Source organism: Sinohyriopsis cumingii, chromosome 8 (genome assembly GCF_028554795.1).
Source record: "Sinohyriopsis cumingii isolate HCF-2022 chromosome 8, ASM2855479v2, whole genome shotgun sequence".
NCBI classification, from domain to species: Eukaryota; Metazoa; Mollusca; class Bivalvia; order Unionida; family Unionidae; genus Sinohyriopsis; species Sinohyriopsis cumingii.
In genome coordinates this window covers 28,726,191-28,870,369 of record NC_142968.1, presented here as the reverse complement: position 1 = coordinate 28,870,369, position 144,179 = coordinate 28,726,191, and the positions used below count along the sequence as shown (strand labels likewise).

At 36.7% G+C, this 144,179-nt stretch overlaps 3 protein-coding genes across 12 annotated transcripts in view; 1 reads left to right on the top strand and 2 right to left on the bottom strand.

Annotated features, from left to right (window-relative positions):
- The first annotated feature begins 54,099 nt into the window (after positions 1 to 54,099).
- LOC149793205 (uncharacterized) lies at positions 54,100 to 100,482 on the top strand. 7 transcript variants are annotated; one of them, XM_089967166.1, is made up of 10 exons: positions 54,100 to 54,136; positions 79,288 to 79,361; positions 79,898 to 80,200; positions 80,789 to 80,922; positions 84,040 to 84,169; positions 86,825 to 86,992; positions 90,256 to 90,315; positions 90,821 to 90,871; positions 95,939 to 96,050; positions 98,378 to 98,615. In XM_089967166.1, exons 2-10 carry the CDS (start codon positions 79,298 to 79,300, stop codon positions 98,400 to 98,402), a joined length of 1,047 nt encoding a protein of 348 aa, XP_089823292.1. In that variant the 5' UTR covers positions 54,100 to 54,136; positions 79,288 to 79,297; the 3' UTR covers positions 98,403 to 98,615. The 7 variants fall into 7 exon arrangements, with proteins under 7 accessions (XP_089823292.1, XP_089823291.1, XP_089823293.1 ...); XM_089967165.1 differs by lacking the exons at positions 54,100 to 54,136; positions 98,378 to 98,615 and adding exons at positions 56,214 to 56,319; positions 98,693 to 100,482; XM_089967167.1 differs by lacking the exon at positions 54,100 to 54,136 and adding an exon at positions 56,214 to 56,319 and having other exon boundaries at positions 98,381 to 98,615.
- A 4,263-nt stretch (positions 100,483 to 104,745) lies between these two features.
- LOC149793204 (pregnancy-specific beta-1-glycoprotein 4-like) lies at positions 104,746 to 123,280 on the bottom strand. Its single transcript, XM_089967163.1, has 7 exons — positions 122,123 to 123,280; positions 120,918 to 121,175; positions 119,971 to 120,243; positions 119,132 to 119,395; positions 118,622 to 118,672; positions 111,787 to 111,886; positions 104,746 to 107,072 (listed from the first exon to the last, which is right to left on the bottom strand). The coding sequence occupies exons 1-7, from the start codon at positions 122,541 to 122,543 to the stop codon at positions 106,688 to 106,690; spliced, it is 1,752 nt and encodes a 583-aa protein (XP_089823289.1). The 5' UTR covers positions 122,544 to 123,280; the 3' UTR covers positions 104,746 to 106,687.
- Positions 123,281 to 131,148: 7,868 nt separating this feature from the next.
- LOC149793203 (uncharacterized) overlaps positions 131,149 to 144,179 on the bottom strand; it is a 21,045-nt gene continuing 8,014 nt past the window's right edge. The window contains exons 1-7 of one of the 4 annotated variants that reach the window (XM_089967162.1): positions 141,241 to 142,367; positions 140,164 to 140,263; positions 139,058 to 139,155; positions 136,675 to 136,780; positions 135,133 to 135,313; positions 134,274 to 134,353; positions 131,149 to 132,237 (exon numbers count right to left, since the gene is read on the bottom strand). In XM_089967162.1, coding sequence (XP_089823288.1) covers positions 134,318 to 134,353; positions 135,133 to 135,313; positions 136,675 to 136,754 — 297 coding nt within the window. In that variant the 5' untranslated portion in view covers positions 136,755 to 136,780; positions 139,058 to 139,155; positions 140,164 to 140,263; positions 141,241 to 142,367 and the 3' untranslated portion in view covers positions 131,149 to 132,237; positions 134,274 to 134,317. Of the gene's footprint in view, positions 132,238 to 134,273; positions 134,354 to 135,132; positions 135,314 to 136,674; positions 136,781 to 137,744; positions 137,846 to 139,057; positions 139,156 to 140,163; positions 140,264 to 141,240; positions 142,368 to 144,179 lie in introns of those variants that run through there. The other 3 variants (XM_089967158.1, XM_089967157.1, XM_089967159.1) reach the window with 3 other exon arrangements.

Genomic DNA, 144,179 nt, shown 5'->3' with positions numbered 1-144,179 from the left:
TAGGCCAACTCTTGATCATTCCTCCACGGTGGAGCATGAACGAAAACGAAAATGCAAGGTGCATATTTGGCAGCAACTTGCACACATTCTAATCATATTTAAAGTATCAGATACTTTTTCATCGATGAATATGAACACAGAATCATTGTACAACTTAGAAAATTTCTCCAAACTAACTGGAAATATCCAATGCAAGCCTTTGGTACATAAAAATGCTAACTTTATAAACGAAGTAGTTCCAGAAAATAATATCACATTGTCGAAGCTTGTGAAATCCCCAACCCTTATGTGTTATACCTAGCAACTTAGCCTCTGCACAAAATGACACATTATGACAGAGAACATATTAGAATGAGGTCAAACTTCACCAAAAAGTCCGAAATGATTTCATCTGTGTTGTAGGTAGCTGATCACTAATGAATAATGGATCATTTATTTTACTCAAAGACTCAAAGTTCATGAAATCGAGATAAAAGCATATAGCCGACACATTAACTATTTGAAACTCTAGTCGGGTTGAGCTAATGTAAAATCGGACCAAGCAATCAAAATAATAAGCTTCATTAAACATCCCTTCATTGCATGATAGGCAATAAACATACTATAGTATTATGTTTACAATATCATAATTGTTTTGAATGTATACCCATACCTTGAACATCTTCTAACCTTGGCAAAACTTCAATAAGTGTATATTCAAGAGAATGTCTCATTTGTTCATAAATATCTGAAAGTACTGAAAATAACGATACCAAATAGGCTGTAGTAACCTATTTCAGATAAAGTCAACGATTTAGTAATAAAGTCATATCAGGCAATAATGGTGAAAAGTTCCGATAATATCCAGCCATAGCATTCTCATCATTTCCTGTTACTAATAATCACTTGGAATTCTAAGACTGCCTTGACCATAACTATACTGGTTTAATTTGACATTTTCCACGTGTCCCAAAAATGAGAAACAACCAGGCAAAACTAAATTGTACCTAAATTAACCATGAGTGGTGTGTCACTAAGTCGATCAAATAATTTCTTAATTGTTCCCAAGTGATCTTTTCAGGTTTCTTTGTAGATGATGACATCATCGACGTAAGCGTCACACTTATCGGGATCATTTGGTTCATTAAACGCTGCAATGTTGACGATAATTGTTCATACCGACTGGAAACACTTTATCCTTACAAAATCCATCTGGAGTTACAAAGGTCGAAATTCCATTTGCTCTTTCCCTAAGTGGAATTTGCCAGAACCCGTTCAAAAAGTCAAACTTGGTGACATATTTGCAATGATTAGCATTTCCAATTTCGTAGATCGCATTTATGTATTCTTAAATAGTTTTTTGTGATATTATTTGACTTTTGTACAGTCAATACACATAAGGAATGTTTAATCTGCCTCAGCCACAAGAATACATGGTAAACTCCATCTAATTGTGCTTGGTTCTTCTAAATCATTCTCCAATAAATATTGAATTTTCGTTTTTGAAACATCTCTGTTTGATATGATTCATCCTGTAAGAATGCTGTTTCACACATGTAAAATGTACAATCTCAACGTCATGATGTATTGTATTTTCTAGCGTTGGAACATCAGAAAACAAGTTCTCATATTCACATAATAGTTGTTTTAGTTCTGTCTTTTTGTGGTTGTAGAAATGTAAATTTTTATATTGCTGAATTCCGAAGATTAATTAAGCCAGAGTCGATACGGTATGATTGCATTTTATCACGTGCATCCTTTCTGTGTTGGACAGGTACAATTCAAGTGAATAAATAATCGGAATCAACATGTTCCTTTAACATAGTTGCAGGGCACAGTTATTTCTCCTTCAGCCTCCCAGGAGTGTTATTTCTATAAATTAAGTCATTTAACTTCTTTTCAATTATATAAGGATCAAAAACATTTAGCTCAAAGATGGTTTTGAGAAATGATTCTGAACTATGTCACCAGGCTAAATGCTTCTTTCCTGTGCATTTCTGTAATACTTTAATATCATTTTTGACTATAAAGAGTGAAGATTAGTTCGTGTTACTTCACAAGCCGTTGGTAACTTATACTTGAAATCAGTAAGATAATCAAGACGGTTAGTAATTGAATCTTCTTTTGAGAAAAGTTTCTCTTTTAATAACTTTAATGATGCAAGGACAGTATGTCAAAAAACCATGTAAAAGCCTCTTGACGCTCAAGGTGGTAGGCAAGATTTAAATTGATGGATGCCAAATTCATGCGTTGCTTTCTGGAACATTAAAAAATACAACGTGCCCCTTGTACATACTGGACTTCTTTGGAACGACCAATTAGTGTAAGAATACTTTAACAAAGATTTTACTATGATTTTAGTTTAAATAATTCTAAAATGGGTTGTCTAAGATTCCCTTCAAATTAGATTTTCCTACCATCTATCAAGTCTGACGAGATCTACATCATTTGGAAAACATCACATTTAATTTTCGGCCAGTAAATCATGATTCAAGATAATGTGATAAGTCCTATTGAATCCTAGATGACCTCTGTCAAAGGAGTTTCAAGTCCTCGACTAAGACTGTCTTATCGATATGTCAACGGAAAAATAACTTAATAGCTCATTGACCACTCTACACAGTCGGTTACACCAGGGCAATGTATAAACTGTGAATATAACTGAGATCAGGCAATTCATTGTAGTTGGAATAAAATAGGTTACATTAATGTAAACAAAAGTTAAACCTTGGATAGCTGCTTACCATGTGATCTGTAATTAAATCTTTGTTGTAATAATAATAATGAGTGATTCTGAGCTTACAGTGGAATCACTACCGGCAAAAACTTGATGCAATTAAGAAGTATCTTCCATTCCGTGATTATGTCAAGCAACAGCTGCAACAATGCCAGGATGCTCATTTGGAATTTACAAAGAGTACATAACAGTTATTTAAAACCAGTCACAAATGCCACTAAACCACTACATCAACCAAAAAAGCAGAAAGAAATAAACGAACAGCAAAAAGAACTAAAAATGCCAAAAGGATTCTCAAAGAGCTTCTAACTGATTTAGCTGCTGCTCAGCCACAATTACTGCAAGAAATAGAGGAAGCTATTCATGGAATCGACGAAGCTGGTGATGAAATCGCTGAAGTGAGGGATCTTATTGCGAAAATCTGATAAAACACAAGCTGCCGAATTTAGTGAAGAAGGTTTTATGTAAGTTCAAACAAACGCTGTAGCAAGGTATCGAATTTGCAGTGAACTATTAAATCCAGAGACCGTCGATTCTCCAGAATCAAACTGGGTTCCTTTTGTGTTTCGAAGCTACCATGGTATAAATAAAATCGAAGGTAAATATTAGCCTTCAAATATAATAAACGAGTAAATGGAGTTAGAGAAAATCCATTACTTTGATATATATTCTCGTCCAAAAGATCACAGTTAGGAATTCCTCGTTTAGAGGAAGCAGAACCACCTGAAGGAGAAACCGAAAGTGGCTTTGCCACCCGCTATCGACGTCGTAGGAAACAAAGTGATAATATGGTCGTTATATCGCCGGTGATTCAGGATAAACTTTGTTCAAATAACCTCGCTGATGTGATCGACTAGAAATTTTGATTGGTGGAAGACGATTCGGTAACAATTCCCACGAAATCATCACTGAAGCAGCTGCTCTTTTGGCATCGTTTATTTATCGGTAGCGTCATGGACAATAGCGTTCATCGTGCACTGATCGATGCAATCACCTACGATTACCACAGTGACTGATCAATTATCTCGGCGATAACAGAATAACATGATTATACACAATGTCGAACGTAGACCCGAAATCGTCAGAGTGAGAAATTCACGATAACCGATTTATAAAATGACCTACGGAGATGGATTCGGCGATGTTGTTCAGAAGGATAACCCCAAAAGCTATCCCGATTGCAAAACAATTAGGTGTGAAAGCAATCGAAGTTGTTCTTGATAAGGCTATTGGCACTGTTGGTAATATTGCTAGTAAAGCAATTATCGGCGATCAAAGACACACTCGCACGATTAGTACGATGAAAACCAAAGCCTAATGTGAAGCATTCCAACGCAAGCATTCCAGTAAACTGCCCAGCACCGAAGTAAGCATTCCAGTAAAATTGCTTTGAGCCGTAGAGACGAAATGTCAGCAAAAACATAAATAGGGCTGCAAATGAGCGGTTGAAGGAATTGGCTTCCATCACCGACAAAACAATCCGCAGCAGAGATCGAAAAAAAAAACACAGTCGCAAACCTAATAGCGGGTAGTGGTCTGGCTCGTCATCGTCAGCGATATTGATCAATGTTGGAACGCCATTTTAGACAGCAGCGAAAATAATAAAAATGCTCAAACGTGTATCTGATCAAGCATTTGACATGGATGCACCAATACTCAAGGATGAGTCTGTGCGTGATTCTGAATCTTAATCCAAACTAACGTGGACTAATGGAACAACAAGTCCAAGATACATCAAGATATTTCCTGCCCGCCGAGGCATTCATTAAAGTTCAGGGTAGTTTATTGAGAGATAACTATAATCCAAACGCTGCAGATGACCAATATGGTTGTTAATAATGGTGTTATGGTGTTATTTAAAAGTGCTGTGTGTATGATTTATAAACACAAATCAAAGTATGTCACAAGGACGCCGATGTTGCTGCGATGATCCTCGGCCTTGCAAGATATTCCGATGATTATTCAAGGTCTGCTGGCCCATTAATGATGTTCTCAAAGGATATTACTGAAAATCCTAACCATACGCAGAATAACCTAAGACGACCTGGAAACTTCGCCGGCGATGCTGACGTCAAAGTAAACTTGGCAGTCCATGGCGGCAATCCAGAATTCAATTTTTCATGCTCATGGTAGATTCAGCTGTGTGATACCCTTGTCGCATATCTTTGGATTCTGCAGACATGTTATAAAAGTTATCTTTGGAGCCGAGCATACAGCTGAGTTAGTCCGGGAGTCCAGTGACATCGATGCCGTTTGGAAAGATAATGCTGCAGCTGCAGGTAAGGTAACAGATCGTCGACAAAAAAGCATCGCCGACGGCCACAATGATATTAGCGACTTCAACATGACCATAACTCGATCTTGGTTTTCCACCTCCGATAAAGCTCCTAATGGTTTGACAATTGAAATCGCACTAGCACACTTACGACGTTATCACAGTTAGCAAACTATAAGAGAAGAATCATTTGGTGAATTATCCGCCAACAATGGAATTCGTTACCATCCCAACAGAATCATATGAAATGTATGATGAACTTCAGCATAGAGTCAAATCAATAAGAAAAGAATCTTGCACAAGCCAGTGCTGAGCGCCGCCATTGAAATATCGACGCCGGATTCGCTGCTGACATATATAAGTCGTTGATCAGAACCGTGCTATGTTGCTCGCTCGGAGCACCAATTTATGCTATGCTACCAAGACCACAACGATCTGATTATTGTTTGGCAACCATGCTCAAGTAAAATATGCAAAAGCTTCGACGACACTATCAGTGGAGTGATTGGGAAGGATGACATAAAGAAATCTTTAGTCAATACGGCAATATAGTGATACTTTTGTTAGATACAGAAACAAAAACATTGGGAAAGCTCTGAAGAGAATAACATAGGAGAAGATGAGGCGAAATATGTTAGAAGAGGTCAAATATACCAATAATGGCTTTATGATGATGCAAAGGCGACGGAACCACACGTAGAGCAAATGCACGAATCGGGGGTTTGTAACGAGGTAACAAGTGGAATTAGTATGCAACGTGTTGATGCAATTGCGAATAAATACATACCACGAGTAAACAGATCAGCTACAAGAACCAGGGTTGGGTAATAAAGTGACAGTGAGGCATTTATATAAACCCGGTAAACCTGAGGGTGGTGCAGCAAGAGCAACTGCTCCCGTGTGGAGTGTAACAACACATAAAATTTTCAGCGTGGTAAGATCTAGTACGCAGCCACCAATCTATGCATTAGATTCAACAGCTCCTCAACTTGGATTTGTCCGTGAACAATTACAGGTAATTCCTGAAAACACCCAATTACCACCAGACTGGATACCCGGCAACATAAAACGCTAACAAGAGTCACTCGCGTTGACGAACGAAGATACTATACGTCTGTTACATTCAAGACATGTCAGAGAGACATTTTTCGCATGTATGGCCGAGTCTACTATCGATTCTGTCCACGGTAAATTCTCTTTCGTCATTAGGAAAATATGCCACAAATTTACTGTGTTACAGCAGAGGCAATGATTATCTTATCTTGTCGTTGCTTCAGCGTCATGACAAATTCCACATCAAGATCAAAATGGCGCGACTTTTTGGGTGGTCATCTCATGCATAACCAGTTAATTCTTTCTGCACTGCGTTGATAAGTCCTGGTGACGCTGTTGTTGTCTGTGGCGCTGTTGGCAGCTCCAACACGAATACAACCCTGTGCAAAGGATATATTTTTGTTACTCTAGACAAAGCCAGATAAAGTAAATTTGACCATTCTATGTGATCATCGACAATCCAGTTATTTATATCTGAGATTGTTAATCCATAAGACGAATGAATTGTTATCGCATATCCAGCACGATTGGTTTAACGACAAAGCGTGTTCTACAGCCTCTACTGGGACCTCGAAGATATTATCTCTCTCTCCCTCTGTCTCTCTCTCTCTCTCTCTCTATCTATCTATCTATCTATATATATATATATATATATATATATATATATATATATATATATATATATATATATATATATATAATCATAATAACATACTCACTGTCTTTACATAACACAATATGAGTGGCTACCGTTACTAAATGAAAGACATCCTTCTTCTTTCCAGTTCATACCATAACTAAATGGTGTTGAAACAGCAGTAATATGACCCCGTTACCCAGATATGTCAGGTGCTGACCCAGTTACCCAGATTTGTCGTTGCTTCTTCCACATCCGTTCCAGATATTGACATATTTCCCTAATTCTCAAACGCAACTTACCGCTAGCTAGAAATCGGATATTGGTACTGCTATTCTGTTATTTCGAGCCCATTTAAATTTGTATATGTAAATTTTCCTTACACTAACTTTCCCTTTGGTCATATGTATCCCGCATCCATCTTTATTTTTGTCCACAAAATTGTTAGTAATTAAGCTACAGAGCAGACATATATCACATAGTATTACTATATATATCGGAAATTCTTAAAGGTAAGATCAACATATTATCTAACCTTGCAAGTACTATATGCATGCATCTTAGACTAACTAGTTAACGACTGCATTTCGCTAGTCCATTATACATCTTCCATTGGTACAACAATATATAATCTCAGTTTACAACAACATGAAGCTATTGACATTACAAAATGTGCCCATATTTTCTTTCTTCTGTTTAGTTGATTGCCACCATTTGCACATCCATGACCATAGATATACGTGAGCACTATAAAGCAAGCAAGATACATCTTACATGACAGAGATAGTATGGTCGTGATTATTTCTAAACTCATGGCAGTATGAAATGAGAAGGACTTTTTATATCAGTTTTGTCTTGGCTGGTCACATGAATGCTTCACGTGTCACATTTGCCTCCATACACAACAACTTTTTTGTGGAAAACTTATGAATTCTCAGATTATCACTATAGCAACCATCCATTCTATCCTATGTGACTATCCTACCACGAACTTTGCAAAAATAAATACTCTTCCACAGCATGTGTGTAAACACTTTATTTAGTAACTTTGACTTTTTCTGCGATTCAGTATTGCTTTACCCGTTTCCAGTTAAATGTGTCCGAAATTATTTCTAATTTAGCTAATTCAGCTTGTGACAAGAACTGCATGTTCGAAGGCATAACTGTCAGTTATTCTAGAAGAGTGATAACCGAGCATTACACACCTAAACCAGTTTTGTAATGGAATAAAAGAACAAACTTAAATCCCAATATTTCTAGTATGTGAGCTCAATTTTCAAAGTTTTTATGACAAGAATTGGTCATAGCCTTGCATTAAGTTGGCCCAACAAATATATGAACAAAGAATTAGAAAGCCAAATGGATACTAGTGTGTTTCTTTATTTTCTTTTCTTTGTTTCTCATCCCATGCTTGCATTATACTGATTACGAGGTTTGTCCTTGAGTTTTCCTTTTTCCTTCAGAGTTTTCTGCATATGAAAATCTTTAATTAGACAACTTTTGGGCACAACCATCTATATTCTTACCTGAAAATATGTGTTAATTTTGTCACGTAATCTCAGCTAGGTCAGAATTGTGCAAATCAATTCCTAAGTCCCTACATAGAATGATATAAATATGATCAGTGTTCTGAACCCAACATTTACTGTGGTGATTGATGCTGGGAAGGTGCCATCTGACAAATTGTTTATTTTAGCGACAGAGAGCTGATTTATACCCCTGATAACACGCACAGTATTCCCTTTCCTGTATTACTTTGGAGAATAACTGTTTCCCAGTACTAGTACTCTTTTGCATCGGAGGAGCCTGTGTAACCAACTTCCTGCAAGTGTTGATTTCATGATATATAGAGCACGAGTTGATCTGTTTGACTATTACAAAAAAAAATGAAACCTATTAGTGTATTTGTTCCAATCACAGTAATAGGTGGATAGATGGACAAAATGTTACCTTACACAGGTTCACATCAGTTCCAGAAAAGTTTTGAAAGAAGTGGTGTAAAATACTACCATGTGTGGCATTTTGTACCTATGAGAGTAGGGTGATGCAGTTATGACAGATAAGGGCATTTGTTCGTGTCAGACCTAACCACCCCAAAAGGTATAGGTCTCACCATACCGCCCGTTAAAATCAATAAGAATATATCCTAGCACGAACTACAACAGACTAAAAGCATTGCTAATCTACGGATACACTAAGAAAGAGCGCGAGAAGATCAAACAAGAAAAAATCAGATTGATGCAGGGTATGATGCCCTTATCCTTGGCCAATCAGTCATACAAAATACGGAAAATTTATGCAAGAGTTAAAACCACCATTAAGGCTTAAATAATAGTTAAATGTTATAAAATATTCCAGTCGTGTCTTCATTGCGATCATTAAGATATTTTGTCAATAATTTCTTTCTGTCTTAGGAATGTATTTCATATATGATGTCATTAATGAGTGAGTTCCTGAATTTTTTGGCTTCTTTGATTAAATAAAATGTTCTCATCTAGACATGTATAACTAGTTCACATGATCATTTAAACATTCATTGACAGACAAGATGGCTACTTGTATAGGTTTTATAATTAACACAAACCACCAGCAATCCAATAATGAAAATAAAATTATGTGTAAAACATGTGCATCTAAGATAACTAATAGCATAATTCCATCACATAGGCATGTGAAAATATGCACTTATACGTATGTACCATAATAAGCAATGACAACTTTGGTCAATTGCTCGTTTTATGTACTTACCCGAAATTCTAAGTATGCAGCTCTTGCAGACAGTGTTGGTAACCACATTTCATTTTCACTGTTGTCTATAGGCAGTATCATTTTGGAGTACATATATCTATTAATGCCTGTACCTATTCGATCATTTACCAATCTTCTGACTAAGTTTCTAGTATACATGCTATTTCCGTTACTTTCCTGCCTAACATTTTCCTCAAGCTAGGACGAATTTAACCTCATATCCCATCGGATTTATGTACGAGCCTTGAATAAGGTTCATTCCTCTATCTTGATTTTAATTTTGATGGCGTGTATGGCGCAGACTGACATGCAACCTTGATATACCCCATCTTTTGCATGTTGGAATCCACTACTGATGTTCTATGGTGGTACTCACCTCTCAGCAGTTTCGGCCTCTTTGCTGCTCCTATCCTTCAGTAGGTCATCAAGAGAGTATCTTTAGCCACAATTCTTGCATTTCTTGCTTCAAATTTGAGATCTCTCCTTCTAACATTTTCTAACTTACTGCCACCACCAAATAAGTCATTCTTCCGTATTTTGATACTCCAGTCCATTTATTTTATGGGCGAGGATTTCTGATGTTAAATTTCCCAGGTTCATCCCCTTCGAATTAACTTTTTTCTAGATAACTGGACACATTATCATTTAATCTCAATATCTGTACAACTGAAAAACAAGTCTCCCCCTCGATCTTTTCCAGAATCCATTTTTCCCTCAGACCCAGCTGAGCTAAACGGTCAGCTACCCGGACTGTTCTCTACTACATTTGACACGACCAGTGTGTTACCTGACTTCGGGTTGAGGGGAGACCAGTGATATAATGTTTAAAATACTAAGTCATCTTGCAAACTACTGTTATATCTAATATACACACTCTAAAGTTCTGTCTACCTCCCCAAGTTCTACACTACAGTTTAGCTACATGGTTTCTTGACATAGTTGTCCACTTATAATATATGTTTATCATTCCATTATAGAACATGTATGTTATCTCTTCTATTAATTCCCCATCTTGTATGTCTCTGTCTGTTTCATTTCCTGACTAAATATTGTAATTCCTTTTATGAAGTTTCTCTGTTTGTTCAGTTCCCATTTCATGTCTCAGACATGTATCTTATTCGCATTGTATTGTTTTTCCCCACACTAAAACCCTCTTTGATCGGACTCTAATAACATAAATTAGGGATCTAAAGTCTCTATTCAAAGTAAATTCACCGTAGATTATGGTAATAATGATGATGATAACAGTAATGATATCATTGTAGTAGTAATAGGAATAATAGTAGTATAAATAATAATAATAATAATAATAATAATAATAATAATAATAATAATGATAATAATAATAATAAATGTCCTTTAACTTTGTCAATGATAATGATTAAGGGATGAAACTTTGAAACAATTGTCCCTAATGGACAATAGTTATGCCCCTTTCCTTTGAAATCTTAACATACGCTACTATCAAGTATTTATGTAAAAAGATTTCGTGTAAAGTTTAAAATATCGTACAAAATCATTCATATGCTTCTGCGTTTTTGCACATTGTCACCGATCGAGCTGACGAAACGGGAATTACCATGAAAGTGTGTGTGTGTTTGTGTGTGTGTGTGTGTGTGTGTGCGAGAGAGAGAGAGAGAGAGAGAGAGAGAGACCTAAGTAAGAACGGTCACACAGGTAGACGACATGTCGGTTTCTACAGCTATTTATTATTTTACGAACAATACACCTTTAATTTTCAAACAGTTGTACGTGTATATCTGGATCTCTATAAAAATGTTAGAAAAACATTTTTGGTTTGTAATAACGTTATCCTGAAAAATAGATTCGCAGACGGTATGGTGAAGATTCATTTCTCGTCAAAACTCTCCTGTATTAAAGTCGGACAAATATAATTTGTCATATTGAGCTTTACTTTTAATGGGACATGTTATTTTTAAAGAAACCTTCATCGCAACGAATTTAGTTTACTCTAAATCATGTGACTTTTTCAAACCTGTGTAGCAACTATCTAAATTAATAACATTTTATTTGCAGGCGATGCTGGACTTGCTTCTCTTAATTCTAGAGGCGTTAAATAATCCTTACAACTCAATGTCTCCTCTATATTCCGGTAATAAAGTTGTCATATATTTGTTTTATTTGACTTAAACTATAGGATTCTGCTGATCGTAATGTTTAGGCCAATGATCGGATCGGATAGATGTCTCTTTCTGACCTCGAAACGGCCTTTCCTTAATGTTTTTATTCTATATTTTGAAGGAAGCAGTTTGGTCTTCGTGCCCAGGTTGAAGTATTGCTTCATTTTTGTATGTGCCGACCAAATCATCGTCATTCCTGCCTCCTAGTTTGAATGCGTATTCCTTATCGATTATATCGCGAGAACACTTGTAAGTTTTCAAGTCCATTTTTGTGAATAATCATAGTAACGAACTGGCGCACAGAATGGGGGCAAAGTGGGCAAATCTCCCTGGGCGGCACTTCTGGAAAATAGAGACGAAGCGAAAAGGAGATAGAGATAGAGAGAAGGGAGAGGGAGAGAGAATGTGTGGGGTTAAAGGAGGATAATATTTTTAAAAAATTGTTGATGCCATCCTTGATGATGCCATCGCCCTGTGGTACAGCCATCGACGGCTTGACTTAAAAGAAGAGGCAAATGGGTGGCATCTCAGACCTCCACCCCGGCATTTTAGCTCGGTAAGCCACTGCTAGCACGCGTAAAATAATGGATAATTTCTCAGAGTTTTTTATCTAGACATCTTCTCTTCAAGGTTACCGCCATTAACTTCTCTTTAATTCCTCAGCAGACATAACCTACAATATTATGTCACATTCACAGTCTTCGGAGATGCTCTATTGAGACACCTAAAACAATAGACGAACGGTTAAATTATTACCCTTTACCAAAATATGTTCCAATACATGACTTTGACCTTATTTAGGGTAAAATGTCATGAATGCTTTTCTCTTTCAGGCGTTCGTATACGCATCGGTATACACACTGTGTACCTGTCATTTTTAGTAAGTATGATCGACATTGCATTAACAATGTCTTTGCCAATCTTGTTCCCTTTCCGTTGGACACTACATTCATCTGGAACCAATATCGATCATTCCTAGAACGAACTTGTATCCATCGTTGATTTTAGTAATCGTATTGCTGCTCATTTGCATTAAATCCGCGGTAATAAGAAAATATGATCCTTCTACTTCGATTAAAGTAGGAAATAACTATCCCCAGGTCCGTCTCGTAAAGAATACATATATTGTCTTGTAAGTAGTAAGGTGGGACGGTCTAGGGACTAGGGGAGTTCCATGTTAAAAAGGTAATATCCACTCTGGGGACTATATAAATTTAACATGGGAAAATAAAGGTATCCACTCTGGGGACAAGGGAATTTAACATGGGAGAAAGGAAATATCCATTCTAGGGACAAAGGCATTTGAACAATGGGAGAAACAAATATCCATTCTAGGGACAAAGGCAATTGAACATGGGATTTTTTTTTTTTTTTTTTTTTTAAAAAAAAAATAAAAAGTAAAAGAAGGGGTAGGCAATGGAAAGTCAATCTCTTTTTGAGAAATGTGGGTGGCCCTGAAAAGGGCCTTTGGGTTTCTTCTGCTTCTAATTTCTTCTATTTCTCCACCAACTTCTTATTTTCTCTCCTACACTCTTTCTCTTCTTTTCTTTCTTTTCTTCCTTTTTTCTCTTCTTTCTTCTTCTCCTCCTCTTCTTTATTCCTCTTCTCATTTTCTTCTTCTTTTTCAATTTTTTCATTCCATGCTCTTATCCTTATCCTTTCCTCTACATCCTCCTTCTCCTCCTTTGTTTCTTTCATCACATCACTTATCATGTCCTTTACTTTTCGTAAGTTGTTAATCTCCATCTTCACTCGATGGGGACGATAAGAATAGTGATCTTCGTTTAGCCTCACTATCATTTGTTCCATCATGCCCAAATTGTCCAGGACGTCTTGCAATGTTTGCAATTTATCGAGGTGGTTTGAAGCCATCTTCTCTGTAGAATGGTTTGAACGACGAATACTGTGGGTTCTTATACGAAAAGCGCGGACGTGATGGAAAACATCCCCCTCAAACGAAATTGATATTACCTAGATCATGACCTAACAACGCGCGGACGTGAAGGAAAACATCCCCCTACTTTTCTCATTTCATATAATATACTATCCACATAAGTGAACCAGCAATAAACTAACCCCAAATCTACTATTCACACACGCAAAGCATTAAAATGAAACCCAAATCTACTATCCACACAAACATACGTGAGCGCTTACAAACACACACACACACACACAAGAAAAAAAGAGTCAGTGTTTATATTCACACTACTCTACATACACACATTGGCAAATCGATTACTATATCTTTTCTAGAGATTGGGGTAGCCCTCAAAAGGGCTGTTGTTTAACTCCAGATGCACCTATCTAATGCTGGCACCTTCCTGGTCTGGCACCACACACACATCTTCGACTCCAGTCTCCTCGCCAATTCACCCTTGTTGCTGTAAGCGCAGAGGCTGGTTGAGTGGCTTCACTATTCCAATCTTCTGTCTCTGGAATAGTGAAGACTTCCCTTTCTCTTCTTCTATTTCTTATTCTAAGATGAATTGGCATCGTTACCTCCTGTTGTAAATGTGGTGCAGCTACAGGTTGGGGAGATGTTCTTGCCTTAGGTGTCACCTTGCACACAGGGTTCATCATAGGGTGACACCTGATCTCTCTCTTTCTTTCCTCCTCTTCTTTCATTTTTCTCTCTTCCTCCTCCTGTTCTATCCTGGCTTCTTCCACAAGGGCCTCCGCAGCCAGCTCGTTCAGGAGGCATCTGGCATATTCCAGGTGCATCTGGAGTTCAAAAAGTTTTTCAAGTCTGCTACTCATTTTTATTGTTGATCAATCAACAAGGGTAGCTAGACTGCTGAGTGATTTTTAATTTATAGTGAAAGCGCGGACGTGATGGAAAACATCCCCCTCAAACAAAATTGATCTTACCTAGATCATAACCAAACAACGCGCGGACCTAAAAGAAACACTCACTCACTTTTTTATACTACCCATTACTATTCTAAAAAATTTCCATCAATCACTTCAATATACTATCCACATACGCAAAGCAATCAAACCCCAAATATACTCTCCCCACACCTCTAACAGCAAAAAAAGACATGATCTTAATCTACTATCCACACCAACGTACGTGAGCACTTACAAACAAACAGTCCTATACACAAACACATACCCTCACACAAGAAAAAAGAGTCAGTGTTTATATTCACACTACTCTACATACACACATTGGCAAATCGATTGCTGTTTCTTTTCTAGAGTTTGGGGTAGCCCTGAAAAGGGCTGTTTTTTGTTTGCTATGGCAATCTTTTAGTTTCTAAGACTGCGACGTCCTCTGAGGATAGACTTTCTGACGATAGGTCTGCTTCTTCGGAAAGAGAAGAAGAACTCTTTGGTGTCGATACGACAATCGACAAAGCCTCTGTCAGGTTCAGGTTGCTGCTGCTGCTGCTGCTGCTGTTGTTGTTGCTGTTGCTGCTGTCTCTGAAGTCTGTACTTCTCTATCCATTCTTCTTTCTCCTTGTTCACTTCTTCTCTGAAGAGCTCTTCTATCAGGTCTTCAGTGACTTTTAACATTCTCACATTCTCTATCTCTTCAGCTTTTGGTATCAGACTGTGTCTGACCCTATGCAAATTCACGTAGGCTTCGTTTAGCTTAGCTAGTTTGGAGCACATCTTCGTAGGAGGATGAGACGACAATGGATGGTTTGACTGGAAACTGCCCCGGTTCTTAAAGTCAAAGCGCGGACGTGAAGGAAAACATCCCTCCACGGTTTTCGAGCCGGAACGTTCAATGAGTGTCATGAGAGGGATAGTAAGAAGTCAAAGAGCATGAATCAACATTCTTATAGCCAAACAGAAGACAAAGGCATTTATTTTCAAAACACAACATATTTTATTCACAATCACTTAAAACTAACCAACAACTATAACATTTTAACAATAATCCAACAATATAACATCAAATATTTTTTCAAATCTCAAACATTTTTTTTCAATTCACACTCTACTTTAAACAGGGCTGACAACGTTGTGAATGAAATTGTGATTTCCACTGTTGGAAGTCATTAGGGCATTGATGGACACTACGTTTCCTAGCTTGAGACAAAATATAAGCATAATGGTCACAAAACCATCGATCTACTGTCACATCATTTCTAGAAGAAGAACGAGGATCAAAATGAGTTACTAAATGTTCTAAGAAATAGCCCAGGCTGCGATGATGCAGAAAATACACACAGTACTGTCCACACACCAAGGAATATGTGCCTTGTAATTTCACATTATTGAATCGGGTGGTCTGAGCATTTCTTCTCATAAAGTCAATGATATCGTCTTCCAAAGGGGGCAATCCGTACGAATCGAAATATTCCACACATCCTTCTTGAGGAAAGTAGACGGCTACCCAGTGGGTTCCTGGGAGATGACTGTCGTCCGTGTTGATGACATAAGCTAGATGGTCTTGAGGTTTGCGATGAGGGAGTTCATCTTTAGCACAGACGACAGGATTCCAAGAAGCCGTATACGAACTGTGGTTCAAAAGGTAATAAAGTTCCCAGGTATCCATTTTTGTGTGGTTTTTCTTCTTCACAGGTAATAATATGTCATCAATTCGATCCTGACTTTTTGCTTGAAAATGTCTGACAAATAACCTTTTCTTCGTTTCGTTTCCTCACTCTGATTCAGAAGAGCTTCGATACGATGGATCTCTTGAGTGGTTAATGGTGGACAAGAATGTTCACGCAAGTCTTTATACCACTGGTGCAACACGACTTCGTCCGAGATGAGACTCCAAGCTTCGTCCAGATACTCGTTCAATTTTTCTTCTTGACTCAGCATCAGGCATTTATCGTGTTGAATTTGACTGGGATGATCGTTTTGACATCCATAGCAATCTTTTTTGATCAATTCCGTCATTTTTTCGACCAAGTGTTTGGCAAAACAGGAGACTAAATCGGCTTCTTGTTCTGGCCATCTTGACTTCATCATGATAACTTCTTCTTCTTTCACAGTCTCCTCACATTCCATGTCTAAAGTTTCTCCACTAGGTAAAGAGGGATAACAGTCTTCCAAGGCTTCTAATAGTCTAGGATGACTTCTCTCAAACTGTTGATTTCTATCGTATTATCGAATTCTGCATACAGGATGACGTTCACCGTCTATGCTAGATTTGTAGTAAACTGAATTTCCACACGAATCTGGCCCGATTTTATAGGGTGGAAATGTCCCTCGTCGCTGCCTTGGTCTGGAGTGAAATCAAAAGCCCACAAAGGATAGCCTCCTGCATAATCCTCGTACGTAATACCGTGACTGGTGTTGGTTCCTAACTGACCAGTGACTTCGTACAGGGACAAGTACGATCTCAAATAATTCTTGTCATTACCAAAGTTAGGTTCGAAAGGCCGGGTACACAAGGTTTTGCCATCGCGACTGACTTCAATTTTGGACACATTGTAGGGTTGAAAGTTGAAAGGATTTTCGTTGTAGGCTCCGTTGAAGGCTGCATTGCGTACGATGCCAAGGATTAAACGCTTGGGTAGCTGGACTTGGAACAGATGATCTTCGATCATGGATCGCAGTCCAGTAGAAATGGTGAACGTTTTCACTTCTACGCGACGTATCGGATACTTGGCGGTCGTTCTGCTCAACGTCTGACTGATGTCGTTTCCCACTTTAGGTAACACTTCCACACGACGCACGTAGAGCCTGGCTTCTTCGATGATGGTTTTGTAAGTGGCATCAGCAGCAGCCATCAAATGGAAAGCGGCACTGCTGCGATTCAGTCTCAAGCGGATATCCACCCCGTTCAAAAAATACTTTTCTTGCAACCACATGTCCAAATGCAAACGATCCATCAGTTCCAAAGTGTGACTTTGCTTGATTTTCAGTCGTCGAGCTATATATCCCGCATTGTGAGGATTGTCAGCTTGTGGTGCAATAGCTAGGTCGTTAAACGTGGTTGTACCCGCTGTGTCAGGTTTCCATACCAAGCAAGCATCCAAATGAGTATTCTTGGCCTCTTTTCCGTACGTCAAGAGATTTTCCAGGTACGCTCGGTAAGGGTAAGTATCCATGCTGCTGCTGACTAGTTTGTTATTCAAGTACAAGTCCACTCCACTGAACAAGGAATGCATGAAATTATTGACGGGAGCTACTGCTTCATCAGCGTCTAGAGCGTTGGGTGGTTCGATCACTTTCACTTTCAAGTACAGGTAACTGCTATTCAGATCGATGTAATCTTAGGGCTGACCTTTGATTTCAAACTCGATGGGAGCGGAATCCGTCAAAGAGGAGACGGGATGAAATTCGACCCACTGGGATTCTTGCATGGTCATCATGGGGGGGGGGGGGCATGGCAAACAGATCCAGTTCCGACTTGGAACAAGCGCAAGATTCTCGGTGCATCATTTTTTCTCTTTCTCAATAATCGAAAACGTCTAAGTCTCGAACGGTTCTTCTTTTCTTTGTCTTTCTCGCTTTAGACGTGTGAAGTCTGGTGAAAGGGTGTTTTCTTCGTCGTCTCTTTCTGCCTTGTCCTTGCTGAATGCCTGACTCGGTAGCGTGCAGGGCATTTATAGGTGTTTCGCGTCGGCCGAAAAGGTCTTTGCCCCTTTGCAGGAAGACATTTTTGCCTGCCCTCATGAAGGCTTCTTTAGGGTTTTGTTTGTCGATGATGACATTTTGGAGAAATTCTTTGCCTTGTGTCAGTGCCGCATCTTTCAAGGCGTGCAATCCGCGTGTCACCATCGGTTTCAATACTGGGGCCACCGAACGAAAGGCCGATTTCAGCATATCTCCTAAACCGTGTCCTCGCTGTCGAGCAACGCCTTGGTACACTGGATACATGACTTACGAATCGTGAGAGAACCGTTTTCGAAAATGGAGTTTCACCGTGACTTTTCCTTTGGTGAACGGAATATTTTGTCCCAGATCTCCTTTTATAGCAATGTTGACCGTGTCCAAATACGACTTACTGACAGGCAAATAGTGAGGATGTACAAATTCGCGGTGAACGTGGTAAGTGTTTCCACCTTCCTCGTCACTGGTCGTGGTACTATCCACTTTGAAAGGAATGACACGTAGTAATGACACGGAGGTGTGTCCCACCACTTTATACTCCACCACATCGGAGTATACGAACATCAAATTCAGTCCTTGGTTCAGTTCTACAGGGAATCGAAAAAACCAAATGTTGGCCACTAAAATAATACCCTGAAGGAATTTTCAAGGTGTAGATACTGAAGGCTGGATTGTTGGATGGTCTTATGTCGCCTGAAAACCCGATGTCATTCATGGCTTCTTGTAATTGTTGGTTCAGGATTTCGACCTCAAAAGTGTTTTGCTTTTCGGTGATGTTTTGGATTTGTGTAGGGTGAATCATTTCTACTAAAGCCACTTCCCAATGGTCTTCGTGATCTAATAGGATGGCTTGAGGTAATTTGGCAGTGTAACAGCACAACATGTTGTGGGGAAACACCTCCATGGAACTGTCACTGGGTAAGGTTAAGTAAAATTGGTTTTGGTGACTCATAATTCCAGAGTTCTGTGGCTGTCCGAGGGGTTACTGGACGTCAGAGGCGTGTCTCCGCCCAAAATGGGGTTCTGGTTGTTGTTGGAGTGGTGACTGGCACTGGCACTGGACACAAGGTTCCCGTGGTTGCCGTTCGAGGAGAATTTCAGGGAGGGATTGGGAAGCAGGTAACCGATGCAACTGCTCAATAAAATGGTTCACAGTTGTTTGTCTCCTTGTTGCAAACTCAAATTGGCGATGGCTGCCCCGATGACACAATACACCACGAAGATTTGGCAGAAAAAGACGATTTGCGTTTTAGGCACACGTTCTCCGCACCACACCCACAAAGGTTGTTTTTGTAAATCTTGCACAGAAGAACTAGGTGAAGGAGTGGTCGACGTAGCTGCATGTGTGAAAGGGCTTTTTATAGTCGATGACTTGCGAAGCGTCGATCCAAGAATCAAAACTGGGTGGATATCCTTTCCAACGTACTTTGACTTCTTTGACACGTCGTTTGCCTACTTTACGGGTTCTGCGTTCGAGAATGCTTTCGATGTCGTACACGTCGTCTTCTTTTTTGGTGACACGTTGTAACTCGGGCAAATAAAACGTTCCTTTGAGCAATTCTCCGTTCATGTCTTCCAATTTATAGACGGCAGGATGACGGTCATGCACTCGTCCAGTGACACGAAACAATTCGGTCGTCCAGTTAGGTAAGTAACCTTGTCGAAAGTGCGTTTGGTTTTGCCAATGCGCACCCAATCTCCTACGGTCAACTCTCCACTTTTCTTGGGGACAGCCCTCGTCGGGGCCGTACCAAACAGGCGCTCAAACACCAACACTTCGTTGTCGGGAGTCACTTCTTGCGGGGCACGTCCGATGCTTCGATGGTAAGATTGGTTGTACGCTTGCACCAGGTGCGGTAAGATGTCGATGTACTTCAGAGTGTGGTGATGCGTAAAATATTTCCACATGCGTTCTTTCAAAGTGCGTTGAAAACGTTCCACGATGCTGGCTTTGTTTTCGGGATTCTCGGTGGTAAAAAAATGAATGTCACGTTTCTTTAATTCTTTTTGGAAAGCTTGGTTCAGAAATTCGGTACCTTTGTCCGTTTGCCATCGAAGAGGGTGACGACTGCTTTGTTTCAACACCCGTTGCAGGGCTCGCACTAACTCGCTGCTCGATTTGGAAGTCAAGGGTACGACCCAGGCAAATTTGGAAAAGACGTCGATGACACAAAACAAATATTTGTAGCCACGATTATAGCTGGCCAAATGAGAGACATCGGCTAAATCGGCTTGCCATTGATGATCCATGCCTTCCACTCGGGTGCGACTTCTGGCAAACTTGCGTCGAATGGGTTTGTGTAAAGTGTAGGTAGCTTGTTCTTGTAATCATTGTTGCACTTGAGGTAAACGGAGACTTTTCAGTCGAATTTTGGCAGCACGATACAATTTTTGAACTCCTGCGTAACCTGCAGGATGGGAGGGATCGTAGTAAATGCTGGCTAACACCTCCATTTTTGTGTTTGTTTGTGTGTTAATAAGTCACCCACTCTTCGGTGATGCTACTTTGGGTGGGTCGAAAGGGTGGTGTAGAAACGGATTTACGTGTCCGATGGGCTACGGGAGTAGAAGTCGAAGGTAGTGGTGGTGGTGGAGGTGGCAATGGAATGGCTTTGGTCTTCTTTTCTTTTCTCATTTCTGGTTTCCCTTCTTTCTTTTTCACTTCTGTTGAAGGAGGAGTGAAGATCATCTTTTTAACCCAAGCTTTCATTTCTTCTCGTTGGGGTGTGGGGGACGGGGTCAACAAGGATGCTGCAATCTTACTCGAAATGGGAGCTGCTGACGGTGTTTGAAACACTTCTCGCATCTCTTCTTCCTCAGGTCTTCGTGGGGTAGCATCTCTGGTGACCCCTGGGGATGGTAATAGTGTGGTAGTAGTGATGATGGTGCTGGACTTTTCATCAAGGTCTTAAAATCTTTCAGAGTGGGTAGAGCTGTTTCGTCTAAAGCTTTCTGGTGAAAGAGTTGCAGTCGATGCAAGAGTTGACCGTACTTTTGCGATTTTTCTGTTTCGGATAAATCTTGGCGATCCATCAAGGACTGCAATTCGTGTTGTAACTGGGACATCTCGCTCAAATGGGGATTGGGAGGTAAATGCGGGGAGCGTTGTTCTTGCCAACGATGGTATTCCATCCATCGTTTGTAAGGCACTAAAGCTAGTTTTCGTCCTTCCATGGGGTTGTCAGGGGTCGATTCTGAGATCTTGGGACTTCCGAGGCCCTTTTTATCTTGCTCCCACCAGTCGTCCCAACATGGTTCCCAAGACACCTTTCAGTAAGGGACCTAACAAGAGGGGTAAAATGCCTCCACGTTGAACCAACATCTTCTTCTTTTGACGAATGGAAATTTTCTTTTGAACCATTTGGCGAAGAACGTGACGATGTTTGCCTAAGCATTGTTTCTGGTGTTTGGACAAAGGGATCGTGCCTTTCAAGACGTTCAAACAACATTCGCACACGGTATCGATGACCTCTTTGGAGGCTGATTGAATGAGTTTTTTTCGTAGAGGTGGAGAAGCTTTGGACAGGACAGATAACATGACCCCATGTTTGACTAAACGAGGAGGCAGTCCTTTTCTTTTCTTTCCTTGGGGTTGTTTAGAAGAGGGATGTTTTCTGGAGGGTGACATCTTTGAGTCTTCAGGAGCACCAAAAACACTGATACCCCCGACTTGGTCACAGGCCTTTTTTATACTGGTGATGTCAAACTGGTCATTAGATTGTTGCACGTGTTGAATCTTGTCCATGACTTTGGAAGCAGTCAATTCTGCGGGTCTGCTAAACTCGATCCAAACAGGGGATTTCAAACCGTCGTGTTGTATGGAAAGTCTCAAGCGATCGTCTTCTTTGGGTTGACATTGTCGCTTGAGTGCAGTGAGCAAAGAATCCCACACCCCAGTAATAAACCCTTCTGCTTTCTCTAACGGTACTTCAGCCTTGAAATCTTTAAACTTCACTGAGTATTTGTAAGCCGTAGTTCTAAATTTTCTAGAGGAGCTCTTTTCCGTCTCTCGAATAGAATAGTACTTTTCAGGGTTGACTAAGGGTGGTGAACTTTGTTTAGAGGGTTCGGATTCTGGTTCACTCATGTCCTCTTCAAAATCACTGGCATGAATTTGTGCCAAGACTTCAGCCCTGGTACGAGGCGATAGATCACGTTTCTGCCTCTTACTTTTTTCTTCTTTCTTCTCGAATAAATAGAATCGTTTCATCTTGAGTGAAAAACGTCAAATGACTCAAGTTTAAACACCATGGGCTAATTTATAGTCATGGCAAACCAGCGTATATAAAAGGGTGTGTGTCTTTGTCCTTTCACTATTCATTTCACTCTCTAACCGAGCACAACGATGGAAGAGACTAGCCAAATCGAACGTTTCATCAGAGCTTTGCGAGGGGTCATTAGAAAATTCTCTTCAGACCAGCCGACGGACTACTCTCCTTCCTTTCGAGATAAAAGTGAAGATACTTGCTATATCTGTCAGAAGAAAGGGCATTGGTCTTCAGAGTGTCCAGACCGTCAAAAAAGAAAAAAAGGGGCTAGAAAAGACAAAAGTCAAGATACCTGTTATTATTGTCAAGAAAAAGGACATTGGTCTCCAGATTGCCCGAAAAAGAAACAAGAGGAGTCAGAAGAAAAAAGGGATTCTTCAGAAGAAGAGAGGGATTCTTCAGAGGAAGAGAGGGATTCTTCAGAGGAAGAGAGGGATTCTTCAGAGGAAGAAAGCAGACAGGTGAAGAAAAAGAAACAGGAGAAGAAAAGAAGAAGGGAAGAAACTGAGGAGGAAGAGGATGAAAAGATTGTGACGGTGAAGAAATTAAAAAAAGAGAGAGACTAAAGAGTGAGACAGAAGAAGTCTATGAACTTTTTAAAGTGCTCTGTTGTGAATTGTGAATTGGATTGTAACTATTGATAAAAGAATACATTAATTATATAAGGTAAATGTCTTTGAGTTTTGATTTTAAATAAGAAGCTACACTCACGCACTCATATACACGTACTATAGGGGTAAAATGTTTTTTTTTGTTGATTTTTGAGTTATTGGCAAATTGAAAGGCTATCTCTTTTCGAGAGACGTGGGTGGCCCTGAAAAGGGCCTTTTTTGGTGTAGGGGTGAGTTTAAGCAATCAACTTTAACTGCCTTAAGCCATTGCCACGGCCAAGGCCTACTTCTGGACTGCGTACTGTTGATGATGATTGGGTTGAAATCACTAAGGGTGGTACGGTAGGCTTAGTCACATGGTTGACGTGTTTAGCTCGGGAAGGTCGTATTCTCTTCGGTCGTAATAAAGAAGTCTGATACATTTGTTTCAGACTTCTTAACTCCGCTAAAATGTCCAACAGTACCGTGACCGTTTGATTTTCACCCTCTTGTTTCTTTGCTGCTACTTCTTCTTGTTGTTGTTGTTTTTTTCTTACCTCTTCTTCTTGCTGCTGTTGCTGTAGGAGAAACGCTTGTTCCGCTTCCTTTTGTCGTTGTATAAATTTCTCCAATTCTTCTTTCTGTCTCTGTCTAAAATTCTCCAATTGCGGTAATGAAGGTGACGAAGGTTCCGGAACAAATTCTTGCGAGGTAAGAAAATCCACAAAATCCCAGTTTAACTCTTCTGAAAGTAAGTCCGGGTTCCCTTGGGCGGTCTCCACTGCTAGTGCACCCCAATGAATCGTTTTCTGAGTTTCCGTCATGTTGAATCACTGTCGCATAGATTGACTGCACACAGGCGCTAGCGAATCTATATAGACTGCGTGACGTTACAGACTGTTCTCTTCGGATTGGATGCGGACTGACTGAATTTTGTAACGCGTGTTTGGATTGGTCAATGAACTCAATCCGTTTCAATCCTTCCTCTACCAATAAATTAGCGCAGTTCACTGCATTGATTCACCTGTTCTCGTCGCCTCAAGATGTAGACCACAGTCGAATCATCCACCCTTGTGTCTTCAATGATGTTTAGGACGGACATGCTCATGTATGTCCGATCCAAGTGATCCGTTGTCCACAAGTCAGACACCAGTCTGTGGATACGAAGAGTGTACGTGGAAAGACAATGTTGCCTCAAGATGACTCTGATTTATGGCCCTACACTAAGACGCAGCTTGAGGACAAGAAGATGCCGCAGATGCCCTTTATGTTAAGGGCATATTAACATAAATCCAAAGGCCCTTTTCAGGGCCACCCACATTTCTCGAAAAGAGATTGACTTTCCATTGCCTACCCCTTTTTTTTTTTTTTTTTTTTTAAAAAAAACAAAAAAAATCCCATGTTCAATTGCCTTTGTCCCTAGAATGGATATTGTTTTCTCCCATTGTTCAAATGCCTTTGTCCCTAGAATGGATATTTCCTTTCTCCCATGTTAAATTCCCTTGTCCCCAGAGTGGATACCTTTTTTTTCCCACGTTAAATTTATATAGTCCCCAGAGTGGATATTGCTTCCCATGTTAAATTTACGTAGTCCCCAGAGTGGATATTACCTTTTTAACATGGAACTCCCCTAGTCCCTAGACCGTCCCACCTTACTACTCTTGTAGTAAGTTTCGGATCCTACATTCCTTGATTTTCTGTCTTTTCTTCAGATTTCACAGTTTGATAGAGTTTGCCCAGTCTATACAAAATATCACGATATTTGTTTAAATTATTTTGACGACTGTGTAATCCATTTATTCAGGGAATTATTCCACTTAAATGTATATCCATATCAGCATACAAATTAACCCATTTTCTCAATCTCTGCTTAGGAAAGCTGATATTAGAATGTATCTCAAAGTTTGCTCGGATTTATGAATGCTATAAGGAAATACTTTATTTTGGAATCAATTAGTGTCTTGTATCCTCCTTACCAATGATATTTCAATCAATCTTAATGTCACCGAGTGGCCCAGTGGTCTAAAGCACTCACCTTTATGGATCACTACCATCTCACCACTGTCTGCGTAGGTTCGAGTCTCGGGTTCGGCCTATGTGCGTATGTGAAAAAGCTTGCCAGTAGCTTCTCGTGGGTCGGTGGGTTTTTTCCGGGGTTTTCCCGGGTTCTTCCTCCACCATTAATACCGGCGGCCATGTATAGCCTATCTTGTGCTGAAAAATGGCTTTAAACCCCACAGCAACAACAACAATCAATCAATCAATCTGAATTTTCTTTAAATGCTTTCAGAACTCGTTTACTTTGTTTTATAGTAGAGACTTTTTATGCTCTCTATATTAATCGTTTAGAAAGCAAACATTGTGCGATCCATATATATTCTCTCCATGATATTGCAATTCTTTATGGTCTCTCTACTTCTGTATTTTTCAAGGGTCAATCATTAGGTCGACTAGAATTGCCTTTGATTTGACTTGATACTGCCTCTGGAATCTTGTGAATATAATGATCACGCGATGTCCCTATTATACCTGAGCATCGTTTTCGTTTGGAGAACTCGTGGATCGTGAGCATTGCTGTTTATGTGGCCTCTGCATTGTGCTTTTCATGACAAATGTCTTTCACTGACGATTCTGTTTTATTGGAGCAGCAAATTTAATTCTTCTGCTCCTCATGATTGTGTAAAACAAAATTAAATATTATTTTCAATACAAGGGATGTTCCAGAAACCACGACAAATGTGCTGATTAAATCTGAATAAGCAGGCGAGTGAGATAAATTATATCCTACTAATGACATGCCTACTTTATTTAATTACAGGCATATTACTATACTGAGCGGTCTTAGGAAGGTCATTATTGGACTTCATAACAATATAATTTCTCTTCTTAAATAAGAAAACAATTTAGTGTCTTAAGCAGAAACAGATTTGTGTAAAGTTTACTCCATAACTGATAATAATTGTGTTTTATATTCCTGAATACAACTTGTAAAAAGATGTAAAACGCTGGTGGCACCTTTATGGGTTATTCTCAGGCTTTCGATAGAATACAGAGAATTGCATTATGTAGAAAATGGATTAGCACAGCTACATATGGAAAAATTATAAAGGTATGGGAGCCGCAATAACCCAGTGGTTAGCGATGATAGACTCACGCCAGAAAGGAGTAAAGAAGCACGATTTATTTCTCCTGCATAATTTGCCTGGAGCTAAATGTCATTGAGAATTACTTTCTGATCTCGAATAGTAATGATATTCCAACTGATGTACTTGATGGATATCTTTTGAAACATTTAGAGCTATCTGTTTTACTCTGTGCAGATACTCCAGCACATATGCAAACTAATATTGGTGTTGTCTTCAATTATTGCAAATATTACAAGATTATCATTAGCAAAAGCAAAACGAATGTTATGAGTTTTGGCGAATGAAGAAATAGACAAAATGTGAAATTCATTTTTTGGAGATTAGGAACTTAACATTGTCAGAAATGATACATATTTAGGATTGGACATTGCAGAAAGTGGTAGATATTTTTTGGGGACTTAGGAATGTTTATCAAAAGACAAGTATATGATACTGAAACAAACTGATTGAAATAATATATCACTAGGCAATATTCGTTGTTTGCTTTCAACATTCTATGACTATAGTAAACTAATTGTTAATAGTAAATGAAAAGTTGAACTAGATTATATCTGACCATGATTAATTTCCGTTCATTGTGTCTCGTTTTGCAGCATATTTTACCCACACTAATCATGCTTCCTTAAAACAATCTTCTCTTCTACAGTTTGTGTTAATATGTGTTGGCATACGCGGGCTATGAAAAGCGAAAGGAGGAAATAAATGGCAGGTTTCATCGATGAGTGAGATTGCCTAATAACAATATTATACCGTCTATGGGAAGTGAAAACAACAATTTCATGAATTACTGCCCGTGTTAATGCATAAATCTAGTCTAACTGTAAACAAAATAGACGCTGATTTGCGGTCATATAATGTTAACATGTTGTTTAGTCTACTAATTACTAATAATACACTTCACAGAGTTAGACATGCTTGCTCATAATATAACAACATATTTTGGTCTGTGAAGTTCTTAGTTGGACTCGGTTTATAAGCTAGTATACCTGGTTTAGAGGTCACTCTAAAATGCAAAAAATTCACCGGATTAAGTTGCATGCAATTAATTCAGATAACGCTTGACCACTTTGTGTCATAACAAAATGTTACCTTTCTTTTAATTGTATTAATAATCTATTTCCACTCATCTTCGAAAATATGCAGATCCAATATCTATTAAGTTTTAACTGATTATATCCATTCAGACGAATTCAACTCTTCACACACACACACACACACACACACACACACACACACACACACACATATATATATATATATATATATATATATATATATATATATATATATATATATATATATAGTTAAAATGAGCACACTCTCGTAAAGTAACATATATTAAGTCGCAAGTGTGAGATGATGCTTTATTTCAATTACGATTCTGCTGAATTCGAATCCTGTGAATTTCACAACAATTATATATATATATATATATTAACAACAATAAGAATGTTAACAAACATGCCAAATATATATATATATATATTCTATGTGAGCCACTGAATTGTACCTAACGATAGGTGAAGATATTTACTTAGTCAAAATCGGTATAATGGGCGAATTATTAATTTCTGTAGAAGATCGTTATTTCTACACAACTTAGACAAGATGCTCAACGTATAATCCTGTTGTATTACACGTAACAAATTACGTGGTTTTGCTATGATAACATCCACCATATGTAAGGAATACCACTTCCGGTAAAATGTTGAGTAAAATCAGTTCAGTTTGTTCATATATTGGAGCCAATACATCTTTATTTAAACAGCTTTGTCTTTGCTCCCTCTCTCTCTCTCTCTCTCTCTCTCTCTCTTACGCTTCAAAACATATGCACTAAAATTAACACTGTTTCATCTACCACCGTGGATGTCCAAGCATTTGATTCACAAAACCATAAATAAGGTATGATTTTGTCACCAAGGGTGATTAAAACATGGAATATGTACAAACTTATGAATAATGTTTCATCCACATGTGGGATAAATGTGTATCACTCATATGGCGATACTTATTTTTGATTAGGCCGAGTAGGTAGTACATACTCGTCAAATTTGGGCTGTACGAGGCCGTTAAGGGCCGAGAACGTTTGTGGCCCGACGTTATCATGGGCCGAGTAGTTGCGGAATCGCATTGTTGTATAACGTTTTCCCCGGTCCACTGACGAGGAACAAGTGGTCAAATGTATTGCAATATCTCTCATACTTTGTAGCCCGTACTGCACTGCTGCACAGATTAAAGTGTATTTCGCTTAAGTTGGACTATACTTACACGGGTCACTTTCATGAACGAATGAAATCCTAGCAAAAGAATGTGGAGACGTTTTCTAGAGCCATTGACATAGATTTCGGCTGTCTGGAATGTGACGATAGCCGATGAATGCCTCGGTCGGTTAGAGTGGGATACGTTTATTTAACGAAACTGATCTATCTTATCGTGTATGTCAACATTAGTGTGCATCAATTGAAAGAATTAAATAAAAGATACGATACTGCCGGAAATATAAACTCAAATAAAATTACAAACAGATCAGATTCCAATAATAAAGTGACAAGCATTCACAAAACTTTTTTTATGAAAAAAACGAAAGAAAAAGAATGTAGCCTGTGTGCATTGTTGGAAAAAAAGAAATGATAAACATAAATGAATGAAAATGATAACAAATCAGAAGAAATAAAATCTTATGAAAAGATCTAGAATATTTCAAAAGGAACAAATCTGACCTATAGTAAATCATATCATTAATTATAAACTGTAACAGTTACAAATATAGCATGTCGCCGCATCGTTCTTGCTGCACGTGCAGCAGTTGTGACCCATTGGTGTAATATTATTCCTGCCAATCTTCATATAGGTTTTAATAATTTGAATTATATGATACAATGAGGTGACTTACTGGCTATTTGGCACTGATTTTAATAGCTCGGATATATGACACAAGAAAATGAACACACCCACTCACCCACCTATACACACACGCATTAGTGCTCACACAAGAGAAACACACACATTAGTAGCAAAACTCTTCAATGTATGCCACTGAAAATAATTTACATTTCGTGAATACTTCGTTTCGAGAACGTAATGCCCGATTTATTCACGACTGCACTGATTCACATAGCAGGCAATTCTTCCGACTTTGCGTTCTAATCAGTATAAGAGATCGACCATTTAATTTAGCGGGTAGATCGGGAGGTGGGGGGGGGGGGGAACATTCCTTTCCAGCCGAGTTCTTATATTTCTTGCATCTGCAATCTTTATTTTGTTTCATCTAATATAATGAATATAACAAGATATTCACGAGTATAATGTTGATAAATCAGATTTTCCTTAGGACTTTGATTGTTGGTTGACTGAAATTACTCACTTATAGTCTTATGTTTTCTTTTCGGCTACAAAAGCAGTTTAAACGTCAAAAATTTAATTTATGTAATTGTTTGTATGTATTTGATGTCATTTCTCGTAATAATTGTTTATACACAAAGCATAATTATAGGCTACTGCATTTGTATAGAAAAATATGAACAAGTTTTTTCGGATGTAAATACTGCACGACCTTGCATAACCGTCTTGAAGTGTGTGGTTAAATAGTTCAACGATGGCTTGGTCTTGGTGTATGTTAACACGACCATCACTAACTCGTACTCGATGTTTTATCAACAACGCAGCAACATATTCAAAAAATTAATTCTTTACCAGGATATGTTTGTAATAATCGTGGCCAGGAAAACGTTCATAAATGCACTCGAGTGCATCAGCGGCACTTGCAGAATTTTTTGACATCAACGGCTAAGCTTCTTTCTATCTAACTGCAATATCGACAATAGTTAACGAATACATGTTCGTGTGGAAACGACTTTGTATTTCACGGCCTTGTCGAGCAATGTGGCAAAAATAAGAGATCAGCCGGATGAATGCCATTTGGTACTTGTATATCAAACCACGCAAGTGATATTTTGCTTGGCACTGGTAGGTAAATTTGCCACAACGTTTGTTTGGCCAACTATGGTCTAGCAATCCTATAAGTGACCTTTGAATCGCTTGCTAACATTTCCACGGCTGCTTCACTTTTCAGATACCCAAGCGATCTAAAGTATATGGTTGGTAAGATCAGGCTTATTTTATCCAGGCTTGTTTTGTGCTAAATTATTTACTTTTAATAAGTAGACTTTGATCACCACTACCCAAAATATCTTGGCTTTCATACTTCCTCTGCTGATTAATCTTGCGATTCGTTGTTCAAGTGTAACATCAATCTCAAATCATGTCCGTAACACGCATCATCGCTATAATCTACTGTTGCATAATGATACGTTGGCTGCTTGTTATAAGCAATTCGTATAACACGCCGTGTACGCAGCTCAAATAATTGTATCCAGATACGTATTTTCACTAGGGTAATTATTCCATGATGTCGCCTCGGTGCTGTCATAAAAGAGCGTGAGAAACGACACAGTAAAACCGCTCGTGAACACGAAGAATTTATTATTAATGCTATCTAAGACCGCAAAAGTGTCCGCGAATGTTACTCTCGACAGAATGGACGAGAAGACCAAGCGGTGTGCTTCGAACACATATTTGTACTGCTGATTAATCCAACAAAGACAATTGTGGAATACGCAAAAGATATTAAAAAGGCAAAGAAAGCAGCAATGGAGCATATGATAGCGCTAGCTTGGGCAGAAGAAGGACCAGTTTGGTTTGTAAAACAGCAAAACACATCAAGGATATTAAGAAAGCCATAAAGTCACTCGCAGAGACTACTGAACAGCTACCACCGCCCCCTATAGGTCCAGACCACTAAGACGAGAAGGCATTGGTCTAACAGAGCATGGATAAGTAAGCATTGCAATAAACTGACCAATCAAAATCGACAATGCAGTGGGAACTTGACCTTGCAATATATATATATATATATATATATATATATATATATATATATATATATATATATATATATATATATATATGTGTGTGTGTGTGTGTGTGTGTGTGTGTGTGTGTGTGTGTACACGTATATCTATCTATCTATCTATCTATATATATATATATATATATATATATATATATCTATCTATCTATCTATCTATCTATCTATATATATATATATATATATATATATATATATATATATATATATATATATATATATATATATATATATCTGTGTGTGTGTGTGTGTGTGTGTGCGTGCGTGGAAATACCATTTGCGACCAATAGGTTTTATTTCATTCGTCTGCTCTACAAAACTACATTCCAAGGGGCCCCGAGTGGCCGAGTGGTCTAAAGCGCTCACCGTTCCGGATCACTGCCATCTCACCTCTGTCTGCGTGGGTTCGAGTCCAAGGCTCGGCTAGCGTGGGTACGTGGGAAAGCCTGCCAGTAGCTTCTCGTGGGTCGGTGGTTCTTCCCTGGGTTTTCCAGGGTTCTTCCTCCACCAGTTATACTGGCCGCCATGTATAGCCTATTTATGCTGAAAAATGGCGTTAAACCCTACAACAACAACAAAACTACATTCCTTCATTTCACAGGTTAGCCAAAATTATAAACCAGATTTAATGTTACTGGCAGTTCCTCATTACATCTCAAACATGCAGACTCCGAAGCCAAGGATCTACATTTCATCTTTTTCACCAACTTAGTCGTTGGGTGTGTGGTGGTGGTGGTGGTGGTGGGGGTAACCAGAGTGCTTTAAATGTCTCCTTTACCGGTCATCTTGAGTATAGTAAGAAATAATACGTTCTGATTTTAGAAAAAAGTGTGCAAAGTTGGAGACCATATGTGAATTTCCAGACCAGGCTAAACAAAAGTCATGGGGATTTAATTAGAGAAAGAGAGAGAGGGAGAAGAGTAGTGAAGTGGGGCGGTTTAGGCTCAAGGGGAATTAGCATTAAAAGACACCCTGGGGTAATCTAGCCTCAATGGGAAATTTAACATTACGGAAACCCCTGGGGTAATCTAGCCTCAAGGGAATTTAACATGGGAAAAAATCTTGGGCAAGTTGAGCCTCAAGGGAATTTAACATGGGAAAAACATCTTGGGCAAGTTGAGCCTCAGGGGAATTTTAAAAAAAATTTAAAAAATTAATAAATAAAAATGGGGTAGGCAATTGAAAGTCTATCTCTTGTCGAGAGATGGGAGTGGCCCTGAAAAGGTCCTTTGGTTTTCCTCTTCTTCTATTTCCTTCACTTCTTCATCCATCCCCTTATCTTTCCTAATAATCCTTTCTTCTTCTTCTTTATATCTGACTCTGGTAACCAGTCAGGATGGCCCAACTCTCTAAACTTGGTCTGTATCTTCATCCAATTCTGATTTAGCCCCTCAAACTCTGTCTGTTTCTTTTTGTTTTCCTGATCATTTCTTTCTTTGCTCCATGTCTCTTTAATCTTCTGTACTTCTTCCTCCATTACTTTTCTCATCAGATCTTCCCCTTTCTTCATCTTGTCCAAACCCCATTTTACATTACTCCACTCTGTCCAATACAATATCTTTTCTAGGAAGCACCGGACTTGGATGACATGATCCAGTGCTTCCTTCAAACTTCCCACTCTGAAATAAGGTGGGTCAATGAAGCCTCTTGACTTATTGATTTCTTCTACTATCATCCCTGCTATGATATCTCTGGCTGCCTTTAGACCTTGAACTTGACTGGTTACCAAGTCTTTCATATCTCCATGCCTCCATTCCTTTTCTATTCTTTCCACCACATATTCTACATCCATTATCCAAAAATAGATGTCTCTCACTAGATTAAATAAAACTGATACCTGAGTCATTTTGTCTCAGTTATTCCGTAGAATGGTGTGAATGACGAACACTGTCGGTTCTTATAAGACCCAAAAGTTATATTACCTAGATCATGACCAAACAAGCGCGGACGTGAAGGAAAACATCCCCTACTTTTCTCATTTCATATTATCCACTATCCACATACGTGAAGCAGCAATAAAGAAACCCAAAATCTATTATTCACACACGCAAAGCATTAAAATGAAACCCAAATCTACTATTCACACCAGCCAACTTAAGCGCTTACAAAACCCAATAATCTACTATCCACACAAACGTGAGCGCTTACAATCACAAACACATACAATCACACCAGAAAAGAGTGAGTGTTTATATTCACACTACTCTACATACACACATTGGCAAATCGATTGTTATTTCTTTTCTAAAGGTTTGGGTAGCCCTGAAAAGGGCTGTTTGTTTTGAACTCCAGGGCACCTGATTAATGGTTGTACCTTCCAGGCCTGGCACCACACACACATCTCCTACTCCAATCTCCTTTAACTCTTTTTTGGGGGAGAGCAGAGGCGGAATGAGTGGCTTCAGAATCCCAATCTTCTGTCTCTGGGATTCTGAAATTTCCTTCTTGTGTCTGTGTTACAGCTTTACTTCTCTCCTTTTCCTCCTCTTCTATTTTTCTTCTCTCCTCCTCTTCTTTCTTTCTTCTCTCCTACTCTTTCATCCTTCCCTCTTCGACGATGGCCTATGCGGCCAGTTCATTTAGTATGAGCCTGGCATATTCCAGGTGCACATGAAGTTCCAACAGTTTCGCTAACCTTCTGCTCATTCTCTAGTGTTGATCAATCAACAAGGGTAGCTAGACTGCCGAGCGATTTTCAATTTATAGTTAAAGCGCGGACGCGAAGGAAAACATCCCCTAAGACAAAAATTATATTACCTAGATCATGACCAAAAAACGCGCGGACCTGAAAGAAACACTCACTCACTTTTTTTACTACCCATTACTAATTTAATTTTTTTTATTAATCACTTCAATATACTATTCACATACGCAAAGCAATCAAATCAAATCCCAAATGTACTCTCCACGCACGTCAAACAGCAAAAAAACCCCCCAAAACATTATCATTATCCACACAAAAATACTTGATCTCTTACAATCACTAACACATACACTCACACCACAAAAGAGTAAGTGTTTATATTTACACCACTCTACATTCATACATTGGCAAATCTATTGTTATTTCTTTTCTAGAGTATTGGGTGGCCCTGAAAAGGGCTGTTATTTTTGTGTGCGAAGTTGAAGCTAGGGCGATCTTTTAGTTTCTAAGAATGCCACGTCCTCTGACGATAGACTTTCTGACGATAGCTCTGCTTCTTCGGAAAGAGAAGAAGAACTCTTTGGTGTCGATACGACAGTCGACAAAGCCTCTGTCAGGTTCAGGTTGCTGCTGCTGCTGTTGTTGTTGCTGCTGCTGCTCTCTCTGCTGTTTCTGAAGTCTGTACTTCTCTGTCCATTCTTCTTTCTCCCTGTTCATTTCTTCTCTGAAGAGCTCTTCTATCAGGTCTTCAGTGACATTTAACATTCTCACATTCTCTATCTCTTCTGGCTTCGGCATCAGACTGTGTCTGACCCTATGCAAATTCACGTAGGCTTCGTTTAGCTTAGCTAGTCTGGAGCACATCTTCGTAGGAGGATGAGTCGACAATGGATGGCTAGACTGGAGGCTACCCCGGCTTTAAAGTCAAAGCGCGGACGTGAAGGAAAACATCCCTCCACGGTTTTCAAGCCGGAACGTTCAATGAGTGTCATGAGAGGGATAGTAAGAAGTCAAAGACCATGAATCAAGATTCCTACAGCCAAACAAACCACAAAGGCTTTTTTTCTTCAAAACATAACATTTTTTTTTCAAAATCACTTAAAACTAACACACAACTCTAACATTTTTTAACAATAATCCAACAATATAACATCAAACATTTTTTTTCAAATCACAAACATTTTTTCAACTAACACATTATTTTGGACAGGGCTGACAACGTTGTGAATGAAATTGTGATTTCCACTGTTGGAAGTCATTAGGCCATTGATGGACACTACGTTTCCTAGGTTGAGACTAAAGATAAGCATAATGGTCACAAAACTTTCACATCGTTTCTAGAAGAAGAACGAGGATCAAAATGAGTCACTAAATGTTCTAAGGAATAGCCCAGGCTGCGATGATGCAGAAAATACACACAATTTTGCCCACACACCAAAGAATATGTGCCTTGTAATTTCACATTATTGAATCGGGTGGTCTGAGCATTTCTTCTCATAAAGTCAATGATATCGTATTCCAAAGGAGGCAATCCATACAAATCAAAATATTCCAAACATCCTTCTTGAGGAAAGTAGACGGCTACCCAGTGGGTTCCTGGGAGATGACTGTCGTCCGTGTTCATCACATAAGCTTGATGGTCTTGAGGTTTGCGATGAGGGAGTTCACCTTAAGCACAGACGACAGGATTCCAAGAAGCCGTGTACGAACTGTGGTTCAAAAGGTAATAAAGTTCCCAGGTATCCATTGATCTGTGTGGCTTTTTTCTTGTTCTTCTTCACAGGTAATAAGTGATCAATTCGATCCTGACTTTTTGCTTGAAAATGTCTGACAAATAACCGTTTCTTCGTTTCGTCTCCCCACTCTGATTCAGGAGAGCTTCGATGCGATTGATCTCTTGAGTGGTTAATGGTGGACAAGAATGTTCACGCAAGTCTTTATACCACTGATGCAACACGACTTCGTCCGAGATGAAACTCCAAGCTTCGTCCAGATACTCGTCCAATTTTTCGTCTTGACTCAGCATCAGGCATTTATCGCGTTGAATTTGACTGGGATGATCGTTTTGACATCCATAGCAATCTTTTTTGATCAATTCCGTCATTTTTTCGACCAAGTGTTTGGCAAAACAGGAGACTAAATGGGCTTCTTGTTCTGGCCATCTCGACTTCATCATGATAACTTCTTCTTCCACGGTCTCCTCACATTCCATGTCCAAAGTTTCTCCACTAGGTAAAGAGGGATAACAGTCTTCCATGGTTTCTAATAGTCTAGAATGACTTCGCTCAAACTGTTGATTTCTATGGTATTATCGAATTCTGCATACAGGATGGCGTTTACTGTATTGTTCGGTGGGTCTGCAAACTGAAGTTCCACACGAATCTGACCGGATTTTATAGGATGGAAATGTCCCTCGTCGCTGCCTTGATCTTGAGTGAAATCGAAAGCCCACAAAACATAGCCTCCTGCATAATTGTCGTACGTAATACCGTGACTGATGTTGGTTCCTAACTGTCCCGTGGCTTCGTACAGGGACAAGTACGACCTCAAGTAATTCTTCTTCTTAAAGTCAGGTTCGAAAGGTCTGGTACACAAGGTCTTGCCATCGCGACTGGCTTCGATTTTCTTCACGTCGTAGTGTTGAAAGTTGATGTTGCTGTTGTTCTAGGGTTTAACGCCATTTTTCAGCACAAGATAGGCCATATATGGCGGCCAGTATAACTGGTGGAGGAAGAACCCTGGAAAACCCAGGAAAGAACCACCGACCCACGAGATGCTACTGGCAGGCTTTCTCACGTACCCACGCTAGCCGAGCCTTGGACTCGAACATACGTAGACAGAGGTGAGATGGCAGTGATCCGGAACGGTGAGCGCTTTAGACCACTCGGCCACTCGGGGCCCCATTGAAAGTTAAAAGGATTTTGATCGAAGTCTCCGTTGAAGGCTTTATTGTTGACCATACCAAGGATTAAACGCTTGGGTAACTGTCCTTGAGACAGATGATCTTCGATAATGGAATGATGGTGAGCGGGAATGGTGAACGTTTTCACTTCCACGCGTCGTAACGGATACTTGGCGGTCGTTCTGCTCAACGTGTTACTGATGTCGTTTCCCACTTTAGGTAACACTTCCACGCGTCGTACGTAGAGTTTGGCCTCCTCGATTTTGCTTTTGGGATTGCCAGTAGTACTAGTAGCAGTACTATCAGCCAACAAATGGAAAGCGGCACTGCTGCGATTCAGTCTCAAGCGGACATTTACACCGTTCAGCAAATATTTCTCTTGCAACCACATGTCCAAATGCAAACGATCCATCAGTTCTAGACTCTGTCCATCTTTGATTTTGTTTCGTCTTTCCTCAAAGCCGTCATTGCTTTTATCTAATGTGTCAAACTTGGTCGCTTCGTCAGGTTCCCATAACACACAGGCATTGAGATGAGTATTCTTGGCGTCTATTTCGTACGTCAAGAGATTTTCCAGGTAGGTATGGTAAGGGTAAGTATCCATGCTGCTGCTGACCAGGTTGTTATTCAAGTACAAGTCCACTGAGCTGAACAAGGAATGCATGGAATTGTTGATGGGAGCTACATTCTCAGTGGCTTCTATTCCACCACTATCCTTATCTAGAACTTTGACTTTCAAGTACAAGTAACTGCTATTCAGATCGATGTAATCTTCGGGCTGTCCTTTGATTTCAAACTCGATGGGAGCGGAATCTGTCAATGAGGAGACAGGGTGAAATTCCACCCACTTGGATTCTTGCATCGTCATCATGGTAGGTGGCATGGCAAACAGATCCAGTTCCGACTTGGAACAAGCGCAAGACTCTCGGTGCATCATTTTTTCTGTTTCTCAATAACCGAAAACGTCTAAGTCTCGGACAGTTCTTCTTTTCTTTGTCTTTCTAGCTTTAGACGTGTGAAGTCTAATGAAAGGGTGTTCTCTTCGTCGTCTCTTTCTGCCTTGTCCTTGCTGAATGCCTGACTCGGTAGCGTGCAGGGCATTTATAGGTGTTTCTCGTCGGCTCAAAAGGTCTTTAACCGTTTGCAACAATACATTTTTGCCTGCCCTCATGAAGGCTTCTTTGGGATTTGTTTGTCGATGATGAAATTTTGGAGAAATTCTTTGCCTTGCGTCAGTGCGGCATCTTTCAGGGCGTGCAATCCGCCTGTCACCATCGGTTTCAAGACTGGGGCCACCGAACGAAAGGCCGATTTTAGCATATCTCCTAAACCGTGTCCTCGCTGTCGAGCAACCCCTCGGTACACTGGATACATAACTTACTAATCGTGAGAGAACAATTTTCGAAAATGGAGTTTCGCCGTGACTTTCCCTTTGGTGAATGGAATATTTTGTCCCAGATCTCCTTTTATAGCAATGTTGACACTGTCCAAATAAGACTTACTGACAGGCAAATAGTGAGGATGTACAAATTCGCGGTGGACGTGATAGGTGTTTCCACCTTCCTGGTCATTGGTTGTGGCACTATCCACTTTGAAAGGAATGACACGCAGTAACGGCACGGAGGTGTGTCCCACCACGTTATACTCAACCACATCGGAGTACACAAGATCAAATTCAGTCCTTGGTTCAGTTCTAGAGGGAATCGAAACAAACTTGTAAAATTCCGTATTGCTGTTGATCTGCGGTTTAAAATTTGGAGCCATTTTTGTGTCTCCACCTAAAATATCAAACAAGTCACGATTAAAACTGATGGACAACGTTTGGGTATCCTGAAATTTCATCAGTAAGAGACAAGCCACTTTATGGTACTCCAGGGTGACACTTTTTTTTATTCTGTTCAGGGCTTTACCAAAGGCTGACTCGAACCTGGAAGCAATGGTATCCACCAAATGTTGGCCACTAAAATAAAACCCTGACGGAATTTTCAAGGTGTAGATACTGAAGGGTGGATTGTTGGATGGTCTTGTGTCCCCTCAAAACCCGATGTCATTCATGGCTTGTTGCAATTGTTCGTTCAGGATTTCGACCTCAAAAGTGTTTTGCTTTTCAGTGATGTTTTGGATTTCTGTAAGGTGAACCATTTCCACTAAAGCCCCTTCCCAATGGGCTTCGTGATCTAATTGGATGGCCTGAGGTAATTTGGCCGTGTAACAGCACAACGTGTTGTGGGGAAACACCTCCATGGAACTGTCATTGGGTAAGGTTAAGTAAAATTGGTTTTGGTGACTCATAATTCCAGAGTTCTGTGACTGTCCGATGGGTTACTGGACGTCAGAGGAGTGTCTCCGCCCAAAATAGGGTTGTTGATGTTGTTGGAGTGGTGACTAACACTGGCACTGGACACAAGGTTCCCGTTGTTCCCGTTCGAAGAGAATTTCATGGAGGGATTGGGAAGCAGGTAACCGATGCAGCTGCTCAATAAAATGGTCCACAATTGTTTGTCTCCTTGTTGCAAACTTAAATTGGCGATGGATGCCCCGATGACACAATACACCACGAAGATTTGGCTCTCCACACCACACCCACAAAGGTTGTTTTTGTAAATCTTGCAGAGGAGAAATGGGTGAAGGAGTGGTCGACGCAGCTGCGTCTGTGTGAAAGGGCATGATGGTCACTTCTTTTTATAGTCGATGACTTGCGAAGCGTCGATCCAAGAATCAAAACTGGGTGGATATCCTTTCCAACGTACTTTGACTTCTTTGACACGTCCTTTGTCCACTTTACGGGTTCTGTGTTCGAAAATGCTTTCGATGTCGTACACGTCGTGGTCTTTTTTGGTGACACGATGTAACTCGGGTAAGTAAAACGTTCCTGTGAGCACTTCTCCGTTCATGTCTTCCAATTTATAGACGGTAGGATGACGGCCATGCACTCGTCCAGTGACACGAAACAATTCGGTAGTCCAGTTAGGTAAGTAACCTTTGTCGAAAGTGCGTTTGGTTTTGCCAATGCGTACCCAATCTCGTACGTCCAACACTCCGCTTTTCTTGGGGACAGCCCTCGTCGGGGACGTACCAAACAGGCGATCAGACACCAGCACTTCGTTCTCGGGAGTCACCTCTTGCGGGGCGCGTCCAATGCTTCGATGGTAAGATTGGTTGTACACTTGCACCAGGTGCGGTAAGATGTCGATGTACTTCAGAGTGTGGTGATGCGTAAAATATTTCCACATGCGTTCTTTCAAAGTGCGTTGAAAACGTTCCACGATGCGGGCTTTGGTTTCAGGATTCTCGGTGGTAAAAGAATGAATGTCACGTTTCTTTAATTCTTTTTGGAAAGCTTGGTTCAGAAATTCGGTACCTTTGTCCGTTTGCCATCGAAGAGGGTGACGACCGCTTTGTTTCAACACCCGTTGCAGGGCTCGCACTAACTCGCTGCTCGATTTGGAAGTCAAGGGCACGACCCAGGCAAATTTGGAAAAGACGTCGATGACACAAAACAAATATTTGTAGCCGCGATTGTAGCTGGTCAAATGAGAGACATCGGCTAAGTCGGCTTGCCATTGATGATCGATGCCTTCCACTCGGGTGCGACTTCTGGAAAACTTGCGTCGAATGGGTTTGTGTAAAGTGTAAGTAGCTTGTTCTTGTAACCATCGTTGCACTTGAGGTAAACGGACACTTTTCAGTCACGTTTTGGCAGCACGATACAATTTTTGAACTCCTGCGTAACCTGCAGGATGGGAGGGATCGTAATAAATGCTGGCTAACACTTTTTTCCATTTTTTGTTTGTTTGTTAATAAGACACCCACTCTTGGAGGATGCTACTCTTTTTCCCTTGGGGTACTTTCTTGGATTGCAATGCTTTGCGTGTGCGACCGGCAATAGGTGTCGAGGAGGAGGATGTCTGAACAGGGGATATCGGTTCTTGTTTCACTTCTGTCTTCGCCTTCTTTTTCTCTTCTGATGAAGAAAGGATGGTCATCATCTTTTTAATCCATCCAATTCTGGAGGTAGGTGGTGTTGTTAACTTGCGTACTTTTTCTGATGGAGTTTGAAACCCTTCTTCTTCTTCTCCTTTTTCTATCTTGGTCACTGGTAGGGGTGGTGGTGGTAGTGATGATGGTGCTGGACTTTTCATCAAGGTATTAAAATCTTTCAGAGTGGGTAGAGCTGTTTCGTCTGAGGCTTTCTGGTAAAAAAGTTGCAGTCGTTGCAAGAGTTGACCGTACTTTTGCGATTTTTCTGTTTCGGACAAATCTTGGCGATCCATTAAGGACTGCAATTCGAGTTGTAACTGGGACATCTCGCTCAAATTGGGATTTGGAGGTAAATGCTGGGTGCGTTGTTCTTGCCAACGATGGTATTCCATCCATCATTTGTAAGGCACTAAAGCTAGTTTTCGTCCTTCCATGGGTTGTCAAGGGTCGATTCTGAGATCTTGGGACTTCAGAGGGCCTTTTTACCTTGCTCCCACCAGTCCTCCCAACATGGTTCCCAAGACTCCTTTCAGCAATGGGCCTAACAAGAGGGGTAAAATGCCTCCACGTTGGACTAACATTTTCTTTTTTTGACGAATGGGAATTTTCTTTTGAACCATTTGGTGAAGAACGTGACGATGTTTGCCTAAGCATTGTTTCTGTTGTTTGGACAAAGGGATCGTGCCTTTCGAGACGTTCAAACAACATTCGCACACGGTATCAATGACCTCTTTGGAAGCTGATTGAATGAGTTTTTTTTCGTAAGGGTGGAGAAGCTTTGGACAGGACAGATAACATGTCCCTATGTTTGACTAAACGAGGAGGCAGTCTTTTCCTTTTCTTTCCTTGCGGCTGTTTAGAAGAGGGATGTTTTCTGGAGGGTGACATCTTCAGGAGCACCAAAACACTGATACCCCTACTTAGTCACAGGCCTTTTTTATACTGGAACGCGTCGCCACTGATTGTCTTTACGTCGTATCAACTTCAGGACAGGCATGACACGTCGTGCAGGGGTACGCAACGGACTAAATCGAGCCAGTTCTTGCTTGGACAAATCCAGTAAACTTTGTAACATGCCCGATCTTTCTTGGACTTTGATTTTGTGAGAAGGTACTTTGTGAGCAGCAGCCACTGCCACTAAATTGGAGGGTCCTACTACTGGAGAAGTTCTTGGGGTCATCAACGGAGAAGTTCTTGGTGTGATCAACGTCTCCAAGTACTCTTCAGTTCTTAGTGTCATCAACGGAGAAGTGGATGAATCTGAGGCTGCCGGAGACGCGGTCACGGCCGTTGCAGGTCATGGTTTGCGAGTGTAAGGTTGCGTCCTGGCCGAAGTGCCTCTCTTGCGACTAGTTTTCTTCTGTGGGCCTTTCTTTTTCTGGGGACTGTTTCTCTGCTTCTTTTTCTGGAGGCTTCTTTTCTTCTTCCCGGGCGGTGTCTGGTAAGAGGAGGGTCCCGCCACTGGAGAGGTTCTTGGAGACACGGGTCTCCTTGGGGACTTGGTTTTGATACCGTGGCTCTTTTCCTTCTTCTTGGAGCTTCGTTTGACTTTTATCTTGGGGAGACGTTTGGGGGCATTAAGATCCCATCTTAAGAGAGAACGAATGATGACCCCTCCTAGAGTACCGCTCCCTCCAGGTTTCAAAATGATTTGTATTTTGGTTTGAGTGTCGATGCGGGGATCGGCCAGTTGGGTCAAAGCGACTTTGTTTCGATCAAAAAAGCGTTTCGTTTGATGAGGAATCTGAATGATCCCTTGCAGTAATTGACGTGCTGTCACCGTGAACATCGTAAGACTTCTTTGAGACTAGCTTCTAAGACACGAGCTCGTATTTGTGGGTTTTTTGCTCGACTGATACCATACAAGGCACGAATCAATTTGACGGGGAGATGCGACTGAAGGGACGTCATGTTCAAACTGTGTGAGACAGACGAAAAGTGTCTGAGGTTTTTATAGATTTTTTTGGAGTGAAATTAAGTCGAGGACGGAGACGTGTACATAACAGGCCCTCCGTCTTGGCACCAGTGGTGAAACAAGTGGGTACGAACTCGCAAATCATCAGGGGTCATAGGTTTCAAATCGACGAATAAATAGGCGTGTGGAGTTTGAGTGGCATCGTCGTACGCCTGAGTCAGCCAAGGCATTCCTAACTGTTTGGCTAAGACTTGCACTTGCGATTTATCTCGAGAGCTTTTAAACATGACCACGTAATGCGCATTGAGACTGATGGTGCGATGGGCTTTACTTTGTTGAAACAAATTTTGGGTGATGTAAACGACACTGGCACTACGATGATGCCCTTTGCTCGTAAACCACAGTTTAATTTCTTCTTCTTCTCCTAACATGTCGGCGAAAATGACCAAATGGGTTTGACGGGAGTCAGAGACGATGCCGTCGTCTCCTTTAGGAATGCCTTCCACGATCACGATGGAATCGCCTTGACTTTCTCTCAAGAGGCTGTACGCCGATTGCCACTCTTTGTAGCACCACACGATGCTTTGCGGTGGACGATCAATCAAATAATGTTTATGTTCGATCAAACGTTTGACGAATTCGGTTTTGCCTGAACCGCTAGGTCCAGCAATGAGCATGTTAAAGGGATGGCGAAGATACAAAACCTCCCAACTAGCACGATCTAAGTGCTCGTCGATGACTTTGACAGTGGAGGAAGAGGGAGCAGAGACAGCAGAGTAGCCATAGTGTTAGGAATGTCACATGTGACACGAAAACAAACAAGACAAGAGTTTATATACTTTTTTCAGGACACGTTTATTGAATGTTTTAAACATGAACACGAAAGACAAAAATGCATAAAAGCCAAAGGCTTAAGTACAACGATAAAAGGCACATGAAAACCATCTACATGGAATAGAAACAAGTTTCTGTACAACATGTTTTCGGTAAGGTTCTGACCAGTTCTGTAGGGGGTAAGGTCACACAAGTGTCCTCCCGAAAGGGTCTTTCAGGCAGGTCTACGACAGTCCTGTCCTGGGTGACGGGTTCTTCTTCTGGCACTGTCACTCACACAGGTTGAAAAGTAACTTTTTTCCCTGAACAACTCTCGTGCATACTGGGCCACTTCCTGGGTCCATTCCTCAAAACCCCCATTTTGCCAGTCACGGACATCTGTCCAATGGGGGTGTAAGTCACAAGCTACACACACATCGTCATACACGTCTTCGGTAGCTAAAAGTTGACGAGTCTTTTTTTCCCGTAGAGGTCGAGAAGTATCCAGATGAAAACGCAAGGCTTTGAGCGAAAGGAGTCTTTCGTGACCATTTAAGGACATTTGGATGGTAAGTACTGTTCGTAAAGAGTCCACAAGGAATCGGCTGGTAAACGAAATCCCAGAAAACAAGTCACTAAGACACACACTATGCGTCGTCCCAAATTGAATGGATACAGTTCTTGTAATAATTGATGGTAATGATCCACGGTTTGAATATGGTCATTGAGTTCCTTCCAGGGAATCTGCTCAATCACATGTGATAAAGGTCGTGGCATGGATTCCTGTTTTTATACTCTCTTTGTTTCGGAAACAATACACGTACTTTCTAGCCAGAGATCTTCGTTCTCCAGTGGGGAATCTAAATCTTGCATACTGTAACCTAAACTTCAGAGTTTGTTTAGAAGTTTCCTCTTCCTCTAAGTAGATTCCACTTAAAATATGTTGGTAATCCTTTAACACGTCTTCCTCAATGCGTTGCACTAGGTGAATCTCGAAGTAACCAAAATGATGAACATTTCGTTCATTCACTAACTCAACGTGTCGAACAAGGTCTGACCACTGAAACAATTTCTGACGAATCAGTTCTGTTATACCATTCAGGTACCAGTGGTTAAAGATCTGGTGACGTAACGGATGCAACTGTTCTTTACGTTTGACTTGTATTTTGACCAGGTCTCGGTAAATGCGTTCTCTCAACTCCACAGGCAAAGTACGAATGTTCTCTTGTAAAGTATCCATGAATAGGTCATACTAAATTCTCTTTCTGACACAATAAATGTACCGTTTGCACAGAAATGGTTTTAATTCATTGTCGAATCTAAATCGTTTAATCGCTAATCTACACATGAAAATTCGTTCAGAAGTTTCCTCTTTCACTAAGTCGACATTGCGTAAAAGATGTTGGTAATTCGTTAACTCTTCCTCGGGAATTGGATCCAGTAAGTTTACAATGTAGTAGATAGAATTATCAATACCAAACCAATCCTTTGTAAACCAGGGGGTCGTTGATTAGTGTCTGTCCAATGGAACACTTTCAACTCAATCAGTCCTTGTATAACTTTCAGGTACCAGTGGTTCAAACACCGGTGACGTAACGGATGCAACTGTTCTTTACGTTTCACTTGTATTTTGACCAGCTCTCGGTAAATGCGTTCTCTCAACTCCACAGGCAAAGCACGAATGTTCTCTTGTAAAGTATCCACGAATAGGTCAGTCCATACAATTCACAATCTTATCCTAGAGCAAAAGTAATCCACATAGTGAGTAATTTCTGACCACTTCCATTCAGGGTAACGTCCAAGAATGTCACTGAACTCTTTTGATGTAAACGGTTTAGAGTAATATAATAGGATGAATGCACCCTTGACCCAGAGAAATCTAACACTTTGATTGACTTTTTTCACTTTCCTCTTGTGAATTTCTCGGCACAAAAGTTCTACAGTCACCATTGAGATTTCACTCTAGCAAGTCCCAGCCAAACTTCCTTGTAAATCTTCTCTTGCAGTTCTTTAGGTAATGATTCAATATCGTTTTCGAAATGAAGTTTAAATACTGGTCTCGGTGATGTCCAACATTTGACTCCTAACCAATCTGGTTTCTTCCACGACATGGTAAGTTACTTCAATGTCTCAGTCCCACTAAAGGTAAGTAATGACAATTCGGTGACCAACGAGCATGTTCTAGGTAGGCCGAATCTTGTGGTTCCCAGTGGTGAAGTGACACATCGCAACTGAAGCACTTAACTTTATCTCCTTCACCCAAGTAGAAAAATCCGGCTCTGGCTAATTCTTCGGGGATCGGGCCTCCCAAATACTTAGGCCATTTTCCTTTGAACGATTGAAGACGATTTTCAAGGTAGCAGTATTCAGACAAACGCAGAGGGAACGAATATTCGTCTTTCACATGTTCGTTTCTATGAGGGTTGGGTGACATGGACAGGAGTTTGCTCAGGGCTGGATGACATCCGTAGGGGAATAAACGTGAAGGTGAACATCCACCTTTAAAACGAAACCCAGTAAAGTGTCCAAGAGGACGAGCGGCATCGCTTTCGCATCCCTCAGGTTTGACACGCACAGCATCACTTTCCATGATAGGGGTAGTGAGAACAAAGTTCCCATGATGCTTTACGGCATCGCTAAGGTCACCGCGTACAGCATCGTTCCCATCGCAAGGCTCACAATCGCATTCCACTTCAGAAGCCCCAAACTTGAATTGTGCCTTTCTGAACTTGTTTTGTGTTTCTCTGAAAGTATTCATCTTGTTCGCTTGGTCTTGGTAGTCACAATGAACTATCGATCTTGCCTAGGGTACCTTTTTATATACAGAGCAATACCAACGTGTCCATACGGTAAGGTGAAAGGATTGGGAAGTCGCATTCGCTTCTGGTACACGATTTGATAGACTTTATCCAAGGGTCGACTGTCAATGTGGTGAGTGGGTAAACGTGCAATCTTGTTGGGTTGATAGGTGGTCACTTTAAAGTGGTCATCTTCTCTAGACCGCAAGGCTTCTTCCAGTACGTCAAAGTTCACCACTCGACTGGTACGATAATTCAGAGTCAATCCCTTCACTTTACACTTCGTGTGAACTTCTCCTTGTTTGTCCCGGTATTCGTAACCGTATTTTGTAGGACCACCACTGGCGAAACTTAGAATCTTGTCGCCGAGGTGTTCGTCTGTCCAGGCTCCTAAACGGTCTCCTTCGATGTCAGGGTGCTGTTGACTCGGGTGATGGATGTAAATGCAACTGTCCGTGTCAAAGTGCATGACACGTTCCCCTAACAGTTCTAAAGCTTCGTACAATTTTAAGCGAGCATCAGCTGTCACGTAAGCGGCAATGATGACATTTCCAAAGTGGTCGTCTTGTACAAAGTCCAGATCTTCTTCGTAATTGACTAAGATCAAATTCTCGCGAACGGCGTCCACGTGTTTCATGAATTTGGCTTTGTCGTGAATCATCTGAAAGGAGCAGGAAGGTTCTGTCAAATATTCCGTCTTGGGTATACACGGTCGTTGTGCCATTTTGCCCCGCAAGCAATTTAACATCACTTTGGCAAACGATCGCCTGTCTTCGTTTTTCTCGATGTGGTCTAAAGTGATGCCTTCTTGTTCCCGGTATTTCTCTTTGAATGTCTTTTGGTCTTCGGGAGTGTGACACCAGGACGGATAGCCACTGGCTTCTTTTTTCAGTTTCAAAATGGCATCCACGTAGTCTGCGAAAATGCCTTTCTGCGTGGGGTCACCCTTGTGGTATTGTCGTGTCTTGGGAAAGTGACAAATTTCGTACACTTCTAACAGTTGGTATCCCATGTCCAGATCTTTGAACAATTCTACGCTGACCCATGTTCCCGTCAAGGCCCGTTCTTCCTGGGTGTGCTGACAAGTCTGGTCTTGGTTGCACGTTTCAGCACAAGTACGGCACAAAGGAAACATCAGTTTGCCTTGGCAATCGTGAGGTAAGACGGGATGGTACAAGTCCGTGTTAGGCAAAACTTTACACTTGATCAGACCTTCGTATCGTCGAATGTTTTTCAGGTCGATGTGTTCGGTGAACAATTGTGGGTGCCCTGCAGGAAAGCGACAATATTTGCACACGTAGGGATACAGCAAACACACGTCCAAGTATTTCATTTCTTCTCCTTTCTCTTCGTCGGCTTGGTACAGCAAACAGGTGGCATTGGTCCTTCCTCCGTACAAACTATCCCTCGGGTTCAGCGGGTCCATGAACTGGTAACTTTCCACGAGGCGATTAAACTCGGGATCGGTTTTCAAACGGTGATCGTACTCGTGTTCCCACATTTCCACCACTTGGCATCCTTCCTGTTCTAACTTTAGGCGTCGCTGACAAGTGACCTGGTACAAGTCTTCCATGGTCCGTTGTAAAAAATGATTTTTAGTGGCACGCCAGGGTAACAGACGGGACATCCGTGAAATAAGCAGCCGTTAAACTCGTACACGATCTTGGGGTTTTCTAAGTCCCAGCCATCGACCGAATGCGTTCCGATGGTCTTTTCGCCCCCTCCGTTGCGGTCATGCTGAATCCATTTGTCTTCCTTGTCGCACAAGTAATATAACCAGCGAAGGGCTTTGACCGAGTACTGACGTTTGACAAAGTTGATTGTTTGAGGGCTGATGACAGCCAAGGTATTTTCAGGCATGAATCGTTGCCGGTAGACTAAGGAACACGCTTTGGCAATGGTGCAAGCTTCTTTCAAAGGATCGACCTCTCCGTGTTCCATGAACAGTTCTCGAAATTTTCCACAGCAAGGCCGTAAAATGTCCACGTCGGAACGACAATACTTTAGCATTTCTTCCTGAAAGTCAAAAGGGTCGGAGGCGTGAGCCTGGTACCAAACGTAGAAAGCGTCTCGTTGTTCGGTACGCATGTTGTCGGGGTCGTAGTCTTTAGCCTCAGGCAAATGGGGTAGAACGGCATGTTGATTGGCTTCCGTATTGAAAAAGTGTGGAAAGTACCCTTTAGCCATTTCTGTCATTCCAAACGTTGTAGGCATTCGACTCAAAGGCATGGCCAAGTAACTCATCGAATCTTTAAACTGTACTTGCCCCACTTGCATGGAAATAATTTTGGCTCCGTTCAAAATCACTTTAGGTCGTTCGGTGCCTTGTTCCGTATAGTACCTCAAAAGAAACTGTCCATCGTATCCGGAGAAATTGTGAGCCATCACCGTGGTATGACGATGACAATCTCCGTAACATTCGATGTCCTCTTGGCTCCATGTCTTGTCGATGGGGTGTAAGACCCATTGTGCAAAATCGGCTAGCGTGTTCGGTCCCCGAAATATTTTTTCACGCCCTCCAGGAATCTTGCTGCAGTGAAGGCAATAACTCAAGATAGGTTCTTGAATGCAGTTCTCGCACGCTCGATGAGCCACGCAGAAATTACGAATGTGAATGCCGGTCTCTTGCATGCATTCAAAATCGAAAAAGATGAAATTGCCTTTCTTCTTGTGACCATCGTCTTTCTCTGGTTGGGGTCGGTATTTTTGCACGTAGCATTGGTGTTCCAAGTCCACGATGTGGTGACAAATGTGACATTTTTTCTTTCCTCGACATACGTGTGCCTTGGCATTATTCGTAAGGATGCCTTGTCCACACGTAGGGCACAATCTCAGCAGTTGACAAGCGCATTTCTTCTGTGAACCTTGCCTTTTTAAATGTTGTTGGTAACAAGCAGGGCTGACAAACGTGCGCAGACAAGCTGGATAATGCACTGGTTCTTGCCCTTCGCTCAGACAGAGTGGAGAGGCCAAACATCCTGAGCATTTCGATCCGCAATGTTTGTGTTGCTCTCGATTTTTATAGCCATAGTCACATTTCTCACAGTAATAGCTGTATCCCAGGAATCCAGTGATAGTGGTAATGGTATCGAAATGGTCATCGTGATGATAAAGGTGAATGTATTTTCCATCCTTAAAGTCTTTCCCTCGAAACAACAGAGGCCCACGCACTTCTTGAGGGTGCACTTTCAAGGTGTAGCGTGGAGCTAGGATATCTTGCAATTTTTGCATTTTAGGAATGCCACAGGGTTCGTCTTTGGGTAAACCGGCTTGTTGTAACAGGAGTTCTGCTTCACTTCGTTGTTTGGCTCGGTCCGATTGTCGAATAGTTTTCCAGGCTTTTTTCCATTCTGCCGTGTCGTTTTTGGTGGCATAGGTTCGTCCCACCACGATAGCCCTGGCTAAACACTTCTGGTCTTGAGAATTGTGAATTTGGACGAGACTTGTTTTGGTGCTGCGAAGGTTGTTCACCAATAAGGTCTTTCTGCGTTGTCCGGTCCCTTGAGGAGGAAAGACGTGGGTCATGTCCAGTGTGGCTTTTCCAACGGTGATGTCAAACTGGTCATTGGATTGTTGCACATATTGAATCTTGTCCATGACTTTGGAAGCGGTCAATTCTGCAGGGCTGCTAAACTCGATCCAAAACAGGGGATTTCAAACCGTCGTCTTGTATGGAAAATCTCAAGCGATCGTCTTCTTTGGGTTGACATTGTCTCTTGAGTGTGGTGAGCAAAGAATCCCACATCTCGGCGATGAACCCTTCTGCTTTCTCTAACGGTACTTCGGACTTGAAATCTTTAAACTTCACCGTGTGTTTGTAAGCCGTGGTTCTAAATTTTCTAGAGGGACCCTTTTCGGTCTCTTGAATGGAATAGTATTTTTCAGGGTTGACTAAGGGTAGTGAACTTTCTTTAGAGGGTTCGGATTCTGGTTCACTCATGTATTCTTCAAAATCACTGGCATGAATTTATGCCAAGACTTCAGCCACGGTACGAGGCGATAGATCACGTTTCTGCCTCTAACTTTCTTTTTCTTTCTTCTCAAATGAATTGGATCGTTTCATCTTGAAAGCAAAAAGTCAAATGACTAAAGTTTAAACACTATGGGCTGATTTATAGTTATGGCAGACCAGCGTATATAAAGGGTATGTGTCTTGTCAATTCACTATTCATTTCACTCTCTAACCGAGCACAACGATGGAAGAGACTACCCAAATGGAACGTTTCATCAGAGCTTTGCGAGGGGTCATTAGAAAATTTTCTTCAGACCAGTCGTCGGACTACTCTTCTTCCTTTCGAGATAAAAGTGAAGATACTTGCTATGTCTGTCAGAAGAAAGGGCATTGGTCTTCAGAGTGTCCAGACCGTCAAAAAAGAAAAAAAGGGGTTAGAAAAGACAAAAATCAAGATACCTGTTATTATTGTCAAGAAAAAGGACATTGGTCTCTAGATCGCCCAAAAAAAGAAACAAGAGGAGTCAGAAGAAGAGAGGGATTCTTCAGAGAGAGAAGAAGAGGAAGAAGAGGAGGAAGAAAGCAGACAGGTGAAGAAAAGGAAACAGGAGAAAAAAAAGAAGAAGGGAAGAAGGTGAGGAGGAAGAAGAGGAAAAGACTGTGACGGTGAAGAAATTTAGAAAATAGAGTGAAAAAATGAGACAGAAGAAGTGCATGAACTTTTTTAATGTTGTTATGTTGTGAATTATGAATTGAATTGTAAAATTAGTACCAGAATAGAAAGTCTATAAAGCGTAAGTGTCTTTGTGTTTTGATTTTAAAATAAGAACATACACTCACGCACATTCATACACAGACACGTATTAAGGAGAAAAATAGGGGCTTTTTTTGAGTTATTGGCAATTGAAATTGTATCTCTTTTCGAGAGACGTGGGTGTCCCTGAAAAGGGCCTTTTTTGGTGCAGGGGTGAGTTTAAGCAATCAACTTTAACTGCCTTAAGCCTTTGCCACGGCCGAGGCCTACTTCTGATGATGATGATGATTTGGTTGAAATCACTAAAGGTGGTACTGTAGGCTTAATCACAGGGCTGGGGTGTTTCGCTCGGGAAGGTTGTATTCTCTTCGGTCGTGATAAAGAAGTCTGATACATCTGTATCAGACTTCTTAACTCCACTAAAATGTCCAACAGTACCGTGACAGTTTGACTTTAACCCTCTTGTTTCTTTGCTGCTTCTTCTTCTTCTTGTTTTTTTCTTGCCATTTCTTCTTGCTGCTGTTGCTGTAGGAGAAAAGCTTGTTCTACTTCCTTTTGCTGCTGTATAAATTTCTCCAATTCTTCTTTCTATCTCTGTCTAAAATTCTCCACGTGTAGTAATGAAGGAGAAGGTGACGAAGGATCCGGAACAAATCCTTGCGAGGTAAGAAAATCCACATAATCCCAATTCACCTCTTCTGAAAGTAAGTCCGGGTTCCCATGTGTTGTCTCAACGGCTGGTACACCCCAATTGATCGTTTTCTGAGTTTCCGTCATGTTGAAAAACTGTCGCATGGATTGACTGCGTACAGGCGATAGCGAATCTATATAGACTATGTGACGTCACAGACTGCTCTCTTCGGATTGGATGTGGGCTGACTGAATTTTGTAACGCGTGTCTGGATTGGTCAACGAACTCAATCCGTTTCAATCCTTCCTCTCTCTATAAATAAGTGCAGTTCGCTGCATTCCTTCACTTGTTCTTGGCGCCTCAACATGTGGACCGATGTGCAATCTTCTACGCTTGTGTCAACGATGATGTTCAGGACGGACATACCGATGTATGTCCGATCCGAGTGGACAGTTATCCATAGGACCACCACAAGAATATGGATACGTAGGATTTACGTGGAGAGGCAAGGATGCCTCAAAAGAGTTTTAGTCTATGGACCTACCATTAGACGAAGCCTAAGACGAAGAAGATGTTGCAGATGCCCTTTATGTTAAGGGCATATTAACATAAACCCAAAGGCCCTTTTCAGGGCCACTCCAATCTCTAGAAAAGAGATAGACTTTCAATTGCCTACCCCATTTTTATTTATTTTTTTTTATTAAATTTTTTAAAAATTCCCTTGAGGCTCAACTTGCCCAAGATTTTTTTCCCATGTTAAATTCCCTTGAGGCTCAACATGCCCAAGATTTTTTCCCATGTTAAATTCCCATGAGGCTAGACTACCCCAGGGTTTCCGTAATGTTAAATTTCCCACTGAGGCTAGATTACCCCAGGGTGTTTTTTAATGCTAATTCCCCTTGAGCCTAAACCGCCCCACTTCACTACTGAGAAGATAAGAAATTAAAAAAGCTAATCCCGATTTAGAGCACACAAAAATGTTTCACACACTGCAAATGTCACCACTGTTTTTTATATTGTTAACATCGTGGTTAATGTAATTTTCACACTGTTGTATTTACTAGAAGAACATCAAAGGGTAAAATATTTGTATTTTATACATTGCTGCTGTGTAAACTAGGGCGCTGTTTATATTAAGTCATTATTTCAGTACGCTAGAATATTTAGTCATGTTGCCATGTCTAAATATGGTTATGCTAGAGTTTGCTACCAGTGAAGCAATACAGGTAATAATGGGCTTAAGAAGGAGCCAATGAATTTCCACATATCTCAAGTTGCAAACTTTAACATATTTAACATATATAATAGCAGCAAACATAACAGGGGCAACTAGTAACCGAGTTATCTAACGCGCTCCACGTTACAGATCACTACCGTCTCGCCTGTCTGCGTGGGTTAAACTCTCAGACTCAGCCAATGTGGGTACGTGAAAAATGGAATTAAACTCACAACAACAACCATAATAATATGTTCCTACCCTATTTTTTCTACTGTTTGCTCACATTCTACACTTTGTGGAATTGACAGTGTCCTACTTACAGTGCTTACAACAGTATGCAAGCTTTGGCTATACTTTTTAATTGAAAATAAAGTACTAAGATATAATCATATTAATATATAAATAATACCATTAAACATACTTAAACAAAAGCCATTACACACACACACACACACACACACACACACACACACACATATATATATATATATATATATATATATATATATATATATATATATATATATATATATATATATATATATATCAGGATAACATATCGTATATTTCCCAAACATTCGACACTATTGATGACAGCATGTGAACCTTGCCGATAAGTCCCAATCGCCCATGTCAAAATATCTTAGAATTTGTTGTATTACATATACCTCGTTTTCGTTTGTTTTATTTCGTTTACGATGCTCGAAATGAAAATGATAATTTTTATGTAGGGTGATCAAGACATTGATATTTAAGTGTAATTGACAACATACGTGATTATTGTACATGTATATAGGTAACAAGAAGAAGATTTGTTTACTTTTCCTGTGTAGTTTTAATGTCTCGAGTGTGAAGATTTTGAAACCGTAGTACCTATGCATAATCCTGAAATCATGATTCGGAAAATACAAGTATTTTTTTTAAATATGTTACCTACTATTTTACCTGTGTTTTCTTTATTCGTTACATGCCATAAGTTACAAAATACACCAGATTCGAAATGGTTATTCTATTTTGTACTTTCATCGCATACTGTAGATAAGAAGAACATTGAGTCACACGTGAGACCTCTAAGTCTGTCAGAATTTATTTAAAAAGAGAATAAAGCGCATATTATATTCTCTTGCTATACAGAGATGTTTATATTCTGGTATTCCAACCAGCTGATAAATTAAACTCATATGACTGAAAACAGAATGATAATTTGTGTGATATTATAAAACTGTGCACGTATTTATTATCAGCTAGATCAATACAATGACCAGTTTTATCTTTGTATGACTAAAGATTTGATAAATATTATGTACCTTGTACCCGACGCAGACAAGACAATAAATCATCTGATTACATCAGTTCGATAATGCATGCATACTATTTACCGCTCCGAAACCGATTACTTTTTTATTATATATTTTCCTTCTGAAAGGTAAATTGTGTTACGATTTGAATGCTGTTGAATGACGTTAGTTCCTGGTATAACGTACGTTGCTTGCAAAGTTATGTAAGATATTTAAGTACTGACTGAAATTCTCTTTCTCTCTCTCTCATACACACAGGCACGCACGCACACACAGACATACACACACACACACATATGAAACATCTGAATATGTTACGGTCAGTTTCAAGAATATGACACTTGGAATTTGTAATGTTGGTTCTAATGCTTTTTAATGTATATTCAACCATCGTGTAGTCGTAGTAAAAAGAGAAAGACTTTCATTAATAAACCGGACATAGTGATTAGCCCATTAAAGTGATCATGTTGCAACGAGTTAAAAAGATAGCTGATGACAAAGGATATTAAACACTGACTCTTGAAACTGTCTAATCTTAAAAATGTAACAAGTTAGTTCGCTCCACAATTCTTGTTATGATAATTCCAAAGTTAACGTCGCTTCAGTTGCAAGCAAGGTGATGCACATTTTAAGCTTGTTTCTGTTCCAAAGATGTTTACTAAATTGAAGGAATGACCGTTCTAGTGACCTAGTGTTTAGAGCGTCTTCCTCGTCAGCTGGAGGTCGCGGTTAAAACCCCTGCCGAGTCATACTAAAGACTTATAAATATGCTACTAATAGTTGCCTCGATAGGCGCTCAACATTAAGAAGTTAGTGTTAGGACTGGTCGGCCTGGTGTCAGAATAATATGACTGGGTGGGATATCATGCTACATGTCTGCAGCTCGATACCCTAGCGATAGGCATCACTAAAAACTGCCACACTGCAGACATCGTAGCGATATGACTGAAACATTGTTAAAGCTACGTTAAAAATCTAAATCACACACACACACACACACACACACACACACACACACTCACACACACACACACACACACACACATCGGCAGCCGGTCACCTTTGTGAAAGGAACAATGTAATAATCCACAAGTGGTGCCAGTGTACAAGTAATACTAAACAATGTTAGGTCAGTCGGGTGTTACTGAGCCATATTGTAGTTATTAATATTTTCATCGGAGTCTTTATCTGGAGATATTGGCTCACTTATGCAGAATTTTATAAGCAATCAATTAAAGGTGGCTTTAAAACCTAAATAGAAAATAATATGTTTATTGAATGTAAGAGCTTGCATGGGATAACAAAACAAACGAGTCTGATTTGGTAGGATCTAGTAAATCCAGTGGTAGTTATTTTATTCAGATCTATGTCTTGGAAATGCAACGAAATCTAAATATAGAGCATTGAATTAAATGTGTATTAGCTTTCAGATCGCCAACAAATCTGTAATTATGAATGAAAATCTCAGTGTTAGGTTCATGTATACATGATGCTTATGCACCACAGGACCACACCACCACCACCCTCCACCCCATCCTCCGAAGAAAGAATAATACAGAATAAAGAAGTAAATTCATATGGTATATTATATGTTTATAAAATCATGATTGTATTGACTTTGAGTTGAACAGCTCTCCGAAATTCTTATGATGGGTGGCAAGAGGGATGTGGGTAGGCGAATAATATATTTCACGTCTTAGTCAAAATGATTTATGGTAAGGCTTAAGTAATATGTGCATGGTATTAACTTTATAGATAGTAGCCAATGAAAACTTATGTACATATGTCCTCATCTGAGTTATTTTTATTTTTTAATTTTGATAAGTATGTATGCCATATATATATATATATATATATATATATATATATATATATATATATATATATATATATGTATACATATATATGATCAAGATTTTGAAAACTGAGGTCAGTGGAGAGGCAACAAAAAAAAAACCGTTTACAGAATTATAGCACTAAATATATGACGCTAACACAGTGGGATATTGTGTAGCTCCACATTGTGTAAAGAGAGAGAGTTATAGTACTGTGATGTACGTCCTAAAATGTTTTTCGACCTACACCAAGCCAACATTGTGACAATACAGAACGTGAACACGTAAGAATCTAAATATAACTTCGAATTCCACGGTTGTCTTGTTATCAACGCGGCAGTAAAATTGTTTATCGTTATTTGCTCTAGTGAAAATATCACAATTATTTTATATATAGAATCCAGTAATTTACGGCCTAATATAAAAAAAAAATACTTATGATGTAGTCATACATGGAAAGATTACACGTAACGTGTTTATACACCTGGTTACTCATGTGCCCAAGATATATACATCATTCGTTGTTGTGGTGGAGATTTACTCTGTATCAGGTATGTGAATGCGTTCTTGTGGTAGCGTATAACATGCACAGCTTATATAGTCTTCTTCATATTGTTTTATTATTGATAGCACTTCATTTTCACGTTGTGTTGAACTTAAACGTCCTAACTCTTCCTTCCTTCCACGAAGTAAAAGTAGTATATGTCGTTCGTCACACACATACACACATGTAGACACACACACAGATATATATATATATATATATATATATATATATATATATATATATATATATATATATACACACACACATATATATATATATATATATATATATATATATATATGCACGATAGAAAAAATCCCAGATATTCCGAGATATGTAATCTATTTGACAAGAAAGTCTTTATTAACTGGTACAGCTTCATATATGTGTAGAATAAATATTTTGAAAAGAAAAATGAATTAATATCAACGTCTTGAATGTAACTTATGTTTCGAGTTGGAAGCTAATTGAATGGCAGTAGGCATGGGTGGCGGTATGGCTTGATGGCGGAGGCTTGATGCTGATTTATCTTTTCATGTCTGTGACAATATATGACAGTGTAGAATACCGAATTAAATAAAATATTAGAAATCACACCCTCTCCTCTTTAATGCATGGTACATCCGGTACATCCGGGTGTGCTTGCAATCATTTCATATCTGAAATAATTGATACGGGTAGAGGAAGATCGAAGATCCACTATCATAAGAAATAGTCACTGTTTAGTTTTTCAGATTGAAATCAGTTTGGCCAAAGTGAATATCCTTATAATAACATGATATGAAACAACGACTCTTCAAATTGTCGCATTATAACAATGTAACAATATCGATCAAATTGCTCCATTTTCTGCTTTTCACTTTTTGTGGAATAAACATTGTGATAAAACGTAAAAGGCACTTCATTTCTATTACTGGCAGAATTAACTTAGTTTGAAATAGTTATTATATTATCCTAAGACAGAATTTCCACAAACCTGACAGCTGTTTCTAGTCCTACTATAATTTTAAATCCTTTCATTTACATGCCAACGATTACACGATTTGCTGAGATCTTATTTGCTACTAATGTCTTTCGTGTTCCACAATCTTCACCCACTAGTCCCAACTGCAACCCGGCCGTTCACGGGAAACTTACCGTTTATATGATAAGATAAGTCATTTCGGAAATGTTCGAAAATCAAAAGTGAGGATTGTAATCAATATAAAAATCATTGCAGACAATTTTGATACGATACCCGTGATGAGACGGAAATAGAGACTGCACAAATCTACACCCCAATGAAATGCAACTTGTGGCTAAATCATAAACTGGAGATAAACGCGTTCATATTTACTAGGATATCCAAAATCCCTTTATTTAATACCAGTTACAATTCAATTTGGAGACATAATATATTTTCCTTCATTACCCGTGCTGAGCTGCGTAGCACAAGATGGTGGTGGGAAATTTACCTTTAACCCCCACGTTTAGATATATACGGTTGTCATCATACCGTATACTTCCTTGACCCATTCCCTAGTACTTCAAGTGGCCCACGAAAGGCATATTCGGTATGACATGGCTGGAGGTTTGGAAGAACCAAAGTACTAAAATGTATATCTAAAGATTTACCAAACAAGAAGAAAAATAATATATGCATTACCATCCCTTTCTTTCTTTCTTTCTGTCTTTCTCTCTTTCTTTCTTTCTTTCTTTCTTTCTTTCTTTCTTTCTTTCTTTCTTTCTCAATATGGTGTACTTTATTTCAATTATGTCTGAAAATAATAAGAGTATTATAATACTTCCGCAAATGCTCACCCTCAGCACTTCCTCCGCCCAATCAATTCCCTCCCCAGGATACATCAATTTGCAACGCATTCACGCATTGTATCTTGCAGGGCAATTATCTGAATGTGTATGACGGACATGATTATAATCATTTGAGAAATGACTAATGATATATATATATATATATATATATATATATATATATATATATATATATATATATATATATATATATATATATATATATATATATATATTTGAGATAAACCAGATCGCAATGATTTGTCAATAAGACAGTGCACAGTAAGATAGTGTATGTGTACCGATTTCTGGTTCAAAAACTGATAAGTGATCAACTTTCTTCAGATAAAGATACATACCTCATGACATCATGACTTCCATATTGTGCTGAACGCTTTCAGTCACTGTTTTATGGCATCTACGTAAAGTTCAACTGCGATATATTACAACGGTCTATGGTTGTCGACAGACGACTGTGAACGTGTCTTGAAAGATCAAGTATACTGGCAATGTCTTAACACTAAACGTCTAGTTTTGACCTTGAACGTCTGAGCAGTTGACGTTAGTTAGCACTAGTGTCTATCAAACTACAGAATGCCGTAGTATTGATAATCAGGTGATTTATTGTATGATATATTCTTTACAGTTGGCACACTATTAGTAATCTTTACATTTATTTTAAATCAGACTGCAGCGTTTTAGTTAGTGACATGAAGACATGATGATTTTGCATTGATTTGCCATTTAGAAATTAAACAAAATTTCGCTTCGAATTTCGCTAACTGACTAGCCAAATCTTGCTTTTGCTTATTGCAAAGAGATTTTATATTTTTGTACAAGCAATAAACGTCGCACAGATTACTCTTTCTACCGCACATGCTCTAACACTCAATGCATTCTTTATAATAACATATTTTATTCTAATATAAGAATACATTTGTCCGAAAGAGAAAGTAAAATAATTAAGAAAAAAAATACACTGAATGTTCCATTGTTCATACTAGAAAACGATCTTGTTTTCTAATGATAATGTTATATGATTTTCTATCTTGCTATAAGAAACAAAAATTATTTCAGCAGGAACATAATTAGCTCTCACAGTCAGAAGAAGCTTGTTTAAAAATATTTTATTTTAATGATGTTTCTTTTTTTTTTTTTGGGTTTAGAAATATATATTTCCTAAACATTTTAAAACTGTTTATTCTAATTTAAAAATAGCACATAAATGCATTGTCTGCGTTTAACAATATATGATGCATAAATTCTCTCAAGACCACATCTTCGCAATTTGGGATTGTATGCATTCGGACTAAACTAGATTTATATCAGATATCATCAAACCATGATCAATGCGTTTAAGATATTTATTTTACTTCAGTCCAGAAAAACACGTTCGTTTGCAAGAAGTCTTACATTTTATGTCAAGACTGTCAAAAGTTCATCGAAAACAGATAACAAGCAAGTCTCTTCCATGCATCGAATGCACTTCATTTGTTTGGCGTTTTAATATATTCATACCTTAACTGTATTAGTAGATGTGGGTTATTTGACATTTGCAATGCATCTTTATCTCCGAATTACAAGTTCACGGAGGTAATGGTAATTGCAAAAGTGGGAAGCTTGATTTTATTTTTCATAATGTCGGTCTGTTGCCCGCGTTTCATTTATTTATAAAGCCTGACTTAGATCACATGTCGGAATCTTTACCTTACACGTTGCGCTTGTACGTGCGTACAGACGACTAAAGGTGTATGGTTCCCAATGTTTGTGTATCTTATTTTGTTGTCTCCTTGTCAAGACGAACTGTCTTTCATCCAATCAGTTGGAACATATTTCAATTCTTTATATCGTAAATATGATCTTCGTTAAAAAAAAAAAAAAAAAAAAAAAAAAAAAAAAAAAAAAAAAAAAAAACATTTACAATACACGTAGAGTAGTATGCTATTTGGCGATTTAGATTTCTATTTCCGATCATGGACAATACCTTCTATACCTCTTGATCTTATCAAATTTGGAGATGCAAGTGTAATGACAATACATTACTGTTGGGTGCAACTGCGCGGCCTTGCGCTTACTGCTCTACGCAACAATTTCATATAGTTTTGTTAGAATTTGCATGAAAGGCAGACAAAACTAATCGAATTTACGGTAACTTAAAACTTGGAGTGCCCAACCAACTTACACTGCCCAACATTCTCAACTATAGTGAAGAGCAGTCCAAAGGTACCAAATAGGTTTACCTGACGCAACACCTAAAATATTCCATATTATAAGACGAAGAAAAATACAATCTTAACAAAGACAACATTCAATAATCTCTCAGAAGCAAGATCACCAAACAGAAAGGAACATAACCCTAACAGGCAGCACAAAGAGTATGATGACCTTATAAAACTGCATCCTATAATTAGCGGCGTTAAGGACATGGATGAAGAAGAAACTGCTCCGTGTACCCAAAGCAATTCAGGACCTACGAACAAAATAAATTTGACTTCGTAGTTCCACTGGATAAATAAACATATAAAAGACGAAAGGACTAATCTACTTACTGCACCATATCTAATTTTAATGAAGAATATCATCGTACGATAGAAATATTGAGGATTTTAATCCAACTATAATGATAATCTTCTGCTTTTATGTGAACCTTATTTTGCATTGCTGTATATTCAGGAACCTGGTTTTAAAAGATACAATGTCGCTCTAAAAATCACTCCTTTGTTAACAACTACTTTAAAATGTTGAAAGAGTCGTAGAAGGAGCTTCTGTTGTTGTGTCTAACAGGGTCCCTCATAATGCCATTCCTTTAAATACAAATTTACAGGAAAATGCTGTAAGCGTCACTCTTCATCAAGTGATTACTTTTTGTTCCATCTATATACCACCAAACACCAACTTGCAACCAAAGGAATTAAACAACTTCTTGTAATAACTGCCTATCAGATTTGTTCTGCTCTCGAATTTCAATACCCATAATAATTATTGCGAGCAAATATCTAACACTAAATCGCAGACAGGAACAGGTACATATACGTGCATCCATTTGAAACTATGCTCTCCTTATTTGGCTATAGGTTATGCTAGGAAAGTCACCGATGGCCTTCGAAGCAGTGATCACTTTCTCATTCCCTCTAAAGGTCATTAAATCTAACATCGATGAGATATTCCAACGATGAAGTTAAGGCAGATTGGGTGCAGTTGGACACACTTTGCACAACTTAAATGACAGAGATATACTTTTAAACGTCAATTATCCAGTTCAACATTTTATATTAGTTTACTTGACATTTTGAAGAATACATTCCTAATGTCTCATCTAATTCCAAAGACCCCAAAATCATGGCTCACTTAAGAATATGAAGAAGACTTTGTACAAAGTCATGAAGCCATTGGAAAATGTAACAGTCGTCCGACGACCAAAATTTAAGTAGGTACCATAATGTTTGGTGACCAATTAAGACATTTTCATAACCGAAATATGCTTCTAATTTAATATTCTCTTTCTCTATAAAGAATGTATGGGGCACGATCCGCAAATTAGATGGTAAGGAAAAGAACAACTCTTTCCGACATCTGAAATTGATAAACAGCTTTTCGAAGACCGAAAAGTCAAAAAGAGAAGAGACACTTAAAATTCACATACAATAATTCAGAGAGTTATAAGCAAACGTTTAAACGTTGGAACATATTGAAGCTTAGAACAAGGCCCATGATACATCCACCTAACCAGAAGAACAACATTACCATTGTTTGGGTAAACGTACCGGAACCATCATAAATACTTCCTTTGGAAAATCTTCAATGAGGTATGGATCACTGGAAAAATACCAAAAAGGCTAATATAATACCTGTTCCCAAATCAAGTAAGGATAAAACAAATCATATGAACTACCATTCCAATACTTGTGTATGTGTGCGTGTGTACATTTGTGTATGAGTGTGTGTCTAAAATGATGAAACGAATGATCACTGCCAGGCGTTTTTAGTATTTGGAGAAAAACACTTTAATATATCCTTTTCAGAGTGGCTTCGGACATGACCCTAGTACCAATGATCATCTGTATAGACTTGTAACTTTCAGTATCATATGCTTTTATCAAGAAGCAACATTTAGTTGTCTTCGATTTGTAAGAGGCATGTGATACAACATTAAAGTATGGAATAATGAATGACTTAAAGAGGATGTCAACCGACTTTAATATCAAACTTTGTTTCAAAGAAGACGTTGTACGTACGGGTGGGTTCCAATCTCTGTAATATATACGAGCAAGAGGTGGGCGTGCCCCAATGCGGTATTTTATCTGTTACACTTTTAAACATCAAAACTAGTAACATTGCCAGCATGATACCATTACCAAGTTTTTTGATCCTGGTGTGTATGGCTCCCTATATGTTGATGATTTCCAAATAGTCATCGATCGAAACACGTGCTCAATTGAAATATAATTGGAACAATATATAAACGAGATTCAATGCTGAGCCACTGCCAAACGTTTATATTCTCAAAAGGAACAAATAGTAAACATGCATTTTTTGTCATCTAAGAAGACAAAATTATCCGAACTCTGGACGAAACAGCTATACCGGACGTAGAGGAAACATGTATAGTTTATCCTCATTCCATACATTATTAATTTGATAGCTAAATGATTGAAAGCCCAAGATTTACTCAAAATAATTACACACTCTAACTGGGGTGCTGATAGAAAAGCCGTTCATGACCTATACAGAACCTTTATTAGATCCAAAAGGGAATACAGTAGTGTTGTTTATGGTTGAGTCAGAAAGCTATACTTAAAGATGCTTGACCCAATTTAAAATCATACAGTACTAACCTCTTTGTAGTATCTAGAACACGCCCATGTGAAAGCCTTATGGCTGACGCCAATAAGCCACTTCTGCTGCGTTGTAGACAACATTACCTATACAGTATGCCCAAAATTTAAGACTCAACCCTTTGAAACCCACCTTTGTGACTGTGTTCAAGCCCAAGTACAACACATTATATAAAAAAACCTCAAGCAGATATCATCTGTACATTTGGCGTTAGAATATCTTACAGGCTTGACCTTACAAAATGTGACCTTTGCAAATCCTAAACTCTACTGTTTACATCACACATCCATGGCTTCTTAAGTACTTTACACGCGGCATGACGGAACATAATCCGAAACTATTCCTTTCATTTGTTTCATAACTCGCATAAAGAATATCTCTATAAATTTAAGAACTAAGCAAGAATAGACACGGACAACTCAGAAATTAAGGAAACGTATGCTGCAGCCTTCATTAGTGGAAATCTCACTTGAAAGTTCGATTGCCTGATGAAGCCTTCACAGTTTAGGCAGAAATCAGGACAATAGACCATGTCCATGTCAAAGGTAACGCAAACGCAGACCGCGCTGCTAACATAACATGAAAAAAACTACCTTCGACTGATGTCAAACCTGATATTAAAAAGAAACCTTATTTAGTAAGCGGCAGGCATCGTGGAATAATGTTATATATAGCAAAGCCCCATGGGATCAAGCCCACCATGTGCAAATGGCCTCCTTCCTACAGAACCATTCGTAGGGATGAGGTAGTCATTGCAAGTATTAATATTGGTCATACGTATATAATCCACTCATACATATTGAAGGGCGAACGCCTGATGCATTTCTTGACATAATAATTGACTAGCCTTTACACGGCCATTTCAACTTTGTTGAATACATGAAGCAACTCTTGATGCGGTAAATGTCATTTGTATTTTAAATTACTTGCAAGTAAACCTTCATTCTTAAATATAGCTGTTGTGCAACACTATATCCATTGAGTCTTTTAGCCAACCATTGTACTGTTAATAAATCCATCAATCAATAATGTATGTATGTATGTATGTATGTATGTATGTATGTAAGTAGTTAAGGGGGTCACCCTACGTACAATGGGAATTAGCATTACAGGGACCCCTGGGTCACTCTACGTACAATGGAAATTTAACATGGCGAAAAATTGTGGGTCACTCTACGTACAAGGGGAATTGAATATGGCGAAAAATCGTGGGTCACTCTACGTACAAGGGATATTTAACATGGGGAATAGATCGTGGGAATGTCTAGGGACAATGGGAAATTTAACATTACGGAAACCCCTGGGTTATATAACCTCAAGGGAATTTAACATATGGAAATTGAACATGGTGGATCTGTATAGCGTCAAGGGGAATTGAACATGGTGGGACTATCTAGGGACAATGATGGTAGAGGGTCAAACACAACAGAGACAGAAACATACATACACTAGTACAAGCGTGGGATTTATATATAAAGCATTACCAAGACCTGAAATCTTGCTGGGGTGTTCAAAAATTTGCATAATTGTAATGATGCTATAAATAGCTATAATCAAGGAAATGCTCAACGACAAAATGGATGTGACTAAAAGTAACGTTAAAAAGACGAAATTGTCCCAGAATTTAAAGGAAAATAAACATATCCCTGAAAATTAAGTTACAATGGTTTAGACTAAAATGGATAAAATTAGTAACTACTTACAATATCGACTTCTGTGACGATCGTGGACAAATACCTATGTATCTATAATCAGCTGAAATTCCTATGAAATCCCACTATCTATTTATAGCTCCAACTTGTGGGTTTTTCCTTTGGAAAATCCCACTATCTTTTTATAGCCTCAGCTTGAGTGACGTTCCTGTTTATGAATTCTAGTATATATGTATAGCTACAAAATGTGGAAATCCCCAAGTCGATATTTATAGTCTCAAAATTTCCAGCGTCAGTGACGTCACTGTACTGAACACTAGGGGGTAAAAGGCAACAGTGTTGCAAGTGGCTGACCTGAATACGAGCTACTGTAGGTAGGTAGGTAGAGTGCATCTGATAGGGATAAAGTGAGTTTTATAGGGACAAACAGAGACCAACACACAACATACGCGCGCAGACACACGCACACACACACGCACACACACACACACACACAGAGGGAAGAGGAAAAAACAAACCCCAAATATGCTATCAACACAGAGGGGAGATAATACAAACCCCAAATAAACTATCCACACAAACGTACGCGAACGCATACAAACCCCAAATATACTATCCACACAAGGTCGCTAACACATACAAACCCCAAATATACTATCCACACTCGGGAGGAAAAAAAAAAAACAACCAAATATACGATCTACACAACGTACGCTAACACACACACACACACACACACACACACACACACACACGCACACCACAGAGGGAAGAAGAAGAAAACCATTATACACTATCCACACGGAGTGAAGAAATAACCCTTTATATATGCTATCAACAGAGAGTGAAGAAAATAACCCATTATATTCCATCAACACAGAGTGAAGAAGAAAAAGTTTTTTGAAAGCACCTAAGCCCTCACCTGCAATGACCAACTCTGCCAAACACCTACACCCCACCCCACCCCCACTCCCAACACTACAAAACCCATTTAACCCGTTATTTTATGGCATCAGTGTGTGCTTTAGGAAACATCAAGACACAAAAATGATGGATGAATAGACTGACTATTGTTTACGGACTTGCATGCCTAAAGAGCGTGCGTGAAGGAAAACATCCTTCCATTTCAATTCTAACTAAAACATGATCCAGAGGGATAGAGAGAGGTGAAAGAGCACAATTTCATAAAGTGTGAGTAAAAACAAAACACGCCATCCTTATTATACAATGTCAAGACCAAGAGACACTTACGTTTTCTTTCTAGTCTATTCTCTTTTAGAAGGTAGTATGAAATTTCACATCAGGGCCAACGCATCGGCTCACATTGTCAATTTTTTTATTTCCATGTCTTTACTGGTACAAGTTCTTCATCATCTTCAATTTCTTCTTCTGCTGCTGCTGAATCCCTCTTCTCTGTTTCGTCTTGTTTTTTGTTCATTCTCTTTTCTCGTAGGGCACTCTGAATTCCAGTGTCCTTTCTCCTGACAACGATATTAGGTATCTTGACTTTTGTCTCTCTTTCTTAGACGAAGCAGGTATTTTGGAGACAAATACCCATTTACCTTTGCAGATATAGCAAACTTCATTAGCACACACTTTCGTATGACTCTCCTCAAATCAACGATCAAAAGAGTAAGTTTTGTTGCCACTTTCGCATGTGAATTATGCTTTCGTATGACTTTTAGCAAATATTTGACCAGCAGGTCGATCTATGCTGACTCTTCCATCTTTGATCGTTTGAGAGCGGAATGAATACTCTGACGCTAAGACACTCTCCCTATATACAGAGACCTGCTGCGTATGAAACCTAGTCAAATGTAATTTTGCAATAAGATGAAACGATTTCATTGAGGAAGTAAAAGGCAATGATGTACCGTATCGCCTCACACAAAACCTGAAGTGTTAGCTCAAATCCGTGTCAGCGATTTCGAAGACGACATAACTGGGCTTTCATCAATGCTCTCCAATTATGCCACAAAACCACGAGTCCTGATTCACGCCAAAAGAAATTTCGTTCGGTCCATAAAAAATAGTATCACATCTGATAAACGCAAAAACGAACTTCCAGAAAACTGAGAACGACGGCTTACACCTACAACGTAAATGTATGAGTTCAAGTAGTGCGTAAAACTTAGTCAAATTAAATTTTTATAGTTAAGACGAAACGATCTCTTTTCGAAGAAGAAAGCAGACACCAAGCGACAATGGCGATCCGTGTCACACAACACTTTTCAAAATGTATATTATCAGAGGTTTGTTCTAGCGATCTGCACGGTTAAATTAAATGTTGATGTATTTTGCAATAAGACGGACACAATTTCCATGGGATCGCCCATGGTACGATTGTTCGTGCATTAGTTTAATTTCTAAAAATACTTTTTTATATAAATCGCCTATAGGATAGACCCAGTAAAGCATGGCCATTCTCGTCACTGCCTCAAGTCAATTCGAAGCGAGCGGTAAGAAAATAAGTACAGCCAATGAAATGGCTTACAACGGGTGATGCATTGTTTTGTTCTAGGACTGTGTGGCATAATAATCCCTATGTTCTTGCGTTGTTACCATTACAGTGCAGACAGACTGAAATATGAACTTACAAGCCCTCTTTGTGTGTGTGTGTTGTACCATTTCTTCTTACCACATCAAAATACTGAGCGTCACAGTATTGGTTCGCGTTTTCAAGCTGACCATTTTTTTTATATCTCACTTAAACATTTTAACATAAACACTCACACTCACATCGGTAGAGTCAGAACAGATGTGTTACAGTATTGAGGGGCATGTTATCTGTTTTTTCAAACTAATAAATTTGGGGTTTGTATGAAGTAAAGAACCGAAAGTACAGTGAAACTCAAGGATGATGACCCAATCTGTCTGTCTATTGATGCGTGTATTTACTTAAGAAGAAATATGACCTCTAAAACACAAAGAGATACGGCAAGCATGATTAGAATGAACATAACGATGTTTTCCTTCACGCCCGTGTAATTTAGAGCTTCAATCCTCTTTGAAGACAAACTTGGTCTCCTTTTGTAGGGCTTGAAATAATAAAAAACCTGAACAAATCTTAAGCACTTTGCTATAGATAATTTCATCAACAGACTAAACAACATAAATACCGTTACAACACTAGAAAGCCTTAAATCTTCTATCAAAAAGAAATGCATCAAAAAATTAAAGATTAACGATAACTAACCAATGAAACCGAATTTAACAAAGGCAGTGACATGTGAAGAAATGGCTCTCACTTTGGAAAGGTAGGCGAATGTACTCTGTCATGCACCATCAACTTGAAAAAAAATTATAAACAGAGAGAAACCTGAATTCAAAATTCAGTTGTTTTTTCTTCAAAATTGTTTCGTTTCTTTTTTCTTTTTTGGAACAAATCTAAGCACTAATATAGAGTGGAAAAGGGAAAATGCACATACAAGCTTTGATATTTCTGAAAAAATGAGGGGATATTCCTAACGTTGATAACCACCTATATATGTTTGGACTTGTCTGTGACTTATCCACAAAACAAGATGTACATATTTCTGGTCAAGCTGCAAGTGTGTGCGTGTTTTTGAAAATGGTAAAAATTGGATATACAATTTTCTCGTGACACTTATAAAGTGAAGAGTCTGTGCAAGTGTCAAAAGCCAAAGTCATATAAGTTTTGTATTTTGTACGGCTTGTAAAGATTTCCACTTTAGAAAATGTGAAGTATCACAAGTTATTATCACAAACAGAAGTGGAACATAGGGGCTTGCAAGAAAGAAAATAACCCAGACAGTTGGTGTCATCAAGAGTGCTAGAGACGGTACCCGAACTTGCTTGCTTGCTTACTTGAATTAAAGTGATTTTCGCTCTAATGGAGCATATATCACTGGTTTAATAACGCACCGCGTGATTTTTAATTACTCCTGGGGAAGGAAAGAGAGCCTCATCCCCCAGGCTTTTATGTACTCACAGACTACTTTTAAATTTAGCCACTCAGGTGTAGGACTAACTAGTCCTTAACAACCTGACTGAAAGGCTTTAAACATGAGTGGGAATAGTCTCACCACACACTCATTTTTCTGTCCGAGCGTGGTAAAGGAGGGAAAAGGTGCTCAGCAAGACAGCCATGGGTGTTAAGTACTCAACAAAACTCTAGCCCGTACTTATTTCAAATCAAGTCCCGTTTTTGCTGATGGACAGTAAAAAGCACCAATAATGTGTTAACCACTTGTGCAATTAGTTCAAATCTAACGATTTTGTTAAATTTCCTACTTCCTAACATATCTATCTAATATTAGTACTTAGTATACATAAAAATAGCCATACTGATCTTATTTAAATTATTATGTCTAAGCGACATATACCAGTGTGGTCACTGTTAGGTTTAAAAAGTTAAGTTTGTTGCGGTGTTCCAATGGGTCAAGTTTGTTTCGAGAATAGTTTAGTCAAGGAGGGATACCAAGTCAAATATGGTTCCCTAGTTAATAAAAAGCAATCTTTTGGAGCCCTAAAAAAGGCTGTTTTTTTCTGTTAGAAGGTAACACGTCTCTCTTTTGCTTTCACGTTCTTTCCCGCACTCCTAGTCTCATGATTCTTGATATCAGGAAATGCGTAGCCATGATGGGCGGCAATGTAAGCAGCGGCTTCTACCAGTTGACTGAGGGGGTATCCATTGTAGGTTTGTCTGTAGAATTGGGGAAGAACTCTGACCCTAATCACCATTGAGAAGGTCTTGGTGTAAAGGTGTCTAGAGATTTGTAGGCAACGTATTGTATGGCTCTAATAAACTACCCTGCTTTGTTGACGTCATACAATGTTTGATCTAGTCCCATTTCGGTGTACTTCTCAACGAGTGTCAGCGTCCCCCTCCTCCTCCTCCTCAACCGCCTCAATTTCCTCTTCTGGTTCTGATACTAATTCTTTAGTTGAGGTAGATAGTTTCAAATCCGCTGTTATGGTGTCTGTCGCTGTTATTGTTGCTGTGGTTGTTCTTTCAGCTGAGATTGCCTGTAGTATCGGAGTGAGAAAAGAACGTTGTTGTTGTTGTAGGGTTTAACGCCATTTTTCAGCACGCGATAGGCTATACATGGCGGCCAGTATTAATGGTGGAGGAAGAACCCGGGAAAAACCCGGAAAGAACCACCGACCCACGAGAAGCTACTGACAAGCTTTCTCACATACCCACATTAGCCGAATCCGAGACTCGAACCCACGCAGACAAAGGTGAAATGACAGTGATCCGTAACGGAGAGCGCTTTAGACCACTCGGCCACTCGGGGCCCCAGAAAAGAACGTAGTGCCTCCGATAATTACATTTGAGTTTGCCATACCGTTTGTCTAACATAATTGCCCCTTTGTTTTGCCACCACTCTTTCCGGGGCAGGTTGTTTGTTAGGTATAGTCGGATGTTGACTAGATGTTATTTGTGTTCTCGAGGTGGGTGGAGTGCTAACTGGCTAGGTCTGCATTTCTCGCTCCCGCTACTGTTGCGTATATTTATTCCCTCCACACCGAGTTCTGGGCCTAATTCTTTTAATTTCGTTGTACCCGAACTTACATTATCCATATTATCACCAACAAAAAAAAACCGCACAAACCTAAAAGAAACACTCACTCACTTTTTTTACAGAACATTACTATTTTTAAAATTTTGATAAGCGAAGGGAAACGAAGGACTTAGAGTCGCACTTTCTAACCAAGATAAAGAAATCATGTGCTGATAGACTCACTTCTGTATTTTTTCTTCTAACTGACTAACATATCATAGGCAATGGAATGTTATTTCTTTTCGAGAGTATGGGGTAGCCCTGAATATTTTTTTGAACTTGAAGCTATGGCGGTCGCTTAGGTTATAAGATGGCGACCTCCTCTGACGACAGGCTTTCTCACAGGATAAGGTCTGCTTCTTCGGAAAAGAGAAGAAGAAGAACTCTTTCGTGTCGATACAACTGTTGACAAAGCCTCTGTCAGGTTCATGCTGCTGCTGTTGCTGCTCTCTCTGCTGTTTATGAAGTCTGTACTTCTCCATCCATTCTTCTTTCTCCTTCTTGAATTCCTCCTTGAAGAGCTCTTTTTTCAGGTCTTCAGTGACTTTTAGCATTCTCACATTTTCTATCTCTTCTGGCTTCGGTATCAGACTGTGTCTGACCCTATGCAAATTCACGTAGGGTTCGTTTAGCTTAGCTAGTTTGGAGCACATCTTCGTAGGAGGATGAGTTAACAATGGATGGGCAGACTGGAAACTTCCCCGGTTCTTAAAGTCAAAGCGCGGACGTGAAGGAAAACATTAATACACGGTTTTCTAGCCGGATCGTTCAAATAGTGTTATGGGAGGGATAGAGAGAAGTCAAAGAGCATGAATCAACATTCCTATAGCCAAACAAACCACAAAGGCATTTTTTTCTTCAAAACATAACATTTTTTTATTCATACTAACAAACAACTCTAATATTTTTTTAATAATAATCCAACACTATAACATCAAACATTTTTTTCAAATCACAAACATTTTTTCTCCATTGACACTCTACTTTAAACAGGGCTGACAACGTTGTGAATGAAATTGTGATTTCCACTGTTGGAAATCATTAGGCCATTGATGGACACTACGTTTCCTAGTTAGAGACAAAAGATAAGCATACTGGTCACAAAACCATCGATCTACTTTCACATCGTTTCTAGAAGAATGACGAGGATCAAAATGAGTCACTAAATGTTCCAAAGAATAGCCCAGGCTGCAATGATGCAGAAAATACACACAGTACTGTCCACACACCAAGGAATATGTGCCTTGTTATTTCACATTATTGAATCGTGTGGTCTGAGCATTTCTTCTCATAAAGTCAATGATATCGTCTTCCAAAGGGGGCAGTCCATAGGAATCAAAATATTCCACACATCCTTCTTGAGGAAAGTAGACGGCTACCCAGTGGGTTCCTGGGAGATGACTGTCGTCCGTGTTGATCACATAAGCTTGATGGTTTTGAGGTGTGCAATGAGGGAATTCATCTTTAGCACAGACGACAGGATTCCAAGAAGCAGTGTACAAACTGTGGTTCAAAAGGTAATAAAGTTCTCAGGTATCCATTTTTTGTTTTTTTTTTCTTCTTCACAGTTAATGATAAGTCATCAATTCGATCCTGACTTTTTGCTTGAAAATGTCTGACAAGTAACCGTTTCTTCACCTTGTCTCCTCACTCTGATCCAACAAAGCTTCGATGCAATGGATCTCTTGAGTTGTTAATGGAGGACAATAATGTTCACGCAAGCCTTTATACCACTGTTGTAACACGTCTTCTTCCGAGATGAGACTCCAAGCTGCGTCCAGATATTCGTCCAATTTTTCTTCTTGACTCAGCATCAGGCATTTATCGTGTTGAATTTCACTGGGATGATCGTTATGACATCCATAGCAATCTTTCTTGATCAATTCCTTAATTTTTGTTCTGTCAAGACTATAGCATAATAGGAAACTAAATGTGATTCTTGTTCTGGCCATCTAGACTTCATCATGATGACTTCTTCGTCTTTGTCTTGGGGTTCTCCTTCCTCAGGATCTTCACATTCCATGTCCAAAGAATCCCTACTATACAAACATTGATAAAAGTCTTCCATGACTTCTAATAGTCTGGAATGACTTCTCTCAAACTGTTGGTTTATATCGTATTGTCCAATTCAGCATACAGGATGACGTTCACCCTATTATCTGCGCGTAGATTTTCTGCAAACTGAAATTCCACACGCATCTGGCCGGATTTTATAGGGTGAAAATGTCCCTCTTCGCTGTCTTGACTTACAATTCGTTAGAGAACCGTTTTCGAAAATGGAGTTTCACTGTAACTTTCCCTTTGGAGAATGGAATATTTTGTCCCAGATCTCCTTTTATAGCAATGTTGACAGTGTCTAAATACGACTTACTGACGGGCAAATAGTGAGGATGTACAAATTCACGGTGTACGTGATAGGTGTTTGCACCTTCCTGGTCATTGTTTGTGGTACTATCCACTTTGAAAGGAATGACACGCAGTAACGGAATAGAGGTGTGTCCCACCACGTTGTACTCCACCACATCGGAATACACAAAGATCATATTAAGTCCTTGGTTCAGTTCTACCGGGTTTCCAAAAGCTCTGTAAAAATCCATATTACTTTTGATCTTGGGGCTCATATTGTTTGCGACCATTTCTGCATGTCCACCCAAAATTTCAAACAAACTACCATTGAACCTGAGGGACAATGTGTCCGTATCTTGAAATTTGATCACGAGACGATGAGCCACTTTATGGTACTCAATCTTCACACCTTTTTTCGCTCTGTTCAGTGCTTTGCCAAAGGCTAATTTGAACCTGTCCGCAATAGTGTCCACCAAATGTTCACCACTAAAATAATAACCTGAAGGAATTTTCAAGGTGTAGATAATGAAGGCTGGATTGCTGGCTGGTCTTGTGTCCCCTAAAAACCCGATTTTGTTGATTTCTTCCTCCAATTGGGCATTCAGGATTTCCACCTCGAAAGTGTTTTGCTTTTCGGTAACGTTTTTGATTTGTGTTGGGTGAATGATTTCCACTAAAGCCACTTCCCAATGGGCTTCTTGATCTAACTGGATGGTCTGAGGTAATTTCACCGTGTAACAGCACAACGTGTTCTTGGGAAACACCTCCATGGAACTGTCACTGGGTAAGGTTAAGTAAAATTGGTTGTTATTGCTCATAATTGCAGAGTTTTGTGGCTCTCCGAGGCGGTACTGGAAGTTAGAGGAGTGTCTCCGCCCAAAATGGGGTTGTTGTTGTTGTTGTGGTTGTTGTTGTTCGACTGGTGACTGGCACTGGCACTGGACACTAGGTTCCCGTGGTTCCCGTTCGAGGAGAATTTCAGGGAGGGATTAGGAAGCAGGTAACCGATGTAACTGCTCAATACAATGGTCCACAAGTGTTTGTCTCCTTGTTGCAAACTCAAATTGGCAATGGATGCACCGATGACACAATACACCACGAAGGTTTGGCAGAAAAAGACGATTTGCGTTTTAGGCACACGTTTTCCATACCACACCCACAAGGCTTGTGTTTGTAAATCTTGCAGAGAAGAATTGGGTGAAGGAGTGATCGCAGTAGCTGAATCTGTGTGAAAGGGCATGATGGTCACTTCTTTTTATAGTGCGAAGCGTCGATGCAAGAATCAAAACTGGGTGGATATCCTTTCCAACGTACTTTGACTTCTTTGACACGTCGTTTGCCCACTTTACGGTTTCTGCGTTTGACAATGCCTTTGATGTCGTACACGTCGTCTTTTTTGGTGACACGACTTGATTTGAAATAAGTACGGGCTAGAGTTTTGTTGAGTACTTAACACCCATGGCTGTCTTGCTGAGCACCTTTTCCCTCCTTTACCACGCTCGGACAGAAAAATGAGTGTGTGGTGAGACTATTCCCACTCATGTTTAAAGCCTTTCAGTCAGGTTGTTAAGGACTAGTTAGTCCTACACCTGAGTGGCTAAATTTAAAAGTAGTCTGTGAGTACATAAAAGCCTGGGGGATGAGGCTCTCTTTCCTTCCCCAGGAGTAATTAAAAATCACGCGGTGCGTTATTAAACCAGTGATATATGCTCCATTAGAGCGAAAATCACTTTAATTCAAGTAAGCAAGCAAGCAAGTTCGGGTACCGTCTCTAGCACTCTTGATGACACCAACTGTCTGGGTTATTTTCTTTCTTGCAAGCCCCTATGTTCCACTTCTGTTTGTGATAATAACTTGTGATACTTCACATTTTCTAAAGTGGAAATCTTTACAAGCCGTACAAAATACAAAACTTATATGACTTTGGCTTTTGACACTTGCACAGACTCTTCACTTTATAAGTGTCACGAGAAAATTGTATATCCAATTTTTACCATTTTCAAAAACACGCACACACTTGCAGCTTGACCAGAAATATGTACATCTTGTTTTGTGGATAAGTCACAGACAAGTCCAAACATATATAGGTGGTTATCAACGTTAGGAATATCCCCTCATTTTTTCAGAAATATCAAAGCTTGTATGTGCATTTTCCCTTTTCCACTCTATATTAGTGCTTAGATTTGTTCCAAAAAAGAAAAAAGAAACGAAACAATTTTGAAGAAAAAACAACTGAATTTTGAATTCAGGTTTCTCTCTGTTTATAATTTTTTTTCAAGTTGATGGTGCATGACAGAGTACATTCGCCTACCTTTCCAAAGTGAGAGCCATTTCTTCACATGTCACTGCCTTTGTTAAATTCGGTTTCATTGGTTAGTTATCGTTAATCTTTAATTTTTTGATGCATTTCTTTTTGATAGAAGATTTAAGGCTTTCTAGTGTTGTAACGGTATTTATGTTGTTTAGTCTGTTGATGAAATTATCTATAGCAAAGTGCTTAAGATTTGTTCAGGTTTTTTATTATTTCAAGCCCTACAAAAGGAGACCAAGTTTGTCTTCAAAGAGGATTGAAGCTCTAAATTACACGGGCGTGAAGGAAAACATCGTTATGTTCATTCTAATCATGCTTGCCGTATCTCTTTGTGTTTTAGAGGTCATATTTCTTCTTAAGTAAATACACGCATCAATAGACATACAGATTGGGTCATCATCCTTGAGTTTCACTGTACTTTCGGTTCTTTACTTCATACAAACCCCAAATTTATTAGCTTGAAAAAAAAGATAACATGCCCCTCAATACTGTAACACATCTGTTCTGACTCTACCGATGTGAGTGTGAGTGTTTATGTTAAAATGTTTAAGTGAGATATAAAAAAAATGGTCAGCTTGAAAACGCGAACCAATACTGTGACGCTCAGTATTTTGATGTGGTAAGAAGAAATGGTACAACACATACACACAAAGAGGGCTTGTAAGTTCATATTTCAGTCTGTCTGCACTGTAATGGTAACAACGCAAGAACATAGGGATTATTATGCCACACAGTCCTAGAACAAAACAATGCATCACCCGTTGTAAGCCATTTCATTGGCTATACTTATTTTCTTACCGCGTTCGCTTCGAATTGACTTGAGTAGCTATTCAGGCAGTGACGAGAATGGCCATGCTTTACTGGGTCTATCCTATAGGCGATTTATATAAAAAAGTATTTTTAGAAATTAAACTAATGCACGAACAATCATACCATGGGCGATCCCATGGAAATTGTGTCCGTCTTATTGCAAAATACATCAACATTTAATTTAACCGTGCAGACCGCTAGAACAAACCTCTGATAATATACATTTTGAAAAGTGTTGTGTGACACGGATCGCCATTGTCGCTTGGTGTCTGCTTTCTTCTTCGAAAAGAGATCGTTTCGTCTTAACTATAAAAATTTAATTTGACTAAGTTTTACGCACTACTTGAACTCATACATTTACGTTGTAGGTGTAAGCCGTCGTTCTCAGTTTTCTGGAAGTTCGTTTTTGGTTTATCAGATGTGATACTATTTTTTATGGACCGAACGAAATTTCTTTTGGCGTGAATCAGGACTCGTGGTTTTGTGGCATAATTGGAGAGCATTGATGAAAGCCCAGTTATGTCGTCTTCGAAATCGCTGACACGGATTTGAGCTAACACTTCAGGTTTTGTGTGAGGCGATACGGTACATCATTGCCTTTTACTTCCTCAATGAAATCGTTTCATCTTATTGCAAAATTACATTTGACTAGGTTTCATACGCAGCAGGTCTCTGTATATAAGGAGAGTGTCTTAGCGTCAGAGTATTCATTCCGCTCTCAAACGATCAAAGATGGAAGAGTCAGCATAGATCGACCTGCTGGTCAAATATTTGCTAAAAGTCATACGAAAGCATAATTCACATGCGAAAGTGGCAACAAAACTTACTCTTTTGATCGTTGATTTGAGGAGAGTCATACGAAAGTGTGTGCTAATGAAGTTTGCTATATCTGCAAAGGTAAATGGGTATTTGTCTCCAAAATACCTGCTTCGTCTAAGAAAGAGAGACAAAAGTCAAGATACCTAATATCGTTGTCAGGAGAAAGGACACTGGAATTCAGAGTGCCCTACGAGAAAAGAGAATGAACAAAAAACAAGACGAAACAGAGAAGAGGGATTCAGCAGAAGAAGAAGAAGAAATTGAAGATGATGAAGAACTTGTACCAGTAAAGACATGGAAATGTAAAAATTGACAATGTGAGCCGATGCGTTGGCCCTGATGTGAAATTTCATACTACCTTCTAAAAGAGAATAGACTAGAAAGAAAACGTAAGTGTCTCTTGGTCTTGACATTGTATAATAAGGATGGCGTGTTTTGTTTTTACTCACACTTTATGAAATTGTGCTCTTTCACCTCTCTCTATCCCTCTGGATCATGTTTTAGTTAGAATTGAAATGGAAGGATGTTTTCCTTCACGCACGCTCTTTAGGCATGCAAGTCCGTAAACAATAGTCAGTCTATTCATCCATCATTTTTGTGTCTTGATGTTTCCTAAAGCACACACTGATGCCATAAAATAACGGGTTAAATGGGTTTTGTAGTGTTGGGAGTGGGGGTGGGGTGGGGTGTAGGTGTTTGGCAGAGTTGGTCATTGCAGGTGAGGGCTTAGGTGCTTTCAAAAAACTTTTTCTTCTTCACTCTGTGTTGATGGAATATAATGGGTTATTTTCTTCACTCTCTGTTGATAGCATATATAAAGGGTTATTTCTTCACTCCGTGTGGATAGTGTATAATGGTTTTCTTCTTCTTCCCTCTGTGGTGTGTGTGTGTGTGTGTGTGTGTGTGTGTGTGTGTGTGGTGTGTGTGTGTGTGTGTGTGTGTTAGCGTACGTTGTGTAGATCGTATTTTGGTTGTTTTTTTTCTTCCTCCCGAGTGTGGATAGTATATTTGGGGTTTGTGTGCGTTAGCGACCTTGTGTGGATAGTATATTTGGGGTTTGTATGCGTTCGCGTACGTTTGTGTGGATAGTTTATTTGGGGTTTGTATTATCTCCCCTCTGTGTTGATAGTATATTTGGGGTTTGTTTTTTTCCTCTTCCCTCTGTGTGTGTGTGTGTGTGTGTGTGTGTGTGTGCGTGTGTCTGCGCGCGTATGTTGTGTGTATTGGTCTCTGTTTGTCCCTATAAAACTCACTTTATCCCTATCAGATACACTCTACCTACCTACCTACAGTAGCTCGTATTCAGGTCAGCCACTTGCAACACTGTTGCCATTTATCCCCTAGTGTTCAGTACAGTGACGTCACTGACGCTGGAAATTTTGAGACTATAAATATCGACTTGGGGATTTCCACATTTTGTAGCTATACATATATACTAGAATTCATAAACAGGAACGTCACTCAAGCTGAGGCTATAAAAAGATAGTGGGATTTTCCAAAGGAAAAACCCACAAGTTGGAGCTATAAATAGATAGTGGGATTTCATAGGAATTTCAGCTGATTATAGATACATAGGTATTTGTCCACGATCGTCACAGAAGTCGATATTGTAAGTAGTTACTAATTTTATCCATTTTAGTCTAAACCATTGCAACTTAATTTTCAGGGATATGTTTATTTTCCTTTAAATTCTGGGACAATTTCGTCTTTTTAACGTTACTTTTAGTCACATCCATTTTGTCGTTGAGCATTTCCTTGATTATAGCTATTTATAGCATCATTACAATTATGCAAATTTTTGAACACCCCAGCAAGATTTCAGGTCTTGGTAATGCTTTATATATAAATCCCACGCTTGTACTAGTGTATGTATGTTTCTGTCTCTGTTGTGTTTGACCCTCTACCATCATTGTCCCTAGATAGTCCCACCATGTTCAATTCCCCTTGACGCTATACAGATCCACCATGTTCAATTTCCATATGTTAAATTCCCTTGAGGCTATATCCCCCAGGGGTTTCCGTAATGTTAAATTTCCCATTGTTCCTAGACAGTCCCACGATCTATTCCCCATATTCACTTCCCCTTGTACGTAGAGTGACCCACGATTTTTCGCCATGTTAAATTTCCATTGTACGTAGAGTGACCCAGGGGTCCCTGTAATGCTAATTCCCATTGTACGTAGGGTGACCCCCTTAACTACTTATGTATGTATGTATGTATGTATGTAACGAATCAAGTGAACCCGATCAAAGATCAATAATAGTAACGATCGTTCAGACTTAAAAATCTTTCAGGAAACACTACTACACCGTGATCTTAGATTATGCCGTGATTGTTATCTCACATATCCAAAATAGGAATTACTAAAATGCCTAATTTGTTTGAAATATGTCTCCCAGACAGGCTTAGTTTCTGATTAGCTTTTGTCAGGAATATTGGTGTTTAATGGTAGTCTAGAATTAGGAAACATTTAAGAACATAAACAATTACATTTCTATGTTTTTAAAGTCAGACTACACTGACTGAAATAACTATCTGATTCAACATATTTACACTAGTTTGAATAAGACTTGCAAAATCATTTGAAGACATGTTTGTCAAAACATATAATTTTCCTTTTATTCATAACAAAATAACCGATCACCAGTGCTCTCTATAAAATACCTAAATCAAGATTTAGGACAAGCCTATCTTGTTGTTTCGAATAAGTTTCGTATAAGTAATTTGACCATATGATTCATAATGAAACCTCAAATATATATGTCCCTCGATATGAAGAACATAGTAAGGTTACTTTGACAATATGCAGTCCTTTATTTGAGTAGACAAGCCGACTAATAATTCTTTCTACATGCATACATATTTTCTACCTTTCCAGATAAGCCGAAATGCCTGAAACACTACTTTGCTGTTTGTTTTTGCTGGCGGCTTTATTTGGAGTTTTGTCTTCGGGTAGGTAATGTGGCGACGTGCATTTTTCTATAAAGTAGATTTATATAATACAATTGATCGAGTGTACATTTATTATCCAAATATTAATTAATTCATATACACTCTTTTATCACAAAACTGAAACAGAGACAGAATTCACAGTCTTACCCTCTTTCTCCGATTATATCGCTACAGAACAGGCGTTAAATGGAAATCGATTTGCAGGAATTTTCAGAACATGATAGGCTACAGATGACGGCTAGTATATGTCGTGTAGGAAGAGACACCGGCCGATGGGAAGCTACTGGCCAACTTTCACACAGTCACGTTTTCGAATGGAAACTTAACTTGCGCTGGCAGAAGTGAAACGTGTGAGTGATCTTTAAAAGCGACCGATTTATGCAACTCTTGCACCCGTGGTCTCTGAATACAGAAAATAAAGCAATAACAGTGCAAGTAGCAATAAAAACTATAATAATAATAATAATAATAATAATAATAATAATAATACGATTTAACATATTCGAATAAGTGAAAAACAAACTTTTCAATTTCAGGAACGAGCGTCATTAAAAAATACGGCTGCCGCGAGGAATCAATCAAACTTTTTCAGAACATATCATTCCCTAATAACAACACAATTGTGTCCCTTCACAAGAATGGAGACGTCAATATGATGATTGCAGAGTGGCAGAATAACCTCTTTAATCCAATCAACGGATACAGAGGCAAACTCTATCTGGACATCTATGGCAATATGTGGCTTCTCAACCTTCGTGAATCAGACGACGCAACATATAAAGTAAAAATGGGTTTAGAAGCAAATGCCACGATTAACCAAGTGGAACTGGTTGTAATGGGTGAGTGCAATAAAACGGTACACCTTTAAGATTTCCTTTGCATTTAGCGTCTTTAATTTGCAATATTGTCATTTTTGGATCCGGGTATTTTATAAAAGGTCCGATAACTGAATGAACGGTATTCTGCTGCATTGTGTGTGTGTGTGTGTGTGTGTGTGTGTAAAGTAATTTAATAATAATTTTACTAGATATATACATCTCTTATAAACAGCATGTAACATGAAGAAATCAACCACACAAAACCAAAGATGACATTATACAAAAGCAGTGTTAATCTATGTAGTTTGATGCCTTAGCTAGTAAAATATGCACACAATAAGGATCGTATGACACTTTGTCCCTAGAAATAAAAAGGAAATGGGAATTGCAAAATGTTTTATAATGTGTAAATGATTAACAACATATTTACAAAAGTATTCCTCAATGTAAATACTTATGTATGTTCTAACGTTCAACGTTCTTCCATATTAAGTTTCTAATGGACAACGTCAGTTAACTTTTGCGGTATCTCTATACATTTTGATTGTTTTGAAAACCTTATAATATCAAATCTATGACATTAAAATCACTGATCTCTTTATTTGATAGCTGCACCAACTAAGAAATGCAAACCTGAAATAGTACGTGTGGATAACAGTTTGGTTGCTTCTGTGGACCAAACAGAATGTGGCAAACCTCCAGCGTCTGTGCATTGGATTGAACATTCTGCTTTCTTAGTCAGTGTAAGTGATGATACCTTACACCTCATCATCTCTCTATCTATCTATCTATCTATCTATCTATCTATCTCTCTATCTATATATCGACCTGTCCATATTACAGTAGTTCTTTAAAAATCTAGTTCTTTGAGCTATATAGCAACAACCAAGAAAACTACAACTGTGCACGCATTTATCTTATCTCTTTCTTTTTTCTCTCTATCTTTTACACACGCAAACATTTTTATCTCTTTATCAGTAGAAACGGCTGCTAGATAAAATTACTAATCGACAACTTACCTGTATAACGCACAACGGACGTTTTATTAGGCATGAAAACATGTATTCGAGCTGATTGAGTAATCCATTACGCTGACGCACCTGGATCGAAGACCATCAGCTTCGCTTGCGACCTTTGATGATTAATGAATGAAACAAAGCTTCTTGTGTCTACTTTAGCAGCACCTAAAACGTGACTCAGAGTTTTTTCCGACCATTTTCACCCGGTTTTCGATATTTGGATAATTATTTTGTGGTGTAGGGCCATAGTCAGTTGCCTACAGGAAGTTCGAATTCGTTACTACAAAGCCAGATTATTCATGCAGAGAACACTCGGCAACGCGGTAGTCATGCTAAAACAAAACAATTGTTGTCACATGCTCCATTCATGATAAGTTGACTTTCTCAAAGTTGTTGCGAAAGCGACGGTTTTCTAATAGATACTCTGGGAATAAAATATTGAGTATTATGTGTCACTTTCGCTCTTTTACAAACAATATGTAACTATGATACAATATTTTTTGATTATCTTGTATAACATCATTGGGAAACCACTTACGGTTGATATCGCCCGACTATATGGACAAATAGATTACGAGATGTTTATGGCTATGTAACCAGCAATGCGAGTGACATGACAAATTTCATCAGCGCTGAAGTTTCATCTCGTCTCATAAACTAGATCATTTTCCTATTGATTGCGTACATCGTTTATGTTTGCAAGGCCTGTTGGTAGAATCCTTTGAAACAGTACACAATATCATGTCAGAATTCTATTCGAGTTCTTTCTGTCATGACCTTATGCCATCAGTTTCATTATTGATTATTGTAATCGTGAATTTGCCTGTCAAGTGGAACATTTCTTTGCTGCACGTGTCTTCAAAAGAATGTTTTGAGTTATTCGGAAGCACAATAATATTTTTGATTTCTGTCTCACAGTTGTTTCCTCAAGTACGTCACTTTAATTTTCCATCAGTGATATTTCATAACAATCTTTACAATAACAGCCAGATACTGGGAAAAATGTATAGTTTACATTACTTACTCTATTACTGAAACGACCAGCCTCAAGCAAAATGATCCCAAAGTAAAACTCCAAACTTCTAACTAGATTTCCAAGATGGGTTTGTGGATCTACTGGACAGCTTATATATATATACATATATATATATATATATATATATATATATATATATATATATATATATATATATATATATATATATATAACTCGAGATTATTTAATTCGGAACCACCAATAAATTCAGAGGGTGCGAAAACTGAAGGCAGATTCTGCAGAATGAACTATTTAGCTATAAATGTGTTATGAAGGCAGAACAAACTCTGATATCAGTTGCAAGCTTTCGGCATAATAGTATTTCATAATTTCGCCATAACACGATAACTATAATGTACATGAATGGAACATTCGAACGTTTTAACAGAGTAAAAACATTGCCGTTAATTTTAATTTTACCATCATGTTAGATGTAGAAGTAAATGATACGTGTACCTTATTCACTTGACTGAAATAAATGTTTTATGTTGACCAAAGGAAAGAAAGCAACTTAAGAATACCTCGTGTCGCAAAGTTGTTCCTGTTCCATGGGAATATAAAATCCTTTATCTGAAACCATTGGTCCCTACCTGCTTTTGAAATAAGAAAATACATACATATGTGGAGTATGATTTATTAATAAACATGGACAATTTAAATTTCGGTATAAAAATAGTTGAACACCAATATTATCAATTCAATGCTTGTTTGAAAACTCTTCAATTAAATTTTTTTAACTTGTCACGGAAATTGCTAGAATTAAGCTTAGATCATGTTTTTTCATTTACTGAAACTATTTATATATTCATGAGCAGCAAGCAGATTGTTAAGATGTCCACTGATGCAGCCATACTTGGCTGTCAGACCAGCACATTTTCGCTTTGGTCCAACTCTAAGGCATGCGAAGTCTATTGGTGTATCACATATTTATATGATTTTCTCTTCTGTGTAGCAATAGCGTCATTTTCAAGATTGATGCCGAAGTGGCGTTATTGGTTGTCAGATAAGAGAAGACCCACCGACCTACAGGAAGCTACAGGCAAGCTTTCTCACTTATCCCGTCAACCGAACTGACATGTAAACCCATGCAGGCAGAGGAGACATATCAGTGATATGAAAAGCCCTCCACCCAGACCAATATGACTATTCTTGTAAAGTAGTGGTACAAGTGATTCAAGACAGCGACTACGGCATCCATTTTGGAATTCCGATAGGCACTATTTTCATTTATGTCTAACAAGATTTCCTAAGTATTCCAGTGATATGCAATGTACACGACTTTCCTTTTAGGAGGATTAGCTATGCGAATCACAATTTTCAAGCTGAATGTCACGGTGCCTACATTGAAAGATAGATCAACACCATTTTCATTTAGGAACAACTAGACCTCCTAAGAATTCTTTTGGTGAATACCCCACTGTCCGTATTGCAATCTAGCAATGGAAGTGTAGCAATAACAAGGTTTTCATGATAATTGCAACGTTGGTCATACTGGCATCTTTGTAGTTCAAATTGCAAACGTTCCGCTTATGCATCATTGGATTGGAGTGACCTGGAAGAGCAGAGAAACATACACCACTATACAGCTCCGAAATTGAAGATTTGACAACTATTCATTTCTACATTAAATATTTATTTTTGCAGCATCATATGTTTTCAATCAATCAATGTCAAGTCTGATTACAGCCAGCACATGCTGTTTTATAGAATGAAGACAATACATATCGTGCAAATTAAAATAATATACTGGTTTAAAGGCCAATGTACTGAACAAATATTGTAAATCTTGAATATTTCTTTTACAGCCCCAGGTAATAACGTTACAACCCGAACAATCCAATTGTGCGTACCATGCCTGTATCAAAAGTGTTGCATTGAGATGTGTAGATGCATTCAACTTAGCAGACTACTGTACAGTTTTCAAATGGAATACGAGTAAGGGGTATTTGTTTCATTTGTGTTTAGCCCCGTAGCAGCACTTATTTGTCTACTTAGCGCGTATACAGTTTACTTGACCAATGTAAAACATTTTGTAATCGGTTTCCGAAGTAAAATATCAGATCACTGTGGAAGTACGCTGTTTTATAGATTCTATTTCCAGTATCCATCTATTCAGTTTTGTTCCAGGGTCAATCTAGCATCAATAACTGATAGTTTTGTAACAATGTATGTGCCCCATTTACCATATGAGTAAATAATAGTTCTCAAATCATCTGATTTGAAACGTTGTCTTTCTTCAGATCATATTTCTTTTCACATGCATTAAAATACACTTTTTGGATCATCTTTTACTTTGCATACGCCTCCTTGCCGTTTCGTTTCGTTCCGACTGCATCCGAGCGTTTCTTGTCCCTCCATTATATTATCAAACCAATTGTTATGTTTTCGTTCCATTTCAATTTATCTAAACTGTTTCGTCTCAGAGTCGTTTTTTCCCCCACCACAGACGACGTTTTAAATACTGTTTTTGTTTATAACTTCTTTAATGTGTGATATATAGCTTTTGTGAAGGAAAGCGGATGTACCTTTGAACGTTATCTTCCCTTAAACCGATTCGATTATTGCACTTCGACAGATAGCATTCTTGCAATTATGAACTTTAAAAATGGTATCCGATTATGCCACTCTGTTATTGGAGTACCATACATGATCCTTGATCTATATCATCTAATTATGCGGGACACAAATTCCTGAAAATTCTTCTATATGTAAAACAAAAAAGCATTTTTGTGAATATCTGATTTTATATATGACCGCTATAATGGGAAGCGTGCCATGCATTGACGCGGTTCATTCATCAGGTGGTCAAATTCTGATATTTTCGTATTATTTTCACATGTACTCTATGTAATGAAAAAATACACCTTAGATGAATAACTTTAATTCAATTATGTTATACCAAGGCAAAGTGACCCAAGTAATGTAAATGACTTTAAACTTACTTTTCTTTTAGACGACTTACTTTGAACAATTTTGTTGATAAATTATACTTTGGACAAAATTATATTGGATCAAACGATCAAGGATCACACTGATTCAGGAAATAACCAATACACACATTGTAAGTTTGGTTTAGATCCCATATCAAACGTTTTTGATTGCTTTAATGTTGGTAAACATAAAACCTATAGATTTTGGGTCACAAAATAAAAGTACGAGAAACTGGTACAAAGAGTATAAATTACATTAATCTGTGATGGTGATTTGCTGATATATGAAGACAATAAACTGTAGAATAGACAACTTTAAATTCAACTTCACAACAACAAAGGATTAGAACATACCTAGTTTTAGATCACAAAAGTATACTTTTTCAGTAAACAACAAAAATGTTCTCACTTCGGGACCGTAAAGGAATCGCCTGATAATAATGTTGCAAGTCGAGGTAAATTCACTCTAACCCTGATAAATACGGAACTATGGAAAACATAGCCGACTTTTAAAGTGCCGTTTATTTTATTCTTCTGAAAGGTTCTTTTCAACATCAGGTCGAACGAATATATCAACAATCTGATATAATATAGGTTCCAGGTACATCATAATACCTTCAGATTTGTGATAGTTGCTTATAATTAACGTCATCTATTTTCATTTACTTAAAATTATTTTAATAAGTGTATTATCTCCAAACTTTTGAGGTCTTATACCGTTGTCAAGATAATATAAAACAAACACGCACATCATAAATGACGAGACGATTTCCATCATTATCGTCGCCTGCAGTTTCACTTTCATTAGTTTCAAGTTCTTATTCCGTCAGCATCGTCCGAATCAGATACGCCATCCAATACGTCAGGTATGACCCTAGCTCTTTTAGTGATAACTTCTTTATTATTTTCATTGGTACTCGATGTAGTTCTATATAATATAATCCAATATCTATAATTACAAACCACACAATGATGACAATTTTTAAGTATGACTTGCTGATATATGACTCCAATGATCTTCAGTATTGACAGATTTTACAATGATAAAAGCAAAGAAAATATTTAATATTAGATTGCAAAATGCACTCTAAGCATATTCTTTCAGAAAACATCAAAAATGTCCTGCCTTCGGTGAAATGAAGGAACTTCTCATTTTAATTTTCCAAGTAGAGTAAATACACTATAAACCATTCATAATTCCTGTCCAGAGTCAGGATCAGCCTTCCACATACTGATCTTCTGCACATGTGATATCCTTTTAAAGTTCGGTTTTCTATATTCTGCATAAAGTTTATTTTTGACAGAACATTAAACGAATATATTAATAGCTGGCACCTGTAACTGTCTTATATAATAAAGTTTCCATTTACAAAATATTTGTCTCAAATCTGCCATAGTTACTTATAACTGAAGTAAACTTGTTACATTTAGGTAAACGTAGATTAGTAACAAATACTTTCATGAAACTAATAACCAGATACGATGTGTAATGGTACAAACAACGCAAGTTTATGGGGTTAAATTATTTCGCTGTTACGGTAAAATAAAAAGACAACATCACAATGTATTTACAACTGTATGGTGTCCATCATCACCATCATCTCTTTAATTTAACCCGCATGTTTTGTTTATTTTTTTTTTTTTTTTTTTTTTTTTGCAGGTAACGTTCCGTCAACACAGTCCGGATATGACATTATGTCCGACAAATCAAAAAAGACAGTAGCACTTTCGGTAACAGTTTTAATACTCCTGATACTCCTAATCGGTTTTTTGGTTCTCTGGGCTTTATGGAAGTTCAACATTCTATTCCGGCGCAATGAAACGAGAAGTAAGTTACTTTTCACTCAGTAATTATATGACATCAAGTCCATCCGTCCATATAAAGGCTACCTCTGCGACATAATGCTTTACATTATTAGGCTTTGTGATGTCATGGAAGTTTTGCAGTGTATTTTTAATTTAGTCATTACTTTTGCAATATATCATGGTTTCTGGCATTAATGTGTTTACGAGTACGATAATTAAAGAATAATGCCTAAAACAAAGTTCAAGATATAGAAAAGAAAATTTCTACTGAAATTCAATGTACGTTAGTACTATCCCATTAATACTAACGTTGATGTTGAAGAAATGAAATCCTATTCAATCGATTCAATCAAAACAATACCGCCAGATAACTTGCACGCCATTCGTGGCAAACATCTTAAAAGAGCTGTTCTGTCACAATTTTTATCTCATCTGAGTTTTTATAATCTGTTTAGTATTTTACAGTACACATATTGCGCGCACCACAATACCGAAACTGAATTTGTGAAAGTAGTTCTCTCCGCTTTGAAAAGTGAAAAGATTACGGGTCTTTGCCGATTCAACATCTCTACAGAATTATACACATCCTGTCGGTCGTATTAATTCACTTCTCAAAATCGTATCTGGTACTCGAGATACATAAAACTTACACCAACATCTCATGAAATATACAGGACTACATAACTGGAGCTGACGCGATTCATCCACTTCGCAATGTTCTTTCTGTCGATGCCATTAAACTACGTGTGTTTCCTAGTACTTCATAAACTTGACCACTGTAATTCTCTTATATCGTAATAGTCCAAATATCTACTTCAAAAAGTCCCAAAGGTTTGTACAAAGCACCGCTGTTAAGATCGCTCACAGAGAACCAAGAACTGGTTAATCTGCCTCCTGTCCTGAACCCTGAACTTTCTACACATGGTGTCCCAGACATAAACAAAAACTATGTTCTCTATGCCACATTTACTACTTCCAGTCTAAAATGCCGATCGGACATCACCCTTGCTAATACCCATCCTAGATTCTAGCGCACCTCTTCCGACACGTGTGTTCACATTATTCCAACTATCAAAACCAAGTGATACTGACATCGTTCTTATGCCTACCAAAGCCTATCTATTTCTACGAATAGCCTCTTAAACGAAGACAAACTGGCACGTGTTCTCATTCAAACGTGCTTTAAGAAAAGACATATTTAGTCCATATCTACAGATTTCAGACTTAACGACGATGGCTTAACATTATTTTTGTAGCATGCTTTTGTTTTTGTTTTTCTTTTGTTATCTTATATATATATATTGATGGATACTGAGAGCACTAGATGTTTTCAAGTTATGAGACTCTCTGACCTCTCTCTCAAGCTTGGCAGCCTTGCGGAGTTTATAACTGAATTAGAGTCGTGGAAAACGTTTGCAAGTATATAGATGCCTTTTTGTGCTGAGGTTTATTATGAAGCACATAGAACTTTCAAAAATTAAGAGCTCTGCTAAGTCAGACGCTGATTGTTCTTGTTATTATCATTATTATTATTATTATTATCAACCAGAATAGAAGACGAAAATCAATATATATATATTCATGCAATTAATCACAATAAAATGGTTCGCAATGGGATAGAATTAACAGTTCCTCAAAATATACCACTCACACATAATGGAGCGATTGCCGTATTTGCAATAGTTGTCCTTGATGCAAATATCATAAAGCTATTTATGTGTAAGTTAATTAACTCTTAATCATCCAACTTACTGCGTATGTTTCAACGGAATAGGCCAGATAAGTTACATTATTGGTATACGCCACCCCTCTTCAGTATATGTTGGGGATAAGGAAAACAAAGCGATTAGCATATATTATTATTCTTACGAAGACGAGCCTCGTGTCATTGTTTTGCAAGAAAACACGCGCTGAGAAAGACTAACATTAACTTTTACATTACGTATGACGTGACTCATGCAACGATGCCTACTGAAAGTACCCTATGGTCCAGTACTGTCAATATTTGTTACTTATGGTACTACTGTGAGGCCATGCAATTACGTTTTATAACTAATTATGTTACGCATAGTTTCCATGCTCACCTGCAAAACGAAAAGAAAAGAAAACATGAGTACCAAGTTTGGTTGAAACATTAAATTGTCAGAAAGCTATGCCCCAACAAGGAAAAGGATTACGGATTTCAAAAGATAATAAACTATAGCTATATCTAGTTGTATTACATATATGCGGTGGGAATTTGATGGCTACTGAGAGCACTAAATGTTCTCAGGTTATGAGACTCTCTGACACTTCTCTCAAGCTTGCCAGTCTTGCGGAGTTTATAATTGAATTAGAGTCGTGGAAAACGTTTGCAAGTTTCAAATACGTATGAAGCAAGGACAACACTTACTAAGCAAGTTATATGTACTTGTGTAATGCAATTGATCGGGACCATCTGGAATTTTTGTGCAGTGGTTATATACCGATTATGTTATGTTTTATTCAAGGACCACTGATCCACGTATTTTCATATCAACAATCAAGGAACCATAAGTGTGCTAAAAAAAAGACACGTTACCTAACAGCAAAACTGTTGCTGTTGGAATTTGTTGATTTGGCTACTTAATGTATGAAAATTTGAGGTAAAAAGTATTTGATTGTTGTTGGCTATTTATCGAAATGTACATTTAACGGAATCACGCACATAATTAGAAGAAATCCCAGTTAACCTAAACTTCAAAATGGAAATAAAATGAAGATGACGAGAAATTACTGAAATTACAAAACTAAACGATTGTTTGAAACACTAAACATATAACAAAAAATGAGCAAATTCTGATTAAAATATTCAATTAAGTTAAAAATAATATGTTCTTAGTTGACATAAATAAAGGTAACAGTCAGTGATCATAAAATAAAAGTTAGGATAAATAAAACCTCTTGAAAACAAAGACACTCTATGTCATATTAAAAATTGTTTCTAAAACACTTATAGATGTTTCAGTTCCCCAATCCACCAAACAACTTTTACCAGGGACAAAATCCTATACCAATGGCATATCAGTCATGGCATACATGAGTTTTGCGAAATATCTGAAATTATTCTTACTCGAAGTTTAACAGACATCAAATAATTTCCATAATTTCCCACCAATATTCATAAAGATACTTCTGTTTAAAACTCTGAATTTGTATTCCTTTTCCAACCAATGGGCGAGAAGAATGTAAAACTTGGTTTGCAAAGATGTTGATCGAACCTACACTTGATGTTGTGTTTGATGCCTGTAAATGTTAAAATTTCAGAACATTTGAATATATCCACTGGCTTATCGGAACAAACAACAGAGGAGAAAATACAAGAAAGTAAGCTTTGATTGTGATTTAGCCGTTCTTCATGATATTATCCTTAAATTGTGTTTATAGGATATGTCATACCTTTTGAACTGTTTTTAGTATCCTTCAAGTTATAACTAAAACAATCAGAACACTAGGAACGTCTATCATTTCCCTTCCTGTCAAGTATTTTGTTTCTCATCGTTTATGCAAAGATAGTCTTTTCATTTTGGGTGTATTACCTAATTTGATGTTGTTCTAATCATTCATAGAGTGATGCCAAATATATTAGCCTATTTGTTTCTTTTATTGTACAAATACTTAAATATTTCTTTCATTTTAAATGTTATTATTATTTATTTATTTATTATTTATTTATTATGTATTATTATTATTAGTAGTAGTAGTAGTAGTAGTGGTAATTGACTGACTGACTGATTTATTGATTGATTTATTATTATTATATTGAATAACTGATTGATTGATTGAATGACTGAGTGATTGATTGATTGATTGATGCTTTCATTTATTTAAGGTGAAGTCACTATTCCCTTGATGGAACCTCGCAGGGACATTTCTACTGAAAGTAATTTATTATTTTAAAAGTTCATTATTTATTTTAACTTTCATTTGAAATCTATATACAGTGAGAACAGCTAAGGACATTTATTTTAATATTCAGAGGTTTTTCATTGTCACCTTTGATAATTATAGTTTGAACTATGGAATACTTGCTAAAAGTGACAGGAAAAGGTATAGAAATTACTCATTTTAGAACAATGTAGAGTATTTCTCAAGGTGTACGGTTTCTGTAGATCCCCGGAAAATGCCACCATGACCGCTTTTGCAATATGCCACATACGAGGGATTTCTCGCTTTAGCAACACGCACTAGTATAACACATCCAAGTACGTACGACTGTTATTATAATCGATTATCGATCCTAACGCACAATTGTACTGTCAAGGTCTCCAGCCGCAGGTCTAACATGTGCCAGTCCAAATCCACAAGGATAAAACAAATATGTGCCAACCGGCAGAAACAATGTTGACTCAATAGGGTAAACCCCAAAAAATATATAATCCAGTGATGCTTCTGTTGTTGAGGCTGGCTTTTCATAAATGTCAGTGATAGTATAAAGGGTCTGGGTAATCTGAGTCGTGATGATCCATACAATGTCTGGCGTGAAATTGTAAATGGTACCATCAAGTCTGCTTGTAAAATTCGTTCAATTTGGAAAATCTCATTAATGGTTTCAGGTCAATCAAGACCTGTTTTCGGCGACTGATGTGCAACGTCAACATTGTACTTTGTTTCATCTGTTGAGATGGCAAAGCTGATTGTATGATTCTGCACGGGTTTACATAATTTTGAGTGTTTTCCGGTCACTAATGTGTTCCTCCGTCGGATCTCATTATTTATTAATTCTAGCTCGTAAAAGGAAGTACGAAGCACAATAACGTTTCCAAGTGGCTTCAACGTCTACCAAAAACGAAAGCGAAATATCTGCGAAGAAGCCTTCAAAAGGCCGCATTTTGAATATTAGGCCAACTACGATACATGCGCAACAACGTTTATGTGATCTAGACTATGCGAGAGACACGCAATGATTGGTGTTGTCGAAGTTACATTGAAGTCTGGTTGCGTCGATGCGATAGTAAACGTTGATGTATTGCTGGTATAGTGTGTACTATGGAGAGTAGATGACAGGGTGTTAAATGGTACATGACTGAGTATTAATCACTCCATCAACAATGAGAATATGGTATAGTTTTGTATATGGGATCATTCGATATTGTTCACTATAAAGAACGTTTCCGATAGTAGATGACTGGATTCCACATAGTTGATCACTAGATGTTCAACACTCCACAAACGGCGTTTTGATGGTATTATGTGGGCATTTGACAGTAAATTATTGGATATTAATCACTACAAACAACAAAACGACGTACTGTTTGGTACGTGCAGTTTAAACGTTACATCTCGAGTTAATTCCAAGTGGGAACCATAAGGTTGAAGTCATCTACATTTCTAACATTATATTTCACGGGAATCAAAATTGTGTGCTTGCTCTCGCTATCCTGTTTCTTACACGAAATGCATAACTTCAATTATGATGTGCTCAGTAAGCTGGTGTGCTATGCTCGTTAGTAAACCTTTGATACACATGTCTGCTTAAGTGAATTTTTTACCGGTTTTGAAGAACGTTATTCTATCTTGAAATGATTTGTCATTCATGAATGCAAAATGCTTTCTACACGTTCTTCTATTTACATGTTAATACTATTACCATTAACCCATGGCCACTTAATATTAGTGTCTCGCATTAGAAAATATACGATATATACACAGTCAGCTACAAATCTAGCTGTGAGATATTTACCTTGGTAGCTATCGGACTATGATATTCTCAAGCTATTTTCGGCCGGGTACTACCCAACTTGATATCCTTCCAATGAAGTAGTTAAATAGGTCACCCGAACAACTTGTTGCTATTGAGGAAATTGATTGCATCGCATATTGTTTATTTTTTTTTACAGATTATTGTCACCATCGCTTCATAGATTAGTTGCTTTTCTTGTAATTTGTTACTTCATTTAGTTTTATTTTTGACTTTAACTTGTAAAATTGTTATTTTCTGTGTCTAAAAGAAAATACGTATTGTTGTACACGTAGTTCGGTTCTACGTGTGCTATATTCGTGCAAAATGTAGACTGGTGCCTAATGTTTTTTCGCCAGAGTCTATTAATTGAGTGTTTTCTCAATTTTCTCGTATCATGTTTTTCTATACAGAAACATTTATATTCACAGGTATTTTATTTAAATATCAAGCTGAAGGATAATAACATCATCGGTTTAGTATAATACATGAACCACTTACCCAGCACAACAATAGAAAAGAGGGAACAATTATCTTGCTCTAGCAAATGTTTTCGTAGTGAAATAAAGATCTGATTTCGCAACAGGAATGTAAAATACTGCAAACCAAGGATTGAATTTTCTCCTACTTTGTTCCCTATCATGAAACTGGATTCTATTTTCATTTTAATGCCAAGTGACACAAACATCGCTCTCTCTTTCATTCTCTCTCTCTCTCTCTCTCTCTCTCTCTCTCTCTCTATATATATATATATATATATATATATGTATGTGTGTGTGTGTGTGTGTGACTCTGTGTGTGTGTGTTTTGTCCAAAGCCTATAAGGAATCCCTATATTAATAAATACATTCATGATATATTGTTTATTATATTATCATATTTGATGTAAGAAAGTTACAATGTTTCCTACAATGTAATTTAGTATTATTGTTGTTATTTTTAGTAAATTATTTTAATACTGTTGATTAATGTATTTACTTATTTTGAAGCCCCTTTTCCCTTGGATAATGATGAACAGGAAATGTATCATATAGGCGAGGTTTTTGTTTTGAATGTATATGTGTTATATTTGATATGAAACCGATACACAGCGAGAACAGTTAAGCACATTCAGTTAAGTATGCAGAGACCGATTGATGTTTTCTTTGTTTTTGAAAACAATACTCCGAACTATATAATGTTTGCTAAATGTGAAGTGGTACGAAACTGACTTATTTTTTTAAACATTTAGACCATTTGCAACATTGTCAAAGTCCTGTAGAAGAAATATGCCTCTAATAGATACATACAATTAGGAAAGATCAATTTCATTGCCATAACTTTGTGTTAGCTGTAAAGGTATGACTGTACATTTAAATTAAAAACGGATCTACCTTTGATGGCTTGAATATGCCTTGATCTCAGATACATAGGACGAATACTGATTGACTCCGTGGAACTTGCTTTCAAATAGGCCAATAGAAACTTTAGTTCAATGCACCTGTAAATTCTGTATCTACCTCAAAACAGTGCAGCTTGCACAGATGCCACAACATTAGTATGGCTGTTTCAGGACTTCCCGTCCGTTATTACATGTCGGTTGTGTATAGTTTGTAGCACATAACGGACACTAATATATTATTTGGATTCAGTCGTTGAAACATTGCTATAGCTAAAAGGACATTATAGTTTGGAGATGTTGTTTGCCAAAGGAAAACTATCCGTTTTGCAAAATATCATTCCTCTAACGTAATGATTTTCTGAACAACGCAGCACAGCGTATGCAGATTAATTGCAGAATCTTAATCCCATTTAAAAACTAGGAGCACGTTGATTACGAGGGTAGTAAATACAATCTGGAAAAGCTTTCAAGTAAGAGTTGAAAGATTCCTCTATCAGTAAAAAAAAATTGGTTGCGGTAGAGTTGGCGGGTCAATGTCAAGTATGTGTTGCACCCACACTTGGTGTCAACAAGTTCGCTAAAGCGTGATGTAGAAAAGATTTTTAAAGAATCCAACTACAAGGATTTATTCATGTAATGGTCGGCCGAGTGATGACGCCAGAATTGGACACACATGTACAGTTATTGCATCCATGTGATCTCATTATTTCTTATTTTGATCTAGTGTGAGCAAGTGGGGTGCTCAACAACATTTTAGGTGGCACAAACCTTTACAGAAAGCAAAGCGAACTATCTGGGTGGATACTCTCAAACGGCCGCATTAGGATAGTAATCCGATAAACGCGCAACGACTCTAGTACGATCTAGAGTGCACGAGAGATACGCGTGACCCTTGATTTCCTTCTTTTATTTCCGGTTTTGAAGGCACACTGCTGCAGTATATGGCTTATTTCTATATTCACCAAACTATCATTGATGTTTCTGAGTTAAACGAAACTTAAGTTACGGACTCCGAAACATACGAATTGCGCAAACATTGCCTAACAGGGACAAATGTAAGCTCCTTTGCAATGATCTCTATTTTAATGAGCGATGCTATATTTGCAATATCACGGTAAGTTCCTTTATTAATCTGAGAACAGGGGTATATGTAAAATTATGTTCATATTTATCATTAACTCAATTGAACTTTAGGAAATCTGTTTTGTAGATGAATTATGTGCACATATATAATACACGTTACATTTTTTCAAACCTCACGACTATGTGGCACACACTTGAACGACGAAATATGATTGGCTCAAAGTGTAAAATCTGAATGACACAAATGCACCCGGTCCATGATGTTACCTTTCGAGCTAATCATATTACGTTGTACATTAGCGAAGATTGTATTTCACTAGCTTTAGCCCATGCTTGGCCGCATATTAACTAAAACTAATGACAGTAACAGCTTTCGACTTGCCGAAAATATTTTATCCAATGCGTTACAGATAAATGAACTAGAATAGTTTTGACGCTTTCAGAAAGCTCAGATTCTGAATCTTAACAATGCTGTGCTTAACTCTGGCAATTATATGTTTAAATATGACAATCTGATCAGACAAATCTTACAACCATACAAAAAACACTTATCATCATAAAATTTGGCTGTTCGCTGGAAAAAATAATAAAGAACCACACATATACATACATACATACATACATACACTCATGCATGCATGCATTTACACGTAAATACATACATACATCCATCGATCTATCCATCCATGCATAAATACATACATACTTACATACATTCATGCATGCATGCATACATACATACACACATAGCAATGGCCGTCATCTGAATGGTGCACTGTAACAGCACATGGTACTCTTAATTTTAGGCACAGAAACAAATCCTTCAGTACACCAGGTCTCCAGTTCATTGCAAGAGGCAAAAGAATCAAAAGAAGAAACTGAACAAAACGAAACAGGAGAACAAGAAGTTCCTTCAATGTAAATATCAGTTTTTATCGATGTTCGCTATTTACAGCGGGTTGTGATGCGTCTCTTTCACTATCATATCAATTTTACTACGAACCTTCTCCTATAAAGTCCCTAAAAAATTCTAGGTGTGAAATTTCCACTCACAAAAGTGTTGTATTTTATACCGCTTTTACATTAACACACACACATACATACATACATACATACATACATACATACATACATACATACATATATGTTGCACATTTCCTTTAACATCTTATGTCGATTGTAATGCAAAAGTTTAACGAATCGAAAAGCGTATGTAACTCACTTTTGCCATCAGCAGTTATAGTCACTAACTTTACTGTTTTATATTACAAACCAAGCCATTCCGTTTTATTGCTATTGTTTCGAAATATAATTGATGTACATACAATTAGTGACTCAAAAGAAGAAAGCATATAAGTAATTATCAGTGGTTATAATGTCCTTGACACCTCCTTCCTACTCAAAACGAGTTGTTGGATTATATCCCGATTGTTTTAAACATGTAGACACTCCTAATAAAGATAAGCTTTAAGCACAAAACTGTGATATATAAATATGGCATCATATATACACATGAACATGAAAATAAACAAGTATTAATTAGATTGTAACATTGTTCTCGTCTGCTATTTTAAAAGTAAATCTGCCTACCGTTTAAATTGCGAAATGCAATTTTCCCCACATTCTTAATATAGATATATGTTAATTAAGGACAAACATTATAATTTACAAATTAGCTGAAATGTCATCTGCAAGGATTTAGCTTAGTCAACTTGATGAATAGGTACTTTGAGGGAGTAATGACCAACCTTGGATATTATGGAAATCTTCATGATTTATTATTTCCTAAATTTTTACTTTGTGGAAGATTGCTTTCGCTACGTTCGAAGGTTATATTGACATATATTATCGACGGAAAAGACTAGTGCCTATTAACAGGTTTGAAATTTACCGTACAATCAAACAAAAAGGTGTAAATGTAGCAAGATACAAGTATCGCCCCTGTAGCTAATATTATGTAACTCTACAAATCAATGAAACACTTTCCTGCCCAACATACTTCTGCATGTTTTCTAAAGATTTTTTTATTTCACTATCGCAGAATTTTGGACCTTTTACATTCAGGTAAACAGAAAACCAGTAAATACATATGTTTAACATTGATTACGAATCAGTAGCCTACTCAATAGAAAAATACGTTCTTATCCGAAATCTTGTGGCCTGTGTGCATGATGTGGTGGCCAAAGTTGGGAAGGACATTGACCTAAGGCGTACATCTGACTTTTTTGTGTTTGCTTTGTTGTTTGTTCTTATTTACCACTTTTGTCGTCATCATGAAAGCTATAATTCTTTTTTTTTGTACGTCCTAATATGCAGTAATTTTTGCTTGTAAATATTTGGAAGGATCTTGTGTTTTCGTGTTTTTAGTCTCTGAAAAGTAATATACAAGAGTTGAAGCTTTTAGTATCGAACCAGAATTTAGGACTGAGCACACTCTGGTTGAAATAAAACTGACATTTCAAAGAAAGGTTACAGAAATGCTGTTATAAATGTCATTCTTCACTGCTTCAAAATACATAATAAAGTAAACGAAAGTAAAATACCAGTACATTTGTGTATAACACTCTGATAATTTGTTAATTAACAATACATTGTAAAAAGTCTCTGTTTTGTATGATGGCTCATTATGACAAATAAAAAGCAGTACAGTATAAATAATATATTAATAATCCATCTTGGATGAGTACACAAATATATCTAAAAGATGAATACACAGAACCGATATGATTTAGTGAGAAGACAAACCAATAAAATAAATTAAACAGCGGTATGTTCATTAAAAAGATTTTGATGCATTTTAAATAGCACACTTTCAGTTGATTTGAAATTTTAACAAACTTCCTATAAGAATAATTTATTAATTTATTACAGACGAAATGCGTCCATGTTGTATAATGTAAACGTTCCAAATCTCTAACCCTTTTCATGACAGGAGTCATCTTAGCAATAGAATGACTTGCATACCTGTAAAAACCTTGCTTGCAAACATATATGTTTGTGGTCCTACGGAAATGAAAACAATCACCTTTCGAACTGTCTTGATAAGATAAAGTTTATATCTTTGTCAAGGTATTTTGTTGTTTAACAATGGAGTTCTAGATAATCAAAGTATGAATTAAAGATTTAACATGATTTGTAGTTGACGTAACGTGAAGTGTCGGCGAAGTATTGTGGTATAATCTATACTTTCTTGCAAAATATACATACAAACACGTATTCAAGCATAATACATTTTCTCTTTTCAGCAGGCTGCAGCAATCCATTAACTAAGAGTGTGACACGACATACAGCAAGACTTCATAGACAAATATAGAGAAGATTGAAAAAACCCACGTTTAATATTTAATAAAAGGTTAAAAAGAGATATGATGGTATCCTAGATAAGGATATAAGTTGTGTAATGTATCTTGATGTCCCACAATCGGAACGTGAAGTATGGGTGAACATATATATATATATATATATATATATATATATATATATATATATATATATATATATATATATATATATATATATATACAAACACGTATTAAGCATAATATATTTTCTCATTTCAGTCAGCAAACTGCAGAGATCCATTAATTTCTTTGTGACGCGCCATACAACAGCAAGTTATCTCCGCAAATCAATACCTTAATTTGATATTATAATCTTCTGCATTAAAAATATCATTTTGATAAGAGAAAAAAAACAATGCCATATGTAAAGCAAAAACTGTTTAATTTTAAGACCATATTCTAAAGATGAGTCTGTCGTTTTCATTTTCGACGCAAACATTGAACCATATGCATGCCATAAGTTGATCACAATATGTGCACAAGATAATGGAAACAATAGACGAATGTAGAGAAGACTGAAAAGACACATTTAACGTTTTATAAAAGAATAAAATGAAATCTGAAGGTATGCTGGATAACGATGGAAGTTCAATGTCTCTTGATGTCAAACAATGTTAATATGTAACGAAATGTCAGAGTTATGGCTTAGTCAACTTATAAATCATTTGGAATTTTAAATGTAGGAAAGAACTAATTGTTTTCAATTTTATGTAGTTTGATTTATCAATAATATATGTTCCTAAATATAAGTAATTTATTTCAGTTATGCTGTTATTTAAAATTACAGAAAGCTCATGATTGTAACTAAATAAGTAGATGATGAAACAATGAAATATACAAGACTATGTACACATAACGATATATGTTTTGGAGAAGGTGCTACACACTTTGCAAGTAGATTGTTATGTCTCATTAAATGAAAACCGACTGCCTGCTTATTTGTATGTCTGCTTATTGTGCCTTCTGTAATGAGACATATTTATAAACGATACAGACGTTTGACTTTTTAAAACGGAGACATATACATTTCGCATATGCCAGAGTTCATGGTGGAGAGATATTAACGTTTTATAAAAAGTCACATACTGGCAAAACATACGGACACACTTAAAGTCTCTCACTCTTTATCCTTCTCTCTCACACACACAATATATATATATATATATATATATATATATATATATATATATATATATATATATATATATATATATATAACTAATTAATTAATCTAATTCATCTAAGTTATTAATGCTTAGATTGTTATATTATTTAAATATACGATCACTGTCAATTGTACAGAGTCATTCTAGATTTAATTGTGTCAGTTATTCTTTCATTCAAATGTTTTTGTTTATAAATGTTATTTGTTTGTTTTTTGTTCTTTTAAAAATCGAGTTTTATGAAGTGTACAATAATCTGTTTTATATTTCTTAAATGTGTACACTCGCTTATGAGGATTCATTGAATGAGCATTATACTTGCTGTCCCTTAAATTTATGACGATATTCAAGATATTAAATGGTGAGCAATTATGATGTGATATATATATGTACATAGTGATTAAACATGTTCTTTGCTGCCTACATTTTACTTTACTGTAGGATGGTTTGCTTGTTTTATACATTTATACAATGCCAAAAATCTTAATCTTGAGCATTAAGAAATGGATGTTGGACTGTAAAGATAAAATCAATACGCAGATGTTACTCTTGTAGGTTTGTCTACATGAAACTGAATTTAAAATATGGTACCATTCAAACGATACAAACGTCTACGATTTAAATCATGCATGAGAAAATGTGAAAGCTAAATAATATTCATTGTGAAAAGTTCTTAAATATTGCATGGTCTCAATGAGAAACCAAATAAAATTATGGTACGTTTTCATGCTGTTCTTTATTTTGCTATCATCACTGATATATGTAGAATAATGTATCAAAAATAGCCTATACTGATCTAAAAATGTATGTATTATTAATTATTTTCTAAATAAATGCTGCATTATATTCTTGGTCATTGTGCATCATCATTTTCTTCTAACTATAATTTTCTTGTTTTAGTTAACAACATCTTTAATTCGAAGGCAATTAACAGCTGCTAATTTACACAAATGATAATTTCTCCTGCACATCGGCATGATGCATGCAGCAACTATATAACATGTAAGAGAAAACAAGTTACGGACAAGGTACAGGGACTCAAAGATTGGCTGATCATTTGACAACTACGACTACAATACGTATTATTTCAATATATGGAGCACATACTTTAAATTAGCCTTTATGTGCGTGTTGTGTGTCAAATATTGTTTTACCCATTTGTGCCTTTGGGACATATTCTCAACGAGAAGCGTACTACTGTGCTAGCTAATGGTAAATAGTCTCTTTCAGCTTATGTAGGTAACTAAACAGCAAACAATAATGTTTCAAACGTAAAATTTGTTTCCGTCTTGCGGGATTTGATAGGGTGGAACTGAATTTAGGATTGTTATTTGATTCGGTTTTCGGTACAGAGGGGGTTATGTTTACTATTGAAAACGAGGATATTAAAGAAGATAAACTTTTGGACCCAAATAATATTTGGAAAAATACATTATTCCGAAATGCGCCAAAAGATTAACAATATGTTTTTCTATCCCACTTGATATGGATTTATAAACCCTATCTTTCGGGCAACCACTGCAATAACGAAATAGTTACGTAATAATATTTTGGCAAGTAGGTCGTCTCATTTTGTACAATTACTGAAACATTATTTCAGTGCAGATGGCAAAATGTACTGTTCCTTAATGGGAATATATTTCATCACAAGGATAACTACTGACCTAAAAATTGATAAATTAGCAATTACAATGGCGAGCCGTTCTTGTATGAATCATGATTCCAAATCTAACAGTGCAACTGGATCCGATCAATAATGTTTACGGTATTTCTAGAATAGTTGCTAAATGTAAACATTCTATGCCTGTCTTTTCTCAATCAAATCATGCCTGTGCAAACGCGTGTGAGCAGTAAAGTACATGCACATATAATTTAGTAAGCCTTCTAGTTCCTGCCGAGGAATTCTTGAACATGATATCGGCTTGCATGTCCTGTCTTGCTATGTGTGATAACTTTCCTCGATCAGCAGGTACATATAGTTACCTGTCGAAAAATGTTTTGCGACACCAGATATCTTTAAATACACATTAAAGTTAATCTTGGTTCACTTAGATAACAAGCGGGATCGAGTTTATGGTGTATCAAGCTCACAGTTTTCCTAGATGTAGCCCAATATTAACTGACTTTTCTCGCGTAATAGTTGCCTAGATCATATAATGTTTGAATGTTGAAGTCAAATATCAGATCATTTGGATATTAACAATCGTCACCTGCTATGATTAACTCGATAAGAGATGGGTAAAACGTTTCTTCTGGAAGTGTATATATTCAATTGAAACTATCGGTACTACCGAAGTAAACATGTTTAGATAGGGTTAATTTTGTTCTCACAAATTTACATTTTGTTCCAACAAAATGTATTTTTGTCCAAAGAAATTATCATCGCTTGAATATTTGGGCAACTGCTTTAAAATCGGCTCATAAACTGAAAATTATCTACAAATCTAATTGTTCAGTTTTATTTGATTACCGTCATTCATAACTCTTAGACCTCTGAAATGGTTGTTTAGTTAAATCTATTCATCTTCGTTATGCTTTACTATATTTATGTCATTCAAATTAGTGTCACAAGCGTACGAAACTGACGCTTTTCCATGCCCACATAAGCTGTGAACAAATAAAATCATGGATTCTGTTCTATTTACATATTTAAGAAGGCTGAATTTAACAACGAGATGCATTTTGGTCTTTCTTGTCTCGTCATGTTCGAAACAATGTGACAAGCATTTGTTTAGCGAAAATGCTTTTCGCATCAACTTATGAGAACAAAAGAAATATTGCATTTTTCGCCCTTCATTAGATATACAATAATTTTCGCTATCATATCCTGACACTTGTAAAGCACCAGAATCAAATTCCGAATAGACGCAAATGAATGTTCTGTAACATATATGCCCGTAATATTTGCTTGACTAACAGGAGTAATTGCTTGTAAAAGGTTATGGGGTTACCAAGACTGAATTTTTTCTCTTGTGTTCATTCAAGATTATTTTAGCTAAATAATTCACCATTTCAATACTCGAATTAGGTGCATGGATTCATAAATTACAGATGGTGTCTTTGAACCGTTAGTAATAACGATGTATACTTACTCCTTTCGAGACTTAAGGAAAATAGCAACCTTTGAGAAATTCACAGTTGTCGCGTATGCATTTGAGTGTCGATTAAATAGACGATTTAAGCATGAGTACGGATATAAGTCTGCTTTCGTCTATATGATTTCATAACACAATCATGGCTGCTTACAGTCCAGATCAAAAATAGGTAAAGTAATTGGCAAGGCGGAATTTGCTAACCATCTTATACTAAATTAGACACTTTTCTTACATTACTAACAATCTGACAAATGACTAACAGTGGAATATATAAAGGATTATAAAGACAATTAAGTAAAAGCCTGAAGCAAAAGCCTGAAAATAAATGGTATTTTGATGTCGTTGTTGTTGTTGCGGGCATAAGAACATTTCAGTACATAATAGGCTATATATGGCGGTCGGTATAACTGATAAAGGATGGACCATGTGAAACAGAGGTAGTGAACACCAACCCATGTGAATATACCAGCGACATATCCACACTATCCGAATCTGAGACTGGAACCCACGGAATATAAAGTAAAGGCGAGTATTTAGACCCATCGGCAGTTAGGGGTAGAAAGACTAAATTTGATCTAAGATATTGATACCAACAACAATATAGTATCTGATAGCGAGAAATAAAGCTGGGAAGTGGAATACATAGAGAGCAAGCAAGCTAATTAAATATGCGACGAAATTAATTATCAGATGAATACATGATTGGCTTCTCTTGATGTGAAGGATAAGTACAGAGTTATTTTCTTTATAAATCACTTCATTGCTTATACTAATGTTTTTTTTTTTGTTAAGTAGGAGGAAATCTAGCAATTACAGATGACGAGAGAATATATATATATATATATATATATATATATATATATATATATATATATATATATATTTCAATGATCGGTTTGTTAAATCGGTACAGTTTGACAGAATATAAAGGGTCTTACATTTGTAATATACATGTTTGGCACATAAATTTGACTGCTAATTTAGAAGAAAATATATTTATCTGGCTATTATCATAATAATCATATAAAAGCAATTCTACTAGCAAAGATTTTTTGCCAATTAATTTACTTAATTATCAAATTCTTCGAACCTTGAACACATCTTGTTTATCGCATAAGAATAACTATTTTAGGGTCATTGCCTATCAATATTACCACTTTTTACTTCTTCAAACTTATATAGGACGTGATGTCCTAAAATCGTTTGTCTGATTGTTAACAGCTGTATCCTTTTATAAAGAAATAAAATCATTTTGTGATCCTATCCATCTGGCAAATTTAATGTTTAGACATTCCATGGATAATCAAAGTTTAGATAACTAAATAAATTAAAAGATGCACATGACATGCTTTATATTCATTGTAATGAATTGATAAGGGGTGTATTTATGTGTCATATTGAATATTATATCCACTACTAAGGTTAGACAACATATCCACCACACATTCCGGTTTCGACATTATTGTAAGATTTGAAATAAGTCATTCTATAACAGAATTTTTCCGGTCTAGTTAATTAGATAAGTTTTCCATTTTCTCTTTTTCATTACATCTCTTACCTTTCGGTTACATGTTTTCCCAGCAATGACCAATATTTTATAGATTTTCCTGATTAAAGATTTCACAAAAAGAACTTACGTTTAATCTCTATATTTGATGTGTATATTCATTCTCAGAATTAATTAGAATTTTATATATTTTTAATAAATCTTTTCAATAAACCCCACTGGAGTCGCTAGAAACTTAGAAAGCTATTAACATCGGAAGTTAGTTAAGCATTTGTGATATACACTATCCGGGTAGATATTATAAAGTTATTGAAGTTTTAATTAGGTAATTTGATTGCATTTCAACGGACAATTTGTGTATTAATTTTATGTCATCCTTGGCACTAGCCGATTACAGTACGCACATCAGTTCAAATAATAAGTTTAGCTTTTGTATTCCCTTTTTATATCACGAATCTGGAACAATTACTGATAGCGGTATTTTGTTCTAAAGGAACGACCCAACTCTACACGTTGAAGGTACTTTATTATGTTTCATTTTGGAAAGCGATTTTTAAGCTATAATCTGACCTTATGAACAAAGTAATTAACTTAGAACGTATTAATTGCTATAAACATATCCCTACATTTTATATCACTTGATTATATGTGGTTTAGCTATGATAAGATATATTGGCATGCCCACTATAACTTGTCAGTGTATCTTGACTGTAAAGGACATTCCCATAGATGAGCTGACTAACAAGTATTCATAGTGTGGGCAATTGCTAAAATTAGAAATTCAGCACCGGATAGTCTAATTACTGCAATATGGCACTAGGAATTTCTAACACATGGCTTTGATACTGGGATGGTCTGCAAATTAAAGAACCATGTTTTAACGGTGATCAGGTCATAAAGCGGAATCAGTATATCTTTGCCTTGAATTCTCCAAACGTGATAGCGAAACAAGACTAGGACCAAACATACGGGGGAATTAAGGAAACTCATCGAGTTGCCCAGTGCGGATATATCGATTCTGTGCAGAGAAAAATAAAATAAAACTGACGTTTATAGCACAGACAACACTATTACACTAATAAAGCACGCGGTATGACATATTGGCACCATCCCCTGGGCAAAATGGATTCCAATGTTAACCTGAAAAAGCATGTCCTCTTCAAAATACTAAACGTTGTCCAACAACAGCATTCAGAAGCAATTAATGTCAAACTTAACGTTAACAACAGTATCATACCTGTAAACCAAAACATGCAGATATATGGAGATAAAACGAAGGAAACAACACTCAGTATGTGAATAAGTACAGCTATCTGCATACCATCGTCCACTCTCAGTGGTATATCTTATACATTGTCCACATTACGTGGCCATCACTTAGCTCCCATTTCCTAAATTTTGAATCCTTTTATGAATCCGCCGTTGAATCCAATATGCACACCTTTCTTTGGGAATATGCGTAGCAGTCAGATTGAGATACATTAGAACAGCTCTAGATGATCTGAATTAGACTAAGCTTACTTGCGTCCCCATCCATGTTCCCTATGTGTTGAACATATACGTTAACTGTTATTTTATGTATTTTAATCAATGAAAGTAAAGAAAATGTCTTTCCAAAGAATTGTGTCGATTGTTACTGTATATAAATGATATTTAGGTTCTTAAATAGGGACTTAAGGTTAACTCCCACCAGGCACTATGTTTGTATCGTACATCAAATAATATGTACAACGCACGAATCTTTCTATTGTATAACGATTTTGTCTTACTGTGACATTTCAGGTTGTGTGGTAATCATTTGTCTAAATTTGCAAATGGATAAAGTATGTCAAGATTGTGATTGCCAGAGTTCCTAAAACTGGAAAGTAGTCAAATGGTTCATCAAGTAAATAATAAACGTTTACTCATTTCATACCCTCTATGAACGTTCTGAACATGATACCAAATAGCATTAAGCGTCGTCGCATCGTCCCTTAAACCCACTGGTTTGTTTACCTAATTTGGCTCTGGCTGAAACGTTCGAATGTACACATTGTCAGGCGCAGGTATTGAAGATGTATTTTACTTATGACTTTTGAATATGTCCATAAAATAGATGTTTTGATCATATTCAACCTGAATTAAAGTTACCATTCTTATTTGAATCCTTATCAGTTTCATACACATACGAAATTGCCTAAATTGACTAGCAGTGCAGATTATTAGGAAATAAAGTGTTCCTTTTACTACGATGCACAACACATTTCTTCAAGCTTTGAAGCCAAATATTCTGAATTATAAACATTTGTATTATGTAGAAAATAGACTCCTGTTGATAAACCATAATCCCATCCTCAATCGATTTGATTTTCAAAATATACTTGACTGTATTCCATTCTGAAAGTTATTCGTCAGTATGTAGAGTTAACGTAATTTGAACATGCCATGTGCAAGCATATATGTAGATCAATCATATGTCAGCATTATGGTACTTTGGTGAAAATTCTGTGCTCGAAGGACACGAATGAACATGATTGATATAATCATCGCATTGATCAACAACTGAGTAACTCTGATCAATGTCTTCATCGAGTTCAAAAGCAACGTTCACGTCGATGAAACGTACTGATTGTTCCAATACATTCTCTTCCGGGACATTCGCTTTGCATTTTGGTATTGGCATATTGCATTGTTTAATATATGTTCTTCCGGGGGCCGTGCTCATTTGTCCTACTTCATCACTTACAATGGTCCAGTAATTTCCATACAGGCTTTCCTCCTCTATGGCGTCGCCTGGCCCATTTTGATTAGAATTTGTGACAGGAATACTGACTGATGACCTTGACAAAGGCAAACTGTAGAAGAAAATGTGACGCTTACAATAAATATCAAAAGCAAAAAATTACACAAAAGATTATATTTATAAATAATGCGTAGACGTTCTAGTTTTACATATTTCAGAGACGGATAAAATCGATGTTGCATGTTTTGTCCATTCGCTCTGTACAGATCAGGTTCACATTACAGAATATAACGGTATTAATGTATTTATATAAATTAGCTACAAAATTTGATAATTCATTTACAGCAACCTTACAATATCTAATTCTGTTAATGTAGTTTAGTTCAATTTATATATTGTTTCATTCGAAACATAACACCAAAATATTTCGGTAGGGAATTTCTTGGAGAAGCCTTAGCAGAAACAGAGCAGACGATCCAGATAATCATACATTTAGTATAAACGTTCCAACTGATTACTTCCTGTATTTTGATAATTGCCGATCTAGTAGAATGGAGACGCTATCCCAACCAATATAGAAAATACACAAAACTTTGCGCAATGAAACCAATGCCTTTTTTGGTCTAAAGCATAAAGACAATCTCTTGCATTATTTCCTTGAAACAAGCACAGTCATTGAAGATCTTCAAATTCATTTCACGTCTCAAATTATGGGCAAGAGTTCAAACAGATTCAATTACTGATGAAATAAAAAAGGCCACGATGCGTCCATGAAACTCACAGCCCTTTTTAGGGAAAACTTAAGTCATCAAGATCTAGTCAAATAAGCAGCCATCGTAGAAGCAAAACATCAGTTAACTTCAGTTTACACAGAGGAACAATTGCACAGGTCTTACTCTAAATTAAATAGAAAAATGAAACAAAGTCAGAGAAAGACAAATCACTAGTCATGATCTGCAACCAAATCACTGTTTGAAGAAACTTCATTTGACGAAACGTCCTGTGAAAAACAAACGTAAGAAGAAAACTCGCCTTAAAGGGAAGAATGTTAAGCATTCTGTAGCAAATATTAATTCAAATGATACTAACACAGTGGTCAATATTTCAACGTTTGAACCTAAGTAGGCAGAAATAAAACTTGGATTGAAGGATTTGGTTTCTGTCCAGGCCAAAATGCATATGACAGAGGTAAGCTGAAAAAGGACACCAAAGAGTTCAGCAGCCGACTAAGACTCAAAGCCCATTATGCCTAGCAGCCAATAAATGAATCTTAGGAAACTATACCCTGCGACGAACCCATATTCAGAAATAAAATTACTTGGACGCCACCAAAAAATTAAATTACAATTCTAGAAGCCTTTATCAACTCAGTTGAACACAACACTTCCCAACACATCAACCAGACTAACAGATACTATAACTTGACAAAAGAAGAAAAACATGTTCTACAATCACTGAAAAGCAGAAGAGACATCATAATTAAGCCTGCAGATAAGGTTCCGCTGAGGACGTTATGAATAGGGAAGACTACATTAGTGAAGCAAATATGAAAGTAAGTGACGCTAGGTTCTACTAAAACTAGACCATAATCCAACACTGGAATATGTAAAAACCATCACAAATATTACTGACGAGGTGTACCAAATGGGGCACGTAGACCAGCAACCGAAAACCTATTTATGCCCAGAAACCCCAAGGGGAGGTAGATTTTGTCTTCTACCTAAAATCCACAAACAAGGAAACCCGGGCAGACCTATAATATCCGGTAACGGGCATCCCATAGAAAGGATATCAGAATATTTGGACTATTTCATGTGACCACATGTTTACAAATTACCATCATATCTTCAGGAACCGACAGATTACCTCATAAAAAGCAAAGCAACGAACCATTACTGAAAGATACATTGCTTATTTACTTAGATGTCACAATTTTATATACTAACGCACCACACAACGAAAGGACGTCTAATGAAGCATGGGAAGCAATAACTGTAGACAATCCGCCCACTCACTTCCTAGTCCAACTCCTGGAGCTTGTCCTAAAACTCAATAATTTTGAATTTAATGAAGAATACTACATACAACTTTACGGAACCGCAATGGGTACAATAATGGCCCCTTAGTATGCAAATATTATTATGGGAAAGCTGGAGGGTCAGCTTTTAGCATCGGTGGAACTTACGCGATACCAGTGGGTACGCTTCATCGATGATATAGAAATCCAATGGAAACATGGAAGGGACAATCTGGATGATTTCATATCAAAGGCAAACAACGTTCTTCCTTCAATACAATTCACGGCAGAAGTCTCCGACTCAAACCACATTTTCTTGGACATAAAAGCCAGACTGGTAGAAAAGAACCTCCACATAGACATCTACTCGAAACCAACCGACAAACACTAGTATCTCCTTCCGACCAAATGTGATCCAAAAACACTGTTTGAGGTACATCCCATGTAGCAAGGCACAGAGGATACACCGAGTTTGCCCCGACGATGAATCATTCCCAAAAAAGTACGAAGAGTTATAAAACAACATTTGATTTATCGCGGCTACTACAAAGACCTGCTTGCGGAGGCAACCCAAATAGCCACACAAATTAAAATGTACTGATAAAATATGGAGAGAAGAGAACGGCTGATAGGATACCATTTATCCTGACCTACCGTCCAGAAAACCCCAAAGTAGGTAAGATCATCGGGAAACACAGGCCCATCGTAGAATGGTGTGATGCACTAAAGTTAATCTTCCCGAAAAAACCTATATTAGCCTACCGGAGCTTCAAGGACATCATGATCAGGGCAAAGCTAACGCCAATTACTAACCAATACCACATTAGTCAATCCAGCCCATGTGGAGATAAAAGGTGCAAAACCTGTCAATATATGATAGAGACCAGGACATTTTCCCGCACAGCAACTAGACAAAAACTGAAAACACGTGGCTCAAACAAAACGTGCAAAACAGAGAATGTAATTTATCTCATCACATGTACGATCTGTAGCATTCAGTATGTCGGAGAAATTGAAAAGCTACACAAATGGATCCACCGTCATAGATCTGATTGGATTACAAAGAAGCTGTACAGAGGCCCAGTTGTAGAACACTTCTCCTCCCGCGGCCACACTTTCAGTGATATAACACTTATTGCAGTTGCTCACAACTCCAACTGGAGTTTCAAAACCAGGAGAAGACACGAATCGTACTGGATACGCAGCCTTAGAACATGGAAACCACGCATTTTAGAAAAAGAAAACTAGAAAAAGACAACCATGCACAGATAGAATTATATTTTTGTAGCCGACACATTTTCTTCCAAATAATTCTCAAAATGGGCTTATTCGTCACCCAATAACCTATAATAACTATTCTACCAATGAAATATCCGGGATATAATTTGCTTGTATATAAATTTACAAAAAATAACAGATGTAATTATGGCTCATCGATTTCTAGGTGAATATAAAATATTTCGCAGCATCCGAACAAATTGAAATACACTAGTAGAACTATAATAAATTAAGAGATTTAATTCCTGTAGAAACAATCATGTAAAGTTTTGCAAACACAGCGAGTTTTCTACTTTATTTGCTTGTTTGTCATAAATGTATATTGTATTTGCCTTTGAAAAGACTCATTAAGAGTCCAAAGCGATCACACTAGTTAAATAATAGTTTTGCACTGTTCGTTGTCCGTTCATGGTATATATATATATATATATATATATATATATATATATATATATATATATATATATCGGTTCATATTAGGTTCATATTATTACTTACATATGTTCTTCCGTTTAATGTTTGACACCACTTTTAATAACTGTTCAGCTCGTTATTATCATTGAAATTTACGTAAATGTGTCTCATATGATATGTTATCAAAGCATCAAAAACAAACGTAGCCTCATGTTCAATACAGTCTACGTTGAAAGATCATGAAATATACATATTGTTTATTAGTACATGAATATAAAGTGATGCAAATTATCGAACATGAAAACTTTAATTGCTAATGGTTATTTTGTTCCAAGTTAAGATAAAGTACTCATTGCTATTTATTTTTATATGGCTATAAATCGTACAGTATATATATAATGTTATATACGATGTCAATTCTTATAGGTACACGAAAAGTCCAAAATGTAAATGCGGAATATAGATTAGAAAAGAGTAAAATCATCAACTGACTGAAATAGGCAGTCTTATTATGTCTAAATATTTATCATTGAATATTTGGTCTTAATTTCGGGACGAATAAAATTGGAACTATTACTCTGTGTCTCCCTATACTCAACTAACGATGTTGTCAAAAGAGTGGAGGTAGATGCATAGCATCCTACCCATCCAGAGTCATTGGATCTTTTCTCCCGATCGACGGTGTTAAGCAGGAGAAAGTCTATCATAAGTCTGAGATATGTTAAAGATAGTCTTCAATCTAACGATTTGTTTTCCATAAAATAATAAACCTTTTTAATGGCAAATTTAGAATGAATAATTTAGTCACATAGCAATGTGCGGGAATAAGTGGCGTGACAACATATTATGTTCCAAAACCATGTCACGCCGCGATATCAAACGATCACACTGTAAAAGAGAAATTTATACATGGAACTAATAATTCGATAAAATGATTAAACAATATATTTAATAATGTCTCAATGAGTTTGCTCGTTTTGCAAGGAGACTCAAAGTTATATAATCGCCGATTCTAACACTCTGGAATCCATGGGCGTTCGATACAAGTGTTCCTTGCAAATCCAGGTGATGAGAATGAGATTAGAGTAAGAGACAGAAAGAAGTGTTAAACTATTACCAGGCTCTACATTTGTGCAGTAGGCAGGCAAATAAGCCGACGAATAAAACAACTCCCATTCCAATGACACTATAATAGAAATGGCGTGCTGGCACAAAATCTGAAATACAACAAAAATATAAAACGTTCCTTTTAATACAAACAAATAACATTGTAAAATTATGTTAAAGTAAGCAAATAACTGATGATCGTTTTATGTTTTGCTCAAGACGAACACTATTACCTATTTCGAATCGGGCGAATTTCAATTCAATCATTATATGATCAGTTAAAGAGCACCAAAGTTAACTTCATACTGTTTTCCAAAATATTTTGTTTTTGTACATGTTTCTCAAACTGTATCCTCCTGAATTACTATGGGGTCTTCTTTGCCATATGATATGTATAATGTTATATTTTCAGTGGCATAAAAAGAACAGAAATAAATTTGTGCACCTATTTTCTTTCATGAATTTGTTATTTACTTCACATTTTTGACATACCAACCCTCTTCAGTTGACAAAAGTACTCAAGAGGCATCAAACGTACTTTCTTAAATTATTTGCATGATATCCGACAAACGCACTTGTTTGTTTGTCTCCGGATCATTTATATCTGATCATCTGAAGATCGCCAAATTAGGGTCGACACGCCTTATTCACGTCGGGTTATTAACGACATCTTCTATATTTATTCTGTTATTTATGTGGAACTTGTATATAGAAAAATGATAATGATTGATGAGGTCGACACCTCAACATGGAGCTTCGTCTCATCGTAACACTATTTGTCTTCGATCAGGCAAATAAGTACTAAAGGCAAAGCCTGCAATAGATCGACATAGCTTCTATTATCCGCGTGTGTCATACGAAAATGGCATAAAAACAAATAATTTGTATTAATATTATAGTGTTAAAACCTATTTCACTTTCTGCGTACATGGCACTTTGTAGAATCTCGACATTTTACTAACGTTGACTTCATTTCATCTCGTCTCTCTACAACTGTTATTGTTTTTCCAATATTATAATAATCTAATGTATTATGACGTTTTGCAGGACTAAACAGATCTTGTCAAAACAATGTAAAATATTATATCGTTTCTTTAAGAGGGTTACGTGTAACTTGCTCGTATACTTTATATATTTACGACCTTAAACAAACCTTTTCAAAAATGTCTTAGCTTAAAACTATGACCACCATTACTCTACCACGTTTATACAATTGAAAAGATATTAAGTTCAACATAACGTAGCTAATATTGTTTTAGTCATTTCCTAAATACAATTATTTGCTTGTTTAAAATCCAGGTATTATAACACAGAGTATAATGATTTTCTTTCTCCAGTGGCAGCAGCTATCATCCTGCAAACATCACCTACTGTAGAGCGCGATGCACTTTATCACAAGATTCTAAAGCGTGTAGGACTGCTATATATTATTCCATGATCTGCATTAGTGAGCATGTTTAAGAGAGTGAGTAATATCAAGAAGAACCGAAACACTATTTAAATTTATAAAATTTAATCTCCGCTCCCAACAAATACAATGCAACTGTTCATTGAGTAATTCAAATAGCTACTATATCATGATTATATATTTCACTAGGTACTGAAAAACTAACAAGAACACTGCTGAAACTGTTTCCTTACTATTACATAAAATTTTTTTAAAAAAAAACAGCACAATGACCTGAATCTTACTACAAGACTATCTTGACAGTTACTGAATTTTTGGAACTGTACTCCGGAATTCTCACATACCTTACATAAAACACATTAAATAGTTGACGAGATAATTGGAATATGCCTCACAGCCTTAAATAGAATTTATACTTGTTGGTACTGTGTTTCATAAAAATCACAACAGGTTATATACTGAGGTTCTTTTAAGTGCGTATATTGGCTATTTGTGTAGACTAATGTACAAGATTGTCAGTCGGCAACGATTTGTCAAAAAAGAGATATAGAGATTGTGGAAAACAAGGTTAGGTTAAGAACAGCATATAGTGACTCACTGTATGAAGTAAGTGTCTTAAAATTAATTTTGTTATGGCGCAAATTGACATCGATATGAAAGAATTCATACAACTGAACGTATGGACAAAATGATGCACAACGTTGAAAATACAAGTTTCAATTTTATATTTACGATTGTCACTCAGGATAAATGTATATCGTTTTAAATGGCTGAAACGCAAAATGTATTACTCTTCCAAAAGTGAAATAATGTGCATAAATCTGACTCAGTTGTTTGACCAGTTAAAAAGTAAACACATGAAATAACATTGCAGAAGTGAGAGAATATGAAAACAAACCACCTATATGCGCATCACACAGTCAAAAGATTAAATAAATCCTATGCAGGAAACAAATCTCCTAGAGAAGAATATATCCTACTTATCCAGATGCCAAGCAGACGTTTGCTGACATGGCATGGCATCAAACATACAAAGATGGATACAAAGAAATTTTAACAAAGAAATAGTAGCGTTAGTGAATATATTTTCAAACACCACATGGTTGAGGAAGTAAAAGTAAAATAAATGAGACAATATATACATATCGCCAAAGAAAGAAACACTGAAATAATAGATCTTTATGAACGCAAATTAGGATTTGTTTCTTAGCGAAAAAAAAGTATTTGTTTTACTGTCTCAGACATGCATCTCAGGCAGAACCGTTTCATAGTGCATTTAACAATATGAGTCGGAAGTGTTTCACACAAAGCGATACCAAAAAATGGATTGAAGAGCTAGGATATACTAATGCTCATTGCACATCACAAGACATGACACAAATTGTAGAAGCGAGGAACACTGCAAATCATAAGAATAGATAAATCAGTTTGGTGCTTTAGCTCATGAACTGTCTCTCTATCTATATATCTATCAATCTATCTATCTATCAACAGCACACCTAAGTGCAACGTCGCCTGAACTGTAACTTCTCCCTATAAGATTTCAAAATCAGAGAACTAATACTAGCTGATTCGGTTGTTTACTAAACATAAATCATGAAGGAAACGGAAAATTAGTGCATATTAAAAGAATGAGTTATCACTAGAGGACAAACAGAATAATGGATGAAAATTTCAAAAGATTCTGAATACCTATAAAATGCAAGGAAAATGGCAAAGAGTCGAAAATGAGAAGGATTTGAACATCGTTTAAAATTTTAGAATTAGCAGCAAAAATTAGTCCACTAAATTCATGCCCGAAGCACAATGCATAGAGATAAGAATTAGCATAAACAATCTGGGTGTTTGAAAAAAAAACGACTCTGTAAAAAATGGAACTTATCGTAAAATAAAAAAAGCACTTGTAAACGAGGAACTTACAACCAGCAAGTCATGCGAGTTTGCAATGATCAGGAGACCAAAGTGGCAAGGAAAACAACGTTTAAAAGTACAAACGTAGACAGCATAATGGTATCTTGATAAATACGTTAAGAAGAATGCAACGTATGTAATGTCATGCCAATGTAAAAAAAAAGACGTTATAAAAAAAAAACAATTTGGTGCAGCATTGGACAATATGCCGTTAATTCAATAAATATTCTAAGCAAACCTCAAAAACATAAACAACGAAAAACGACTACATGCTGATCGGTGAGGCTGCTAATAAATCAAAGGTTTAATTGACATGAAGTATTTTAAACAGGCTCCATCAAGTGTTTGCTTTATACCAGCTGTACGTCATACATAGAGTAGAGCAACATTTGATTCAAACTAGCAAATTAGCTTTACACAGAATTGTGGTTACCTTGCAAGTTGAATACTGCATTACAAGACTGCTAAGATATTATGCTGATTTTTGACGTATTAGAGAATACATATAGCATTGTTCTTACTCGTTCAACACTAAAGAAATGCCGGATGTGTTCATATAGCGGATCACTTCATTCAGTATATAAGACAAAACTTGAAGTAGGAAAAACATGTGTTCCTTCTAATTAGAATGTTTACAGCCACATTTGCGTCAGATAAACAATGACAACATATTTGTTTCCAAGCCACATGACCACTTGATTTGTGAGCATGGTTCGACACTACGTACATGAACAACCTATGTCATGCTTTCCTTCTGTATACTTCAACATATAGTGATTACTGTTGATATGGTGTTAACGAACAAACAATTGGAAACAGACAACACAAAATGAATGATATTTACCTCCATCAGATTGTGTTTATAGTTTTTGTTGTATATTTAACACAATAATTAAGAAATGTCGACTTACGTTAAATATATAAAATTACTTCAAGGCAGGAGATGATACATCAGTGAATTAAAAGAATTCACATCGTTATGTTATTCGCACGCTCAGCACCATTTAATCCAATAAAGTTGTGGGCGTTTGTATATGGGAGCTGGACCCAAATATCATGATTGCACCAGATTGTCATATGACATGAAGGCTAAAAGGGTAACTAAGTATGTTGTGATGAACACTGTGGGCAGAACTAAAGACATTAGTGTGATGGCATAAGCGGGTTTGCGTTGAATATGGCCGCTACAATAGAGGAAAAATAACAATAGTCACCGGTATTGTTCCTATTTACGAGAGCCGTTACAGTCATTATTCCTTAAGGCAAATCAGTATCAGATGTCCCTTTAATGAAAAGAAACCTACATGAAGTATAATATGGTCTTTTCTATCAGAGAGGCAGATTGGAATCTGGCTATATCCATTATAAACATGGAATATACAATCCGGAAGACCTCTTCATGTGCATGATGGGCAGGACATCCTGAATATATACTGAAGAACTTTATGAATTACCAGATTTTCAAAGTTAGATTAAATGTAATAAAAACGTAGTACACAAATCGTGATAGTAAGAGCCATAAACTTTGTTCCTGTGTACATTTCTATTTAACAAATCAATAAACCCTTTTGTAATAATTATAGTTATGTTTCCCATTTTCATACGTATTTATTCATTTCGACTTATGTGCTTACGAAAGATTCCAATAGTAAATTATACGCATTTCTTGACTAATTTGATCAATTATATGAGTCTTCATATTTATTGTATTTTATTCCTGAGTAGATCTAGAAACATAAATAACCCTGTGTTTTAATTACACATACATTGTAAGCCATTTGTTAAGCAACGATTTCATCGCCGTACAAAGAGAGAGACCGAGACAGAGTCAGAGAGAACTCTACTGTGTGAGCTAGTAAACGGGCATAGTGGAATTTTAATTAACTGATCAGTAATTCGCTTGAGTCAAACAGATCTTGAACTAATCTGAATTTAATAACAGTACAAGGTTCGCTCACTTGTTCTGATTAGTTGACAAGAACGCTCAATTTCATTCCAGACACGGTATAATACTTTCTATCATGTTTGGTATCTATCCAAAGTTTCACTCCTTTTATATTGTGTGTATTCTGTGTTTTCTTGTGTTTTCATGTTGTTGTGTGTTTATATATATACACACACACATATCTCTCTCTCTCTCTCTCTCTCTCTCTCTCTCTCTCTCTATATATATATATATATATATATATATATATATGCGTCAGGCTATGCAATGATTAGATTACTGGATTAAGAGTGTCTCTGATGGAACTGTTTCTGATGTAAGATGTCTACAAAAGATTAGTAGCTAACATTTTGACTTTTCGTTCCTGCTTTGTGATTTATTTTAATGTATCAGACATGTTGTATTTAATCCAATATTTTAAATTCAGTAATAAGATTTGAATATCATTGAAATATGGTAGCATTTAAGTAGCATGGTAATTGAGAGTTCTGGTGCATACGCTATGTGAAAATGATTGATTAGTAAAGCAAGGCTTGAAACACGAAATAGTCTGCTTATATGGAATTTTAAGGTAAATTTATTTGCAATGTCTTAGTGATCATACGCACGTAATATTGGTCTCTCAGTATTAGGCAATATATGTCATTGCCATAGAGCAATAATTTTAATTAATTAGTAAATACTCTAATTTAATTTAATGCTTTTAGGCTACATACCATGCCTAAAAGTCGAAGGGATTTTAAATTTATCTTCCATGCATTATCTGCACAAGTAACATAGCTTGATTGTCGCACACCGATTTAAAAAAGCTTAATCATCAATAAGCATTAATTAAAATTAATAATTATTAATTTAATTGCAAATGGTGAATATCAACAATCTTATTTGTTGCACCAAGCGGCTATTATTTTGTTCGTTTAGTTCATCCAACTCGAACTTAACGTAAAAAGCTGTAGACAGCTCTGATCTACTGAAAGTCTGGTTTCCAAAACAATTGGCATCACTTTTGTAGAAGGTAGATCACTGCGAAATGAATGTGCAAACAAATAATCTTTTACTGATGAACTTTCTGTTATATATGGGGTTTCTAGCACGTGGAGCTCTATAACCTTGTCCATACTGACATGCGAAATGAACTAATATATATATATATATATATATATATATATATATATATATATATATATATATATATGTATGTATGCATGTTTCTGTGTGTGTGCACGCATTGGAAAGTTGCAAGGCTTTAATTTTGTTTCATTTTCAATGTCGCATTCATTCATTCCTGCTTTACACTGAATCTCAGCATAACGGGCCTGGAGTTGAATAGTTCGTGCCATTCAGACTGAAAGGTCATTCCCCTACACCAATCCACCCCAATTCTGCTAAAGTTCATGCGATCATTTTCCCTAATCTCTTTAGACTCTAGTGGAGAAATATAATAAGCATGATTATCGTTGCTTACGTACATCATATCTTGTTTGAAAGGAATTGCAGTTAATAAAAACGTTAATGGAAAAATTGCAAAGAATCATATTAAAACAGACTGCTACCATGGTTTTTGTTGCGAAATACTATTACCTTCTTTAGAACTCTCAGGTATCTGTGCAGTCGTCTTATAAGAGTGTGTACCTGAAAGACATAAAAGAATCAGTCAAAAAATATTTTGTATATTGAAATGTGTCAGAAACAAACTGTTCTTTTAGTTTTAACTGCAGAACACTATGAGAGAAAAAGACGCGGGTTAATTTTTAGGTTAAAATCAAGCTTGACCTATTTTAACTTTTCATGAATACAGCAATAGCAGGATTGTTTTGACAATGATGCTTTCACAGTTGCTAAACTCTATAGTTTGAGTATATAATGTAATCAATTATTTGGAACATGTGTAGTGTGTGACATGTTTAAGAATTTGAATGAAATGGAATAAAAGCATCTAAAAAGGGTGCTTTGTTTATACCTAAAGAATGCATTCATCTATAGTATTCTTCAATCGATTATAATCATAACTCTTTTATGAGTAGCTAATAGTACTTTAGGAAAGTAATATGCATATACAAATATACTAATATGATAGTGCTTTGCTCATACCCGGTGTCACTTTAATATATATAGTTTCGGAAATTGTTTCGTTGTCGTTTCTGGGATTTGTTGCATGGCATGTGTAGTTGACATGAGATTCGACATTTGTAAGCTTTAATGCTGCACCAGTTCTTGCAAGTTTTGTATTTGTTTCAGTCCAACTAATCTGACAAAGTGGAAAACAGTCGGCATAGCAAAGTATAGCTATGGTACCAAATTCTTCCAGATGAATTGTGGTTTCAGATGAATTTATGTATATCTCATCGGGACCATCTGGAAAACAAAATGGAACCAATATTGATACCTTGTCATTTCTCCAGTACAATGCCACAAGTAAACACAAGAACTAGTTATCAGACATCAGTGTTATAAAGTCAATTTAAAGCTGAACAATGTTCTTTATCAAAATTTTTGGGAAAAAGCTTGTTATAACATGGTGTATTGAAAATAAGTATGTACAATATTCGCATCATGCTAATACTGCTTGAATTGCATTCAAGAATAGTCCAATAAATCGCTAACTTTTAGCTTTAAAACAAGGTAGTGTTTGATAATACTCCAAAAATCATTCAAATACAATTTATTGTAGAGGGCATACAGTATATACTTTTGAAACCCTTTTTTTACGTAATTTTACCGATATTCCTTTCTTTAATCATTTGCTTCATTTATATCGTTTTGAAATATTGGACCATTTTGCGTTGGTTTTGGTGGCATATTCATGTGTGAAATACACAGTGGTAGTAAATATAGGAAACTGTAAGGAAAATGTATTCATTTATTTATTTATTTATTTATTTATTTATTATTATTATTATTGTTATTATTATTATTATTATTATACTTACATACAACATCGAGATACGTAGTGCCTTCAAGCAATTTATCAGTGATTATATTATAAACTTTGCATGAATAGCTCCCAGCGTCCTCTCGAGTTATGTTTTTTAACTGTAATTCGTTATCTGTTGAGATAGTTTTCTCCAGAACAGAAGAAAGTTCCCGTTTTGACCAATTCCAAGTACATATTGGAGAGCAGTCTGCAAGGCAGGATATGTTTCGCCATTCATGTTCTTTTGCCACCGTGACATTTGGTGCAAACTGAACGATATTAGGTCCAACTTGAAAAAAAGACATAATCAGCATTTAATTTGTTGCTTCAAACTGACAAACAGAGTAAATGGAATTTAGTTACCATATTCAATATACGGTTTACTTTAGAGAGGACAAAGACGATATTTCTTTCATTTAGGTATCCATGAAATAATTTTAAGCAATGGAGTACTCAAAATCAACATTTTGCTAATTGACAACATTATTGAACATACATATCAATCAACCACTAGCGCAACATCCTGCAATACTGCTCGCAAACTGCTATGCATAATTTAAAGAGTATCATTGAAGTACTTTATGTTACAAAATGTGCTATGCGTTTTTTTTTAAGCCCACGTGTAATGTGCTTAATTTTATGTATACTCGCCATTGTTTTTCAATGTTATGCTTTTCAGCCGTCCATGAAACTTTGGCATAACATTAGGTCTTACATGAAGGTGGTCTGATTGTTTGATGGAAATAGTCTTGTGTGTAAAGGTATGGCCATGAATACGGTTTAGTTCAATACCAAGCATCATAAATATAAAATTTCGTCCATGCGAAGCTCAAATGAGTACGTTTATGACTATACATTTAAGTAGAATATCAAAGATATATAAGGAACAGTTTATTATATTTACAAGTACAGAAGCACACATCATCCATTAGCAGACACAATAAAAAATAGCAATCTACTTACAAATATTTAATTTGAACTGATCACTCTCAGGTCCTCTTCCAGATTCTTGACATGTATATAAGTTGTACTTATCTTCGGAAGTTGCATTTATGATGGAAAGAAGTGAGATATTTTGAGAATATCTGCTGTGACTTTCAATAACAGAGCCATTGAGTTTCCAGGTGAAATTCATCGTAGAAGTAGTAGATGAGCTGCACTGTAACACTATGGCAGAATCCGAAAGTATATATTGAACCATTCTTATCCAAAGAAAATTTGCTAGAGATGAAAAGATGGAAAACACCATCACTATAAACATCACTTAATACAAGGATAAATAAATCAACGAAACGTGGATTTTTATGCGAACCAAATAATGACTATAATTTTTATAAAATCTTTATTTCCTTATACAGTTGTCATATTTCTTACTGTGTAAGTTGCGTTTCGAAAATATCTTCATTTAACGCTGAAGAAATGGCTTGAAATACTTAAATACAATTAGCCGGAATAATACAACTGATGAGTAAACTTTCCTATGCACATCCTGGTCAGGTACATACTTCCAGCTTTATATATGATGCAGCTAATTAGTGGTTTAAAGTATATTACCCAGTATATCATGTACGGGAGTGTGGAAGCTACGGATGGTCAATATTAGCCAACGCTCTCTTATACTGAGACAATTATTCTCTCGTGCAATCTACATTATTGCTATACAGCAATAGTCTAGATAGTTTCTACTATGCGACTCGTTTAGGTTCTCCAAATTATGGGTATTCCCAAGTAGGGGAATATACCAATTCCAAGTGTATTTACAATAACGACTCATATTCCTATCATTGCCCAAGATGTTATGGTTTACGTTAACGCGGCTTGTAAGGATTTGAAGCTTACGTGCACAACTATTGACCCATTTACTACTTAAGGTTGTAAATATGGATTTAATGCAAAATACCGTACAAGCACATTAGAAGTCAGGTAAAGTAAATAATCAGAAATACAGTTCTAATTTCAATACCTTTCAACTTTCATGATCTGATGCCTTTATGTCGCCACAGTCTGATTTCATATATATTGTCTTTTACATATGAATTACATTTATTTCAAAGCCATTATCCCATAATAGTCAGCCAGTTTTGTCATCGCTAGGTCTTTCTTTTAAGTATTATGCTGAAATGAGTATGTAGTTGAGCAAATTATTACATAAGTGCAGTCCTACTTACCAAAAACTTGTACACGAACACTGTCGATAACTTTCTCCGGATCCAAGCGTCGTTTCATTTTGTAAGTCCCAGCATCATTTTCTGTGACATTCATAATACTAATATAAACTCTTTCTGTGTTATGAATAGATTTGTCTGCAATAATTTGCAATCGCTCGTCAGGTTTATATAGATTAATCTGATTTTTGATTGGCCATGCATGAATAAAAGGTGACGATTCATGATAAATGATAAACGAATCGTCATTTATAGTATTGAATGTCAATGAAAAAGACACATTTCTTCCTAGTATACATTGCACTGCCCTTTCGTCAGAGGCATAACACTTTGTAATGCAGCACACCACTATATACAAAACGAACATAAACCTGTTAATGGGAGGAAAAGTTTCATTCCACGTTATCATTGTGTCATTCTGCATTATCAAACAGTATACGTAGTTTTATGCACTTATATCTAATTGAATACCATGTACATTTGCTACTCCTGTCTAAATAAGATGATATATTTGATACTCCTCGTAGGACTGAAACTGACTGATTCAGGCTCCTATCAGTTCCCGTCGTCAACACATGTGTGCAAACTGTTGAAACTGCAAGCAAAATAGATTTAGTACCTTACTTATCACCGTGCTGAAACACTTTCAACAGCAACATTCACTGAGAAATAAGAGAAGCACAACATATCTATTAAAAATAAAAACTATGATGGAAACATGATCCTTTGTTTTAAATTACAATATAATTATCTGAACTTTGGACAATTATTCCCTATAAAATCGGACATGCGTGTGGCATTGTGTGTTTGTGAGACGATGTGCAAAGAGAGAAACCGACATCAGTTATATCTCAATTGATTACCGGTTTAATAGATAACACCCATCGAGGGTTAAACAGTTAAAGAGATTATAACTACAATTTTGCATTCAGAGCTATTTGATATAAAAGGTTAGAAACAATGATAAGCATACACATCTCTACATTGTCTTGTTACTTTTGCAAAGGACTCATTTATCGTTATGAATCATTTATGAAATCAATGTAGCTTGAATAAATTGCTGTTCCCCTCTTCTTAATCAAGTTTGTATTTTTCCTTTCAATAATGGTAAAAGAAGATATCTGCAGTTATCATACTTTACGTCTAGAAAACTAGATCAGTGTGGCAGGTAAATGGTGACATATAATATTACTAACTATTATCAAACCAGGTACAATTCTAGAGCATTAGATAAATAAATAGTAACTTTCGTACCATAGAGATTTAATAGAGATTACCAACCATAGTTTGTTATGGTTATTATGCGTATCAAAATGGAGATGTTCGTCAGTTTATACAATAAACAGACGCTACTGTAAAATATGTGATTGTTACAGTGCACATGAAGTCAATGAATTAAATTTATATCACAATTCAAAGACTTTCGTTTTGTATGTGAATACGTTGTTATTGACACTCATTTATTAAAATGTCATATAAGTTATCATCAAATCACAATGACGTCATATAGTGATGCAAACAAAAAGTTTAATTACCAAGACATGCGAAACTGTCAAAGTATTTTGTTACACCATTTCGCGGTCAGATTTTAAAAAAATCATTGATTTTCTCATGCGAGAAGTAAAATTTTACATATGAGGTTAATTACAATCATACATTACACGCGGTGGTTCGCAAAGTATATAAAATGAAATGACCACTAATGGAAACTTCTTAATATCTTTATAGTTTAATGGTAAAATAAACTGTTCATATTGGTACTGTTTCCGGAGGTCTCTGGAACATATAACTGTTAGATGGTGTCCCATATTTGTTTTAATATATTGACGTGTATTTGTCTGAATATCTCATCTCTCTCTCTCTCTCTCTCTCTCTCTCTCTCTATATATATATATATATATATATATATATATATATATATAATAATAATAATAATAATAATAATAATAATAAAATGTTCGCAGCTCAACAGAGTTTCTCATTGATAACGAGATAGGAACAATCTTACCATTAGCATTGCCCACAGTGTGATGACGTAAAGATGATTCAGTGGAACATGCAATCAGTGAGTGCAGATAGCTGGCACTGAGAAAACAACGAATAAATGTCAGTTGTTTGATATATATAATTTTTCAACTCGAAATGCATGACGACTGTAACGTACATTACCATCGGAAAACATTTATTGGACACTTATGTTAGACAAATTGATACAGATACTATTTTAAAAATTAGCATTCAAGACGTATTTGTATCTTGGATACTAGCAGATTTAACATCTACTGGTGCATCACGCGTCCTTAGACTTTTTCATTTACTTGCTCGTAACCAACGAAACACCATAGACAAATTGACGAATCACATCGTGTCAGTAATAACATCCACGTGTCTTGGTTTATTCGTTTCTGACCCGTGTTGCACTGAAGACACTAACAAGACGAACAATTCATCCTCTTACCATTATTGATACAAGTCATTCAATTTGCACCAACATAGTCCGTTAACATTAAATGTATCAAACCTAGTACCAAAATGTGCAGTTGGTTAGTCTAAAATCTTAAATCATTGCAAGATTCGACAATATATCTTTTCCCAGTGATGACTTCGATATGAATAGCTTCGCTTTAATCTTACCTGTTTCTACCAGCAACACATCCAACGGGTCTTCACTATTACAAGATAATTATCTTGCTTCTGTTTGGTCACGCAGAAGACAAATAATGAACAAGACATTGGATTATATTCAGAAAATAAAACCTGGTATTTACTGCTGCTGCAACACTTATATTAGTTTAAAAATATTTCCTTTTACAGTATCACAATGTAGTGAAGCAACTGGCTGGCTGATTTTTGCCTACATTGTTTCAAGACGTTGACTTTTGCTGTTGCAGTAGCACACAGTTTAGCAAGCGAAGAAAATTACATTTTCATTTACACATATTGATGTAGAAATTAACTTGTTTTGATGCTGTACATCACAATGTAGCGAAGAAACTGATTTTTACTGTTGTAGAAGCAGGAAGTAACTATTTATTTTATCAAAGTCGTATCCCTCCTTGATTCCACTGTGCCAGAAATATTGTCATTTTTCTTTATCCACATATGATGTAACAACACTTAATAAATTACTGATATATGCATCTATACGCTGCTTATTTCAGTGAAGAAACCGAATGTGTTTGTTCCCGCACAACACAATTTAGTCACACAAATATGTTCTGTGTTGCAATGTGTAGTCTTTTCTGTACAGAGTTAAGAACCATAGCAGATCACACTTCTTGTCAAGGATTTACAGAGAGGTACTCAAGACTATTCCTCCCGAGATAAAAGTAAAGATACCCGTTTTGTCTTTTACGAGAGAGGACAACGGGTTCCATATATTCTACAACGTCGACGAGAACAGACATCGAAGACAGAAAGAAAGAGAGACAAATGTAAAGAAAATACGTTGTCTAGTAAAGGAGCACTGGTTTATAGATTGTCCTGACAAAGAGGAAAATACGAAGAGTAGAACATATCAGAAACAAAAGAACAAACATAGAAAGAACCAATTTCCAGCAGGGATATTCAAAGCATGATAAAAAAGATCAACAGTAGAAGAACACGCTCCAGTTCGAAATTCAAACACGAAAGACATTTCAAGAAGTAGAATAAACTTTTGTGATTGCCGTTGGAAATATTATAGTGAATATAGGACGGTGAATAGTGTGACAAAAACAGATTCATTCACATTACCAAAAATCGATGACTGTATTGATAAGATCGGGAATACCAAGTATATCACCAAGTGTGACCTTCTGAAGGAATTTAGGCAGATTCCACTAACGGAGAGAGCAAACGAAATTTCGGCATTCATGACTCAATATGGACTTTACCAATATAAAGTAATGCCGTTAGGAGTGAAAGGGTCGCCGAGTACATTTCAACGCCTCACGAATATGATTATCTCTGGTCCAGACAATTGTAATGCTTACATCGATGATGTCATCATCTACAACGACACATGGAAAGAACATTTAGCAGCGATTCGGAAATTTCTTTGACAGACTCATAGATGCATGTTTGATGATTAATTTATCTAAAAGTGAGTTCTGCCATGCTAGTGTTACGTTTCTAGGACACATTGTGGGACATGGACAAGTTAAACCTATAGATGCTAAGTTCGAGGCTATCTCTGAATTTCCCGTGTATATAAATGTATTATTTCATATACACTGTTTGTAATTCATAAGAGTACTTATGTTTTTCTTAAAATTCATGTATTAATCTATGGTAAAAAGAAAGCTTTATCATATAAATCTTTCTTTTTTATGGGAGAAGGTGTTACGTATATCTGATTTAATATACATTTATTACAATTTAATTGTTTTGTCAGTTTTAATTTTTTTATATATTTTTCTTACATGCTTTTGTAATGTAAATTTATTCACTGGAGATGATAATTTCTCAGAAAATTGGTTGACCTGAATCATTCTTTCCAGCCTGGAAGCTGACCTTGATTCAAAATTAGTAAACAAAGTTCTATTTTATTTTAAAATGATTGGTTGTTGTCAAGATCATGATGGGACAACGTGGGTTAAGAAGTAAATACTTTTTTATTTTTATTATGGGAATAAAATCATTGGTCAAATCAATGCCATATTCTGTGTACGTGATATAAACATGATCACGTGATGCCCCTCTGATTTTGCAACTTGGGGGAATTTCGAAACTGTGTCTTAAGATACATTATAACCTTTGTTTTAGAGATATCTCTCTCAGTTTTGGGGCTTTTACACTTGGTATCAAGTTGTTTTCTTTGTGGTTGCCAGATTCTGAGTTAATTATCTTCAGATCATTTAGATTTCAAAAGGATTACTTCTTTATTCTCTGGAAATATTTTGAGGAGTGCTCATGCAGAAATTTTGGAAAGTCATTGCTTACAAATTTAATTTGGATTTCCAACATTGGAGTGTCATTATTTGTATTTCTACAAGGAACTGTAGATAAGCACAGCACTGACTACAGCATAAGTCAATGTCATCCATCCCGGATTTTCCATCAGGATTAGACCTAGAAATTATTAGAACATTAATTACTAGGACTTTTGGAATTTAATTCGTGGATTATTCTTAGATTATTTTTGGATTTGATTCTTGAAACCGAAGGTTATTCTCTTTTTTTCATTTGCATAGAATTTTCCAAGAAAATAAATTATTTGGTAAATTTTAAAAAGCTTGTTTTTTTATTCTTTCTGTGTTACTGTTTATTTGAGCCTAAACACGTAACAACTCCTTGATGCAGTAGTTATGACGTCATTGCTGTCTCGATGCAAGTATTTAATGATTTCTGAGATTTCCTACGATTTTGATTTCAGTGTATGATGATATATACATATATGACTTAATTTACTTGTTTGTTAGATTGTTAGATTTTATTCTTTTATTCCATTACATGTTATAATAATGTAATTTTGTTTACTGGCATTTGACATTTTCCAGAAATTAGTTTGACCTGATTGCTTTTTTGCAAACACATAATATTAGAACTTTGTATCTTAATGCTGACCTAGTTCCTGACCTTGAGACAGAATTAGTAAGAGTTGAAGTAAACAACTTCTTTCTTTATTTTTTTATTCATTCTTAATGTGTGATTATTAGAGTGAAATCGAGGCTATACTGGGAGTACGTGACGTACAGCTTCAATCTAGTTCTAGAAAGTGATCATTTAACCCTCATATGGGAATCTGTTTGCATATTAAATTAGTGTATAACCTTTTTCTATAGAGAATTAAGTCAGTTGGGCTTTTAAACACTTTGACATTAATGTGGTATTTTTTCTGTTGTGACTAGTTGGAATTAAATTTTAATTTTTCTTCAGATTATTTTGGATTCTAAGACATAATTTCTTTTCTCTGAGAATATTTATGTGCTCACACAATTCTTGGATAAAGACATTTATTGAAATTTTATTCGGAATTAAAATCTGCAATATTATTGTTTGTGGTTCAAAGAAGAACTGTAGACATATCAGTACTATACTGGTTGCATTATACGTCATTGTCATCCATTTTGGATATCGGTGGGCCTCGAGCTCAAATTCATTAGAACATTTTATTACTAGAACTTCTAAGTTTTAATTCTTGGATTATTTTTGGATTTTATTCTTAAAACCATAAGTTCTTATTTCCATTTTTACCTTGCGTTATTTTAGGTAAATCAACTATTTGTTAAATTTTATAAAGCTTGTTGTCTTCAATATTTCTTGTTACTGTTTATGAGAGCCTAAACACGTAACAATGGCTTACAAAAAGCCAAACTTGGGTACAAACAATTCATTTCACACAGACCATAATGTTAATGTTTTTCCAAGTTATTTTAATGTCATGGTAATGCCACCAAAATATGCTTACTGTACCATGCATCCTATGAACAACAAAGTTCAAGACAAAATGTTTCAAACAATGAAAATGATATGGTGCATGATTCTATTCTGAGAAGGATTCCCACTACAGGCATCCTCTATGAAATATGACCCAGTGATATGTTTCTGTTTACATCTGGTAGTGCAGCTCCAGTGACAATGGCTTTAGGTTTAAGTCAGCTACTGGATACATTTTACCTATATGTATATTTTGTTAAAAAATGGTATTTAATAATATAAAAATGTCTTATGAAATAATATAGTTGCATGTGGTTTATTATCAGGTTTTACTTGCATAATAATACTTCACATTCAAAAGTAATCATCCTTGACACATGTAAAAAAAGACTAGTTATCTCAGCAATTTTCATTCTGAAGATTATCTAGGAATATATTTCAATTTGGTAGCCAGTTGCAATGATCAACTGAAAACTTTTTCCACAAACGGATGAACATTTCCCTTTTAAACCTTTTCACTGAGATGCCCATTGTCAACCAGGGAAATTAGGGACTGAAAAATTTGTGACACTTACTGCAGCAAATAAAAATTCCATGTGGATGTCAGAAGAATGACACAATCATTTAAAAACGTTACAAAACATATCTATGTTCAGTTATATAACACTATATATGCTACACAGCTCTGTGTATTCTTTTAATTGTCCTCCAAATTGTTATTGGCTCTTTTCAACTTTGCCAAAAGATCTTTTTCCAAAACCGTTTCGACACAGCAAAGATTGGATCCCTGTTTATTACACTGCATGTCTACATTCTCAGCTTTGGGACAGGTTTTCACATCTTTAAAACATGAAGGACGAGTATTTTTCTTTAAAATGATGAATCTAATTAAATTTGATTCCATATAGCCTTCAGGACTGGCTTAAAATCAATGTCCGACATTTTAACACCAAGGCACACATGAAAGAGGCATGTCTTGACAACATTTATATGAAAGATGTGTGTAGATGTTTGAAAAAGAGAAGGGAAGTAAACCTTGAAACCTACATCCTCTTCATCAAACACTTCAATTATCATCACTTTTGAAAGAGCAAGAGACATTTGCTGGCACTGATGAAATCCCAAGTTAAAATTTCTAGCAATTATCAATGACGGATGTTTCAACGGTCTGTCTGCATCATTTCACCCAAGACGAACAGAGATCAACTCAAATTAACATCTGACCGCCTTTGAAGACAATGGATAAAAATTAAGTAAAGATGAGAAGTTATGGATGAAAATTAAGTAAAGATGAGAAGTTATCATAAATTGCCCAGTCATGGTAGCAATTAGCAAAACATAACAGGTACTGACAAAGCTACCTTGACTAGCGGTTTTGTTATGTCAAAGTAGATTCACATTATTAGATAAAACAGGCAAAATCACAATACTTGCAGACAAACTTTAGCATAGAATCTGTATATTTTTCTTCCATGACCTTAGGTGTGTGTGTGTGAGTGATTTGGATTTTTAATGTAGCTTTAAAAAAAATTCAGTCATATCGCTACGATGTCTGCAGTGTGACAGTTTATAGTGATATCTAGCACTGGGGTAACATGCTGCAGACATGAAGCATGATGTCACACCCAGTCACATTATCCTGACACCAGGCCGACCAGCCCTAACACTAACCTCTTAATGCTGAGCGCCAAGCGAGACAGCTGTTAGATGACCTTAGGTAACTGTAATCATTTAATTTTACTTTTGAACATAACCATTTTTAGTTATTCCTATGAGTGTTCAAATGTACAAGAGATGGACTTTTGGAGATACATGCTATTAACAGTGGGTGAGAAAATGCATTACACATCAGGTTTTTAAACTAATCCATGATACCCGCCTTAAATCGTGACCAAAAATTGGTATTGGAAGTAAAAATCTATTAAAGCTTAAAAAACATGCAACTCGCTCCTAAAATTACAAACAAAATTCGTCCTAATAATCTGATAGAAAAGGTGAAAAACGGGGTCAGTGCGTTTTAAAAATTCCTTTTTCACAATATGTGTTTGGTACTAATGAACATTTTCAAAATTAATTTTTGACCATGTGTATTTGTTAATATAGGGCACAGACAACTAATTAAGTTTCCATAGACCACAATGTTAATATCTGACCATGCTTCTATGCTTTAACGATAAGACCAGGAAAACACACTTAGATCCTTGAACACTCTATCCATGAGAAAAGTTAAAAGAAATATCAATTAACATGTTGAAGGTCTTTTTTCTGCTAAAACTGGTGTTAAATTCTGGACCATTAAAATGCCATCATTTATATTATGTAGTACCGGTGCAGTGATAACAATAAAATTGTAAAAAAATTAAGGTTCCAGCTACATAAAAATTACATCTACATGTATGATATAAAAATCACATTTTTTGTTCCTAGTAAATATTTTCTGTCAACCAGCAACCTTAATTTTTTTAAATAAAGCATCTAATATATATCTACACATAGTCTGGTTTTGTAGCTCACAAAATAAGAACTTGCATTGTGTCCAATTGTACCAAAGAAAGATTTATCGTAGGACCCAAACCTCAAATGAATGTATATATGAGGGAACATTTCATTGATTCCTAATATTGTGGATAGTTTTGAGATAAAAAAGTATTCACTCAAGCTATGGTAAAGCGTTTATTTCACAGTCAGTGATGTTTAAAAATAACATCTAGGTGTAATATTAGAACATATCACATATTTAGTATCCAAGATACTACTTGATGTTCTATAAATGCTGTTTTCAAGATTAGTTGCATCCATTGCACATAACTGAATCTATTTTCATATCTGTAAAACTATTGCAGTTGTTAAAAATACACAACTGTTTATTTTTTCAGAGTGTGAAAAACAATATGTTGTCATTCGCTAGGTACATAGCCTTATGTTCTATGCCTCTAATAATAACATTTGAAGCCATTAAATAAGAACAAATTTTCCATTTTTTCTAAAGTATACACTTTTGATGTTCTGCCACATCACACTAAAATGATGTCAAAATTGTTTATTGATTGTAAATTCTTCCTAGCCATTGTAAAAATAACTATATATAACCATAAGCAGAACCAGAAAAAGGGTGTCATATGTATTACACTAAATGGACAAAATCACAATGAGAATATTATAATTATATAGAGAGTCTCATAAGATTCTCTCTAATGAAGTGAAGCTACCTTTTTAAAAAAAAGTCATGTTTGCCTCAGAAATTTGTTCTGTTAGTTTGTCACCCAAAACTGATGACTAAATCATAGATGAAGAAATGGTAGTATACATTACATCAATATATCTATAACATACTGTGTAAAGAATTAATCAATGTGGCGTTACTCATGCTATTCTCTGTACTACAAAAAATGAGTCAAAAGTACAGTAATGAAACTTTTAGTCCAATGTAAGTTTAGGTATACCTGGTAAGTCATGTATTATTCATTCCAATACAATGCAGCATCAATGGAATTATACACAGGATGAATACTACTCAGTGATTTTCGTATATTCTACTCATATCTAAAGTACAAGATACACTTTTCGCTTGGGAATGTGAACACAGAATCGCTATATAATTCAGGACATTGCTCCAAACTTGTTGGCTATCCTTACTGCAAGTCCTTTGTAAGAAAAAAAATACTAACTCCACCAGTAATGTCTATTCAGCAAAAATTATTTCCATGTGGAAACTTGTGAAAGCATCAGGCATTTAAAGATGTCTGGTAGCTTGATTCCTGTAAGAAATGACAGAGTATTACAGAGAACTTGGTATAGTGTCATTAAATTTACTGTAAAATTTGTGATGAACTTAAGCACTGCCATTAGTGAACAATAGTTTATTTTATTTAAGAGTTGAAAGTGCACAAAAGTCAGTGAAAATCAAACACATATGAAATAAAAGTAAGCAGTGTGTCACTCTAGTCAGATTGAACTCATGTCAAATTAAATTGCACAATGCCAAACAGCAAGGTATTACAACAGGAACAAAGTGAGTTACCTCCCTTACACTGCAACACACTGAATGAGTAGTATTGTACATGTAATTGTGTATTCAACTGGGAGGGGCCATGACGTTTATGTTACATTTTAATTAATATTTGTGTACAGGTTGCAAATAGTGAAACTTAAGCACAAATGAACAGTAAAAAGTAACCTTAAATGAATGCATGGTTGGGAGAATATTCTGACAAATTTTGAGAAAAAAAATATCACACAAGACACAGTGAAATGTTTTTATTTGATGTGAGTAACATTTTAAAGAGAACCTAATGTTAGGACAATATTATCACATATCTAGCATCAGAGATTCAACTTCTTGTTCTAAGAACTGTTATTCTGAAGATTAGGAACATTCATGTCATAAAACCGTACATAGACCACTCCCTCATTTTAGCATGTCTGGCTAATTCATGCGTCCACTTATAACATACAGGTCCAATTTTTCACTTCTTTTTTGGTATAAAAGCTGATCTACTTCTTTTCTTGTACAAAGCAAATGCTGAACATGAATAAAATCTGGATCAAAATTGGTATCCTTGATATATCGCTTGTTTTCTCATGAAAGATAGCGCTTATTGCTCCGAAATTAGGAATCAGTTTTAAAAAATTCTTGACTTTTGTTATGAAGATATACCTTTTATACAATTTTCTTTTAAAAAAATTCTCAGCACACTGTAAAGAAACATACAGGACAAAATATTAATCAATGAATAGTGCATAATGCCTATTGGTCCAAACATAATATAATAATTTAAGTAATATCATTAAAGGATATAATTTTTACCAGCAATATAAACTACCATGAAAACCATACAGTTTCTAGTAAGCTTAAAATTCACAAACTGAATTTTATTTTTTTAATGCAAAGAAATCACAATAAATATGTTACCGACAGAGCAAGAGTGAACAGATTTTCAATGTTGTTGGTAGGGAAAGTCCTCTCTGACCAAAACAGACACAGACAACCCATTAGAACAGCAAATTTTGCAACTGACCCATGCAAAATATTTATAGATACAATAGTGGCTAGATATCCCCCCTGCTGTACCCATTTGGTCTTGATTTGTATCCCTTGAATAAATGCCTGTACTATTTCTGAAATAAACAAGATTTAAATAACTGATGATAAAATGAATGAGATAATGCCCAAACACCAAACTGACATGTCTGAAAGGGCCGCAAAGAATCAATCCAAAAAATAAACAAATGAAATTATAAAATTTCTGATTAAAAATCATGTTTTATCCAGACTACACTAACACAGCATAAAATTAACACAAATGATGCTAAATCAATTCCATGGTAAAATAAATGGAACAGTGCAGACGAAAGTTTGAAAATGGCAGAAGCTGACATAATTGAAAACTGTCCCAAAGTACAAACAGGAAGCAAGCTAGATTGATCTGATAGATTTAAATGTGATTTAAGTTGCTTGAATGATTTAACAGCAAAGGACTCACAACCTTTACCTCCTAATGATGAGAGTTTTGGTGTGCTTTTCTGGTTCAAAATGGTGGTCTTGCCTTGATATGAAATCAGTTTTTTGGCAATGTGATATTAAGAAAGAAGACAGACCAAAATTGTTTTTTCAGTTTTTCAATACCTGGTGATGACCAGTATATGTAGAAGAGAATGACATTTTTGCAAGAGCCACATTTATTAGAATGATAGAAATTGTATTTTCAGGTTTATTAAGGAAAATTTTGATACTGTATCTAAACGATCTGATTTATTAGTCCAAGACCTACGAGGGTAAACTGGAAAATCTTACCATTATCTTTGAGATGTTGCAACATGTGTACTTTTTTCCTTTGGTCACTTGATAACTGAAGCAGGTATAGAGACAAACACCTGGAAGGTCAAAATCCATTCATAAATGGCCTGTGCCAAGAATTGTCAAACAAGCAAATAAGCTCTGTTCCCCTTTGTTCATATTACAGATCATATGTTTGCAGATTTGCCGACATTGCTCAATCTCTCCATTAACTGGCAATAAAGAATGTAAAGTTCAGATGGACTGATTAATGTCAAAGGTCATTTGATACTCTGATGCAAGCTTTAAAAAATATAAATACTGGCATTTCACACTGAGAATTACCCATTCATTCTTGATTCTGATGCCTCAGGTACAAGACAGGGTGCTATCTTAACCCATGTCCAAGATGGGAAAGAGAAGGCATCAGTTACGTTAACAATTCTTCGTAAAAACTGAGCAACAATAGTAACTTGCAGAGAGTTAATAGCCATTGAAAACATAATAAAAATGTTCACAATTATTTGTATGGTTATAGGTTCACAATGAGAACTGACCAAGGCATTTTGAGATGGCTTTTAAAATTTAAATTATAGAAAGGACAATTAGCCAGATGGTTGACATCTCTTTCAGCTTATGACTTTCAAACCAAGTAAAGGCAAAAAATGTTGAAAAGAATGCTAATGCATTATCAAGAAGACCGTGTAATAATATCCACTCTAAATATTTTATAAAGCAGAACAATTAAATGAAACAATAAAAATGAAAACAAAAATTGAAAACAAAAGTAAATGAAATATGCAATGTTGAAAGTGTTCCTAAACCATCCTGCAATGTAGAAGGAAATCAAATGGATGACAATGTCATTTGTACATACGTGAGGATGAGCTACACTTTTGTTTTGATGTGACTGGACAAAGTGCCATAAATGAGATGTGTACAAAGAACTTGCACACAGTATGATCCTGTTTATGTTCCTACTTCTCCAGGCAGGCTCAGATATGATGACAAAACATTTTATCTTGTTCTCTTTCTTCAGATCAATCTTGGTAGAACACCTAAGCAAAATAATAGATTGTGAGAGAATGATTGAAAAAACTTGTCCTAAAAGTACGTCAAACAAAAGAATAATAAAGTCAAAATATACCACTGATGAATTGAGACAAAGTGAAAATACATACTGTAATATGCCTTAAGAGATTAGTACTGAATTAAAGCAGACTAAATACAGACGTAAATAGTATAAATTTGTGTACATGATTTATCAAATGCTAATTCTGAGGAAACTGACTAAAATAGATTTATAGAGTCTCCAATAAATGACATAGTTAATTCCAAAAGTATTAATGGTACAGAAAGTAACCTATTTGTACAGATTTTGGACCTATCTCGCAAAGTTCCAATTTTAAAAACTGTAATTGACTGATTGACAAGTAAGAGTAAATCTGATTGGGTTGATGTTGCTAAATATGAAAGAGATTAAGTACAGGTGGCACAGGTGTGAATGTATGTGTCTCAATGTTTTATATAGAAAATGGGTAGGTGATGACAGGAAATGAATGACATTTCAGATTGTGATACCCAAAAGCCTGAAAATATCGGTATTTGTCTCAATGCATGGTGTTAGCAGTGCACATCTTGGTATAACCATAATCCTACAAAATATATGGCAAAGATTCTTCTGGTATGAATTAAGAAGAGATGTCAAGAATTGGTACAAGAACTGTACAACTTGTGGGTCAAGAAAAGAAAACAATACAATGTGGGATATTCAATAGAAAGAATGGCAATTGACTTTATGGGTACTTTACCAACAACAAAGCAGGGTAAAAAGTCTCTAATAGTAGTTGTTGATTATGTTAAAAAATTGGCTGAAGGCATTCCTTTAGGCAAGAATATATTTGTGCTTTCTATTGCACTGCTTTTAAAATAAGGATAGGTGGGCAGGTAGGTTTATTTTTTTAAAACATTATAAATATCATAATGATTAGAATATATAATGTACTATGTACTTCAGGTACTGGACTAAACTGACTCAATTAGAGGCAAAAAGCAGTTTGGGGAATTTTTCTTTTCTTTCTCATATTTTCTTTTTCGGTTTTGTACATGGGTGGAAAAAGTTATTGGGTCAGCAAAGAAAAACATGGATGGTTGGCCGACTAGAAACAAACATTATTTTAGGTCTTACTAAATGCTGAAGAACAGACTGTAGCTAAAGCATTGACAGAAAACACCTTATCCAGATTTGGAGTACCATTACTCATCAGGGATCAAATTTTTCAAATTAATTTACTTCCAGAATTTTATCAGATTCTGTATATTAAGAAGACCCAAACTGCAACTGCAAGACCCAATCAGATGGCATGGGTGAAAGACCCCATCGTGAAATAATGAATATGCTTTCAGCTTTTGTATGTACCTTTGGTAATGATGGCCTATTGTGAACAATTCCATCTTTAATGACCTTGTAAGGGAGATAACATTGCCCATAGACCTCATCTTTAGGCCCTGTGAGAAGCAGCAATCTGAAAGTCAGAAAGATTGTATATCATTACAAACTCAAATCTTTTAATGAGAGGTTACTTCCCTTTAGTTTAATATTACTAACTAATGTGAAAAAAGAATTGCTTTCAGACCTACAATTTCTCAGAGTTGATATTGACAGCTTAATCTACTCGTCTTCTGTTGAGACAATAAATCATAACAATCATAAAAAATTAAGTATTGGAAAAGTGTGTAAGGATTTTCCAACATAGGCAAGTGCATTAATCACCTAGTTAAACAGCACTAACTCTCCCGCAAACTATTTATCAGAAATGCCAAACCCCACACCTGTAAAGCAAGAAGGGAGGTTTTTGAGCAGTTTGCTCACCTGTCTAGGAAACGAAATCTGGAGGCTAAAGAAGAGCTGAGCCAGTTTATTATATCAGTTGTTGAAATAACGTGATAAATATGAGAGAGATACCTGATGTGGCTCCTAGTCCATTAAAGAGGAAACTTGAGTCTTCAATAACTTCAAACAAGAAGCAGTGAACTGCCACCCCTATTGTGATCCCACCTTCTTTACCATCAAGAAGACAGCAAAGGAAAAATCAATAAGTGGACAAAAATATCCTGCTTTCTCTACTCCATGTAATTCAAGGTCAAATTTGAGTTCATCAGCAAGTAATTCTAGCTCATCTGGAAGTTCTTCCAGTAACTGCAATGGTAGATCCAGATTCCATACAAAAACACCAGAACAAACTATATCAGTAAGAGTTAGAACACCATCAAACAATGAGAAAAATCCTTGAGTTGATGAGATGAAAAGTTTACTTGAGATAGAAAATGAAATAGTTATTGTTATTGTTATTGTGGGGTTTAACATCATTTTTCAGCACACGATAGGCTATACATGGTGGCCAGTATTAATGGTGGAGGAAGAACCCAGGAAAGCCGCGGAAAGAAACACCGACCCTCGAGAAGCTACTGGCAAGCTTTCTCACATACCCACGTTTGCTGAATCCTAGACTTGAACTCATGCAGACAGAGATGAGATGGCAGTGAACTGTCACGAAGAGCGCTTTAGACCACTCGGCCACTCGGGGCCCCTAAAATGAAATAGTACTGGGAGAAGTAATGAATTGTTGAGAAAAGAAACAGAAGAGAAGGATGAAACATCTGAAGATAAAGATAATGTAGACAAAGGAAAAGAGAAGTTAGAAAATACCCAGAATGATAGAAAGAATTCCCTTTTGTTTTGGGCTTAACACCATTTTTCAGCAAAAGATATACTATACAGGGTGGCTAATATAACTGGTGGAGTAATAATCGGAGAAAACCACTGGAAGAACCAATGACAAGCTTTTTCACATACCAACACTGGCAGAACACAAGTTCAAACCCATGCAAACTGAGGTGAGATAAAAACGATGAAGGAAAATTGTAAGAATGTCAGGGATGTTTTGAAAGAGAAGAATGATGTCAATGAGGGAGAAAAGCGGAAAGCTAGTGATGAGAGAATGGTAGCAAACAAGGATGTGAACAAAAAGACAGACAGCATGGTATCTAGTTAGATATTTGACTGAAAGTAAGAATTGTAGAGACACCAGAATAGTTGGTATGGATATGCAAGCCAGAGAAAAAGAATTACAGTTACTGCAAAATAGTAAAATAATATTAAATATTGAGGGAGGTAAGATGGAAACTAGCAAAATTAACTTGTGGTAAGAGCCCGAGCCCTTCGCTGCAAAGGCAACACAATCCACTGGTCATGACTATTCAAACAATATGATTTTTGCTTTACTGTGATCTAACAGCCATGCATTTCCTATTAAATTCCCCCCCATACAATGACTGGGACACTATGCCTGAAGCCTTAATACCCAGAGAGAGGCAAAATTTGACAGAGATTCTCCATTAAGCTGAATACTATAATTTAATTGCCCTTTCATCACTTATTTGGAGAAGTTTGAATTTATTAATTTAATGGGGTGATGCTTTGGACCCAAAAGATAATAAAAAATAATGCTCATTAACATGTATTGAAGAAACATTATTTGAAACTGAGTGAAGGCAAACTGAGCAATTATAAGGCCTCGTAGTATTTAGAAATTGTTGGAAATTGGTGAAATGGTTGGATTTGGTTTGAGAAACCGTAAGGAGTAAATCATGCAGGTCATTGGACCTCAGTAAGTCTACAGAATATGATACAGGAACATCTGTGCAAAGAACTATTTAGCAAATGTATAAAAATCTAACACATGATCTAGATGTAGATCAAAAAACTTAATTTTACAGTAAATTTAATTATGACTACTTACCTGCTTGATGCACATGAATAACTTCTTGATTTCCTCAGGTAACATACATGAATTTTTTTCTTCATGTTTGTCCAAAAAGGTAAATGGTTATGTAATCCCTGAAAATAAAATGTAGTTAGGTTGTATTACATATTATGTAATCCCTGAAAATAAAATGTAGTTAGGTTGTATTACATATTATGTAATCCCTGAAAATAAAATGTAGTTAGGTTGTATTACATATTATGTAATCCCTGAAAATAAAATGTAGTTAGGTGGTATTACATATTATGTAATCCCTGAAAATAAAATGTAGTTAGGTTGTATTACATATTATGTAATCCCTGAAAATAAAATGTAGTTAGGTTGTATTACATATTATGTAATCCCTGAAAATAAAATGTAGTTAGGTTGTATTACATATTATGTAATCCCTGAAAATAAAATGTAGTTAGGTTGTATTACATATTTAACATGTACATTATTCAACTTGATGTGTATAAAATAAGTATAGACATTTTTTGGGCAAAAAGTCCAATTTTTTTAGGATATAACTTTTTTGCCTATATATAGATCATATTTTCAAAGTTATTTCATTCCTTCAAAAATATGTTGAATATACAGTATCTTGTTAAGTAATTATATGCATGATTTCAGTTTCAATATAATTTTGTGTTGGAAACTTCCTGTCAGGAATACAAATGAATTAAATTATTACATTTTATAACATTATAAATTAATATTACCTTGGAAGGGTGAATAAAGATAATGGTAGTGATCTTCAAGGGAGAATTAGGTTGATTTAAAATTCCACTAGGCCTGACCTCAATCAGTCACAGTAGTAGCATTAGACTGGAAAGGTATATATATATATAGGGAATATGGTTCTTGGACAATTCACTTTTCTTTTCTAAAGTATAAATTTGCAGATGATGTACATACAGGGTGCTAAATAGATTTAAAAACTGAAGAGTCATTTTACCCTTGACACCAAAATCTGATGAGTCAGAACAAAAAATCTGAAGAGTCAAAACTAAAATCTTAATAGTTATTAAATTTTGAGTCATGAGCTTGCAACTAGGATTCGTCCTTATTTGTGGAGCAAACTGATCCTGATGATTTCTTACAACTTAGGAGATTTATTATCCTCCTCCTCAGAATGTTACTTTCTGTTTCTCTGGAGTCTGATGGTCGGAACAGATTATCACTGACAGGCCATTTCTGAGGCTGAGTCAGAAAAGAAAATATACTTCCTTCAGCAATTGTGATTAATATGACCCAGTGTATGTACAATTTGATGAAACAGGAAAAGATGTGTATCTCATATTTCATTGTAATATTTTATATATATTTATTGCCTTATTATAATCTCCACAAACATGTTTAGTCTCCTTCACAAGATCACTGACTGTTTAACACTGATGACAATGACTGTAATTCAGTTTCACACTTACCAGGCTCTCGAGATTTTTCTGGTCCTAAATTTTTTTGTAGCAATGGGAGAAATCTTATGTTTCAGCATCCTGACATAAATTGAACTAAAACATATATAAGTTATCCTGAAATACTGGTCTCAAAACATCTTGAACAATACAATAACAATTAAGGAATAAAAACATTCAAAAATCCTTCTATAGTGTTACTGCAGAAACAGTTGTTTGGCTGATCTCTCATTCTTTTGTCAGCCAATTTTTACTGACAGGTTTGAAAACCATGACCACCTTTGGTCCTTGTATGACTTATAGCTCCATCATAGAACATGTCACATTTGACCTTAAAATCTCCAAATTACAACAGCAAGGTAATCAATTAACAGCTTGTTGTGTACACATGTTGCCTTCACAATTTTGAATATTTATCTACACATCTTTGCACTGGTGTAAGGTCAGCAGTCTCCAGTAGACTGGTTCCACTGGTTCCTGCAAAATGAGTATTCACTGATTCTGTTGTCTTAATTAATAATATTAGTAATAATCTTTATTATATTTTTTAAAAGCAATTTAGTATATTTCAAGTATAGAACAGCGTATGTAGCAGATGGCCTTTAAAACAGTATTTTTTACTACTGCGGGTAGAATCAGGTCTATGAATGGGCAATTAAATAAATGCTGATATTTCAGCAGAAGTTAATCCAATTAAGTCATAATTCCTTCCATACTCCTCAAACTATTATAACTGTCAGAGTTAATAAGAAAACATCTAACCTTCACTCAGTTATATCCATCAGAGTGTGACACCAGTGACTTGTTATCCAGTTCGTATTGATTCTGATTCTGAATGGGTTTGATAATATTGGCTGATAAGGTGTAAACTTTAGCACTGGTAAGACTCTAACAAATTATGATCACTGATGCATTCAATTTGTAATGCACAGCATCTTCTGCAAAGGAAATTTACCACAGGCAATTCAAGAGTAATTAAGACTGATGCTCCATCCCAAATCAACATGTATTATACAAATCTTTAATTTATATAATTTACAATATCTTATTTTCCACCAACTAGGGACCAATTCCTAATGGCCGGGGGAAGGGGAGATGCTATGACAGTCTCTCATTCTTATCATACTAAAAGGCTAATTGTAATGCACAATTCAGTAAAAGTGGATTCAAGATGATACTAATATTGTGAATAAATAGCTAAAAATAATGTTGACAGTAATGGTCCATTATATTAAGTTAAGTATCCTGCAGCATAACTTAGCAGTGAGTGTGTCCAAAAATAACTTATAATAAAAAATAATTCCATACATTTCTGTGTTCAGATTTGGATGCAGTGTACAGCAATATGGAGTTTTTATGTTGTGAAATTTAAATGCCAATTATACAGTACTTATGAATAATCCATTATTGGCACAGAGAAGTGGATTTTGCATAAAACTTGGAGAAAGCGAACATGACCTGTTTTCTGCTCATACTGTTTGCAAATAAAATATATTCTAGTAAGTTGTGAACTACCATGATAGGAGTTCCTAAATAAAGGTAAAAAGGCCTGTAATGGCCATAAGCTGCATTTTATGATGAAGATATTATCAAGATTTTCCCTGATTCTTAGAATTTTCCCTTATTCAGAGCATACATATCTAAGTTTGCAATTTCTGGCAATATCACACTGCCTTAATCAGCAACAACTGTTGATCACATGACTTACAATAATCATGAATTATCTAGAGCAAGGAAGTGACCTTTTCAGATGATTTTCCATGTACTTTGGTAATAATAATAAATCATGACAAAATTTTTTGTCCCAGTTATGATGATCCCCAAAATGAAAATTTACAACATGTTTTCGTATTCCTGTCTGTCTGTCCATCTGTCTATCTACTCAATGATTTGAATACAGCATGTGTCAACAATGTTTTTTGTATCACATGACTACTGCACTGACAGGTACTTTTAAACATCGGGGTATTTTCAGTGCATAGTTATGACCGCTGAGGTAAAAACAAATGCCATTATCCCAGGTGACCTGAGTAGGATGTGGGATGAATTTATAAAAAATTTAAGATAAGCCAGAGATTTGCAGTGTTGGTGGAGGCACAAACCATCATATGCAATGTTTTTCAAGCTTCCTGATGTAGAGAAGGACCAAGATAGAAGGGCTCATTGGATATGTTTATGTGGCCACCAGAGTCACGATGGATCAAAATGGATTCCAATGGGAAAATATTTATATGCATGTAGTCAGCACTTTTGTCTCCATTCAATTAAGCTTAAATGGCAAGCAAGTGTTGAAAGAACGGTGTGTGTTTATGGTTAATATTTATGTGAAATACCCTTTATTAACTTGGTGGGAAATCACTGTATGTTATTTATTGAAATGGTGTAAAATAGTGTAGAGATATTTTCATAGTACATTCTGCCATGGTCAGCGTGACACGTAACAATAAAGACTGATGTATGGGCTAGTCTCGCAAAAAATTTGGTAGCTAGAAACAGTTGAGTGGATTTTAATTAGGACCACTTGCTCAATGATCAAAGACAAAAATAGAGTGATGTTAACGCAAGGTCAATAGCCAGGGATGGTGCTGGGCTTTGCTAATGTTGCTAATTGTGATATTTTTACTTACTGGTAACAACATATAGCATTTGAAGATTTATTTTGTGACTACATTTTTTGGGCTGTTTAAACTTGTAAATACAATGTTGGGTTTTGGGGAGGAGAAATTCAAAGGCACAATGAAAGGAAGCCACAAACTTGGATGCAAAATGCACTGGTAGCTATCTATTGTTACATAAACAAATCATTTGTTCATATTGACAAACACTTAACAGCATGTTTTTACATCATAATCCGATTATGCAGACACCTGGCCTTGGTACTATAAGCTCTGAAACACTCAGATAGTCATGCGACCAGATTAACTACAATCGATTAACCTCCAAAGACAGGAATAGGAACAACTGCAATCGACCATTTGAGTTTTTATTTTCAATGTACCCCAAAATAAGTTTTGCTGAAACTACAAAGAAAACTGATTACGTTTATAGCACTGATTGTTCTGTATAAATACTAAGCCAATGAGACCACGCTGATGGCATAGTGGTTAGAGCATCCACCTCGGATACAGGAGGTCGCAGGTTCTAACCTGGGCCGAGTCAACCAAAGATTTGTTAAAATGGTAATAGCAGCTGTCTCCCTTGGTACTCAGCATTAAGTGGTTAGTGTTAGGACTGGTCGGCCTGGTGTGAGGATAATATAACTGGGAGGGACATGATGCTACATGTCTGCGGCATGATGTCCCAGTACTGGATATCACTATAAACTGTCACACTGCAGACTGTAGCGACATGACTGAAATTTTTTTAAAGCTAAGTTAAAAATCAAACACACACACACACACACACACACACACACGAAGCCAATGAAACAAAAAAGAAAATCAGTCTCAATCAATGCTCTACTACATTATTTGATGTTACCACCGCAATAACAAACCGGCATTTGTTTGGTCCTTAAAAGTTTGCATTTATCAGTGACTTCAATAACTCATACATCTTTCATCAAAGCAAACATAGTACAATTTTCAATATAAACACAGCACCATTCTTCAAAAGGAAGTCAGCACCAAAACTTAAATAAAAGCAATGGAAGCTGATGGATTGTTGCCTTTTCCAAAGTGTTTCGAACACTTTTCTTGTGC

Bases quoted from the DNA above. Each gene is read 5' to 3' on its own strand.
- LOC149793205 (XM_089967165.1), top strand. From the start codon at position 79,298: ATGCCTGAAACACTACTTTGCTGTTTGTTTTTGCTGGCGGCTTTATTT. The intron at 79,362-79,897 runs GTAGGTAATGTG...TTTCAATTTCAG, and splicing joins ATTTGGAGTTTTGTCTTCGG to GAACGAGCGTCATTAAAAAA. The intron at 80,923-84,039 runs GTAAGTGATGAT...TTTCTTTTACAG, and splicing joins ATTCTGCTTTCTTAGTCAGT to CCCCAGGTAATAACGTTACA.
- LOC149793204 (XM_089967163.1), bottom strand. From the start codon at position 122,543: ATGCAGAATGACACAATGATAACGTGGAATGAAACTTTTCCTCCCATT. The intron at 120,244-120,917 runs GTAAGTAGATTG...CTTTTTTTCAAG, and splicing joins TCAGTTCAAATTAAATATTT to TTGGACCTAATATCGTTCAG. The intron at 118,673-119,131 runs GTATGAGCAAAG...TATGTCTTTCAG, and splicing joins ATATATTAAAGTGACACCGG to GTACACACTCTTATAAGACG.